Source organism: Mytilus trossulus, chromosome 2 (genome assembly GCF_036588685.1).
Source record: "Mytilus trossulus isolate FHL-02 chromosome 2, PNRI_Mtr1.1.1.hap1, whole genome shotgun sequence".
NCBI lineage: Eukaryota > Metazoa > Mollusca > Bivalvia > Mytilida > Mytilidae > Mytilus > Mytilus trossulus.
In genome coordinates, this window is record NC_086374.1 from 102,484,947 (window position 1) to 102,629,125 (window position 144,179).

A 144,179-nucleotide genomic window follows, 5' to 3' on the forward strand; every position below is an offset into this window, starting at 1 on the left:
AATTGATTTACATAATTGGTAACAACAACAATAATAGTCAAATGTAAATAAATATTTAGTATATTGGCATTTGTCAGACAAATAAGTAATATAAATTGAACTAGATGTGTCAAAGCGACACGAATGGCCCCGTCCCAAAAAAGTTGAAAAAATCTGCAATTTCAATAACACATGCATGACATCTGGACACAAACATGATGGTAGTCTCACATTGATAGGTTCATAATAACAAATCTCTGCTCAAATGATGTGGAGGCCTATAGAAAAAAGTCTGTATAACTGTGATTTTCAACAATTTTTAAAGTTGTAAACCCTTAATTTTGGCAAAAATTAATCAATGAGAGGAACAAAACTAAAACTTGACCTGTATCTCATCATGGTTAACTCACATACAAAAAAAGCAGCCCAATATCTGAAGGCGGTTAGAAAAAAAACCTCCGTATATAAAACGTTGATTTTCAACAATTTATCAAATTTCCAAAAACTTCGTTGCGGGGCCATAAAAAAAATCTACTTAAAGATTGATAATATTGAAGGGAAAGCGACTTTGGCGGGGTGGGGGCTCAGAACAAGAATGTCCCAAAGCAATTATGAGTTTAATGTACGACCCTTTGTGACAAATACATACCCAAAGAAAATGGCATGATCTTATCCTGATTGCAGTACTTTCCCTCGTTGTTAATGAATCTTGAAGGGTCAAACTTTTCTGGATTAGGAAAGTTTTTCTCGTCATTCTGTACAGAATCAAGAACGGGAATAACAATTGCTCCCTTCGGTATTCGTCGATTCTCCAGAACGAGGTCCTCTGTGGCCATGTGGAACAAAGACAAAGGAACTATATTTCCTAATCTCTGGGTTTCAGTAATCACAGCATTACAGTATGGTAAATCAGGTTTGTCGGTCAGAGTTGCCTGTCGATTTGATCCGACGACGTTTTCGATTTCTTCGTGCATTTTTTCTTGTATGGCCATATTTTGCATCAGGAATAATCACAGGTATTTGGGGCATGGACCCCCCTTTTTTGTACCTCACTAAAAAAAATATTGTTTATTGTTTTTTTTTATTTATTTACAATATTCTACAATGTATAAACATATATCAAGTCTCAACAATCCATTGCTAGTCGATTACAATATTTTTTTTACTATCCATACGAGCCCAAGTGAAAAAAGAAGAAGGTAATTACCTTCGATGAACGACCTACTTTCACTTTGGAGGATCAGGTCAGGAAATCGATACAAAAATCATATAAAAACTCACTTACTTTTCATAAAAAGTACATCCTTAGATTCCTGAGATATTTTTCTCGACGTTTAAATAGGTCACATGGTGATCTGCGGCGGTTTTGTGTCTTGTTTTACTGATTTTGTTCTACAATTGTCGTCCGTTTGAACCTCGATTCCCGGAAGAGAAAATACAGCGCCATCTGCGTGGTCTTTCGCTATGTTCTATAACTCCGTTTGACTAAACTGTTTCCCTGTTTTTGTTTACCAGTTTTACAGATGGGTTCCGAATGCAATGTAGCTATAAGAAAAGGTAAGAGATATTCGAATAAAGTATTTTTGGCGAAAAGTACGGGAAATTTCTAAAATGTTTGACGAAGATCAAATTCAAGCCTTTAATTTAATCAAGGATGGCCACAATCTAATTGTAAGTGGACAAGCCGGAGCTGGCAAAACATTCCTTATTAAAAAAGCTGTTAAATATTTAAGAAAACATCAAAGAAAGGCAGAAATCGTGTGTTCTACTGGCATTGCTGCTACACATTTTTCCGACTTGGGAGCACAAACCTTACATCGATGGGCAGGAATTGAAGATGGTAGGCATATGAATCAAAACTTACTGCATCTCATTGAAACAGATGAAAGATTTATTTCTGTTAAGACGAATTTTCTCAATGTTGATGTTCTTTTTATAGACGAAATTTCTATGATTAGTTCCAAAGTTCTTTCTCAAGTGGAATTTTTAATTAGAAATGTGAGGAAATCAAATCAATACTTTGGTGGTGCTCAAATTGTATTAGTAGGGGATTTTTACCAGCTTCCCCCTGTACCAAATGAACTTTTAGGTGATCCTGGAAACCATTGTTTTAGAATTAGTTGGTTTAATGACTGTTTTCCTCATCAAATTATTTTACATTTGATCCATCGTCAAAGCGACCATACTCTTATTAAATGCATTAATGAATTGGAAATTGGCAATCCGTCAGATGAGACTTTAGCATTTTTAAACTCACTGAATAGACCCACTGAAAATGAACATAATGCTGTGCAACTTTTTGCCAGGAATTTAGATGTTGACTTATTTAATTATAACAAATTGCAGTCAATCCCAGGAGATTTAAAAGTATACAATGCAATAGATCAAGGGTCTGAACATTATTTAAACAAGATGTTAGCTCCAAAAAATCTAGGAATTAAAAATGATTGTAGTATTATGTTGGTAAAGAACCTTAGTGAATCCTTAGTAAATGGTTTACGTGGAAAAGTTACTAAATTATATGCCAAATCTGTTGATGTTGAATTTATGATAGATGATAAGTCTGTAACTACTAATGTAACAGCAACAGACTTTACTGTGTTTGACCCGGTTGATAAAACTGTTTTAGCAAAGCGAACTCAGCTACCATTAAAATTAGCATATGCCATGACTATACACAAGGCACAGGGAATGACTTTGAAAAATTTAGTAGTAAATTGTGAAAATTCCAGTCAACCTGGTCAAGTAGGGGTTGCTGTCGGAAGAGCAGAAAGTGTTGAAGGACTTCGAGTATTAAACTTTAAAAAAGTATTATGTAAGAAACATCCTGTCCATGTGACAAACTTTTATAGCAGTTTCACATTAGGTATCATTTACAAGGACTTGACATGCTGCCGAGGTAAAAAAGATACTAAATCTGTTGAGGATCATGATGATTCACCTCCTGCTCCACCAGATACTAGCGTTTGTGTTAATGAGTATGCAGACTCAGATTTTTCGGACAGTGAAATAGAACATTTGGATTTTCTAGATTCCTTCATTGCAGATAACGTATTAACTGAAGGACAAGCATGCTCTCCGTCAAAATTGGCTTTAGACAAAATAATTACTGAGTTCATTGACACTCCCCTTGAAAATGACATTTTATTATTCCAAAAATTAATTTTATGTAATTATGAACACTTTGATGAATGGTTTGAACTACAAAATTCACTTATTGAAGATATTGGACTAAACTGTTTTCCTGAAGGGAGTTTAAAATATTCTGCTAAATTTCAGAATGACTTCTTTGTAAAATTTAACATGTATATCACATCAGATGATTATAAAGAAATTACATTAAAACTACTTACAAAGTATGGATTGAGTGCAAATGGGCCCTACTATCAGTGTTTGACATCTATTCTATTTTATCTTGAAAATAAACTGTTTAAGACTTTGTCCACTCATCTCCAGCTTCAACCTCCTGAACATTTACCAAAACTGACTGTTGATGATGGCTTATGTGGAGCTGCAAGAGGCAAAATTAGATATGTTAGTGGTTATGTTATAGCAAAACTGAAGCATAAAATGTCTGTAAAAATTAGAAATGCAATTTTTTCTGAAGGAATGGAATCTAAAATAACTAAATTACAAATGCAGTTAAATTTGTTTAATTCCCTATCAACATCTTACAATGAACTTCAGCTTAACTCAAGTGATGTTGAGAGTTTAGATGAAACTAAAAGAAAACAAAATTTGAGAGAAGGTTTAACCAATATAACTGACAATGCCTTCACTTTTTTCACTAAATTAGAACTTTTGTGTAGAAACAGCCTTACACATGGCAGTCTTGTTCAGCATGGAAAATACCTGTTTAGTAATGTGAAAGAACAAATTATTAAAGATAAAGACCTGTTTGAACTTTGGAGTATAACACTAACAAAAGCTAGATCTTCGTCAGAAGGTGAAAATGAATGTGACATTATTGAAACTTTGTCTTCATTAGTACAACAATGTGTGGAGTATATTGAAATTTTTAATGCGGTTGTGGATTTATTCATAAAAGTTGCATTTAGTCAATTTCGTCGAGATTATCTTCAGTTTCTGAAGAAAGAGAAAGGAAAAGCCCTAAGGAAAAAGGTCATGGAGAAATCTAAAAAATCTGTCAAAGCTTTTAATATGCAGTTCTTTCAAGATGATAAATCAGATGGAAAAACAGTTTCCCACCTTCGTCTAAAATCTGAACTTGTAGCAAACTCAAATTTTTTAACAGAAAAGAGTTTTACTAAAAAGGATTTGCTTTTGTTATGCAAAATTTATAATGTCACAGTGTCTTCGTCCAAAAAGAAGAATGAAATAAGTTCTTTGCTTAGCAATGTCATTTTAAATAGTGATAGCATACCTTGTGAGGTTAATGAAAGTGACATCAGACCATCTCTAATACTGGATATGTTGATACCAGGACCATCCATTGTAGATGATCAAACACCAGGACCTAGCACTGACAACATGACTGAAACACCACACTCTCCTTCTAACACTTCAGCCACACATACATGTACATTTAATTCTGATTCTTGTTCTGAGGCTTCAGTACTCCAACCTATAACAAAACAATCGAGAAAAAGAAAATCAGTTGGAAAAAGCAAGGGAAAAGGAAAGGGTAAGGGAAAAGGAAAGGGAAAAGTGAAAAAAGTTACATTTGAACATGACGAATCAGATGATAAATGTGCTATTTGTAATCTTGCATACAGGGAAGGAGAAGATTGGATTTGCTGTGATGTTTGTGGGTTGTGGTTTCACAGAAATTGTGTAAATCTACAAGATGAGACTGAGTGGACTGATTACACAGAAGATGGTGAAAAGTTTACTTGTCCCCTTTGTCAGTAATTAGGTAAGTTGATTTAAATTGGAGGAGTAATGTAATGAAATCCAACTTCTTTAATTGATAGAAAATGATTGATTGTTGAGTGCTTAACATCCAGTTGCAAATATGTCATGTATAGAAATTAATTTATTGCTAAGGTTCATGTAGCTGGGGTGTCTAAGTGCTTTCTTTCACTTCTATAATAGTCATCTGGTCAATATATAAAAAAGAAGATGTGGTATGATTGCCAATGAGACAACTGTCCACAAGAGACCAACATGACACTGCTGACATTAACAACTATAGGTGACCGTACGGCCTTCAACAATGAGCAAAGCCCATACCGCATAGTCAGCTATAAAATGCATACATATATATAATTTCAAATTTCAAGATTAAAACTTAGGAACAATTGTTGTTTTTTTAAACTTAAAATACATCCAAATTAATTAATTCTTGGTTAAAGAAGGGTTTAAATAAAGGAAACATAATATTTCCTCACTTGGGAAACATTTAATGATAGAATACACTAAGTTTTATTGCTTTTCAAAATTACTTCTGAAATATGAAATAAAAATAGGGGAGGGGCATGATCAGTTGTCCTTATTTTCTTGAGAAAATAAAAATAATTGTTTTATGTACCTTAATCAAAGCACTGACAATCATGACAATGGTAATTAGACGGGTATTTTTAACAATGGGTCTCCCTCTTTAGTATGCAAGGTAGTAAGATGGTTCCCACTGTTGAATAACAACAATATTGTTCAATTATGATCACAAGTACAATGTATCTATCATAAAGTATTTTTTTCATTAAATATATTTAAAATAGGTGCAGTGGACCTAAAAATGGAGGGGGAAAACCCCAAAATGCATATATGTGAGGTCGTCAGACCATTGTTGAAGACCTATGTTCAATATATGTTGTTTTTGAATTGTTTGTGTTGTCTGGTTGCTGTCTCCTTAAAATTTAACACCACATCTGGTTGTATTTATAAGAATATAATTTGTTTTTTGTCTCTTTGAATGTTACCCAATATCTGATTTAATTGTCTAGATTTCTTGATTTTAATATATATATACCTTTTTCTTTAACTGTAGAGACATGTTACATGATTCTTCTACACCTCCTGCATTAGATTTTTTTGAAATCGCATGTTGTCCCAAAATAACAGAATTTACTGTATTACAGTACCCCAAATATGTGGGGTTGGTATTTGCCCCATTGTGTAACGTCCTCTGTTGACAAAACATATTTTCCACAACATCACTATTTACTCTACTCGCAATTATAGACGCATGTGAATTCTTAAGTTTATACTTGCACAATTCATCAAATCCCATGATACAGGATACAATGTCCTGTCTAGTTTGATAAGAAATTAGATGTTTTTGCTTGTTTGTTATTGTATGGTCATTTATAACACTCTTTTCCCAATGAATAAACCAATCTGATACCTCTTGATTTTCGGCTAACCTATGATCATCGGCATCAATTATTGGCCTTGGATCACGGAAATTGCTGATTATGATGCTGGTATGTTTGATAAGTTCGATAGTTGCATTCAGTGTATCATTTTTCTTTAGGCTTTCTTTGTATACTTGCATTAAATGTAACATATCTTTATTTAAGATGTCCTCCGCCAAATGATTTCTCATTTTACTTTCAGATGTCAAAAAAATGTGTTCCTGTGTGAGCTTCCTGTAGATTGGAAATGGATTTTGAAGATCCCACAGGTAGGCGTCCTTAAAATGGTTCCATTCAATGAACTTGTCATTAGCTTTCAAATGTTTTTTGCAAAATGCAGCAGTTCCACTTTTAGAGACATTATTTCTGATTTTTTTTATAACATGGGAAAAGTCCATGATAAAAAACAGCTTCTGACAAGTTACATTGTATACATTTTGAAAAGAACATGTGATAGGGTTAGCAGAATCAAATCCAGGTAGCAGAAGTTTCATCATGTCTCTATTACTTTGAGCTCCATCTGTGCTTACATACTCAATACAGAAACCAAACATTGACAACATGTGAACAGATTTCCAAAGTAATAAATAGAGCTCATAACCAGTTGCTGTGGTGGTAGGGAAATGAGCAAACGGAAATCGAAAACCAGTAAAACCTAAAAACACTAGCTGTAACACATGAGTCGCAAGAGTCCTGTCTCTTTTACCAGTTTTCATGTTTTCGAACACAATTGAATCTGGTGTACACTCGGTAAAACCTATGAGTTCAATATCACCATTTCGTTTTCTAAACTGTAAATCTGGTTGAATGGACATCTCATCTATCATAAGACCTCCTTTGTAGCCCTCTGGTGGAATGTTTTTTATTTTAGCCTCATTTGCCATCCAATGCAGGATTTCTTTGTTTATTCCACTTTTTTGTTCAACAGAATTTTTGTATCGTTGCAAAAGATTGTGGGATGGTAAAATTAAAAAATTGCTATTCCTTAGCTCAATATAACCTTTCGGGCTTCGGCACCACAGTGTCAAACACAGTCTTATAATTTCTTTATTCCACCTTCTCCCAAAAGGATGGCGCTCTAAAGCCATCTTTTGAGAAAATAAAAATGTTTGCATTTTAACAGAACAATCTGGAAAAATTTTATTAAATATTACGGTCATGTCAGCATTATCACCCTCATTTAAAGTTACTTCTTCACTAACCTCGTTATCTTTATTTTCATTAATTTTAGATTTTTTTTCAAGAGGTAATTCAGCACAGCTAGCATTTTCCTTTTCCTTTTCTTGAGAACATTTATATTTTTTACAGAAATAGCACAAATGTGAAGCAACATTTGATGTTTTGAATGGTAAAACAATATTACATGATTTTGACCTTAAACGAATTGTTTCTGAGTTTTCATCTCCAACAATAGCCACATGCTCTTTGTATACAGAAACATCTGGTTGAATATGACTGCCATCAACAGCCGGAAAACCACTACAAAAATTTAATTGTCTAACAGTTTCAAACACAGAATGATTTGACATGTTTAAATAACTGTTATTTTCAATACTTAATTCATCAAACTTAATTGTCTTTCCTTTTGCAATTATGAACCATTGACCGTTGGAATCAAATTTAATTTCAATCATGAATCTGTTGCCATTTATGATTTCCTTTGTGAAATAACCAAGCAATATTTTATCTGGGAGTTTTGATATTACAAAAAAGTCATTTGGCACAATAGAAACTATGTTTTTAAATTCTAAAGAACTTGTTTCGGACAGTGTACGCCATGACAGTCCATAATAAACCTGAGTAGTCTTGCTCCAGTCATCTTGACACCTTTTTTTCTTTTTTGTGACATCCCTGAATAATTGTACAATACAATTTCCAATAGCTGCACTGGACACTGGTAAGCAGTATTTTTTCTTAATTTCATTAAGGTCAACATAATTACTAGTATCACTGCATTTTTCTATGTTATCAATTAACCAAGAATGTAGCTTTGTTTGATCAGAAGACATCTTAAAGAACACCTTTTCACAAAAACAAAGTTTTATGTTTATAACCTTTTTTTTTGGATTTGTAAAAGTCCGCCAAAAATACTTTATTCGAATATCTCTTACCTTTTCTTATAGCTACATTGCATTCGGAACCCATCTGTAAAACTGGTAAACAAAAACAGGGAAACAGTTTAGTCAAACGGAGTTATAGAACATAGCGAAAGACCACGCAGATGGCGCTGTATTTTCTCTTCCGGGAATCGAGGTTCAAACGGACGACAATTGTAGAACAAAATCAGTAAAACAAGACACAAAACCGCCGCAGATCACCATGTGACCTATTTAAACGTCGAGAAAAATATCTCAGGAATCTAAGGATGTACTTTTTATGAAAAGTAAGTGAGTTTTTATATGATTTTTGTATCGATTTCCTGACCTGATCCTCCAAAGTGAAAGTAGGTCGTTCATCGAAGGTAATTACCTTCTTCTTTTTTCACTTGGGCTCGTATGGATAGTAAAAAAAATATTGTAATCGACTAGCAATGGATTGTTGAGACTTGATATATGTTTATACATTGTAGAATATTGTAAATAAATAAAAAAAAACAATAAACAATATTTTTTTTAGTGAGGTACAAAAAAGGGGGGTCCATGCCCCAAATACCTGTGGGAATAATACTGCCCATGAAATTGTGGTGGATGTTGTCTCTGTACCTGCGGCAAACAAGTCCAGTATGGTAAACTGTAGTTGATCATCTAAAAAAGATAATTTTGATATGGTCTAAAATTAAAAAAAATATATATATATATATATATATCATTGTTTGTGGATTAACATGATTAACACGGAATTACATCGTGTATATGAGTTGAACTGTAAACTGAAATATAAGATAGCGCTTTCTCTTTTTTTAAATTTACTCTAGTTGATACTCTGTCATATGAATATTTGTTTGATTTGAATATGGCTGAACATGCAGGAAGATAGGATCTATTGAATGAGCACCTGCATGTACGGTTTTGCCGGTATGTACTGGTACTCAATAATACACAGACAGAATAGAGGATGAAATATTGCTATTTGTTAAAGGGATTCGATTGCATATTATGCAAGCATAACGTTTTGAACGTCAAAACAATAAATAATCCCCACGACTATACATACCTTCAAAATCGGTTCCCTCTTCCTCTTTGTGTTTCATCTCTTCTAACAAGAAAGCGTCAATAAAATCTCTTGCGTCGTTTTCATCCAACGTCTGCCTGTGTTCTTCTATTTCTTCTTTAACAGCTTGCTCCAGTATGGCTTTGTTCTTAAACGAACGCTTAATGAGGAACATATCACCAGGAACGTACTGTAGAAATGGAAGCATATCAACGAGTGGTGCATACGGATTTGAAATTTCTTCTCCAACTAGGTTCACCGCCTGAGTAAAACCTTCATCGTCGTAACTGAAGGTCTTGCCTACAGTTATAGAACATATAACATTAGACACACTTCTGTTTATAAGTCCAGCAAGTCCCATAGGTTTTCCATTTTCCTTTTCTAAAATTTCAATAAAGTTTTTATTTTCTTCTAATATCTTGGTTTCCATACTCCTTTTGCCAAAACCAAAAACTCTTAGAGCTGCGAGGGCGAAAGTCCTTTGACCCTTCCAACGATGCCCATTGGAGGATACAATTCCTGAAAATATAATGATCAGAAAATTGATATGACAAAAAACCCATACGTGAGTTCCCTTTAGAATTGTTTTCTTTTCTTTGACATGCTATATCAGTTAGTTATATCTTTAAATTGATCAATTAATTTTGTAGAGACACAATACAAATATTGAACAGTCAGTTAAATTGAAGTCTGGAGCTGGAATGTCAGTTAACTGCTAGTAGTCTGTTGTTATTTATGTATTATTGTCATTTTGTTTATTTTCTTTGGTTACATCTCCTGACATCAGACTCGGACTTCTCTTGAACTGAATTTTAATGTGGGTATTGTTATGTATGCGTTTACTTTTCTACATTGGTTAGAGGTTAGGGGGAGGGTTGAGATCTCACAAACATGTTTAACCCCGCCGCATTTTTGCGCCTGTCCCAAGTCAGTTGCATCTAGCCTTTGTTAGTCTTGTATCATTTTAATTTTAGTTTCTTGTGTACAATTAGGAAATTAGTATGGCGTTCATTATCACTGAACTAGTAAATTTTTGTTTAGGGGCAAGCGGAAGGACGCCTCCGGCTGCGGGAATTTCTCGCTACCTTGAAGACCTGTTGGTGACCTCCTGCTGTTTTTTTTCTATGGTCGGGTTGTTGTCTCTTTTGACACATTCCCCATTTCCATTCTCAATTTTTTTATATCATATAAAGGTGGGGTATTTGCGAAAAATACCAGTCGAGAAAATGTTAAATTTCGCGAGCCGTAAAATGGACCGTAAAATGTATCAACTCAAATTTAGCATACGTAATTTAATGTTTTAAGATCGATTGTCGCTTAAATAGTGTAGATAAACAAGACATCCAAAACTAGTCATTTCCAATGTTTAAAGCGGGTTTACATGCTCTTAATCGTCCCGTATATACAACAAGTACACGTTGTAAAAGTTGTGATGATAAATTAAACAGAATTTTCAGAAAGAACTTTTAATTCTAAATCTTTAAAATACCCGTACCGGTAGATCTCGCCATTGTTTTTTTCTAATTAGATAAACGCCTTTTTTCATTGAAATTAAACTCTGTTTCCAAAATTTTTATATATCGTTTACGAACAACAAGTTTTAATGTTTAGATAGTGATTTAACTATATCTGTGATACAATATTAACTTTAGTACGGGCATAGCCGATGTTTATTTGTATAGTAAAATTACCTATACTATGGCTATAGCAGGATAACACAATTATATATCTGGATATGAACTTACCTCGCCGTTCTGACAACACCTTAATGCTGAAAGTATCTGGTCTGTCTGACAACACGTCAGCATTCTTTACAAATGCTTCCTTCAGGAGATCATAACCATTAACAAATACAATCCAGTAAGGTCCAAGAGACAAGCTGTACAAATCACCATATTGTTTTCTCAGATCTCTGGAAACTTTCAATAGATCTCCTCCGAATAAAGCAGGAATATTTCCAATCAGTGGTAGAGGCGTAGGTCCCGGGGGTAGATCTCCGGGTCTCTTTGATCGAATCCATAAGAAAGTTAATAGAACTATTAAAATCACCAATGTCAAACTAACTCCATCCATTTTTCTCTCTCAATTTTTTTGTAGTAATTTATTCAGTGCAATATTTTAGAAAATATTCAATATTCTTTTTAGGAATAAGCTAAATATTGATGGTCGCAAATTTTCCTTTGTTTGCAAGCTATTTTGTAAACAAACTTGTAGGTCAATGAACACTAATGCGACTGACCACTCGATGTTAGCATGTAGTGGTCATTTAATACGGTCAGCTGGATATAATAAAATCAAGGTCAAGTATTTATGTTATTATGTAATGCCAGTCATGGTATAAATGTACATACATCTTTACATACCTATACCGCATCGGTCAAGCGAAACATATCTTTAAAATAAGCTGATCTTTCATTGTTTGCTACTAAAGCACAAAAAGACAAATATCTAATGATAAGATTAAATGAAAAACGATTAATTATTATCTATAAAATTAAAATCAAATCCCCAAACAAAAGGATCGAATAATGATAATTATCGATCTTATCATTACAGGAGAAAATATTATCAATTTCTTATCATGCTTGTACTGTCCTGTTGTGAGGAAACTGTCAAGTTTGAAGGTTCAAGTTCAAGTTCAAATTAGATCTAAGATATTTTTGAAGTCGATATTCAATAAACTACATAAACACGCACTATAGTGAGCTTTTCAATCGACTGTTACAAATGATTATTTATACACATGTATTCCTCCCCATTTATAGCTAGTATTTTGATCTGTGAAAAAAAAAGGTTCGAGAAAAAAGTTTCTAAGGGGAGGGATATTTAATGTCTGACGGTAATTCCGGGTATAGTAAGTAGGTTAACAAAAACATATTTAAAATCTTGAATCAATGTTTCATTTTTTTCTTACAACATTTTTCATAGTCACAATCAAGTTATAAAAGTAAAACCCTTATAGGTCAAAGTACGATCTTAAACACGATGCCTTGGCTTTCATCGATCAGGAATCTACACAGGGCCCCAAATGTTACTAGTGTCAAACTTAATATATACATAATTATTTAATAAGAAACTATAAAAGGTTAGAATAAATAAAAAAAATTCATGTTTAGTAAAAATAAGGTTTTAAAAGGTTTCAAATATTTGAGTTCAAATTCTCCCTCGTATAAGTTATTGTGATATATAATATAACAATAAGAAGATGTGGTATAATTCCTAATGAAACAACGTACTCTCCACTAGAGATCAAATATCATAGAAGATAGACGTTAAAACAATTATAGGTCATCGCATGGCCCTCAGCATCACCAGATGTCTGTATCCTTTAAAAGTCACACATTCAGGATTTTACTACTGTCTTTACCCGATTAAAATTTTCGAAAAAATCTGATAAAAACCTTTTTCATTCGAGGCTAGACATCCAGGACATTTTTGATACCCAATACAGCAGAATCTGACACGATAAGCTAGCCTTAGTCCCGAGCGTAATCTGACTAGACAAAACGGCTGAGTTTCAAGAATGTTACGGGACACAACTGGCGGGAATGCTTAACCGACCTCTACAGACCATTCCCGATCTTCATAGCTCTATTAAGAACATATACGATCGCGTGAAGAAAATGTAGGTTTTTCCAGTTCATTGCGATTTTTCTAGCGGTAACCTTCCGTGTCGTTCCAAACAAGAGCCATGCATTATCGGCTATGTTAGAATGCAGCACTATATATACGCACACTTTTTGTTCTTTAAAGAAAAAACAAATACAAATCACCCTAGAGATAAACAACACTATTTGATATTAAAAATATTTAGTGATGAATACTCTGAAACTTAACATACAAAACGTGATTTTTTTTTTTAACAAATATGTGCCTATCCGTAGTGAATAAATGTATACAGAAAATTGTCACCTATATGCCTTCTTTTATTACCAGTCAACAAATCGTACAGAATAGGGTGTTGGTGAATATGTCATTCCTAATTCTCCTTCTATGTTAGGAGGTAACTGTCCTTCAGGTAAAATTTTGTACCGAGTCACTATTGCTGTCAGAAATAAAAACAACTCCATTCTCGCTAGAGATTCGCCAGGACAAACACGTCTTCCTGTAGGAATAAATAGAATCAATATAATAGAATAGAAATATATGTGTATTACAATTATTTTTCTTTTTAGAAATTTAATTGGTACTATTTGATTGTAGTGTAACACTAGTTTGACCAAACAACAGTTTTTTTTTAATTTTTGTGTACTCTCGTTTCTTTAAAGTTTCATACCTTAGACTACGATAACAATAGTAGCTTGGTACTGTCAACAAACTGTTTAAAACTGGTTAGTTCTTGTATATATTAGGTATACTTTTACACCGAGTTATAATGCTTCAAGTACAAAAACAATTCTATCATAGATAACCTCGCCTACAATTTGCTTATTAACCAATCAAAGAAGGATAACTCAATGGTCATTTTTTTTTTAAAGAAGATGTTTTCGTTTGTCTTCTTTTTTTTTATATTTAAAAGCAACTAACTTATGCACTTTCTTATTGAATATTAAAGCAATAAAAATTGTGTTTGAATGCCAATGCAATAATATACTATAAAGGAACATACCAAGTGAAAATGACATGACATTATCTCGCCTTTTATTGAGCTTGCCATTTTCATCTAAAAATCTGCTTGGATCAAAATTATTGGAATCTGGAAATGTATTCTCCTCATGCAAGGTTGCGTTGATGTTGGGAATGACGATCGACCCTTTTGGTATTCTATAATTATTAAGCACAAAATCTTCAGTGACCGTATGGGGCAGAGAAAATGGTATGATATTACCAAGACGCAATGTCTCGGTTATAACACTCTCGCAGTACGGTAGGTTGTTTCTATCGTCTAGTAAAGGCTGACGATTGGGACCAACAACTTCCGTCAATTCATTTCGTAACTTCTCTTGAACATCCGGGTTATTAACTAGGAAAATAATTGCCCATAGGATGGTACTAGCTGTAGTGTCAGTTCCAGCTCCAAACAGATCTAGCACAACGCCCTCTAGGTTGTCCTCTGTATAATATACATAAGACATATTTTAAATCATTATGATTGTATTTTCAAATGAAAACACCATTTCCACGTTTATATTGGTGTTTTATTCTAGACCCGACATCGATTTGTTATTGCGCTATGGATTTAATCATTCGAACGTTTCATAAAACATATCAAAGGAGTAGTTTAAGTAACACCCTTTTTTGGCTGCAAAATATAGCATTTTTACAAAATTATGAAAATGTAATCTTTTAGCTATTTACTGGAAAGTAGAATGCTTCTGGTACATAAATATGGGCTGTTTTTGACAATACAATGCACATATATCGGGTACTAGCATCATTTAGTCATGCTAAATTACTGAAATCTTCATAATTTTAGTATTTTAGTTAAATTTTAGACTGTTTCCGTCTTAAATGAAATTGGTCGCATTCGTGTTCATTCATAATATTGAAATGTAAGTTGTATTTGATGATAATACATAACATATATAAAGGTTAAGAATGAACACGGATACGGCCACTTTCATTTTTGACGAAAACCATCCGAAAAGTGACGTTTTTGGCATACTTGATAGATTTTTCATATTAAAGCTTGAATCGGAGCGTTTTTAATGACTAAATCATTTAAAATCTTTCACATAAACTAATTGTATCAATTGAAACAGACACGTAAGTGTTTAAAAAGTGTCCAAAATCTTTCGTTGGATGAACCTGAAATTTGAGGCCAAAATCGGCCCTTACCTTTATATATATTTTAAGTTTTTGCCAAGATATTATTTAATTATTGTGTGTAAATATGATGTACCGATTAGGTATGGTTTTACAATTTTATTCCATTTAAATTTTAACTAATAAATAATAATAATTTCCCCAAATGAACTTCATATGTGTATTCAGAGTATAACATGCATTGCATTATTGCATGTAATTTATGTTTTGATTTACTCCTCTTTTTATGATGACAGCAAAAAATATAAAGCATGATCAATAAACGGAACAAGAAGGACTTGCACATTTCTTAGAATAGAAGTAAGAAAGACTAAATGTATGAAAAACAAAACAAAAACAACAAACAAAACTGAAGTCCAGACTTGAATGTCAAAATTGTTTTGAATGTTGCTAAATGAAACATTGAATTTTCTAACGAACAATGTTTTCAGATAGTTTCTTAAATATTTGATTCATTCCAGACAAGACCGTTTTTATGTTCATCTAAATATTGCTTAATTGATTGGTGTTTAACAACACTTTCAGAATTATTGGTTATTTCGATGCGGTAACTTTTATTTTGCTTGAGTATTCTTGAGGGCATGAAGACAATCACCGAACTTCACAGCAAGAATACTGACAATCCTAGTCAGAAAATTTTAAAATCAAACTCACTATCTCCATAGTTTTACTTTTAAAAAGAAATCTGGAGTCTTTTGAAAAAAATTTGGTGTTGAACGTAACAACTGAAGAAATTGATATTTAAGAAATAAGTACCGAACAGGCTTAAGGAATCCGATACAGTTTCAGAGAGATGGAAGTACTAGTGGTAAAACGAACATTAAACAGCTTAGGTTCTGCAGATTAACGATTTATGCTTCAATTTTTTTCATTTTCTTTCATCTTATTTCATGTCTGTTTTTAGTAAATTGATACCATTGGTACCAATAATAAACACACACAATATACTTTTAAGGATGGTTGTTAGTCTTGTTTTTCTTTTCTCTATGTAAAATTTCGGAACCTCTGATTTTTTTCACACGTAGCATAGAGTTTTGAAAAGTTTTGCACGCTAACCCTACTTTCTTTTCATATTTCGATAACATATAGTTTTAAAATTCATTTTTGATTTGATTTTATTTTAAGGGCGAAAATGTACTAGTTTAAATGTACAGAAGTTACAGATAATCAGTTATTTCTATCAATATTCATTTATACCTGAGAATTGAATATCGTTTTCACGCGTGTGATTTTTCCACTCCAATAGATATGCGTCTATGAAATCTCGCAAGTCTTCTTCGTCAAAGGTACGTTTATGTTCCTCGATAATGTTGGCCAACTGAGCTTTTAGGTCTTTGACAAGATCGATACATTTTTGTGTCCCAAGCACATCGGAAATATAGCTTACATAATGTAGGTATGGAATCCAATTTACCATGGGTAGATAAGGATTAGATAACAGTTCTTCCAAGTCTTTGATAAGTTTCTGAAATATTTTGTCATCGTAGTTAAATCTTTTACCAAATACGATGGAACAAATAACATTCGATATAGCTTCTCTCACATTAATTTCAATGTTGACAGGACGCCCTTTCTTGCTTTCCAAAACTTCAATGAAAAATTCAACCTCTTCGAGAATTTTTGATTCCATATTGCGTTTACCAAATCCAAAATGCCTCAAAGCGTTTATCGTAAAAGTTCTTTGTGCTTTCCATAAAGGGTCACTTGCAGCAGCAATTCCTACATAAGATAGATTTGATTGTTTGCATTTTAGTACATATCTTATCTTTCATTCTCCATATTGTATAAGCAATACTACATTTTAGTACATATCTTATCTTTCATTCTCCATATTGTATAAGCAATACTACATTTTAGTACATATCTTATCTTTCATTCTCCATATTGTATAAGCAATACTACATTTTAGTACAACTCTTATCTTTCATTCTCCATATTGTATAAGCAATACTACATTTTAGTACATATCTTATCTTTCATTCTCCATATTGTATAAGCAATACTACATTTTAGTACATATCTTATCTTTCATTCTCCATATTGTATAAGCAATACTACATTTTAGTACATATCTTATCTTTCATTCTCCATAGTGTATAAGCAATACTAGTTAGTGACAATTAAAAATGCAAAATATAACAACCACTGCTGTACAAACTAAAAATGAATACATACAATCAAAACTGCAAAGAGAAACCATGTTATAAGCTCATATGATAAATTCACTCAAATGGTCTGGTTGTAGCTAGTCTTGTTAGCATTGAAACTGTAAGTTGATTATGGTGCATATTCTTTTGTATTTTGATTTATTGTAAGGAATGTATGCACTGAGAATTGTCTCTGAATTCCCCCTATCTACCTTGATATAAATATTTATCTTACCTCCTATATATTTCTAGGAATGTGATTGGTTAAAAACGTCTGCGTGAAAACCGTATATTTTTGATATTAGGTTAGTAGGGAGGCAGGGCTTATTTCATACTCGGCTAGTAGTGGTGTTACGTCCCTTTATAAAAACAAAACGGAACTGAGAAAGAATCTTGAAGGTTTCAATTAACAGACGAAGAAAGTGATGATTAAGATTGAAATAAATTCATTCAACACATTTAAACCGTTAAAAGTTGTTATCGTTGGCTATTGTTCTTGCAGGATCAATGGAATTAGTTTCTTAATGCCAACAGTATTGAAGACTGACTTGATCATTTTGATAGATCATAATTGAGGCTAAATTTTACACGTTAAGATAGTCGGTAAGATAAATTGGTTATGTTTAGTGTGCTAGTGACGTAATACGGTATATATGGGGTCAGTAAATTTCGCTCTCACCCCATATGGAATTTACTGACCCCATATATACCGTATTAGGTCACTAGCACACTATGTAATTTACATACAAGAAAGAGTGTTAAATTGGCAATACTTGGAGCACTATAACCTCTAGTTAAGACTGAAACTTAAAATTTTCTAAAATGATAATTGGATTAAATAATAATTGCCTGTGAACGATAGAAGTAGGGAGTTAGAATTTTTTTTATTTGCCTCTTATAAACTAAATCCATGTGATGATGCATGATTGATGTTTTAGCCAAGACAATTACGCTATGACGTTGAAGACGTGTAACTTTTGGTTTTTAGTCTTTTTGTGCTTTGAATCGATTGATCATTTGAGACAAACCAATTTCAACTGATTGTAACGGTTTGGTATTGTGTTGTGCTGTTACACCAATGCCCGACATTAGAGGACCGTTGGTCACTTGAAATCAATCTTTAAAAAATCCAATAATTCTGCATGAGATTGTCTAAATCAAGATACTGTAATTCCTAGTGGTTGTTGTTGGTTGCCAGTTATCACATTTCTTTCTTTTATTGAAAAAATAATAACATTAGATGTCTGGTTTCGTTATGATACCTTTTCTTGGCTCACATCAATCACGAGTCATTTCATTTCGAAATGAATTGTGATGTTCCTGATGACACACGTTTACACAATAAAGTGCACAGATAAATTAAATAAAAACTTGATAGTAATTGTGTTTTAAGATCATATCGAAAAAAATGCTTCTTTCAGTTATTTCGTAGAGTTGTAAAAGTGTTGACCGTGCGCACATTTTTAGAAAGAAGTGCTTCCGCGCTTCATACAAAATGTTCCTCGGTCAATATAAAAAAGAAGAGGTGGCCATGGTATGATTGCCAATGAGACAACTCAAAAGACCAAAATGACACAAACATTAACAACTATAGGTCACTGTACGGCTTCAACAATGAGAAAAGCCCATACCGCATAGTCAGCTATAAAAGGCCCCGAAAAGACAATGTAAAACAATTCAAACGAGAAAACTAACGGCCTTATTTATGTAAAAAAATGAGGGCTTTTACACCCCAATGATTTACAAAAAGAAGCATTCTATAAATAAATGCCTTACAGTTAGGTATGATTCAACATTTCAAACGAAGACCAATATCGACCAGATTTCTGACAAAGCAATTAACGTAAATACTAATGTGACAGACAGACTAGTCTACTACCACTGATTAACAGGCTCCTGAGATGAGACATGTTAGAGCATTTAGACTGTTTTGACTGTACTGTAAAACTTTCAATCGAATTGATGTCAGGTTATACGTTCAAGATAAAATAAAACTGACCTTTGCCCTCTTGAACTTTCGTGAAGAAGAACACATCCGGCCGACCAGAAAATATATCCGCATGTTTGACAAAGGCTTCATGAAGTGTGCTTGTATCATTAATAAAAACCGCCCAGTATGGTCCTAAAGACAGACTGTACATTCGTCCATACTGTTGTGATAGTTGTCTTGTTTTTGTTAATATGTCCACTCCAAATAAACTCAACAAATTCCCAATCACGGGCAGCGGTGTTGGCCCCGGTGGCAAGTCCGACGGACGACGAGAACGTTTCCATAAAAATATGTATGACAATATAAAAATAAAAACCAAAAGAATCCACACGGCAATGTCATCCATAACCTTGAGTATTTTTATCTACATTTATGTGATTATGATATACGAACAGGTGAACTAAAATTTGCAGTAAACTTTTCACCTGTGTCATCGTACATTCACCTTTAAAAATGTAGGTTATTCTAATATAAAAAAGAAGATGTGATATGATTGCCAATGAGACAAATATCCACAAAAGACTAAAATGACACAGACATTAACAACTACGGGTCACCGTACGGCCTTCAACAATGAGCAAAGCCCATACCGCATAGTCAGCTATAAAAGGCCCCGATAAGACAATGTAAAACAATTCAAACGAGAAAACTGACGGCCTTATTTATGTAAAAAAAAAAAAAGGAACGAAAAACAAATATGTAACACATAAACAAACGACAACCACTGAATTACAGGCTCTTGACTTGGGACAGCAACATACATAAATAATGTGGCGGGATTAAACATGTTAGCCGGATCCCAACCCTCTCCTTAACCTGGGACAATGGTATAACAATACAACATAAGAACGAACTATAAAAATCAGTTAAAGTAACTCATCAGATGGACAAAAATACAAGTGGACGTGGCCGGGTACTTACACATCCCGACACAAAAGGACACTCTGAACATGTGACTACTGGTAGATTGTTATTCTCTGAGAATTTCGTCAAAAGTCAATGCTTCAGTATTGACATGATTTTTTAAAATTTTTAACGTAAAGGTCTTAAAACGGAAGAACTTAGAAATAATTGAGAATTTTCAAAGTCCTCCAGAAAAATTCATGGATAGATTTTTCCGCTCCTTAAGTACTTTTTGGGGCAGACATACAGCTTCTTACATATTGAAAAAAATATCGTTTTTATACGACCGCAAAATTTGAAAAATTTTCGTCGTATATTGCTATCACGTTGGCGTCGTCGTCTGCGTCGTCGTCGTCGTCGTCGTCGTCCGGATACTTTTAGTTTTCGCACTCTTACTTTAGTAAAAGGGAATAGAAATCTATGAAATTTTAACACAAGGTTTATGACCACAAAAGGAAGGTTGGGATTGATTTTGGGAGTTTTGATCCCAACATGGGAGTTTTGATCCCAACATTTTAGGAATTAGGGGCCAAAAAGGGCCCAAATAAGCATATTCTTTTTTTCACACAGTAACTTTAGTTTAAGTAAATAGAAATCTATGAAATTTTGACACAAGGTTTATAACCACAAAAGGAAGGTTTGGATTGATTTTGGGAGTTTTGGTTCTAACAATTTAGAAATTAGGGGCCAAAAAGGGGTTCAAATAAACATTTTTCTTGGTTTTTAAGTAAATAGAAATCAATTGGAGTTATCTTTCTTTGTATAGAATAGTAGTTGAATCAACTTTTTTGCACCATAACTTTAGTGTTAGTGAATGGAAATCTATGATATTTAATCAGAAGGTGTATGACCACACAAGGAAGATTGGTATTGATTTTAGGAATAAGGGGCCCAAAGGGTCCAAAATTAAACTTTGTTTGATTTAATCAAAAATTCAATAATTGGGGTTCTTTGATATGCCGAATCTAACTGTGTATGTAGATTCTTAATTTTTGGTCTCCTTTTCAAATTGGTCTACATTAAGGTCCAAAGGGTCCAAAATTAAACTTAGTTTGATTTTAACAAAAAATGAATTCTTGGGGTTCTTTGACATGTACTTAGATTTTTGATTATGGGCCCAGTTTTCAAGTTGGTCCAAATCAGGATCTAAAATCATTATATTAATAATTGTGCAATAGCAAGAAATTTTCAATTGCACAGTACTCAGCAATAACAAGAAATTTCCAATTGCACAGTATTGCGCAATAGCAAGAAATCTTCAATTGCACAGTATTGTGCAATAGCAAGTATTTTCAATTGCACAGTATTGCGCAATAGCAAAAAATATCTAATTGCACAATATTGTGTAATAGCAAGAATTTCAATTGGAGTTATCTTTCTTTGTCAAGAATAGGTAGTTGAATCAACTAAAATCATTGTTTTATACAATATACAATGTATATTCACTTTTACTACCAACTGATAAATTAAGACAATCTTTACCATTCAGTGATAACAAGCACATTTTTACATTTTGATATTTTATGATGTATTTAAATGAGTAATTATTGTTGCAAACTCCATTAGAAATTTGAATTGTGATTAGTTTTGGAATAAATGATAGGGAGATGTGAAAAAAAATTGGGGGGGGGGGGGGGGGGGGGGCGGGGGGAATTCAATTTTTCTCATTTGAAATTTCATAAATAAAAAGAAATTTCTTCAACCATTTTTTTGAGAGGATTAATATTAAACAGCATAGTGAATTGCTCAAAGGCAAAACAAAAAAATTAAGTTTATTAGACCACATTCATTCTGTGTCCGAAACCTATGCTGTGTCAACTATTTAATCACAATCCAAATTTAGAGCTGTATCCAGCTTGATTGTTGTGTCCATACTTGCCCCAACCGTTCAGGGTTCAACCTCTGCGGTCGTATAAAGCTGCGCCCTGCGGAGCATCTGGTTGGCCTTCAAATGTTTGTGTTTGAGAATTCCTGGCGAACGCATATCCAGAAGAGTGCCTCAGACGAAACACATTGATTAATTGTTAACATTTTCTAGTACTGACTGTGTCGATATCGCTGCTGTTTGACTACCAGGGGCCAGTAACAAGAAATTTAATTAAGAGAGGATTAAGGGGGAGATAAGATAATTCTAAGATCACTCAAAGAGTGTAAATCAAAGCTCCCTCAGGTTGTTCGTAGGTCGCTCTTATTTCTCCCTTAAGTTACATTGTAATAGATTTCATGTTACGAGTTCTTAATAATTTTCTGGTGTCTCCGTTTTTGGTTCCTCGCAAAGAAATTAGAATCATCTTAAATGAATCATAGAAAAGTTTTAATGAACGGTTAAATGCGCATAACAATCAACTACCCATTTAACCTAAGGAAAACAGTTCTGGTCGTAGACCACCATTATTCTTCCAGCCCTTTTATGATACAAATAAACTTGAATAAAACAATTTGCACCGCTTCAAACATGAAATTATTTTAACTGCTTATAGAACATTAGTATTTTAATAAAAATATGTTTGTCTCAGGACAATCCTTAAGAGAGCTCTATTATTCACCCGGCCAATGATAGGATATGAATCGAGTATAAATGACGAGTCTCAAATGACGTAGGCTTATTTTACTATTCGGTCAAATCACTACTATAAATAGTTTACTTTTATAATTTGTAATTTGGATGGAGAGTTGTCTCATAGGCACTCATATCACATCTCCCGTTATATTTTTCACTTTAAATTTTTTTTTTTTTCTACATTTTAAAAGCCTTCTTATAAAAAATAAAATCACAAAAATACTTCACGCCGAGGAAAATTCAAAACGGGAATTAAGTCCTTAATCAAATGGCAAAGTCAAATGATTAAAAAAATCAAACGAATGGACGACACTTGTCATATTCCTGACTTGTTACAGGCATTTCCAAAGTGTAAAAAAAATATGGATTGAACCTGGTTTAAAGAGCTGAACCTCTCACTTCTATGACAGTCTTGTCAAATTCCATTATATTGATAACGATGCGTGAACAAAAAAGACACAATCGGCAAACATGTAGAAAAAAACAGGCATACAACAAAAACAACCAACCCACTAAAAACTGAATATGATTCTAGATGATTCGGAAGGGTAAGCAATCCTGCTCCACGTATGGCGCCCATCGTATTGTTCATTATATTACAAAGCCGGTAAATAATTGGTCAACCAACTCATGATGGCTTCCGTAAAATATTAGAAGTGATAATTTAAACTTCACCATTTGGAACTCTTGGTTTAAAATTGAAAAGTTCACAAATGCACATGTCTCCTTGCTTTATATTTAATACTTCACTTAACAAGCCAAAATTGTAATGATTTACAAAAAAGAGAAACTACCATCCTCCACAAATATGCCAAGAAAACACTGATATATAATTTCTTATTCAGATGAATAAATAATTACAATAAAAAAAGTTCTAAGTTTGACGTATTAACTTTTTTAAGCAACTTGTTCTAATATTAACAAGTGAATGTACAGCTAAGAGTAGTTGGGACCACCCTTACAAAAAACTTTTTCAAAACATTAAAGGCTGTCAATCATTCTAAGATAGGTCTGATGTTGGGTCTTGTTACATTCTTTAATCTTAAGACGCCCTTTAGACGTTTGTAAGACATACGAATGCTTCTTGTTACCGGCCCCAGTTCCCGATGCCACACTCAGATGAGATGTCGTTGCCGCGGTTGAGACATTTAATTTTAGACAACAGTAGTGTATCGATGTTTAAATCTAATAAATCGATTAGGTAGACAGAAGTCAATGTATTAAACAAACTGAAGGAATCGTATGCAATCCAAAAGGAACGAAACCGTGTGCGTCTTTGTAACTATAAACAACAGTCCTACAAGTTGGAGATTTATTTACCCACAATTTTTTTCCGTAAAAAGTCATTTTTTTTCTTTATAGTCTAGTTGTTTTATTTGATTCTAGAAGTTTTCATGGACTTTCCACATTTCAAATTTACCTCCAAAGGTGTTAAATACACATAAAATACTGAACTCCGAGGAAAATGCAAGACGGAAAGTCCCTAATCCAATGGCAAAATCAAAAGCTAAAACACATCAAACGAATGGATAACAACTGTCATATCCCTGACTTGGAATGAATTGACATATCTTGGGTTGAATTTTTCAAGAACAGGTAGCTTTATGAGTGCTAAGAAGATTTTAGTTAGAAAAGCAAATAAAGCAATGTATGAAGTATTGAAAAAGGGGAGGTTGCACAACTTGTCAGTGAAATCACAATATGATCTTTTTGATAAAATTGTGAAGCCAATTCTCCTGTATGGGTGTGAGATTTGGGGTTTCAGTAATACTGATATTATAGAAAAAGTGCACCTAAAATTTTGTAAATTATTATTAAACCTTAAGAAGTCGACACCCAATTTTATGATTTATGGTGAACTTGGTATTTATCCCATGTCTTTATATATACAGCTGCGTATGGTTAATTTTTGGTCAAAAATGGTTAATGGGGATGATAACAGGATTGCTAAAATACTCTACAAATACGTGGTCTTGAAAAATTCGGACAACCAATTTAGGTCAGATTGGTTGAAATGCATTAAAGATATATTAGATAAATGTGGATACAGCAATATATGGTTGTCACAAGGAAATTTTAATTCTAAGTGGTTGGGTATTAGTTTAAAACAAAAGTTATTTGATCAGTTTCAACAGAAATGGAGAGCTGATATTGACTGTTCGCCAAAAGGTTTGGCCTACAAATTGTATAAACAAAATTTTGAATTTGAGGAATATCTGAATATTTTAAATGATAAAGATAGAATAACATATTGTAGATTTCGTACGGGTAACCATAAGTTACCCATCGAAACTGGTAGATGGAATAAGATTGAGCGAAACCTTAGATATTGTAACTTATGTCAATGTAACGAGATTGGTGATGAATTTCATTACACTTTGCAGTGTAGTTCTTTGGCAAATTTTCGAGCACAATATTTGGATACTTTTTTCTTGCACAGATGTAACATACTAAAATTTGAAAAACTATTTCAGTTAAAAATTAAAAATAAGTTGAAAAAGCTGTGCAAATTTATCAGGGTTATAACTTTTCAAGTGAGTCTTCCTGGTTAACCACCACTCTTCTTTACTATACTGTTTATTATGTATTATTTGATATTTTCATCTCATCTTGTCATGTGTGTTTGTGTTATGTTATATGACTTTTGATGAACTTCTTTGTACCATTGTATCTTTATGGTGTTTAAGAAATAAAGAATCTTGGAAATCTTGGAATCTTGGAACATACATTTTCTTATGTTGAAAATTTGTGGATCGAACATGGTCTTATAGCAAGCTTAACATCTCATTTGTATGCATTAATTTTCATTATGTTGAAGGGATACAGCAGTCACAATTGTGTTATATTCCTAATTGGAGTTCGGTATTTTTTAAATACCTTTTCGTAAATATTATTATTTATAAATCCCCACTGAGAAATTTGGAAATTATTAAGAAAAAACTTCCTAAGGCAACATTAACCTTATATAGACATATGAAAGTATACATGACTTATTTCTATGTCTGTATATGATTTAGAATTTAAAAATATTTCATTCTCGAGTACTTCTTGAGAAACGTTATCTGTTGGAAAGGGCATCTGTTGCAGTAAAAATTAGTACTTCTTATGTAATCAGACAAAGTTAACTTAATATTAAGTTTCATTTTCATTTATTTTATAACAAAATAAAACAATTTGTAAACACATTAACGTAAACAATTAACATCAAGAAACATAATAACTTTTGATATAATTACATGTACTCAATATAAAGCTTTTAAATGACACATTGACGAATAACCGTCAGAAATTGTAACCATAGTAACCTTATTGCTGCTGTCAGCAATAAAAGCTACATCACAATAATATAAAAAAAACAATCACGAAGTCTGCAGCGTCCTTAGTACATTATCGGAGATGGGGAAAACGGTACTATTTATTCTGCCATAGGCGAAAATACTAAGTAAACATTTTCTTAATTTACAACCTTTTATTTTAAAAAACTTTGATAAAACAGTTATGTTTGGTGTTAATACTTTATTATCCTGTTTTTAAATTGAAACCAAATAGTATCACGAACAACTTCCAACGGTCTTGTTTATGTTATCCATGCGTCATTTTACAACAAAATTATGAAATTTTGGAAGTCGTTTCGAAATCTTCTCTGGAAAATATTTCAATAGGTTTCAAAATTTATATTGTAAATATACGCACTGCAGTCATTCATAAATAAGTGAAAAATATATGTTGTAGCCTTACATCCAATTACAGCGCTCCTAAATTGACTTCCTTCAAGTGTCTTGGGTATACAAACGGGCAACCAATGTGGGGAAAATAGTAAAAGTACCATTTTCCCTTTATCTCCTTATAAAGCATTATAAAATCGGAAACAAGCCGGTTATTTGAAAAAAAAGACTGCTACGGAAAATAAAAAACTTGTGGCAAAAATTTCATTCTAGTTTTAAGCTCGGCGTTCTCTAATTACATTATGAAATCTTAATGGTTTAGTTATACATTATGATATATTCAGAAACTAGTTTATAACTCGTTCAGGATATGAAATAAAAATTAAACGGAGCAGTAAAACAGATTGACAATTGATAACAAAATAACATTACCAAAATAATTTACGGCAGCATTATTTAAAAAGTCAAAAGCAAATTGCACCATTTGATGAACTAGACAAAAAACATACAGACCCGTCATAGGAACTTGTTTTAGCCTTGCTAAACATGTCACATGCGTTCATATGCATTATAAGAACTTAAAATACATTTCTTGTTAAACAAGTAAGTAACTCATACTTTTATGATATACCAATGAACCTTTGGAACACATTGCAGTTATATACCGTTAAAGTATTACCCTTTAAGGCTGCCTTTTCAAATGTCAAATCTATAATCAGAAATTGGTTGGTTTTTATTTACAATTATGTTTTTCTGGTCAAGTAGTAATAAATACACGGAGGAAAACTTCTTGAAAAAAGAGTGCTTACAGACAGATTATTTTTTTATTTGAATTATTTTTAATTGAGTGAACCATTTTTTTATGTAAACAAACACATGTCCACTTTTAATGTGGGTTATCCTTACTAATTTTAAATTATATCCGACTTCTATAATATAATTGAAATTATTGTTTGTCACTAGCCCCCATATTATTTTTGTAACAAAAAAAAAATCCTATAAAATCTGGTTAATCCTTTTAAAACTTTGACATTGAAAATATCTACACAAAATATATTTGTGCAAAATTAAGAGAACGACCTCAATTTTGTAAATGCATTCACATTTAAAAGATGCACACAGTCATAGTTTTTTTGGGTCTTTCATGACTTCTTCAGCAAAAATGTTTTGGAATAGAACAACTATTTTGGAACCTTGTCATTTTAAGACAAACTAGCGAAGAAGACATTACATGTATACAAAATGTTGAACTAGCACCTTAATAATTAAAAAATCCAGTGATGTACAAACAAAGCTACAGATACATTGGCTCCAATCTCATTGTATCAGTTACTTAGTACATAGTTTTAATAACATTCTTAAAGTCTGCACCCTACACATATTTGAGGATGACCAATGTGCTAAATTATATATAAATTATAGTCACTATAAAAAAAAGTCAATTTTGTCCATTTGAGTTTATATCCCATTTAATAAATTGGTCTTCATTAGGTTCTGTATACATTTATTGATTCATCATCTAGATCAAATAAGCTTGTTAACTCTGGTCTCATTTAGGCACAAGGAATTAGTTGTCTTTTGACAGTTCTATCGTAATCTGTATTATATCCTTTGGCTTTTGTCACACAATATCTGATTCAACGTCTGAAAAAACGACATGTCCAATGTAATTTTGGTAAGGACTTTCTGGTGGACTTATTTCCGATGGTTTCAGTATTGTTATTCCGGAATCCGAACCCGACGAATCATGTCTATCTTTAGCCTGTTAAGAATAAATATACATATGCTATAAATGATAAATAGGAAATATACTTATTACACACAAGCTCATGATTAATATCAGTGGTAAACACTTCTATTCCCATTTCTACGTCTCGAAAAACACCATTTTACTTTAGCAACGTTATAATCTTCCATGTAATTACATTGTATGCTCATAAATCAGATGTGGTAAAATTGATATATTTTCTAGATAAAATAAGGAGATGTGGTAAGATTGCTAGGGAGACAATTTCATTAGAGACCAAATGACATAGATTATAGTTCATCTATAGGTTAGGATAGCATCAATAATTTATGAATATATTTAAATAAACCAGAAGGAAAAGATAAACACGAAATATGTATTTGACAAAAGTATTGAGAACATTAATATACATTGAAAAATAAATATCATTTCATAAAAAATGTTCTTCTTTTAGAGATGAGGGCACTCAGGTGTTGGGAAAAAGAACATATTTCATTGATGCGATTCATTGAGGGTATTTCAACTAGTCACATGTCTTATAAATAATTGATAAACTATTACTCTAGTACGCACCTGGTCATCTGATAACTGTAGGTGTACTGCCTTACTTCGTACCAATGGGCTCCGTTTGGGTAAAACACATTTATCAGCGCCACCACCAACAGGGGCCAGCAATGGGGTAACTGATTGTTTTCTCACAGGACATCGATCTGACGCTATGTATCCAGTAAGGCACGATAAGGGGATTTTGTAGATGTAACATGGTGGGCGTGTCATTTTGTCTGAAAAAAAGAAGATTATATTATTGGAAAAACGGTTCGTTATCGTGATATATGGACTGCTGACTATGGCAAGGGCTTTGCGCATTGTTGAAGGCGCATTGTTGAAGGTCTTACGGTGACCTATTGTTATTAATTTCTGTGTCATTTTTGTCTCTTGTGGAAAGTTGTCTCATTGGAAATCACACCACATCTTCTTTTGTATATGCCCACAGGTCTGTGGTATTGACTACAAAAGCGAAACTTACTGAGCCATATATTTCTACAAGAAAGTCTAATTCTTTACCGATATGACATAATAACATCTTGTTAAGATGGAAAGATGCACAAATGTTATTGTTGCAGTACCTGATGCAGATTTACTTATATATTGATTCCGTATGAAATTTAAAAACTACTTACATGATGGTGATGATGGTGGTGTGTAAGAAAAATCTTTTTCCTTGCTTTTGTCTATTGGTGAATTTGGTCCTGCTGAGGTTGAAAAGAATATGTCGTCCTAAAAATAATGGCAATCCTGTAGTTATGAATGGTTAAACAAATTGTTTAAAAAAAGTTAAGAAACTGTGTATAAAAATTATTTAAAAAACTCCTCAATCAAGCAAGAATTAAATTTTGTAAGCCACACATGCGTTTCGTCTACAAAAGATACTCATTAGTAATGCTCAAAACAAAAATGATAAAAGGCAAAGTTAAGAACGAATTTAAAGTGGATTCCGGAAACAAAATTCAATAAGTGTTTGCAAAATAAAGCTTTTAAAAGCGATGTATTCCTAGAATAGAAAATCCGTGGTATTTCGTAAAAAAACAATCAAAGTTTTGTAAAATTTAATTTTTGACAGAAGTGATGGCTACTGGGCTGGTGATACCGACGGGGATTGTTCCTACAACAGCAGTTCCATCGATCAAGTGGTTGTAAATTAACACATCATAGATGTTATAATATAATCTATTAAGGGTTTTATTCCTCACTAGTCATGATGCTACATCATACAATTTACATAAACTAAGAATATTTTTTGTTTATAGAATTACAACACGAGAATAAAAAGTAAACCAAAAAATGTATACTTGCCAAAAAAGGTAAAAAGTAAGTTTGCGTCTTGAGACGGATTTGAAGATTAACCTTCTGATCACTTCAGCAATTCAAAAGATTTTTTCGGCTTTTAAAACATTTGTAAATATTCACAAACAACTTTTTAACTGCTTGTGTTTGGAGAACGACATCTATTGTTCATTCAAAATAACAACTTACCTTCGATGTAATGAGACATAGATCTGGCATGGTCATCGTATGCACCAAGTTACCATTTATAATCAGTCGTATCTCAATCGTGTCTTGGGTAAATGCAAGAATATATGGAAAGGCACAAACTGAAAATAGTCATAAAAAGCATTTTCAATACTGTATTTTGATTGTGAAATGTAAAAAAGTAGAAAAATCAGAATACAAACAATGACATATTATACGTTTAATATATAGGCTAGAAACTGTTCACAGGATACATCAAACAAATTCAGAATCAAATAACGGTAACGTTATTGTAAATTGGAAAGCATAATTGTTCTCTTTCTATAAATAAACGTAATCAGATAGTGTTCTTCTTGAAATATAAGGAAAAAGTAAAATCACAAAAATACTGAACTTAGAGGAAAATCAATCCGGAAAGTCCATAAATAAAGGCAACAGTAGTATACCGCTGTTCAAAACTCATAAATCCATGGACAAAAAAAACCCAAAATCGGGGTAACAAACCAAAACCGAGGGAAACGCATTAAATATAAGAGGAGAACAACGACAAAACACCGAAACGCAACACACACAGAAACAGACCAAGCATCAGACAAAATCCCCCGTGTAACAAATATAACATTTAAACCAAGTACATGAATTTGGGATAAACAAGTACCGTGCCACGTCTTATCTTAATATCTCAAAAATAAGAGAAAAATAAACGACACAACATTAAAATGCAACACAAACAGAAACGAACAATAATATAACAATGGCCATCTTCCTGACTTGGTACAGGACATTTTTAAAGGCAAACGGCAAAATCAAATAACAAAACGCATCAAAAACGAATGGACAAGAACTGTCATATTCCTGACTTGGTACAGGCATTTTCCAATGTTCAACACATTTTGACGGAAAACAATTCTTTAAATCTTACTGAAGATATATATATATATATTGTAAACAAGAACAGCTTTGTAAGAGTGAAATTTATATGTTAAATATTTTGGGAAACACGGTTATAATAGTAAAAAGAGTGACTAGTCGTTATACCAAATTACTAACTTACTCCAATTAGAAGAGCATTATTTAAAGAACAGAATAAGCTAAAAATTTGATAGGTCATGGAGCTCCTTTTCGAGATATATGATTTTTTAAATATAGCGGGAAAAAGCTGACTCGGGTGTTTACCTTTTATTTGCATTGGTATTATTTGGGTCTCAAATCAAAAGAAAAAATCTTCTTAGATTTTGGCAAATGACCCTTAATGAGCGATTAAGTCATATATCAAAAGATAAATAGGTGTTATGGGGCAAAATATGTTACATTGTATTGTATGGAATAAAACCAAGGAGGCTGAACATTTGACACAAATTCCAAAACCTCACCTAAGTACATCCTAAAGTTGAAATCCGAATACACAATTACACTTAAAAATGTTGTAATTAATCTGATGCACAATTACTTCAAACCGATACTTAAACTAAATAATTAATTTTAAACCATCAATAAAACCAAATTCATATTGTATGTAGTATTTTGATTAAGCTTACCAATTGATTTCGGCTCAGAATTCCAATGGAAATCAAAGTCAAAGGTAATGTCTTCCGACAGCTTTTGAAAATGACTTTCATCTGGAAAATAAGATCTAATATATATACGTCATGCCTGGAGTATGATGCGTTGCAAATATACTTGACTGCATTATACACAATCTTCAATCCCCGTATTTTGTTTAATTGGTAATCAATATTTTTATTAAGAAATAATAACGAAGACTCAATGTTAATTCTTTTAAAATGTCCATTTTATCGATCTTATATAACTTTTCTATTGTATCAATTCAATTCAATTCAATGAAAGAATAAATGAAGGTCTTATCGGGGCCTTTTATAGCTGACTATGCGGTATGGGCTTTGCTCATTGTTGAAGGTCGTACGGTGACCTATAGTTGTTAATGTTATTATGTGAATATAAGCGACGGATGTATTTTGTTTATCTGAGTTTTCCACGACATAAATTAAGCTACTTTTGTCTTCAGTTACTACAACCTATATGACAACAAATGGACTGCTAATCACATATCACTAACACTCGAGTAGTAAAAGCTTCAATACTGGAGCGTTGTATAAAAACAAAATCTCCAATACTGTTGTTTTCTTATTTTTTTTTTTTTTATAGCAGAGTGATATATAAAAGACAAAAATCGCAAGTTCTATTATTTTCTCTTTCTAAATTCAATCATAATTCACTAGGTAGTGTCATTTTATAATTGTTTTTGCTTCTACACAGGCTATATATAAGTTATATCTTCTGATTTACTTTACATCTGTAGCTTTCTTAGTGTCCCTGTTGAAGTTCCCTTTGGTTTCGTTTGCCTCTCTTTTGTGTTATTCATTTAATATTGTTTTTACGTTTAATCTCTTTTCTAAATTAAACAAATCTTACAATTATAACTTAATAGTAATTCCACTTCTTCATCTTCATAGATATCCAAAGATGACACTAGGTTGACCTAAATAAATACAAATCATTAATAAACATACATATGCGTATCTTCATAGATATCTAAAGATGACACTAGGTTGACCAGAATAAATACAAATCACTAATAAACATACATATGGTTGAGTTTTTTGTATTGTTATGAGAGGTTTTACAATACCTTTCAAGTGAAACATGACATCGCTTGGTAAATAATGTACATGTTATTTTATGTAAAATAGAATGGCTGTCATGATGTTGAATGTACATTAAGCTCTTTAAAATGTAATAGACAATTGTGAACGGAAATGTCAAAGTCCAACCATTAACAAGAATGTTTTACGAATAATCACTTGTAAAACATTTATTTTCACATTATTTTGTTTTAAAATTTAAGTTTTAGTTTTGTAATCAATTGAGCCTTTAAGAATTTGAAAACTTTGTGAATAAGATTATACATTGTATTGGTTGCAAATTTTAGTGGAGAAAAGGTTAAAGATATTACTTCGAAAATACATAAAAAGTAAAATCTCAAAAATACTGAACTAAGATGTGGTGTGAGTGCCAATGAGAACTGTCATATTCATGACTTGGTACAGGCATTTTTTTTATAATCTTCTCTTATTGGTTATAAAGAAATAAATGTAAAAATAAAAGTGTATCATACCTTGTTGGCATCAATGCTGTACATTTGTAATGTGTCCCCATTTTTCTCGTTTATTAGGTCAAACTGATTTTTGTACCCTACACATATTTGGTTATCATCTTTACTACCGTCAATCAACGTTATAAGTTGAGGCACTTCAAAAGACTGCAGTTCCTGTGACATGAAAAATAGGTAATTATATTAACGGATATTAGAAATCTACACACTTGTATATTTGTGTTTATGACGTACTGGACAGTTGAATTCTTACAGAAGTTTTATGTATTATTTCACACAGATAAATAGACAGCGCAAATTTTTATATGTAACTACCAGGAACTATAACCAAAAGGAACACTTATCATATTTCATTCTCAATTTTGCTTTTTAAATAAAGCGACGAATGTCAATTTTACACAGCAATTGACAAACCATTCATTACGGAAACTCCTAGCAAGTGACAATTTCCACAATACGATAATAAAATTGAGAAAGGAAATAGGGAATGTGTCAAAGCGACAACAATCCGATCATAGAGTAGACAACAGCCGAAGGCCACCGATAGTTTTTCAATATAGCGAGAAACTCCCGCACCAGGATGCGTCCTTCAACTAGCCCCTTAAAAAAATATGTATTCTATAGTTGCCATCACCAAACAGAATTTTACACAATACGCTTATTTAATCAGCTTTGGGGTTCGTATTGTTTATTCTTTAGTTTTCTATGTTGTGTCATGTGTACACTTGTTTTTCTGTTTGTCTTTTTCATTTTTAGCCATGGTGTTGTCAGTTTGTTTTAGATTTATGAGTTTGACTGTCCCTTTGGTATCTTTCGTCCCTCTTTTTTTAACGCATTTTATAAGCAAACTGCATCCAAGACAATGTCATTGACAAATTTCAATGGAGTTAGCACCACTATACTCTTCAAAAACATATATCTTATATATTAAATTAAATCTTTATATATTAAATTAGTATGGCGTTCATTATCACTGAACTAGTATATATTTGTTTAGGGGCCAGCTGAGGGACACCTCCGGGTGCAGGAATTTCTCGTTACATTGAAGACCTGTTGGTGACCTTCCGCTGTTGTTTTTTCTATGGTCGGGTTGTTGTCTCTTTGATACATTCCCCATTTCCATTCTCAATTTTATCTATACATATATCTATACAGGAAAGCAAGAGTGGTATAGAATTGATGCTTACCCTAACTAATGTAAATTCATTGGCAGGCTCAATATCGACAGTTGGACACCATGATGTCCATGCGGAAGAATGTTTCCATGTGAACAGCAAAAGACGTCTTTGTATAGCAACTATCATCCTAAGGTATCTGGATTCTGGTCGACTTAGAGCATACAAATGGCAGCCTGAAAAGAAATATTTTGACAATTTTAATTTGGCATATTGACCGATAATCCATCACACAAGCGTAAATCATTAGCTATGTATCCCGTGTTTAAGTCACGGCCTGATTTTAGTTATTTTTCTTAAATGTTATGTTCATGGAATATAATTTGTAAATGGGCATAATCTACAGTGGTCAATTTAGTCAACAGTGGATACCGATATTCAGATTGCATAACCGATTATCATGTGGTGCCAAACAAATTAATCAACTTAAATGTACGGAGTTGCATCCACCCAAAAAGAGCAAGACAACGTGCGTCAATTATAAAACAGTCGTCTGGTGTATGCATCACCCATCAGGTAAATCCTTAATCAGAGGAAATTGCACAATGACTAATGAAGATTATGTTCGATAATTTTTATGTGTCAACATGTGTATTTGGTACAGGATTTCAAAAACTCCCATAATAAGAAGTCTTCAGAAAATCTGAAAATGATAAATTAGGATCACAGTACTGTACCGGTGTTCAAATCTTGCAAAAAGACAACGAAGACACAACTCGTGGTACATATTTACAGAATAAGGGAACCGAGTCAATACAACAAGCATATAAACAGAACGATAATGACCAAGTCATTGCCATTTATTGTAGGTAAATTGCAAACAAAGCTAATTTGTCAAAACGGGGCCATTCCAGGGAAACGTCCGAGTATACCTTCATATATGGAGAGACACCCTGAATAATTATATCATAATTTGTAAACACTTTTTTTTCAGCTGAGTTTTTATCTCTGATAATACGGAAGATTGAATAAAAACTAAATGAGGACCTAAGCAGTATTTAACCCGAAAACTGAGAAATTAAACTGAATCATTCTTTTTCATCAATTATTGTATCATATTCGAGAATCAAAGATAAAAGCTTTTTAAAATGAATATATGAAAGAAAAATAACCTTTTGTCTTTTCAAGTGTGTGATCTTTAAACTCTGTCCGTCCTCGTATTACTTCTTCATTGCTCTCTCCTTCAAAGTCAACAAGTCTGAAAATAGCTATTTTCCCATCCTTTCCTGTTGATTGAAAATGTAAAAGAAAATCAAACACAGCAGATGTTACTTCACTGTTGGAAATATAATTTTAGACAAAAAGCATCTGCTCATATCATCTTCTATTTTCTATATAATTAGTTTATAAAGTCTATTATCTCCGGTATAATTTCCTATACATCAGCGATATTTTTTAGAATATTGACCTGTTAGGAACAAAAACCTGATCAATCAAGTTATATGCTATGCTAGGCAATATTCCTATGTATTCAATGTACTTCTAGTTTTAAGTGCTATAAATTGGATATGTAATGATTTTTGTGAAAATGAAAACAAACAGGAATTATACTGTGTAAGTAGTTGTTAATGCATGTTTGACGAGAATCCGTTAGCTTGATTGGCTAATTACAATCATGCGACTTTCAAAAGTCTACATTCTTATAAAAATGAATGTCGCGATGATATCTGCCCAGCTTTATAAAAGAAAGTCTTGATGATGTTTTTTCCTTATCTTAATAACATAAAAATATAATCATAAGAAATGAGTGCTTCTTTTTGTAATTTAATTGGGGCGTAAAAGTGTTGAAAATGAACACATTTCTAGAAAGAAGCGATTCCGCCCATCAATATAAATGTGCTTCGGTCAACACTTTTACACCCCTATAAAGTTGCACAATAAAGCATTTATTTCTTAAATAAAAAAAAATGAATGTATATATTACTCATTACTCAGCTCATTTCAATTTTCAATTAATATTAACAAGGTTTATGTAATGTCTCATTCTGGCATCAACAGAAAATTTAAAATTGGTGGAAAGCCTTTAAATATAAACAATGATGAGTCAAGACAAGATTCTTTATTAAACATTAACTAAAACAATATGACTAAATAGGACGATTAGAGTGTATACGACAGTTTAATGTGTAAATCTCTAGGGGTATTTCTTAATTAGGATTGGGAAGCTCTTGATCATTTTTAACATTCCACATTACTCATTTAATTAATTATATTTATCAAAATTTTTTGATATTTGAATAATATAAGAACAGTTTCCTACGAGTCTATTTACCTTTATCCATCCTACATATTAAAATACCATAGTCCTCTATTACATCAAGTTGCCTCACTGGAATTGTCTTATCAAACAACATTCTAGACGGCGCACCTTCTAAAATGGTAAAACGTAAAATGTGGAACTAATATTTTAGCACAGAACAAATGAAATCAATATGTATAGACTAATTGTAAACAATTCATGTTGAATTCATGATAAATATTAACCAAACTAATTAGTTATCGAAGGTAACAGGATTATAATTTAGAAAGCCAGACGCGCGTTTCGTCTACATAAGACTCGTCAGTGACGCTCATATCAAAATATTTATAAAGCCAAACAAGTACAAAGTTGAAAAGCATTTAGGATCCGAAATTCCAAAAAGTTGCGCCAAATACGGCTAAAGTCATCTATTCCTGGGATAAGAAAATCCTTAGTTTTTCGAAAAATTCAAAGTTATGTAAACGGGAAATTTATAAAAAGTACCACAATATTGATATTCATGTCAACACCTAAGTGTTGACAACTGGGCTGGTGATATCTTCAGGGACGAAACGTCCACCAGCAGTAGCATCTAATGATTGATATTGATTATATGTGATTAACGCTCATTGCATCACTTTTGGCTATTTCGTAGCGGCTATTTTGTGTTGGTGGAGGAACACCATAACACAGAAATGAACCAAAATTGTAGAGCACACAATACTAAAACTGAGATTTCTAACTTGGAACAGGCGCACGAATTCGGCGTCGTTTAGATGTCCTCTATACCTCTAGCGAACGTGAAGTAAACTACAATGAGTAATATGTATGTATGTAAATTTATTCTTGTTGTTTATATGAAATATCAGCACTTAGACGTCGGAATTAACACAACCAAGAAATCAATCTGACTTGTAAATCAGTCAGTCTAGATACAATAAGAAAACACGATTTGTTGTTTGTTTTTAAAATTTAGAATGCAAATTGCAAACACAAAAACACAGTTGTATGTTCATAATACGAAAACCAACAACTGATAGAAATATACACAATTTGTTCTAGTGTTGAATGATGAAATTATAAAAAAAACATTTCTGGTTAGCTGTTGTAAATCATATGAAGTGTTTGCTTGTTCTAAAGAATTTATTTTTCAATTTTACCTTGCTGAAAAAGGCTTATAGCTTATAGCTTGTTGTTCGGTGTGAGCCAAGGCTCCGTGTTGAAGGCCGTACTTTAACCTATAATGGTTTCCTTTTTAAATTGTTATTTGGATTGAGAGTTGTCTCATTGGCACTCACACCACATCTTCCTATATCTAATTAGAGGAATGAATTAAGCACTATTCATACATACCTTCCAAAAGAAGCATTCCTGCGTCTGTTGACAAAACAAGCTTGTCACCTGCAATATCGAGAAACATTTTTAGATATGTGTATTACATTGTAATTTGTGATATTATAATTGAATTTATTTAAGGTGGTACCCAACACTTTCAATAAAATTAATTTAACTCGTTTAATTTTAATAAAATTATGTCAAAGTATTTATAAAAATTTAAATTTTTTTGAACCAACCGTTTTGTCAGAAAAATTACACTGGTTATATGGCAGTTTGACACACACCAATTTGATCATTAGTGTTAGGTACCACCTTAAGAATGTTTGAAAGGGGTGGAATGTTAAATATCATTAGCGAACATCCATAAATGTTTAACGTCGTCACTACGACACGAGATATTGAGTAGATTGACTAAAATCCTATTTATTGAACAATGAAAAGTTATATTTTCAATTCTAAATTACATTTGTGTTTAGCTGACGTGTTAAACGAATTATCAAGTATGAAGAATTTACATTTGCACCATGATCCCATTGACTGTAATTGGAAATCCTGCATTTGTCATGCCGTACTATACAATATGATCAAATTGCAGAAAGATCCACCTCTACAAATGGAAATCATAAAAAACAAGTCGAGATACACTTACTCGAAAAACCGCCCATTCTCAAGGGTGAATCGTGCACATAACCATTATACGATGATATTATACATTGTTCATAATCATCTATCTAAATAACAGATGCATTTATTGATTTAACGATATTTGTCGTTTGAAACGATTCTAGATATTTATAATGCAGTTCAGAATTATATCAAGCACTCATTGAGTAACGAAAATGGGTAAACGGGAAAATTAATATTAATTGAAAACGGTTTTAGCTAGAGATACTTTATGATAAACATGAAACCGAGAATTTAAATTTTGCATCCAGGTGTTATTATATATAAGTACGTAACCATTTCAAAATTAGGAAATGATAGATAATTCCTATGCACGACTTCTATACTATTAAACGAGAAGACCTCATTTTGGGTGTCGATTCTCTTCTTTCCACAATTAATTGATCAACACGCCTCTGTGTCCTACAGGTACAGTGCATAGTGCCATTTGTCATCCATTCATATGATTATTCAGATTGAGTTGTTTTTGGAGAAAAACCGAGAAAAAAGTCATCCGGATATTGTCCCGTCATTGGACGAAATTTTAAGTCAGATTAGACTTCCGGTTTGCGTTTTTCTGTATACTTTGAATATACATATACAAATAATAAAGTGTATTTTCAGAATTCTATCTGCTATCATTTTCAAGTTTACTATCCACGGCAGTCACAGAGTTTATTAAATAGAGAGGGTCTGTATACTATATCAATGACCACTATGGATCGAGTAGTACTTAGAATTGAAAGTAATTACACCATATTTATATAGTAATGAATGTTCATAATATACAGATAAGCGCTTAACAAGATGTGGTATGATTGCCATGTTGAGACAACTACCCACAAGAGACCCGCAATATGACACAGATATTAATAATTATAGGTTACCGTACGACTTTCAACAACGAGCAAAGCCCATACCGCATACTCAGCTTTAAAAGGCCCCGAACTGACAATGTAAACCAATTCAAACCAGAAAACTACCGGCCTTTTTTATGTACAAAAAATGAACGAAAAACAAATATGTAACACATAAACAAACAACAACCACTGAATTAGAGGCTCCTTACTTGAATGTTCATAACATACTAAATGTATGTTCATATTAAATTGATAGAAAACCAAAAGATGTGAATATTGGAAATAAAGGAGGAGGGATAAAAAAAAAAGCATTTTCCTGCCCCCAATAACCTATGGCTTATGATACTTTACATACTTTAAACTACGCTCTGAATGCCCGCGATTTCGCGGGTGTGTTCTAGTCGGACTAAATTTAAGAAACTTAATCGAGATTTCCCATTTAAAATTCGTCATCAAAACGATGTGGATTCAATTACAGAAAAAGGTACGAAATGGGGATATATATATATTCACGCAGACGCTGTTCAAAATAGTTAAAGTCTTTAAACAAATCTTGCTTTGATTTAAGCCATTAATATCATGACTGTCGCAGCAAAATTGATATCGTTTATGTTATCACTTATAATAGTTTTTTTGTTATTGTTCTCAAAACACACTTTGCTGTAAAGATAATTAATTGGTTCTGTTTTATGACGCTTAGGTATTAATCAACACATATTAATCAAATAGAAAATCTTACCCCAAGAATCACCACAATGTATTTGATTTGGAAAATCCATAAAACACTCTTGTGGTTCCCAAGGCTGTAAAAGAGTTGAAAATTAATTTATCATTGTTTCCAAACTGTAATTACTTAAGTGAATAAGCAAATTGAATATAAAATTAGACGAATGACTAGTGCATTTGAAATTATACAAGCCTTAGGTACTAGTATTTACGCCTTTCATGATAAATCAAACAATTAATATTAGAGTGAACTTGCTAAAATTTCTAGGATATAAAAACTCAATTGGGTTAAAACCATTTTCTCAACATTCAATGTTGACCTGATTCTAGAATATGTTGCAATAAACATGCTCTGAAATACTTTAATAAAACCTTTGAGCTATAATTGTATTAACAAAACCGTTACTGTCATCATTTGCTTATTTTCATAGAAAATTATATCAGGTCATGTAGGTATAATGCTATCAAAGTTTTTTCTCTCCAAACAATTATGTAAAGACTAATAAGGCTGTGATGTAGGAGACATTTCTTGTAAAATTGGAGGCCTTGCATTTAATATACAAATTTTCTATTTCCAGAGCTTTACTACGTATGCATATATATATTTGCGACAGTTGACTTGGTCACTTTTTATAAAAGTTGTTCTATTGAAACACTTATAAAAACAGCTATTTTTGAATAATTTCCGAACTTACCTCTCTTTTAAGTATTCCTGTTGTTACTGTGCTGGTTGGAGCATCTCCTTTCAAAATAGTTTTCAACTTCAAAGTCTGAAATTAAAAAGAAAATAGTTAAGTACTAAACCATAGTTTTAAAGCAACCATTCTCCTAACAACAAACAAACTAAATGGTCAGCTTTGATTTTATCCATGACATTAACATGAATTACTCTCAACACATGACTTGGATTATTACAGGTTTGTTCATATACGACAGAGTACGGCTACAGAAATATGTTCAAGACTGATTGCTTAACGCACCAACACACTTTAGCTTGTTCGTAAAAGTCTGAAAAGGATTTTAATTAAGTCAACAAAATTTATGGTGAGTTTTGTGTAATGTTTTGTTGGTGCAATAATGTTTCTTTAGTCACCGTATTACTAGTTTCGTTCAATTTATAGTTTCTGAGTTCCCTGTAAGACTTGTCATTCAAAAACTATTGCTGGTATTTAAAAAGAAAATGGTCAATTGTTAATACTTTCTTTCCAATCACATTTTAGAAATCAACAAATCTGTTTATTATGTTCATTTACGACTGCTTCGAAATTTGTAACAAAATGAAAATAAATGAACTACTTTTCCGGGTAACATGCTTTTTCAAGATATTTCTTTGTGATGATCAAAAGTAAAATAAAACGACTTAAGTATGATATAAGCAACTGCGTTCGATATTTCATTACTTGTCACTTTTTTATATGGAATAGATCATTAATTGAAGAAATATTAATCATGTAAGGTTCTGTATTTAGGCCTTTTGTCTAAAGTCTAAAAGATATTAATTTAGTGTTAATGTATCAAAGTATCAATGCAAGATGCTGTAACTTCTATTTGCAAATGAAAATATGGCGTTACATACTAACAAACCCGTAATGGAACTTTTATTAATCGAAAACATATTTCAGTCTCATGTTCGATTGTTTATACTAAAAAGTAAAATCACAAAAATACTGAACTTAGAGGAAAATCAATTTGGAAAGTCCATAATCACATGGCAAAATCAAAAAACAAAACGCATCAAAAACGAATGGACAAGAACTGTCATATTCCGGACTTGGTACAGGCATTTTCAAATGTAGAAAATGGTGGATTAAACCTGGTTCTATAGCGCTAACCCTCTCACTTTAATAACAGTCTCATCAAATTCCGTTACATTTACATGATGCGTTAAATAAACAGTCACAATCAATAAAATAGTCAAAATATGGGAACATCAGTCATCATCGTATAACAATTTAACAGGACACAACAACATCTATCTACGAACACTAAGTTATCTTGTTTACTTATTTTAGATAAACCAAATAAACACTTCTGAACCTCAGCATGTTGCATCGAATGATTAACTAATAGCAATATTAAAAAAAGTATCTAAAAACATCAATAAGTAATTTGTATTAAAATTGTGACTAAACAATCAACTTCTCATCATTAATACAATATGTAATCAGTCATGTGTACCTGCCCGACTCGGACAAATTCTGCCCGTCTTGCTTCTTCTTTCCGCGAACTTTGGACATCTTGAATAACATCACTAAATGCTCGTCGGTACAACATATTATTCTACAAAAACATAAAATATATTAACCAATATCTAATGTGTATGCCTGTCATGGTCTCTGTTTTAATTTGACAATATACAGTTGTCACAAGGGACCTGCAACGTCTGGTGTAAATAGCTAGCTTCTTGCAATATTGGAATTTGATAAATATCTGACGTTGTTATGTCAGAAATACTCCGGGTTCAATCAAGTAAAAAAGAAACCAGTCCGGTAATACGATTACCAATGTCAGCCTAGCAAAACAAGGCGTAATCTATCATCATGCCCTTATATTACGATATGAAAAATGATACATACAATTTCAGTATCTAATTAGATTAAAATCGCTAATTTACAGAATTAATATATGTGTTCATAGTAGTCAGCACGTCGGTGTTGACATGAATATCAATTATATGGTCAATTTTATAAATTTTCTGTTTGCAAAACTTTGAATTTTTCTAAAAACTAAGGATTTTGTTACCCAGGAGTAGATAACTTAGCCGTATTTGGCACAACTTTTTTGGAATTTTGGATCCTCAATTTATCTCAACTTTGTATTTATTTGGCTTTTTAACTATTTTGATGTGAGCGTCACTGATGAGTCTTATGTAGACGAAACGCGCGTCTGGCGTATAAAATTATAATCCTGGTACTTTTGATAACTATTCATAGGATTTCTATTATTAAATTTCAGGATATACATAACATGTGATTTAATGAGATGTTCTTTCAAATTAATGTATTTATACATTTTATATGAGCTATTGCTGTATGAAATTGTATATATTTGGCCTAATCAAACTGCGAAAGAATAAAATGTGTTTACGCTGATTTTGACAAATATATATATGAATATGTATTCTGTACTAATTGGTGAAATATATAATTAAGTGTTATTAGGTCAGAATTATTAGGAAACAGTTTGTGGGGTCCAGTATAAATGCCAATGACCTATTTATATTCCCAATTCCTACATCGATCTAGTAACATATATTTATGTAGTTCACATTAAATTATATCATCTGAGTACTCTAGGTACCTGATTCGTCGAATTGAGTGAAAACGTATTTATTGAATTGGAATCTTACCTTTATCTATTCCTTGTTAATGGACAGTAGTCTCAAATCTTATTATAGTTAACTGCATCGCTAATTTTATCAGATATTTCATTCAAGTTTAAGGGATTGAATAATAGGATTAGATCTTTTTATTTGATGCTTTAAATAACTTTTTATTGTCTCCTTGTTAAATTCAGCTACGGTCAAACGTACATAAAGAGTTAATTACTAAATATTAAAATCTCAAAAATACTAAGCTTCAAAGAAAATTCAATCGGAAAGTCCCTAATCACATGGCAAAATGAAATGACAAAACACATCAAACGAATGGACAACAACTGTCATATTTCTGACTTAAGAAAATGGTGGATTGAACCTGGTTTTATAGCGCTAAATCTCCCACTTGTGCGACAGTCATTTGTTTAAATAAATGAAATACTGTTATCAATCATTTATATTTAACAAGCATCTGCATCAAAATAATTCTTCATTATGTGTTAATAAAATTAAAACCAGCACAAGGGTTTTGTTAACTTGCTGAAGAAACGCAATTTACTGGTTGACTATATATAGATTTTTTTTCATATTGTATGCAGGCAAAGTGAGATCTATTTCTTTTCAACTCACACATTTTCTTTCTGCGCATTGGGTAGTAAAAAGTTATCAAAGGTACCAGGATTATAATTTAGTACGTCAGACGCGTAGTCAAAAGTATACAGATGTAACAAAAATTCCGAATTCATAGGTCGAATTGAAAATTGGAAACTGACATTTCAAACGTTATCAACCTACGGAACGAGCAATAAAACAACAATCAAATTCATGAATAGGTGCGGGCATTTTCAAACGAATATGGTTGGTTAAATCTAATTTTATAGCGAGCTAAACTGCCCAATTGTAAATGTTGTATAACAGTTACTTTGATACGAAAAAGTGAATAATGTTTGTAAATAAATATGCAAAATATAAAATAATTTGGATGAAATGAATGTTACCAATGTTATAAATTTACGGGGAAAAAGGAATTTGCACAATACAAGAAAATCAAATCATAAATATGAGTAATCTATATAAGACAAGCTACAACAATACAGATTATAACTAAAAACTATACTCAATTAAGTGTTACCTTGTTGATTTCTGACATGTACACTTGGTATAGATTTTTAATTAACATTTCCAATGTTCGTTCTCTCTTTTGTGCAAATAAAGGGTTATTTATTGCAGCCTTTTCACCATTTATTACTGAAATAAAGACAAAACAGAAGATGTAAATGCAATTATACGAAAATAGTCTTGACTAATGGGCTTTGATAGCCATTAGGTTCAGCTTTCTTGTCTGATAGCTAATAACCGATTTACATAATAATGGAATTTTCATTTTCCAGAATAACTTCGACGAAAAGCTGACTATTTATTTTTGCAATATTATGAATAAAAAAGCACAATATGCAGATAGAACATTTCATTATTATAGAAAAATGTTAAACATGACACCTAAAAACCTTAAACGTCATGGTAAGGTGTACGCCATATGGAACGCATCCGTGTTTCAGTTTTAGGAGGGAAAAAAATCATACATACAAAAATATTGTTTGAACATGAAAATATTGAAGAACTGATTACACTAAAGTTGCAAATGGTAAAATAAAGGCAACATTAGTATACCGCTGTTCAAAACTCATACAGCCATGGACAAAATACAAAATCGGGGTAACAAACTAAAACCGAGGGAAACTCATTAAATATAAGAGGAGAACAACGACTCAACACTGAAATGTAACAAACAGAGAAACGGACCAAGCATCATACAAAATCCCACGAGAATAAAAAATATAACATCAAAACCAAATACATGAATTTCGGATAGACAAGTACTGTGACACGTCTTATCGCACTGTGAATTTACCCTTAAAAATAAGAGAAAACAAACGACGCAACGTTAAAATGTAACACAAACAGAAACGAACAATAATATAACAATGGCCATATTCCTGACTTGGTACAGGACACTTTTAAAGGAACAAATGGTGTGTTGAACCTGGTTTTGTGGCATGCCAAACCTTGCACTTTAATTGCAATGTTAAATATAACTAAACAGTTATTGTCTTTATCCTGCAATTAATCATGTATATTATTACGGATGTCAAGTTAATTCAATATTCAACATTCAACATTTAACATTCATTTTTTTTTTTTTAGGAACACTAAAATGTAACACACACAGAAACGGACCGAGCATCAGACAAAGTCCCACGAGAATAACAAATATAACATCAAAAACAAGTACATGAATTTAGGATAGACAAGTAAAAAAAAACCACATTATCCCACGCGTTCGGTTTGATGTTTTTTTTTATTGACGCGAAACGATTTTGTATAATTTTGACACTAAGAAGTTATATTTTTCCATCATAAAAACTTACATTTCACCAGTAAAAAATCCCTAAACTCTCGATGGTCGTAAAATGTTGGTGGTGACGGCAGAGGTGGCCCAAATAACGGAACAGATTCTTCTGAAAATACCACGAGCCTACAAAAAATTAAATGTTATTTAATCTGAACAGCAATACACGCATTTTGATATCAATTCTTCATCATTGTAGTAGTGGTCAGCATGCTTGCTCATACAGTTTAACATCATGATTTAACATCGGGCTTATTAAGGTATGCATTAATATCAGTGGTGTCAGTTTTGGATTATAAAATGTTTATTTATTGGGCAGTAGAAACCATGAAAAAAGTTGCCAGTATGGTTATTGCCAATGTCTTTTGATTCTGTAATGTTATTTATAAATAACGTGTATTGTCCACTTTATTATCCCTATGTGTTTTCTGTCTGTATTTGATCTTAGATTAATCCTAATAGAACATTGATATCTTCGTTTTTTTACGTAAAGACACAAAACAACATCCATGTTCAAATCGACAACAAAGTCGCGATTGATTTTACACATACAGTTTTAGGAATGAAGCACAAATTTGATTTTAAAATCTGTATAAACTTAAATTTATTGGTTCGTTGCAATATCCCCCCTGCTTCATACTTCCATATATCATGTTTAGACAATTCACGTTTGTTAACTAATTGGAAAACCGTGTCGGTTTCATTGCGATATAGTCATGGACGATTCACATGTATAAGTGTTTTTTGCAATGTAAAATGAAACAAAATTTTTTAATGGTTAGGGTTGAAAATTATTAGACATCTTTTAAACAATTTGTCGTGCAATGGCACAGTTTACACATCAACAACTTCTACAATAGATGTGTTTAATCATAAAATGTCTTCATAATAAGTGACATGTAATGTAGTGATAACGAAAGACAATTACAGATTTGCAACATTCCCAGTATCCATCGAATATAAATAAAGATTTTAACAGTGAAATTTGATTGTATAAAATCAAAATTATGATGGTTATCTGATCATACCAATACAATAAATGTCTGGTTTTGGCTATAAAATGGTTTATGTGAATTTAATGTCATTATGAAATGGGGTCTGAATGTTTTTCTACATCGATTAGGGAATAACAGAAAACAAAAGAATAAACCCTTGGATATAGTTATAATGCTTACAGTGCAAAACAAGTAAAGATCAATAGGTGTTAAATTATCTTAGAGTACATATTGAAGATAGTATTTTATTAAGATGAATAGGCTATAACACTTAAACGCAAGATGATACAAGTTAAGTCATCAAAACCAGAAAGGGTAATGCTGAATCCAATTCTTTCTGTTAAATCCCTTAGTATTATAAAATTAAATCTATGATAATTCTTTTATTTTATTAGATTTTTAATTCCCGAAAACATGAAAAATCAAATGGCTAAAAACATTACACAAATCATTCCACAAAAAAGTTACAAAAAATATGGTTATTATTAGCTGTACACGTTATATTATTCTAATACTGTTGGAAAATAGGTTTAAACTGTTTGACCAGGATTAATAAAAATTATTTGTATGAAAATTGTATCTGAAACAGTTATTGGGAAATCGAATTTACGCAACCATTCTTTCTTTAACTAGAAAGATCGGATCACCTTGGACAATTGTCAGATCGTTTATGGTCATGTAATGAGGTATTGAACCTAATAGGCTATTGTGAATTTCCTATCCAGGTTGAATAAAGATATCATCGTGTCCTTATTTACACAGGTTTGTCTTCTTCTTTAATCGTTTAGAAGCAGGTGATGTTATGCAATTGCCTATCATTTCTCGTGGTCATTTTATATGTAACTTAAAGGCTGAAGTCTATAGACGGATTATTGCCACAAGTCCATAATTTTCGCAGCCAGTTATAGGTAGCATTTTTTTTATTTCAAATTCCATTTCACCACCCCCATCTGTAGTTTTTCTATCAGACAAATTCTTATTTATGTCGCACTGAAAATCAGATTAACGGGAATAGACACAAAACAACCAGCTGCACTAAATTGCAAAACAGTTGAAGACATGTTATTATTTGCATAATCAATCAATAGTTTTATTTTTCTTGTCGGATTCTGTACTATTAGCTTGAAGCCAAAATTTGTTTTCTTTCGATTAACCGATAAAACGAGCTCTATTACAACAGAAAATTGTTGTTAGAATTTCTGACGATTGTTGGTGAATCCCTTTGAATATTTTTATATGGAAAGATACTATTACAACTGTAAGAATAGCGCGAAGCGATATAATAAAAGCACACCTCCATTTTTATCTTAAAATTTCAATTGCATGATTGATTTATTAAAAAAGTTCACAAATTTGAGAACCCCACCGCTTTACTTGATTTACTGGACACAAATGCATTAGTATTGCTGGTCGGTGAATCAGCTTTTAAAACTTTTATTATATTTTGACTGTATAGAAGCACATATACATTTTCTTCTGCAATATCATATTAATAATTGTAGAGTGCTGTTAAAATATAAGGAATATTAGGAAAAGTGGATGGGCAATTCTCTAGAGTAACATTTATCTAGTATTAAATGATTCGGTAATGGCATGAAGAAATAACAATATATATATAATAAATTTGCATGCTAACAAACGTTTTATCTTTATACTAGGAACAAGTGCTGTAATTTTAAATTGCGGATGTATATATATCATTCTTATTTTACTTAGTTTTCTTGAGAAGTGGCCGTACCTATCAATATCAAGACACGAAATAAAGAAGTGCTGAACCTTAACTGATGCAACATTAACGAGATGTTTTGAATCCATTTATTTCAATTGGAAATTCGGTCTTGTTATATTGAATACCATTTGCAACATAGAAGAACGAATGTTGACACATACTTGTGGCGCATGGAACGATAATAATAACTATACATAAATGTTTACCTGTAACTGTTATCCTGTTTACAATATACAACAACTGCAAATATATCTGAAACGCTAAGGAAATTTAAATTTTCTATTTTTTCCTTTCTATTAAAGTCATAAGAAACCTCAAATAAAAAAAATAATGCATATGTTTTTTATAACTAAATGGATAGCTTTGATTATAAAACTTATGTACATATACTTTTTCTGAAGAAAATTCTTTGATTTATTCATATTTAGAAGAAATTTACTTTATTTTAATTGCTTCCTTCCAGCAAGCTATTCCCCCGACATATTTTCCGTATGCAAACTGACCTCAGTGTGACCCATATCGTAAAAATCCGGTGATCACAATACGCATGGATGTCCTTAAAATAAACTATTATCTGAATTTACATGTTAAACACGTGCTCTCTTTCCATGCTTTTTTTGTTTATTTTTTGTCGATTGTTGACAAACAGATGACCATCGTTAAACTTCGGCTTCAAAACAAGAACTTTAATTACCTGCCATATTTTCACAACAACACTAACCGATTGAAAAAATTAATAACGATTATACGAAATTTACACGAAAAAAATGATAAATTCGTGCACAGAAGACAAAGTTTATTTTGTTTGTATGCATTAGTTCAAGAATTGGAAGAACATCATTTTTTCACCGGTCACTAGTTTCTTATGACTTTAAGGCAAAATTAACTTATTAGCAAAATGGTGCAACATTATAATTCTCTCAATACTATTGCAAATCTATTTCAAATTATAAGGATTCTTTATGTTACCGCATATAACAAAAGAAGATGTGGTATGATTGCCAAAAAGACAAATCTCCACAAGAGACTAAAATGACACAAAATTTACAACTACAGGGTACCATACGGCCTTCAACAATGAGCAAAACCCATTCCGCATAGTCACCCAACAAGAGCCCTGACATGACAATGAAAAACAATGTAAACGAGAAAACAAACGGCATAATTAGACTGGTAAATTCAATACTGTCATCTTGCAGTCAAGTTAGTACTGTTAAGTAGTTTTCAGTTGAATCGGGATGGATCAAAACATAATAAGATCAACATTGGTTAACCAATGAGTGAGTTCAATTTTTATCATCCGTTAATTTGAATTTGCAATGTTGCTAACCGGTTTGAAAAGAAGAAATGGTAAAAAAAACCTTCTGATTTTGCAAATGATATTAAAGTTTTTTTTTAGAAATTCAGGAGCATCAGTTGTCGGAATTTATTTTAAATGATATAGAGCAATTTTGTCTGACAGTATCCGATATGTAATTCAGAATTGTGACTGCCGAATAAATCCTTGACAATTACAAAGTATTGACAGTTTCGTCAGTTTGTGTTATGACTCATTAGGAATCGAAAAGTATTCAATAAACAATGAACTCTCGATGAACCTTCAGAATGTCGAGTAATAAAACCGAAAACATTTATATTTCTTAAAATTGCAATTCAAAACAAATGTCGTGATTATAACTGCTGTTACTCATGCTATGCTTCTTTCGAATAAGGTCTTAAATAATAGTCTTCCAGCAAAGATCAACAAATGAATCATTCACAGAAGAAAAATCTTCTATGATTATTTTGTGTACTGTAAAACGGTCAGGACGTTTTTCCAAAACGTATAGAGACAATAGGCATACATAACAATTCAAAATAATAGACCAATAAATCAACATATTCTTATATCGCTAAAAGCACATTAGTTTAAAAGTATGAGTTTTGGCTAAATTGTATGGACGGGGTTATGAGAAGTTGCAATTTAATGAATAAAATGGATACTTTCTCCCCCTTTTACATACAATTCACATTTTCATATTCTTTTTTAACAAAATTTGGGCAAATTGTAAAGCGAAATAAATCACGTTTTATATTTTAAGATACAGTTTAAGGAGTTGTTAATGTATACAAAATATCATTAAAATCCGAAATATCTCCGAAGTATGCTTTTCCTTAAATTGACAATGACATAATTACACTTAAAAGAACATAGCAATTTGATCGTCAACTAATAGCATTAGACATTTCCGATTTCGAACTTTCCATTTACATGCTTTAAATCTATAATCTTTTCCGGTTTTTGTTTTAAATCATAGATACTCCAACTTAATTTGACCTCCTGTTTCAAGGACAGTTACTAGGATGAATATCGCTAACAATTCGAAGAAAATAAGAAAATGATTGTATGAAACACCATGGATGATATATGACCTTTTTGTAATCACATATAATAAGAAAGTTATTATCTCAAAACTGAGTCTGTCAAAGATGACAAAATTTATGAATTTGTTTTCGTTTGTAAAAGTCATTTTTATATTTGTTTTCGTTTTAGTTAGACTTAAAAACAACATAACAAGCAGAGTGTATGGTTCATAAAGACACATACGTAAGGAAAGATATATGACGAGGAATGAAAATTATACCACATCTCCTTATTATCATATAAAATTACAATACTTAACTATAATCATTTGATAATATAAGCAAATAAAAAAATGCTTGGTGTTAAACAAGATAATTACCAACACAGATACCAATGCTATAAAATAAATACAACTATCACTGCTTTCATTTACCATGAAGTTTCTTGTACTTTTAACATGTACCTTTAATATTGAAGACATTAAAAACAAATTATGTAAATCCAAACTCACAAGTTATACCTTTTAGTGATAGAATTTTCGCAAAGAATTAAGATTGAAGCTTAAACATTAATAAACCTGTTTTGCATTTAATATGATTTATAAGTAATAAAGGATGTATTTTATCTGAATAGTATCTGAACGAATTGATTTGTAAAAAGTAAAATCACAAAAATATTTGTAAATGCGGCCTTTCACGTAAAACCTAAAATAAAGTAATGTTGGTATTCGTTTGGTTTATTATATCAAAAACAAACTGAATTGATTACTCTACTTCTACTACAGTGTTTAGGGGAATAATACATTGAATCGTCTTAATGTAATGATATACAAATAAATGTAAAGGCGTTTTATGCGTGAATTTGGCGAAAATGTAAATTAAAGTTTTCTAGCATTTTTTTTATAGTGTTACCTAGACGCAAAGTAATTTTGGTTTCATTACTATTGAGTTACCATTGGTACATTCTTTCAAAAAGGATACGAGTAAACCTTGTTTTCATCATAGATGGCTTAAAGGTTGTACTGTCCACTTTATCACATTCATAAAACACAATATTTACAATGTCGTTGCCTATATGTCTTTTCCGCTCAACCTAAAAATAAAACACATATTTAGTTTGACCGTTAGGTAGAAAAACATAGAATCTAAACACATTTTCCGCTTCAAAAAGAGATTTACCATAACTAGCATATCAATTACTACAATATTTTGTTTGTCTATTACAATGGTCGTATAACGAAGCCAAAAGAACCATGCTAATTGACTAGTCAAGAGCCTTGCAAATTGAGCTATATTTATGTCAATGGAAATATTACATAGGAAGAAAGTATTAACTAGACAAAATTAAAGAAGGAAAAAACATGAAATCAAGGCCATATTAAGGTGACTTTAAGGTTTAATGAAAATAACATAATCTGTTCGTAATCGGTTCATTCTATCGAATGTATTTAATGACCTATCTTATAATATGAATCAATGTCGGATGCGCCAGGAAAACTGTGATGATGCAGCAAATAACAAAATTACCAAATTCCGAGGAAAATTCAAAACAGAAAATGCCAAAATCAATTGCTAAAAAACATGAGACGAATGGATAACAACTAACATGTTCCTGACTTGGTACAGGGATTTCCATTATATTGACAACAATGTGTGAACAAATAAAACTGACATAAAAGGTGATGATGTCAAAATAGGGGTATAACGGAACGTAGTTCAGATGAACGTGGAGATATTACGGACGATGCAAATGTGTTATACGTTACTTACTAAGGAATATATGTCCTTCAAGCATTAACCATTTTTACCGTTACTTAAACCAATTTTAGAGTTATGTTTTAGATGCCTATTGATTTCTTAGGAACTTGTCTTATGAATTTGAGTCACCAATTACAAATGTAGTTCTAAAGTCTTCCTTGTTAATTCCGTTAACCAGTACTATTAAATGAATGTTAAATGCAGAAACTTCCATTTGTTTTTATCATTCTTATTGTCAAATGTGCGTATTAGGCACCACATTTAACAAAATGATTTTTTATTAAAAGATGCATATTCATAACATACAATTACTGTTACATAGGAACAGTTTGGAAGAAAATCCTAATTGGCGATGTCCTTGGAATAGTTGAAAAGTTAACGTAATTAACTTTGACAAACAAGGAAGTTTAAACATTAGTATGTTACATGAAGACACTTAAGAATATCTATAGAACTTGACTGCTTTAATTTGATCAAACCTTTTTAGAAACAATTCGGTTAAAGAGCTGTTTTTCTAGTATAAATTGAGTTTTCCTGTGGTACATTAAAGCATCATTCATATACCATGTTTATCCAATAGCGTTCTTAGCAATATTTACGGAAGACGATATCGTTAAAGAAGATCCTACTTGTATGGTATAGATTGAACATGACATGCAATCAATGATAAGAAAACGTCCTCTATGAAATGGAACAATTAACATGATGATGTTTATTCTATAGGTTATAATATCATGTTACATCTATTATATACTTGGTGATATCTTTGATACAATTTAATAGTCAATGCAAATATGCATTCTACTTCACAATAGATTACGTTCAATTCTGTTATCAGTAATTGTAATTAAACATTAATCAAGAAAATCTCGCTGATTGTTATCATATTTAAATGCTTAGATTTTGATGCCATTTACATTTACCAGCGCAATATTATTGGTTTTTTGCTTTCCAGCATAGTTCTAAGAAGTTTTAAGATAAAGCCGTTAGTGGTTGAAGAATAATACTCTCCGGTGCATGATATATAATTGAGAAATCCTTAATACCATGTATGAACAACTACTAAAGACAAAGCAACACGAACCCCACCAAAAACTGGGGGTGATATCAGTTGCTCCAGAAGGGTAAGCAGATCCTGCTTCACAAAGTTGTGCGGAACAGACTTTAAACATACATTTTATTTTATTCACGACGTACGGACGCACATGTGTTAATAAAATAGATATGATGTTTCATAATTAACTCTGAAATAGTATGAATATATTTCACGATTGTTTGTAAGAAACACGTTCATTGAATTCATTATCACGGATAGGAAAATTTAGTATCGTATTTGAATTTTGCAGCAAACATTTCTTAGAGTGCATGATTCATTCGATGAAAAAACCCTAACTAAATTCTTGTTCCAATGTAATCAAAATTAACAATATTTTGTATGCCTTTATTGACAAAGTTCACTGTATAAATCATTAGTAATTGAATTTGCGTTGATACACATCGCAGATTACAAACTTTGCAGTTTGAAGAATAAACTCATCCTTCTTACAGGCACAGAAATGTGCTAGAAAATTAAATTTCAGGCAAAAGCAAATTATCTTAATCAATCATATTGCTTTCCAAAAATCAATATTGACTCTCTTTGACAACTATAGTGTTTGTTGGATTAATTTTGTATTCGTAATTAAATAATTAATTATAGAAAAAAAGTGATTTTCTTGGTCTTCTGGGTATCATTTGTATTATAGCTTTTATTTCTACGGAAAGAGATTATATGGCTTATGCCATTTATTCCAATAGAATTACAGAGGATAATTCTATAGATTAACCTAGTATGCACCATATGCTTTTAAAAGCTAAGAATAAACAACCAAACATGAATGTTATTTCATTTCATTCATAAATGTAGAGTTCATTATTCAACAACATCAAACAAAATACTGCTAATGCATTAGTTAATGTACATCCATAGGAAAATAATTGAAACATTGGATACGTCTTAATATGCATAAACAACTATATGACAGTAAATAGTGCAAAATTATAAAACGGATAACGTAGGAGTTGAAATGTGTTCAATGTGTCCATTACCTTGAATCGTCAACAGAAAAGTTTGAACCTATGAACAACAAGCACATGGGAACGTATGTTACCATTGAAAAAAATCCGAAGAAAACTAAACAAATCCAATGGATCCGACTTAAACGGACATTAATGCAGATGCCCCGTAGACTAAGCCATTAGTGCACCTCATGTAGGACTGACCCATCCCATTACACATTATACACCGCTGTTTAACAATTGGATACATACCTGCTGCATGTTTTCTTTAGAGATAGGCAGTAGTGTTGACACATGGAACATTATCTCATGCCCCTCATACACTGTATAAACTGACTCAGTTCCAGTAGCATTTGCTGAAACATAACCACAGATAATAAAAGTAAAGTGTTGAGTTGATCGTTTCCTTGGACTGTTTTTTTTCATTCCTTTTTTATCTCAAATTAAAATGTCTATTCAAACTGATCAAATTGCATTATATTTATTCTGGATTTTTACCAAATCCTGATATCTTAATGTGGTTCTGTTCGTTAACTTTAAACAACGCGACTCGACTACATGCTCGTGTAAAACATGACATTTTCTATCGTCACAGACTGATGGATCGTTGTGAGATCATAACAACACGTACAAATATTGAATAAGTGTCTGGAAATCATCGAGATTCGTTTTTTAAGTCGAAAACAGCAGTTCTCCACATGACAAATTATCACTTTAGAATATATCATTGTTACGTTTTTTTTTCTAATCAAATTAAATTGTCAATATTATTAATTAACAACGTATTATGGTATGGAGTGTTTGTTGTAATTTCAAATTTTGGTCTATTTTATCTTAAAAATTGCATGGGAAGAATGTGTTTATGTTTTATCTTTGACGAGTGTTTGATACTTTCTTAACAACAACAAACAACTCTGTATCTGGTTTACAGGATATTTTCATAAGAGGTCATTCAAGTGTCATGGTTAGCTCACATGTTTTTATAGAATGACATTTTATTGAAATTGCATATTTAATAATATAATTCAACATTTAATGTGAATGTGATAGATCTAATTAATCAACAGTGGCAAACACATATGCTTATTTATCTAATGATGATGAAGATTATACCCAGCATTCATATATTAGCAAAGAATAGAGAGACAATGTAACATTTCCATTGCTTGTCACAGCAAATGAGACGACTGTTATAAGTGTTCATACTTACATTTTACGTCCAAGCCACCTTTGAATTTGTCCCATCCCTTTAAGGAAACAGAAGAACCCAGTAAGTGAAGAAAGCTGTTGAAACTCTCTGTTGTCTCTTCTGAAAAGAAAAGAAAATTAGTGCTTCCTCGTTAATACATATACTTATGATAAACGTTTTAGGAAAACATATTTGGATTATAAATGGCACCTATATATTTCCTAAAAACAAAAACAATACTGAGCTCATAAGATTTTAAAACAAAACAAAACTAGAGCAGTACGAGACATTGCTATAGCAATGCTTATGATATAACATTAAACTTGTATACATTCGACGATTTCTAACATATCATTCACAGATTTAGTAGGTATTTTTCTTTTTGCAAAACCCATATCCTTAACTATGTCATACTTTTTAATACTTTAATAAGGGAATACAATTTAAACAGAACAAACAAACAGCTACGAAGGTCTGAGCAATACCAACCCCATAAAAAAAATAGAATGCACGCAGGTACCTCAGATTGGTCAGTATTGGTATTTTATTATCACAACCTGATATATGTCCTGTGTGTGTAACAGTAGCAGTTCTCTTATAATTGCTACGTTTTCTTCAGTTTTAGTTTGTTACTCGGATTTGTTTTTTTCTCTATCGATAAATGACTTTGAACAGCGGTATACTACTGTTGCCTTTATTTAACAATTTAGATAATGCAAAACTATTGAAATACACTTTCTAATATGGAATTGACGATGAACTGGCAAAGATGTGATATATTGTCTTCTGATTATTTTCACTAGCACTGTCATCATTATTAGTAAATAAACTCATCATAGAAATATACTCCTTTTCGTGAATGGATTCATAACAGTAAGAATAACAATACATATTAAAGACAATATATTTCTTACATAAGGGTAAATAAAAAAAGATAAACATTTCTTTCTATTATATTTTTTTCCCATATTTGGACATTTGAATTTTCATGGCGGGTGATGCATTAACAGCAGGCAATTCGTATTCTATTGACGCACCAGGTCTTGCTCCTTTTTAAGACCATGCGATCCACTTTTTTGTATGCTATGAAAATAACAAGATGTAGTATGATTACCAATGAGAAAAGTCATCACAAAAGACAAAATGACACAGAAATCAACTATAAGTCATCGTACGGCCTTGATTTGTGTCTTTGTAATTGACTGACGATATTTGAACATCTGTAAACTATTGTCGCCTGAATTTAAAGACATACAAATATCTTGTTATACTTTAGGGGAAGTGTCTATTAAGAATTGATTAGCTTACCATTGCTATAGAATTCATCATCACACACCTGAGCCTCTTCCGCATAAATAACTCCAAATTTAAAATTAACTGATCCCTGTTTAATAAAAACAAAACATGTATTTGACGTATCTGCATTATGTAGGTTTTTATATTTTTCATTATCAAAAGGTTTTTTTGTAACATTAAAAACAAAATGAAACTATTTAAGTAGTTCAATAACTAGGGACTTATTTTCAACATCAAACATGTCAATATACTTTTGAAATCAAACAAGCTTTCTGTTTGAAAGGATTTTTCTTTATCATGTTTATTACTGTATTACAATATCTATCATGAAAGACCAAATGACAAAGTCACGGCATTTTTAACGAACACCAAGGTAGTTTTATTTTCATATGTAAACCTTCATAAGTGTGTTATTCTGTTAAAATAATGAAAAAATAGTAAATTACGTCATTTGGATACATCTTTTTAACTTGAATTTAGCAATAATAAAAATAGCGTAAAGAAGATATGTTGTTGTGTGTGCGTGTTTAACTAACATTTAGACCAAATATGTATCTAAAAAAGATGTATTTTATGAATATTTCATCATACCTCTTGTTCTTCCAAAACAAGTAATTCTTTCTGTATTTCCGAGTCAAATATCTCTTTTGGTCCTTTTTCTGTTTTATTAATATTGAAATGACTGCAATGAAAACAAAATAACAGCATACCGTCGTTACAAAAAAATATAAAAAGAAGAAATATAGGAGTGCTATGCTTAAAAATTGCTCGTCAATAACGTACAGATTTCATTATAAACAAACATGATCAGTAGTATCACAAGAGACGGTAATTTTTCAATTGAACATTTTATTTGAAAAAAAAACGGTTTTATCTAAACTTACAAATATAACCTACTGCTTTCTGTGTTAATCAGTATAAAGAAAATGTTACATACACATTTCAAAACTATATAGTCGAGATGTTAAATTTGTCATCTTTGTTTGTTTCGTGTCAGTCTAGTCTTAATGTTCGTATAAAATGTAAGAGATTTTTAAGAAACTCTAATTTCAACTCCCTCGTGCAAAGACGATCTTACATGGACTAGATATATTGATATCATAACTGGTTACACAGCTCTTTAACAGTTTGGTTTGTTATGTTTTCTTTGACTTTCCAATATTTGATTTGAATGGTTCTGATGAAGATATATCCATAAAACCTCTTTGGATGATTGAAATCTATAAAGTGTTTATTAAATATGTTAACGATTAAACGAATTTAGGAGAAAAAAAATTTGCTTTTCAAGACTTAAAAATATTCTTCATTCCACGTGTAGGCCCCTGTGCCACGGTGTTTTTACATATCTCTTATTTGTACGTTATCTTACTCGCCATGATATTTATATAAATGTGATTCACATGTAAACACGCTCAGTGTTCTTTGATAATTGACGGGTTACAATGATGCATGACGCTCTTACAATGGTATTGATAAATCGACCCACATACAGTTTTTATGACACGTTTTTTATTGTCTCACCTTAAGATGCCTTTAACGGTCTGTGGTTTACTTTGATTATAAGGCAATGCTATCTTCTTGGCTCCCTTAAAAAATCAATCATATGTTAAGGGTAAAAAATAAAACAATAACACGGTTAATGTTATAATACTGTGGATTCCTTTATTATCGCGGGCACAAATTTTCGTGGATAAAGAAAAACTTGCATGTTCGTGAACATTTAATTTCGTGGTTTTCTTTAAGTCTTTATACAAGCCTTAGAAAATTTGTCATTCGTTTACATTTAATTTTGAATTCACCTATACCAACGAAATCCACGAAAATTGGTGTCCAACGAATAGTAATGAAACTACAATCAAAAAATACATACAAAGTTTCAATGAATCAAAATAAACACTTTTTCAATATAACTCATCATAGATAACAGGATTAAAATAGTTTTTAAGAAGCTCAAATTCATTTCTCTATTTTTTCCAATTCCTTCATGTTGAAACAAAAATTTTGTAAAATATATTCACGACGTCATACAATCAATAGATAAATAAGCTATATATTTTGATTGACAGGATCATTGAAGACTTACAGTCTTGCACCACAAGATAGTCCTGTACTGTTGAACATTATGGTTATTTGCATCTGTGACGACCACGGACAGCAGGAATGGCTCTCGATCAATATCTGTGCCTACATAGTTCTGGTGAACTGAAAGATAAAGTTAGATTTATCTGAAATTGTGCCAAGATATACGAGGTTAAAAGGGTAATTTGGAAGACCAGTGGGAGGTTTAACTATAAGTTTGAATACATTGCGTGTAAATACTGATCATGATTTATATATGATGTTTTATGTTTACGAGGAATTCATTGCACTATCTCTAACTTTTTCTCAATGAATAAAACGTGGACATGAACTCAAACACTAGTTTCTTTTCCTTAGAAAAAATATCAAGTCTCCTTCATCTTGAAATAAAACAATTGATATGCAAAACAATGCTGCAAGTAAATTTCATCAAATCCAGTGTTTCTTTTTGTTTAACATGTGTTCAAAGTATATATCATGTTTTTTTGTATTTAAATTAGTTTGGAAAACAATTAATCTTATAATTTATTTATAAACAAAAATGAAATATATAACAGGAGACATAATGAAAAATTCAAAATAACAAAAACACCAAACTTTCAGGAATATTCAAAACGGAAAATTCCTTTAACAAATTGCAAAATCAAAAGTTCATCAAACGAACGAAAATCAACTGTCATACTCATGACTTGCTACAGGCATTTCCTTTTGTTGACGATGTCAGATTTAACCTGGTTTTATAGCAAACACTAAACCTTTCACTTGTATGACAGTCGCGAAACTATCAACTGTATCAATTTTACTTTATGACAATCATATTCATAATCGATGAGGTCTAAGAGACAGTTTTAATCATACAAATATCCAAGATATCATCGTGCTTCGGGTCAGATATAGGAGACCATAGACATGTCTGCATTAACGATCACAATTTGCATAATCTCTTAAGCTTTGAATAAGATATGATCATCAATTTGATTTGTAAGAGATTGTCCAATACATTCTCGTATTTAGGTCATTTCCTGAGAGATACATTGTATGCTATGTTATGTTTTCAGTATCTTAATTTTCTTGATCTGAATTAAGAAACTAATTGGAACTCAATAGTTCCTTCCTTCTTACAGGTAATTCATATTCCAATTGTAGAATGCCTTTGTGATATATCAATATTGAATTAATTTTAGAAAAAATTGAGAGAGAAAGAATCAAATAAGATTATTCCTCAATATAATGACACCCTATCCCGCTCGTTCTATCTCGTTCGTCCTATCCCGCTCGTCCTATCTCGCTCGTCCTATCCCGCTCGTCCTATCACAATTGAAAGAAAAGTATACCGAATAATAACGGCCAAATTCCTAAATTAACACTTTCTTAAATAACTGCACATGCTATCCTATACGTTTTAATTGACGTGGTTACACTAATGACATTTGAGCGAGATATCTAGTTAGTACACAAGTCATGTACTTACGTTTTCCTAGAAAGTATTTGAAGTACCATCGTGTTTGGAATTCTGGATTCTCTAAATGAACTGGGCTGTTGACTGTACTTGAAAGCTATAAAATATACATCTTACTTATTAAATAGTTTTCTAAAGTTATATTCTTGTGTGTGGGTATAAAAATTTCACATTTATTTCATCTTCTTTCTCTGTCGGCTGTTTACTAGCACAGATGTTTTGTACGTAAGAATTTACTGAAAATACCAACTCGCTAGGGTAAAAGAAATGAAAATGGATTTTTTTGTATATTTCTGTTCTGTTCTGTTAAGTTAATTCTGTCATACTCTTTATATTAATTTCGATTTAAATCTTAATTCACAGTTTCTTTTAAAACAAAATTAATGGTATACATAGACAACTAATTTTCACCCATATTTATAACCAAATTTCACTAATAACTTTTTTTATTTTATTATTTATCCTATCTATACTTCAATAACTCGTATATTTAATGTAAAACTGGAATAAAAAAAATAGACCCGGAAATAGAAACAAATATAACAAATATTTACATAGTCTCAGCTTGCAAATCGAGCAGAGCGTATGGAGCCAATTGCAGTGTATCATTCTATCAATTGAGTTTTCAATATTAGATACCAGAACATCGCCATAAAATATAAACTAAACTTTAGACTAAAGCGTGTGCTTGGTATTCAATCTGTATTCGATTTTACATTTAAAAAAATATGAAGAAAACTTTGTCGTAAACAAATTTTGAAAACACGATTAAAATGAACATCATGTACTTAATAATATTCTTTACAACCATATAGACGGGTTACACGAAAATCACAAGGACATCCGTTCTTGTTTACTCCAAAAATGTCAAAGTGCAATTTTTAAAATTGAATTTAACATTCCCGCTGAGTTTTTTGTATGCATTGCAGATTGAATCGACAACACATTGTAAACCACATTGAATTACAGTAAATTCAGAGATCAACCATAATTGGACTAGAATTCAAACTCATTCATGATCACGTGATCATAAATAATATTGTTTACTGTAGTTCCTGCGACGAAGATAACCATGAACTGTTGACCTTGAGATTGGACTAAACGAAGTCGGTATTTCATCGCTAATGGCGCAAATATTCCGTTTTCTGTTGTCTCCAACTTTATGATGAGGTGGAGATGTTTGACGAAGGCTAGTTAAATTTGAATAAAAGTGTTTACCAATTTAGGTAAATGTACTCCCTCTGTTTAAATAAACATCATAGGATTAGAAATATATATATATATTATTTTAAGTAAACGTTATTCAAATCTGTTTTGGAAATGATCAAATATTTGATCAACTTGTAATTTTTCGATTTGTAAAGTACATACGCAGGTTTTGTTTCGTAACATTAATATGCCAATAAGTATAGCATTTATAATTTATTATCGCTATTATTACTGATAAATATGCATATTATTAGAAAAAGTTTATTTGTTGGACCTTGATGGTTTTTATATACAATGCGATAATGAAATAAAATTATATCTGTTATAAAACAAGCATAATTTGTCACATGAGAAATGTCCAAATGTGTGCAACAATGGCTAATTCGTCGTTTCATAAGCCTTTGACACGCACTACACTGGCTGCTCAAGGGGGTTCATGGTCATCACTACCAATATTGTTTTTTTACCAAATGACGAAAATGACCTTTGACTTTTTATTTAAAGATTGAACTTTATTTGATAGGTTAAAAAATCATTGATTATTTATACAATTGAATTTTATTTCATAATTAAAAGAGTTAATTGATTTAATAACTGGTTAATGGTCACTGAAGAGGATATCAAACTAAACAAACACGTGCATTTTAATTTAGAATTATGGTCAATTGAAACTTCTCGCTGATTTCAAATTGGCTCAAATCAATTATTAATTACACGAGTGTAAATAATATAATAATAATTTTATTTGCAAAAATACACCCATATGGGTCAAGCAAACACAAATACAACATTTAATACAGACAGTGAAGAATTACAAATATAAACATAAAAAAAACATAGTTATAAATGGTAATTAATGTAGCCTTTGATGGACATGGACCTCATTTTCGCAATTCTAATGATTGCTTTATAAAGTCACCAATTTCTGTCAAAAGCTCAGATTTAGGAATTAAAAGTTGTTTTAGCTTTAAAAGTGGTTGATAATTTGTAAAATCAGGATTTAAACTATTAATCTTTAAAAATAAGCAATCTCTTAAAGTTGAGTTTAGTTTGCAGTATATTAAAAAATGGTATTCATCATCAATAATATATATAAACTCATGGAAGATACCAGGATTAAAATTAAGTATTTGCGCCAGGTGTGTGTTTCGTCTAAAAATGACTCACCAGTGACGTTCAAATGTAAAAATATTAAAAATGTCAAATAAAAAGTTGAAGAGCATCGAGGACCTAAAATTCCTAAATGTTTGGCCAAATACAGCTAAGGAAATCTATTCCTGAGGTAGAAAACCCTTAGAATTGCCTTTTGTCACGGAACTTTCCGACAGGACGTCTCATTCAAAACCTTTAGTTCTCTAAAACGTATTAGGGTCCAAGTGGGTAAACAGAATAGATAACAATGACTAAAAAGCGCAGTATAAAGTACAACATATAAATACTAGGTCCTTCTACGTTATATAATTGACCTTTTATTGTCATTTATTTGTTTAATTTTGTCAGTGCTTAAGTACACGTTTATATTTTGAAATGATAACGAACAAACTTAAACACTGTCAATCGTTACTGCTCTTTTCAGTCTTTGAAAGGTCAAACCGTTTGGCTATCATTTTTCCGTTGACACGACGAATCCTAGAATGTGTCGATATATCCAAAGATCATTTAGTGCGTTAAAATGAATTAATAAATTTTTGACATCTGGATTCTTCACATATCTGATCTATCAAAGTCACAAATTCGATTAGTTTTGTTTGCTTCCAATAAAGCACTGTAAGTTCAAACGAATACAACGATTTATTACTGAATAAACATAACCTATTAATTAACAGTAATTGTATACGAAAATATTCTGCTTTTTTTTCAGGATAACAGACTATAATTTGTTATTGCTGTATAATTTTAAGGGTGTTGCAAAACCTTACGTCATCGCCATCTAGATCTCCTGTTTCTACTCGAAATCTTCCAGCAGTTTGTGTACCATCACCTTCTACAGCGTTCAACTGAAACATAATAGAAACTATTAGTCATACGAGGTATGCAAAATAGAGGCAATAGTAATATACCGCTGTGTACCATCACCGTCTACAGCGTTTAACTGAAACAGATAGCAACTATTAGTCATACGAGGTATGGAAACTAGAGGCAATAGTAATATACCGCTGTGTAACATCACTGTTTACAGCGTTTAACTGAAACATAATAGAAACTATTAGTCATACGAGGTATGCAAATAAGAGGCAACAGTAATATACCGCTGTGTAACATCACCGTCTACAGCGTTTAACTGAAACATAATAGCAACTATAAGTTATACGATGTAGGCAACAGTAATATACAGCTGTTCAACTGAAACATAATAGAAACTATTAGTCATACGAGGAATGCAAAATAGAGGCAACAGTAATATACCGCTGTGCAACTGAAACATAATAGAAACTATTAGTCATACGAGGTATGCAAAATAGAGGAAACAGTATTATTCCGCTGTGCAAGAGTCATAAATTGATTAGGCAAAAACAAAGTTTAGCCACAAATCAAAACCGAAGGAAACACACCAACTAAATCGGGAAAACAACGGAACAACAACAAGACTGAACTGCTATAAAAACAAACGCCAACTACTTATAAACGGACGGTTTGATTTCAACTGTCATATTCCTGACTTTTAAAAAAAGAATGGAGAGCTTAATCTGGTTGTATTGCTAGGCAAACCTCCCGCTTAAAATAGGAGCTATGTTAAGCTAGAAAATGATCATTCGAAACTAATTAATAATATACAATCGATGTTTATTAGTTGAACATGTGATCAATTTGTAGTTCATGAAAAAGGACATGAATCAACAAAAGTTCAAGACGAAACCAGGAAGAAAATAAAATATAACTTAAATATAAGAATGAGGAAATTTTACGTATGAAAGGCTGGTGTACTAGTAAAAAGTTATATAGTAGGGTAATATTCCTAACACAAACACAAAATTTATTGTATAAAATGAAAACCAATATAAATACTTATTAATAAGCATTGCATGTATATTGCATTCGAATGAAAAAAATATATTCGAGTAAAAGTAGTAGATGAAATCAAAGTATAATATGTTTTTCTTCTGAGTCTTTTAATAATAAATACGTGTGGGAAATAGATAACATGCCACAGATCAAAGAAAATATGTTATACAAAAATAAGATGGTGCATTAATAATGCATCTATGAAAGCGATAAAATTTGCTGTTTATACAAAGACCTTCAACTTTGACTTCCTCTGAGCCAGTGACGGTTATTGAAAAATAATAACTGTATTATATATGAACATCTTGCACATTATACATTTAATAGATACCTGCTAATTACCCCCTGTAATAAAATCCAATAATATATATATCGTAATATCAAACCAGACGCATGTCTTATAGCAATATGTATTGCCTTAATAAAAAAAAAGTTATGTAAGTTTTAATTAATACATAAAACTCTTCAATACTATACATTTGATAACGACCTGTTAATTACATATTGAAAAGAACGAAAACAGCAATAGAAATTGTCTAAATTTATAACATGTATAAGTTATTTACACTCCATAGATGTTCTTGAAGGTCGTGTAGAATAAATACTATAACATACAGCCACCAGATAATCATACACGAGGTCACCAATAGTACTAACATTGAATTATTGATGTGACAGGTGCAAAAACCCACTTAACGTTTCCTTGCGAAAAACAAAAACCAAAATTAAATATACTCGTAAACAATATTGAGATATCTGAGTTGTGAACAAAGTACCGTTTTTGCTGTGTGACGCTTACAGTCTGACGTCAAACACGAGATTCTGCTTTGATGTTAATCTAGCCATTTGCTCACAGGACTAAAAATATTTCAATTCTGTATGGTTTGTTTAACATACATAAATAAAATATAAAAATAAGTAAGCAATGAACGTGGTCGTTAAATTTGATATATGATTTTTTTATGCTTCTTTGTTTAATATTTGTTTGTTTTTGTTCTGATTGGGATTGTGACACGGTGATGACTGCTGTATCCCATTTTTATAAAATTTACCTTTTATGTCTGGTTTGTTCACGCATCGTTGTCAATTTAATAAAATGTGATGCGACTGTCATATATATAAGTGAGAGGTTTAGCGCTGTAAACCATTTTCTCCATTTGAAAATGCCTGTAAGAAGTCTCGTATATGACAGTTGTTGTTCATTCGTTTAATGTGTTTTATCATTAGATTTTCCCATTTGATTAGGGACTTTCCGCTTTGAATTTTACTCGGATTTCAGTATTTTTGTTATTTTACTTATTTCCACGTACATCTTTAATGCCTTTGTTAGTGGTAATATTACAAGTACATTTTTAAAGGAAAACCGACAGAATTCTAAATCGTCTTCAAACTATGGGGTAATATTTAAGAAACGTAATAACTGTGTTGCCACGGTCAATTGGTGATTGGGTGGTGGTATTTGCAGTTATACTTGTGAAATTCAAAAGTGACGTCTTCAATTCTTTAAATACGTCATTGTTATTTCTATCTTATTGCTGTACCAGTAAAATAAACAATCTGGGAAAAACATGTACCAGTAAAATAAACAATCTGGGAAACACATGACCTTGTGCAATTGCAAAATATAAGTATCGCACGTAGAACTATAAAAAAAAGTAAAATCACAAAAATACTGAACTCAGAGGAAAATCAATTTGGAAAGTCCATAATCACATGGCAAAATCAAAAAACAAAACGCATCAAAAACGAATGGACAAGAACTGCCATATTCCTGACTTGGTACAGGCATTTTCAAATGTAGAAAATGGTGGATTAAACCTGGTTCTATAGCGCTAACCCTCTCACTTTAATAACAGTCTCATCAAATTCCGTTACATTTACATGATGCGTTAAATAAACAGTCACAATCAATAAAATAGTCAAAATATGGGAACATCAGTCATCATCGTATAACATCGTATAAATGTTTATAACAATATAGTTGAAGATATTAAGATTATTTTTTCTTCATTTATTAGAATAAAAAAATCAATGTCAGCTCTGATGATTTTTGAATTTTTGTCTGTGTTTCATTTGTCTGTTGCCTAACTATCACAAACCGCATATTATAAGAAGGCTTTTACTTTTAAGTATAATTTAAGATTAATGAATCGATATTTAGAACTCATTTGGTTTTAGTTTTTGCTTTGATTTACTCAATCTATAGTTATTTAAGACTTAAAACTAAAATAAAAATCGTATAGCTTCCTGTCAATAATCTTTCCTGTGACATATAAGTAAAATGATACATTATTAACTTCCTGTTTCTCGCAAGAAGCATTTCCGATTCGTTGTAGCTGTTTTGAAATTGAAACAAGAAAAGTTCATTACAAAACAAATGGAGTTACTGAAGTATGCGAAATTTAGTATATTTATGACAAACCATAGGATATATGGAGAAACTCATTTTGATAACAATTATATTATGTATATAGAAAGCAAAGAATTATCGATATTTTATGTAATGGGCTTGTCATTATCAGAATACTCTACGTACAGTATTGTGCTAAATTATTTTCAGCAAATACAAAAATGGTTTTATGATAATTTAATAATGGTTCCAATGACATCATGTGACACATATATACAAGATGATGGTTCTTATTCGGTGATACAGACAAGTTAACCTTAATTTAGTGTGACCTGCAAAAACAATTAAAATATGCATACTTATAACGATAATGCAAGTAAACTAACAATGGTAATCTATTTTTAAACATGGTTCAGGTCAGATATCGACCAATGCCATTTTCAACGTACTATATACTTCATGATAAGGGATGGGAGTTACTAAAAAGACATCGTCTCAAGAAAAACTAACGAAGCCATGACAAAGTACACAAGACTTCGAAAATACGAACAGGTCAACAAAGTACTATCTAAAGACAAAGACTATAGTAAATTTCCCAAACTGCATTATTGTAGTTTATGTATCGGTTGTAGCTGAAAGATTACCGGAAGAAAATTCAACTTTCGATGTCCATTTCACTGTGCCTTTGTCAATTTCACTTCGTCGACTGTATGTGAGCCGCACTATAGATAATGTTTCCTTTCGACATGAATACAAATTTAACTGACGAATAAACTCATCATAGATACTAGGACTAAATTTTGTATATACGCCAGACAAAAGACTCATCAGTGACGCTCGAATCCAAAACAAGTTAAAAAGGCCAAATAAAGTACAAGTTGAAGAGCATTGAGGACCAAAATTCCAATAAGTTTTGCCAAATTTAGCTAAGGTAATATATGCCTGATGTAGAAAAACCTACGTATTTCAAAAATTCAATATTTGGTAAACAGTCAATTCATAAATGTAACCATATCAATGTTATTTTAAAGCTTGCGTAGGTATTTCCGTTACCTAAACCTCCTTAGCATTGGAGTATCTATTCATCAGCTTAATGTTTACACAAATGCGCGTTTCGAATACAAACTTCTGCCTTTCATCTTCTTATTCGAGCAAAATGAAAGGCAGAATAAAGTATGAAGTTGAAGAGCATTTGGTACCAACAAATGAGTAGAAGATCTTTAAGTTTTGTCAAATTATTCTAAACTTTGTGAATATGTATCAAAGGTACCAATATTTTGATTTAATACGCCAGACGCGCGTTTTGTCTACATAAGAATCATCAGTGACGCTCATATCAAAATATTTATAAAGCCAAACAAGTACAAAGTTGAAGATCATTGAGGATCCAAAATTTCAAAACGTTATGCCAAATAAGGCTTAATTCAGGTAATCCCTTCCTGGCATAGAAAAATCCTTAGTTTTTCGAAATAAATAGTGTTTTGTAACAGGAAATTTATAAAAATGACCATATAATTGATATTCATGTCAATAGTTGATTTATTAATGTTAATATATCAATGATAATGTATGACAAAACTAAACTGTTGAATAATTTGCTGGTGATATCGAAATCTTCACTAACAGTGGCATCGATCCAGTGGTTGTAAAAAAACTCATCAAAGATACCAGGCTTATAATTTTGTAGATTGGGTTGTTTGTTCCAACTGAAATTGATTTGCAAATATACCACAATGTCATTTCTCAATGTGGTATTACTGACCATTTCCAGATAGCACGTAGCTATTATCCAGTCTAATGAATTACTTACAGTAATATAAATATACAGAATGTCGAGACCTTAATTGCTAGGGACCACTTTAACTTCATTTACATCAATAAAACAGATCATATCAACTTGACTAATTTGTTTATATTAGAAACATGGTCAATAATTGTTTTACTTCTACGCAATGTGTCCGAGAGAAAAGTACAATATAAATGTATGTAAACTGTAGATTTTAAGGAATATGAAAGTAAGTGTTGTAATTGCACATATGAATCAACAGAGGAACGTCATTACTAATGATTAAATACGTGCAAAATAACTTGTTTATTATAAAACTTACAGAAATTCCATAAACCAATTCATAAATATTCGAATAAGTGTTTGTACTTGAATGTACTAAGCTGTACTCTAGCTATCAGCTTGGGAACGTCCGCGTTGTATTTGATTGAATTGACGGATACTAAACTGTATTGAGAAAATGGTAGATAAAACTACAAATGTTCAGAAATATTCTAACTAAAGTCCACTCTAGCAGAGTAACAGCTGAATAAGTCTCAACAGCACGTAACCGAGTATAATTTTTTTCTTAACTGCTTGAAGTAATCTTTGTTAAGTTTAAACCGTCCTTGACCTCAGCTTTACAGCACTTGCAAAAAGGTTTTTCCCGTATTTTTCAAGAAATGTTCATTGTTTGTTTAAAATTTATCAGATGCTGTTAAATCTTATCTGTACAATGTTTTGCTCAGTCTAGTTATATAAAAATAAAAAGATGTGACCTATGATTACAAATAAGACATCGAGTTTTCTTTCCATCCGATTACATTAAGACACGGGGTTAATGCTCATTCCATCAATACTACGCAACAATACATACTAGTTGAATAGTATTTCTAGTTGAATAGTATTTCTAGTTGAATAGTATTTCTAGTTGAATAGTATTTCTAGCTGAATAGTATTTCTAGTTTAATATATATAGTATTTCTAGTTGAATACTATTTCTAGTTGAATACTATTTCTAGTTGAATAGTATTTCGGACCTTGCATGTAACTAATATGAGGTAAAAACCAATGGTTAAATGCTTGTTTCGTGAAAACTGGTAGCAAAATATGATAGGATAGACATGAAAATAAAGGATAAGTAAGGAGGAAATAAAACATAATTGTAGTTTTGACCTGATATCTGTATCGAAGATTGGTATTGCTCACACAATTAATCAGACTGATTTAACGAGTGAAAACATTCACAAATCTGATTCTAGATTTTGCTTCACGGATACAGAATATGTATTTGACGGTTGTCGTTAGCTATTTTAAGCTTGGTCCGTTTCTGTGTGTGTTACGTTTCGGTGTTATGTCGTTGTTCTCCTCTTATATTTAATGCGTTTCCCTCGGTTTTAGTTTGATACCCCGATTTTGTTTTTTGTCCATGGATTTATGAGTTTTGAACAGCGGTATACTACTGTTGCCTTTATTTATGTTATTTTTAATTCCATTTAAAAAATTAAACTCTATACTTAAAACACGATGAGTGCCACATGTCTGAATTTGTACCATTATGAAATTTTATTTTTCACTATGGATATTTTGAAAACAGGAATATGAATAAAAGAAAGTGTGGAGAAATCATCAAGCAGAGTAAGCAGTCCAACTCAAACAAATAACCAAATAGGGATACTTACTTGTTCTACGGAACCGTATTGTCGTCTGCTAAAAACATCACGTCTTCCGGTAAGGTCAGAGGCTGGGGAGCTGTAAAAGAAAAACACGAGAAATGAAATATGAAATATCAATCAGCCTAAATGTTCTAAATGTTTATCTAATGCAAATTAAATTACACAATTGATTAATATTTCTAGGAAAGTATAGTCAAGGTTAAATTATATATGTTCTAGCAACAGTTTGATTTATCTTTCTGTATAACATCACATACGAGATAAAATACATTTCATTTACTCGATATATCGGATTTCAAATTAATTGAAATATTTAGATATTTATGGAGTATGAATATAATGATGATAGTGAACATTTGATATTATGTTTTAGACCTTATATCGTAATTCATTTAACATTGTAAAGCAAGCATCAAATGAAATAGGACTATTTGGTAAACAAATGTTTTAATGCCAACTCGTAAAATTTGAGTATTTGTTGCAAAGTAAGATTATAACATTAGTAACAAATTGTTACAGTACATGATAAAGATTTGTTTTAATACAATAAAGCCATGTCTTTCCAAACTCTCGTATTTATATTTTCATTGCTGAACACAGATATCAACGCATGACAGAATAAATACTCTTGGTTCTTTATCTAGAAACCTGCTAAATGTATTAACTTAAGCCAGAGACATATATATATATGTCTCTGCTTAAGCCAATGCACTGTAACGCTTTTTTTTTTGTCATTTCAGAAAGAGACTTCGACGAGTCCTAGTAATATATATATATATATAATGCCTTATTTGTTCACACATTCCTAATGAATACTTAATAGTGTTTGGGATATGTTTTGTACTATGGTTCTAGATCTGTAATCGATTCTGGCACAACACGGGTCTGACTCATAACCACAACTTACAATGTAGAAGACCGATAAATGTAGCGTACTTTACAGGTCATTTTTATTTCACATACGGTGTCCTGTGGCAGCACATACACTTATATTCTAAATGTTGAGTATGTCGAAAAATGTACCTACAGTACGTTATATAAAAATTATAACAGGAATTACAAAAAAATATATGACAGTGCAACAGACCACCAACGCCAGAACACAATAGACAAACAACAACGACCAACATGTTGACATTTCGATATCTACAGATGTCTTGTTTGTGAATTCTTTTCTGATTCTGTGATTGTGCAATTCCAATGAAAACAATTTTACATCTTCTGATGCTACGGTATGATAATTTTGCAATGGAAAGTTTATTTTAGTGTTTACATCTCGCCATTCTAAAGACCGTTCCATTTATATTCTTGTCAAGTTCTTGTGTAAGAAACCCAATTAAGATGACCTGTCGATAAAACTCGTGGATTTAGCTATAATATATAGATATTTCGATATTGAACTCAACACTTATTACAATGCTTTTATCGACAACACATCACGTGCAGAGTGCAGAATAAATTTCTAAATATTAGAATTTTTATCAAGTGTTATACCAAATGTATATTAAGAGTGCATGTCTTTCTAACACAAATGATGCAAACGACTAAGCGCGCACATGTTTTGATCATTTGTTTTCTAACATACGTTTGCAAAGTTTACGTAAACTTTGACAAACTAAGCACTCGCTAAAAATGCGTCTACATTTTCTCGATTATCGTTTGTTAGTACAAACGCTACATTTGTTTCTAACTTCAACCTGATTAAACGATGTATTTGTTTCTACGTTTGTAAAAAAAGTCTGTTTACCAACAAACAACATGTGCATGCATTATTGAAAGTTCAAACAGGGTCAGTAAACACTGATACTATCTTTCTGTAGTTCTTTGTTTCACAGTCAACGTAGATCATATGTTACTGTAACACCAAGGTAAAATATCTAAATGACGAAGACACACAATTCTCACTTCAGCAAGGTTGGGTTCGCAAACACCCGCCCACCAGTAGTCACCCCATCCCCTTCTTTGCCATCGCCCCCCCCCCCATCTCAATGTAAAGGTAATTATAGATCAGTATCAGTTAAATTATTAATATGTACTAATTTGCATACAATTTTCATACGAAATGTTGATTTCTTTTTTTTTAAATGCTCAATTTTCCAGAATTGTCTTGTGATCGAATCAGTTATCATAAGAAATACTATTTTTTTACCGGAAGTTGTGAGTGTGGTTTTGCCGGTAGTACATCACAATTTAGGTGAACGTTTGTATGTAACGATTTTTTTCTAGTCTTTCCAAATAATTTTAAGCACCTTCTTTTTTGTTAAAAGATAATGACCAATCCCTTAAACACACATAAATACACATTTTATGTGTGTCTGAAACTACAGCATGTAACATGATTAAAAATATCTTACCTCAACATCATGAACATTTTGAAACAATACTTCAAATATTGTCGTGAGATTGACATTAAATTTCCTTCCTTATTTTGCACTTAAAATCGCAGAGCTTACTATTTCGACGTCTTCATCAAGGATTTTTTGATTTATTTAAATTTATTTTCAATTCTTGTCCTGACGCCTTATGCCGTTACGTATGTAATGTTAGCGAACAACATTGGCAGAAAACAATCATTTGTATGAGAGGTGCAAATTATTATGTTAAAAAGCCGGCATGAATTTTCACACATTTACAAGTTAGCTAACCAAAAACGTGTATATTTGAAATGGAAAAGGACATTATTGAGTATTAATTTTGCTATGTAATGGAATCTTCAAAATAATGCCTATCACATTGGTTTACACTTATACACTTACTTTAATAGTGCGCAACGCCTCTCTATTTACAGTAATTTACATAAGACAGTGTCTCTTTTAGAAGAAAAAAAAACTAATGGAAAGATATATACTATGTAATTTAGTGCAAGGGGCTGGTCTCGCGAGTGTTTGCAAAACTGAGTTTGTATACTAGTACTAATTTTATTTTACTCACTTATATCATTACTATCATTATTTGTTCAAATTGTGACAGGGAGTTACCTTTTCTTATTTCTACAATGCAGCAATCACAAATTTCGAACTTCACAGTGTATACATGTTATATGTCTACCGAACATACAAATTGGTGATTTTAAAAGGTCATTGATTCTGTATGAAAAGACGGTCGCATCTTGTGTAAGTATGTCATTGATATAAACAGGGTCTTATTTTTTACATGGTCAGATGACAAAATGAATTGACAAAAGGCAAAAAATAATGGATAATTTAGTGGTAGCGTGTTCTACATGTTTTGAAAAAAAATATATTCAGATATCGTTGATTTACATTGGTTGGTAATATGGCTAGTGTATTTACCAAGATTAGTCTTTTAACGCTGCAATATTCATTAAGTGCATGTCCCATATTAGGAGCTCGTAATTATGTGGTTGACCTTCGTTTTTGTTTATTATGATAACTTCGTTTGTTGTATTTTGTTGTTGGACCACTATCCGAGGTAAGGGAAGGGTTGTGGAACACACTTGTATGATCTCGCCACACTTTGAATGTGCCTGTCCCAAGTCAAGAGTCTGTAATTTGAGTTTATTATTTTTTTTTACATTTGTTTACATTTGTATTAAGATCGTTGGTTTTGTGATAGTTTTTGTTATGTCCGGCGGCCTTTAATAGCTTGCTTTGCAGTATGACTTTTGTTCATTGTTGAAGGTCGTACCGTGACCTAAAGATGCTAACATCTACGTCATTTTGTATCTGGTGGAAAGTTGTCTCATTGGTTATCCTACGACATCTTCCTTTTTTAAATTGAGAATATGTTTTTTTTAATTAGCGGCTCAGAAAAGTTGACCTTTTCTGAACTAGTACTTGTCCAAAATACTCTTCCTGAACTTTATTCACCATACTTGTTAAGTTTTCTCAGTTAGTACGTTTTCATGACAACATATTGGCTGTAGTTGAGGTAAACTACATTGTAAAGTTAGAAACAGAAATCAGTTTCGAGACGTACGGACGTACCGTACATACAGACGGATAATAGTAAACTTAATGCACAAGCCGTCACGGAGGGGACATATGAAGATGAAATGAATGATAAATTCAAATTTTCAGATCTAAGATCTTATACATCCTTTGGCTTTCAAACATTCGGCGAAATGTGATCCTGATGAAGAAAAATATAAACTGTTATCACAGAGATGTGTCTCGCCTTTTTGTAATTTTAATCACAAACTAATACATGTAATGTAAGCAAACCAATCAAAGTCAATAGACCATGACTGAGGGGGCGGAGCCAAATAATCTCCATGGCAATGAGATGTGACAATGCTAATACATCTGCATACCAATTATCATTGATGTACCACAAGTGGATCTCCATAAACTGACCTAATCACAAAGTAATACATGTAAAGTAAGCAAACCATTCAAAGTCAATAGACCATGACTGAGGCGGCGAAATTATATTAAAATTTTTCACAAAACTATTTTTTTTGCTTTTTGTGGTGGAGAATAATACTTATTTCCATTCTGTTTAGATTGAAATTATTTTTTTCAGTTCTTATCATAACAACATTCCTTAATCATCCCTCCCCATTTTCCCCTGTCCTTGAGAAATAAAGATATTAGAAAAAAACCTCTCACAAAGAAATAGTTTTACCAACCAAGTTCTGTGGTATTTCACACTGAATGTGATATTTCAAATCCCAAGAGCGTATTTCCTGCATAGTTGTTATTTTATGATTATTCTCGTTCGATCTGTTTTTTCTAGGTAACGACCAAACACAATTACTATCATTAGATAACACAAACACTATATTGTAAGAAATAGACCTGACGGGGCAATTTATCGTAATTGTTGTGTTGTTCAAATAAAACTGTTGCTTCATTTGGGTATTGAGTGTGTTTAGGTATGAAAATGTCTGTTTTGCCTTCATTAAAAGTAGTTTGCTATCGAAAGGGATTAAATCATATAAAAGTATTAAATGGTAAAGATTCTATTAGATAAACATCGCATGCAAAAAGTTCGCTTTTTTCAACTCTTTTTTGTTGTTAGAAAACCTTTTGGTTTGTTAGCAACACAAATATGAAGGATTATCTGGAATACTTGCCAAAATTTTAATATTAATTTCACGTTACAAAGTTTCTATATTGCGTAAGCATGATGAAGTTATTGTTTTGTCTGTGTCAGTTTAGTCTTGATGAAGAGCTTTCTTTTCTCAAGAAGACAGTGACAAATGAATATAAACAAGAAACATCACAGAATCAGGCATAAGGCCAAACAAAAATTACTGTGTTTCTATATTTCCTATTTAGTCAAATAGGGTAGATAAAAATTTAGTTTGCTGATTTATTTTACCTTGAGTCTTTGGTGAGTAACTTTGTCACAACTAACTACCAGGAATGTCAACAAAAACCATTGGGTAATTAATTTGAGGCTTACACACAAGGAAGAGGAGGGGGGCTACCCCTAAATACAAGTTATTTGAACTTTGATCTCATTGGAAATGTTCCTTTGTACATTTGTATATTCTATCGTGGTTCACATCTATATTGTGCAAACGATGAATAGTCTTACAATAAAGTAATTAGTAAGTATTTGAAAATAAAAAATAAAATAATCCCGAGATGATTAAAAATAATATAAAATCAAAACTTTTCCTCAAAATTTGGAACTGAAAAAAAAAATCTTTTTTACTTAAAAACCCAATACAAACAAAAGATTTACCTTGCACACCTCCGACGAAAAAAGTCCTCTTTTGTCCACGTTGTTCTCCTTAATGCATCAACTTTAGATAAAACTGGAGATTTTTTCTTAAAATTTGTAAAAGATTTAGAACGAAGTCTAAAAATGTCCTCCATAGTATTTTTTTCTATCCAGACGGAACAGCATAGGAATAAAAAGTGTGACTTTACCAAACACCTACAACACTGTTGTAAAGTAGACGCCTACTTAAGGATTTGCAACCATGCTATCTTGTCATATAGTGTCCAGAAATCTCCTCCCAATTAAGTAGATATTTACAATTTTCAATATATAGCACATCGATATTAAATCGATATCAAAAACAATTTCCAATAGTATCCGCCTGCATTTATCATGAAAACAATTTAAGGCGATCATTAACAGCGAGGAATCAATGTAGTATTATTTCGTCATGATTTATGATACAGCAATTCAGGTGCTTGTTATTTATTAACACTTCACGATAATAAATAAAAAAAATGTTGCACTAAACACCGTTTATATGCGTAATCTTCTCGTATATACCGACAAACAGTGACTGGAACCAAGGACAATACTGACGTGTTTAAAGTATACAATGGTTAAAACATTATTCCATTCTTTTCTATCATCAACTTGACGTTTTCTTTCATGTCTCCCCCACCCCCTTTTCATTAAAAACTAACATCATAATAAATAATATTGTGTACATCAGGAGGACAATTATTTTTGCATCTGTCACAAAAAAGTGTTTGCTTAAGATTTTCCTATGTATTCCTGATGTGATACCGGTACGTTAGACGCAGATCCACGATTTTAAAGGGGGCTATGCAACGTTAGGAGTGCACTTTTTAATGAATTATCCATAAATTAAGCTTCATTTATGTCTTCAGTACATGTAACTTTTAAAACTGAGTCATAGCAGGTGTTATTTAGACATCGTCCTTCATTGACATATATTTTGAATGCTACGTGTTGTGCAGATGGACCTTCTCAGCAGTAAATCATTTCTACTATTCATTCTTAATGCAGAAATATGTACACAATTTGACCTCTAGACTGATTTCAGTTCTTTTAAAACGAGGATGACATAGAGCAAATGTTTCCGAAATATCTAGCAAGTTTGCTTATGTTAGAAGAAAATGACATAATTCTAAATATCTTTTTAGTATTCAAAAAGAGGTTTGTGATGAAGTAATATACTTTCTTTTTATCAAACTTATCGCCTGAATTTTATAGTGTCTCTGACATCAAACTTATTATGTAAGCTGGGTTTACTGAAATAAGTTAATCATATACATATTAATGTGTTTGTTTAACGTTCAGGGGCAAATACATCATAAAACTGAGAATGGAAATAGGGAATATGTCAAAAAGACAACAACCCGACGAAAGAGCAGACAAAGTCGAAGGCCACCAAAGGGTCATGCATATTCAGCGATTGCATAGTTTAAGTTCACGTAATTTATTATAAATGCGGATCGAGTTGAATAAACACAAACTTCACTTTTTATGAAGACTGAACAACTTCTTATTTCAAATGAACACTTTGTAATGTAACCGAGTGAAGAATTATTCCTTCATATAATTGTTCTGATTTTTTTTTATTTACTTCTTTTTTTCTATACCATAAGCGTATGGTTCAGGTTCAGTCTCTGGTCATACTACAGCCTTGGATCATACAATTTAATTGATTTTTAAAATGTATATTCATATTATGTATTATACATCTATATATAAAAAAAGTAAATGTTATAAGATCCTTTAATTTGAATAAAAATATATTCATCTTTATCATTATATTTATTAACCATGTTAACAAGCCGAATGTAATGAAAATATTGTATTTTGAAAGATAATTAATTTGACTTGGTGAGTGCGTTTGTACATAACATGACAATTTATAAGAATTTTTACCAATATTACTTTTAACATTTTTGGGGTGATGTGGTGAGTATGGGGAGGTGCATTAGTGGAATATCGTGTAGTAGTATAAATTATTTGTAATTGGAGTCCGGACTTAAAAACGATTTGAGTTGTCACCCTTTGACCAGAAGTTTATGGACACGTGACGTATTTTTTAATTATCTGACCAAAATTTCCCATTAATTAGATTTCGCATCGTCAGCACTTATAAGATAAAATATTAAACGTCAATATATATATGATACCCTCATGATTTCACACCTTCACTAGTTTGCTCATGACTATGCATGTCCAATACACATCTGACCGACATGTTATTTATATTAGAAATGTTTATTAACTATAACTAAATAAACTTCAAGCATAGCTGTAAAATAACCAATTTTAAATTATGCCATTGTGGTACAATTCTATTTGATATCTCTACAAAATTAATTTAACGATTGTATATGGTATAATAAATCGATTTTATAGAAATATTTATTTTCAGTTGTAGTAATAGTAATTGATTTAAATAAACCTATATATATATTTACAGATCTAACATTGTTGGATTTCTGTTTAGACGAGTTGTATATACATAAGGTACACATCCATGTATCACCATCACTGCTTGTGATGCCATGGATAAATCTGTTGTAGAGTTGTCAATGGTTCAGACGTATATATATACTTAGAACCATATCAGTGGTAGTTTGGTGGCAGGTCTCAGTGATATTCTCCGTTTAAATCATTTAAAACTTTTCTTGGAAAAAATCATTCAAACTTTTCTTGGAAAAAAATCATATAAACTGTGAAAACAAAGACATGATATAATCATACTTATTCTTCGTTTAAGATCGAATTTTGACCTCTAGAATTTTTTCATTGTTGTTAAAACCGGGTTATTGTTTCATTGCCATGCTTGAAATAATACCTCAAATCTATTTTTTGTTTATTATTTGTACAAAATGAATTAACAACACCAAAAAGACGATAATGTATCCTTTATACACATAAATGTACTTTGCGTGTGTTGAGTGGTGCTATGCCATCAATACGGACCCAACACGAACAATAACAACACTCTTCACGAAATGTTATCTCAAAAGTGACGAAACTTCAGTTGCTTTTCTTATTTTCTGAACCACATGGTGCATGTCATTCTTTCTAGTCATGCTTGTTTACTCAAAAGCCAAGCCTAAAGAACGTCCAAGTTTTTCCGGCCAAGCCCGAAAAAACTTCAGCATCCTTTGACCTTGTCTGCTTTTAATTTTGTTATTGTCCATTCTATATTAACGTTTTTCGCACAATTAAAGGTTAATACACGTGATTTTTGTATTCTTGCAGTTTAATACCCCTGTTGTTTACAGAAGAACGTATAAGATAAATTGAGAAAGGAAATAGGGAATGTTGCAAAGAGATAACAACCCGACCAAAGAGCAGATAACAGTCAAAGGCCACCAATGGGTCTTCAATATACAGGGAAAATCCCGCACTTGGAGGCGTGCTTCATTTGGCCCCCAAACAAAAATATGCACAAGTTCAGTGATAATGGACGTCATACTAAACTCCGAACAATATGAATAAGAGTATTTGCATCATCGTTTAGGTCAATATCAATAGAGACTGTCACAGTTTCGATTTCTCTGAGAATGACTGGGAATTCAAATATTTAATTTTCAGGGTTAACACGTACAGGTCCGAGACCTGCCGGATTATACTGGTTTCGAAACAATAACAAAAAGACTGAAACAGCAAACCTTTGCTTTCCGTTTTGAAAAAATTTAAGCTCGTATATAAACAAAATATTTCCGACATTTTATATTTATCTTTATGAAAAGAGGACTGCAGAAGTGTCTATTATAAATAGTCCGTACATATACAATAATACTCGCGAAAGAAAGAGAATCTACGTTTATCATTATCAAGCGTTCATATAAAGCATGAAACGTAAAGAAGCAAACGAAAAACAAAAGATAGGAATAATAAATAACTGTACCTTGCACATCGAGGTCTAAAACCATTTTGGTAAATCCAAAAAGATCGTCTGGTTACAACTTTTGCTGTTGAAATTGTACTTTTCCTTTTTCTTGTAATACAAGACTTTGATCTTACAAGAAACATTTTACTTTAGTCCAAAAAATACTTTCGGTCACATTTTCAGTTTAAAAACGAATATAGTGAACTCAGCAATAACGTTTATTTCGTAATATTCTTATCAATTAAATACAGAAATCAACATCCTTTACACTTGCCAATGTCTATTTCCTGAAGCTATAATTTCCAATCATAATGTGCATTTGCTGATTAAATAACACCGGTCCATTGTCTTAAAAGTGGAGATCAATTTCTAGACAGCATGTCCGTTTTAAATACAACTTTACATAATATTAAAGTCATTATACCTCCGCTCCTTCATGCACTTACTGATCTTATATGATCTTTATCAAATAAGTGTTTTTTTACTAATCATGTATTTACATATACGTATATAGATCTTGAACTATAATCTTATACAGCATTGGTTATTTAGCAGCTAAAAAGTCATTATGATAAAGGTTTTATTATGACTTGGTGCTGGAAATCTTTTATTGAATATAATGGCATTGCTAGATTAAAATTCGTAGAAACAATTTGATTTTTAATTTAAGTTATTGGTTATATCCATTTACAATCAACTAACGGCTTATCATGCTGGAAGCTGTTCAATTTAGCATTATTACTTCTTCCATTTAAAAATAATTCAATATGAATGAATATGAATAATATGTCTAATATATCCGGATTAATATACTTGGTTTAATGATATGACTCCCCATTGTGGCATACCTAGCACACACATAGTTTCGTCTGTTTGGTTGTGCAGGATGTATAAATAAAAACGTGTAAATGCAAATGCAGGCAAGTACGGCTTGAAAGGGGCTTGATTAGTATTAGATGCACAGTGGTGGTGCAAGCAATTAGCGAACGAGTTTCTTTAATGAAATACAAAACAAGATTTCACAAGTTTATTTGGCTCGTTTTTAATCTAATACAAGTATGCATATATTTTTGCTTTATTCTTGGTACTCTATAGTTTATATTATTGCATTTTCATTGGTTAAATTTAATTTTATTATCAGATACTTTTCGTCTATGATAGTAACACCAACAAGCCTATGTTTTATATCTTAACAATGTCATATTGCTCAATATGAGATATGTAAATGGATTAAACTTTTTATTTTGGAAGATTGTTGCACATTTAGAGTGTCTTCAGATTGAATAATAAAACAAAGCTATATATTTCCTTTGAGAATACATAAAACTTTATCATTTGTTTATGTATAAATAAATTTTAAAGAGTATTTGAAATGTTTAGTATCATATGAAAACTAAAAAATGTTATTCAAATATTCATTTTTGATATTTCATAATAGCATACATTTTTATTTTGAAAAGAATGAAAGTGTCTCATATGTTATAAAGTCAGGGATTTAACGTTGGTTTAAAGATGTTTATATTGTATATGATAATGTATATTAGATTGTGACACTATGATAAACTTCTTAACTTGCTGACTCGTTATTTCCTTTCATATATAATTAAATTCAATTCAGGTCACGATATTTTCGATGCACAAGTTAAAGTTACATTTAGAATTAACATAATGATCTTATATACCAGATGATCGAATAGAATAGTAACAATATGATTTTGTGGTTATATGAAAATCACTGCGAAATACCTTTTTAAGTATATAATTCAGTCTTTTAATTATTCAAAATCCTTAAAGTTTCATGAACCTCCGGATTTTGACCTCGCAAAAAAAACAAATTTGTGAAAAATTGTTCATACTTCTTTTATACATAAATCAAATTTAAGAATAATTGGGTATGTCTCTTTCAAACTTTAAATCAATCGAACAACAAACATGTTTATCAAAGTGTAATATCAAATCTTTCTATGTGTCTATATAAACAATTGCTAGAAAATAAAAATAAAAATATGTATGCAGGAAAAGATTACCTTTAGATAAACCAAAAAACCTTCAAAATTGTAAGATAAGCAATTTTTATGCAATTTTAAGACGTTTCCGCAGTACGAAATGTTTTTTGAACTTCTTTCACAATATCACATTGATAAGGGTCCGAAGTTTGGAAAGTCATAGATTATGAGTATAGTAATCAAAGGTACCAGGAATATAATTTAATACGCCAGGCGTGCGTTTCGTCTACATCAGACTCATAAGTGACGCTAAGATCAAAATAGTTATTCAGCAAAACAAGTAAAACGTTGAAAGGAATTGAGGACCAAAAATAATAAAAAAGTTGTGCCAATACAGCTCAGGTAAGCTATGCCTGGGATAAAAAAAATCCTTAGTATTTCGAAAAATCCATCCGTTTGTAAACAGGATAAATTTACCACATAACTGATATTTATATCAACACCGAAGTGCTGAATATTGGGCTGGTGATACCCTTGGGTACGAAACGTCCACCAGCAGTGGCATCAACCCAGTGTTGTTTATAGTTATCAAAGGTACCAGGGTTATAATTTAATACGCCAGATACGCGTTTCTTCTATACAAGACTCATCAGTGACGCTCAGATCAAAATAGTTATTTAACCAAACAAGTACAAAGTTGAAGAGCATTAAGGACGTAAATTCCTAAACGTTGAGGACAAAAGAAGGAGACAAATATCGACATCGACAACTCAATTTGTTTGGAAGCTAAACATATGCTTGAAAATTTACGCTACATTTCCTCACTACCTTGACAAGAGAAATCGATTACTCAAAAGGTCAACCGCAACATTATTTATACAACCGACACCTGCAAGTTCTGTTGAATCTTTTCCCAGCAAATAGCTGTTTCTTGTTTTATTCATAAAAATGCAGGTGCATAGAGACATTGTACATCTATTCGATATTCACCCTGTTAACAAATTGAAAAATAAAATATATTTTACTATTTCAAACATCGGGAAAAAAAAGATCTCTAAGTCGTCTCGATTTTCTTCCTGTTTGTTAACCTCGTAAAAATAACTTTCTTATTTGCCGATAATGTATGTATATTTTATATGATATATATTTGAAGTACACATCAGATTGAAAGTTTCTACGGTTTGAACTCAATACTAATATAAATGCATGTGCAAAAAAGAGATAGTCATAATGTTTAAATGTTTTAAACTCAATGCAAAGTATTAAATTTGATTCAAGGTACTGTTTCTGGCAAGAAACGGTCGTAGGTTATAAAACATTTTGTAATTTAGGGTCCTCAATGCTCTTTAACGTTATACTTGTTTGACTTTCTAACTAATTTTGATATGAGCGTCACCGATGAGTCTTACGTAGACGAAATGTGCGTCCGGCGTATCAAATTAAACGCCTGGTTGATAACAAAATGCACAAGTAAAGTCTAGAATATATACCCAAAAATTATAACGACAGGAGCAATCTAGGTAAATCCTGATACTTGTATCCCAATTATAGAAGATAAACTTTTCCCCAGTATTATTGGAAAATAAGAGCAAAGTAGTCCAAATAATTATGACGTCATGAAAGGCTATTATATTTTTTTTCTTTGACGCCTTACATCGAAGTAAGGCGTCAAAGAAAAAAATTATAATAGCCTTTCAAGACGTCATAATTATTTGGACTAAGAGCAAAGGTGAACTAAATGTTCACATTGTCTGAGTGTTTCATCACAGTTGTGGTATGTCATAATTTAAAATGCCTTTAATGTACATAGTTGCCTGAACTTGCAGTACATTCAATACCTCGATTGATTCATGTTCGTACTAAAAAATTTCCCATAACGAAAGCTGAACATTAAAAAGCATTTCCGATCCTTCATTTGCATATTTTCTTCGGTTATGACTAGGAATAAACTCATCATAGATACCAGGACTAAATTTTGTATATGAGCCAGACGCGCGTTTCGTCTACAAAAGACTCATCAGTGACGCTCGAATCCAAAAAAGTTAAAAAAAAAAAAAGCCAAATAAAGTACGAAGTTGAAGAGCATTGAGGACCAAAATTCCTAAAAATTTGGCCAATACAGCTCAGGTAATCTATGCCTGAGGTAGAAAAGCCTTAGTATTTCAAAAGAATATCAAGGGCGTTATATATTTTTTTCGGGGATGGTTTATCATATCTAAATTGTCGGTTTTTAGGTTTTTTTTACACATGTATTTCAACCATAAAAACATCAATTATCCTGAAATTCTCCAATTTCTTAACTATCAATTTGTTTAATTCAAAATTAAATTATTTGCGCAAAAGGAGTGACTAGTCAACATGCAGATTTTGCGCAAACGTGCAACTTTTTTTTACCAAGCAAACGTATATGACTTATTCGTACAAACGTAACGCACCGGTTAACAAGTTGCATAATGACGACAATTAGCAACACAAACAAAAAATAAGAGAAAATCAAACATGCAACGAAAACATCGTAAAATAGTTTAAAAAATAAGAGAAAAGTAAACATGCAACGGAAATATCGTAAAATAGTTTAAAAAATAAGAGAAAAGTAAACATGCAACGAAAACATCGTAAAATAGTTTAAAAAATAAGAGAAAAGTAAACATGCAACGAAAACATCGTAAAATAGTTTAAAAAATAAGAGAAAAGTAAACATGCAACGAAAACATCGTAAAATAGTTTAAAAAATAAGAGAAAAGTAAACATGCAACGGAAATATCGTAAAATAGTGTAAAAAGTAAGAGAAAAGTAAACATGCAACGGAAATATCGTAAAATAGTTTAAAAAGTAAGAGAAAAGTAAACATGCAACGGAAATATCGTAAAATAGTTTAAAAAGTAAGAGAAAAGTAAACATGCAACGAAAACATCGTAAAATAGTTTAAAAAGTAAGAGAAAAGTAAACATGCAACGAAAATATCGTAAAATAGTTAGAAAAATATAACTGTACCTTGCACATCGAGGTCTAAAATCTTTTAGGTTATGACAATATGATAGTCTGAGTACAAGTGAGTTTGCAGAATTGGTGCTGCTTTTTCTTTTTCTTTCAACAAAAGATTTTGATCTCAACCGAAACATTTTAGTTGAGTCCAGGTAAACATTAACCCGACACCCTTTTTCTAGTTGATGCAAAGAAATCGAACACAACAACGTCCTTCAGATCATTATATCCTTATCAACTCTACGCAGGAACCAACATCTTTTACACTTGTCAATTTCTATTTCCTGGAGCCATCATTTCCAATCATAAATTTTCATTTGCTGAATTCATGACAAAGTTCACTTGTCTTAAAAGTAGAGATCGATTTCTAGAAATTATATCCGTTTTAAAAAGAATTTTTATATGAAAAAACAGTATGCCTTCGCTCCAGCATGTAATCACTGATATAAACTGATTTTTATCGAATACATCTTATTTTTCTACTTGTAGTGTTTTTACAGTATCTGTTTAAGATCATCAGTATTATTACAAAAATGTTGTTTTGCAGCTATTTAAGATGCTATTTTTTATAGTTGTTTAAGTGTATTTGAATTTATTGAAGTCTACTATTTAATTGAATTTATGCACATGCATGTACATGTAGCATGATTTGCTTATCTTTGAAATGAGAAATACTCAGATTTGTAATTTTCATATTCTATGTTGATTATTTAACTAATTGACTCAAATATTAAAGCGGTTGGTCGGTCGAGTGAAGAGTTTTCAATTAACTTAAATAAGTCAGTACATATGTAAATAAACGTATATTACTTCAAGCCGGAATATATATGCGCACTTAACAAGCAAATATGAGCTCTAGCAAAATGTTTAACCGACTTTACCGACCACCACAAGAGTAGGTGTGCAAGTCCGATCTGGTCTTCTGCAAAAACATCTTTTACCGGATTTTAAACTCTCCCTTACTATAATACTTATTTTAATTTAAAACTAAAAAAAAATAAAACTAAGAGGTCTTTTGTCTGTTCGTCTGATTGTTAACTTTTGCGCTTCCGTGCTCAAGACACATCTAAAACTGTAAATTTAAGTCAAGATTTAGAGACTGCTTTGAATATAGCCCTGGTGTATAATAAAATCAGACAAATTGGCCCTTCAGGAAGTATTTGCCACTCTCATTCTGCGCGCATTACGAAACAAAAATTCCTTTTATACAAACATTTCATAATCAACCAAAATAAGTCAACTATCGTTTACATTTATCAAAATTACTTCCTATTAAATAATTGTGCGCATACGAAACTATTTTTAACAATAACAATGCTTTACATTAATACTGTCAACAACTAGACAATAAACACAATAAGTAGATTTTGCCAAGTAGGTCGTCCTGAATGAAGAGTGCGTTTCCAACTCCCCTGCGCAATGATAATATGTTTGCTACAGTCCCCATTAAAGATTTACATTAAGATGCCGTAAACTCGCAAAGGCGAAGATCTCTTCTTATACGAGGCTTCTGAATAAATGACCTTATTCCTATCGAACATTGCTATGTATTTAAATATCCGAGTAAACTAAACGGAGACCCTTTTGCAATTGATTAGCTGCCAGATTTAAGAAGTCTATGGATAACAATGTTTTCATACAGCTTTAGATATATTTTAGATATACAAAAAGTAAAATAACAAAAATATAAAAAATTAAAATAGGACATTTACTCAGCAAATGGCAAAAATAAACGGACACTGTTTGACAGTCGCCTGCCTACAGGCTCACCCGCCCGCTCGCCGTACATCCAAAAATCAATAACCGATTTTTACGGCGAATATACGGTTAAAAAAGCTCAAACGAATGTTAATCAACTGATGTAAGTTATTTTTATATAACAATGACAATTTAAAACAAGGAAGTGATATAACATGCAGCGTCTGTCTGCTTGAATGTCTTTATTGTTTTAGTTAAGTGTAAGTGTTTCTATTACATATCGCACGACAACAGGAACACAGATACATCGTTTGTATAAAAATCTTTTTCCTGTGCACTGATCTTATATAGCAAGTCTTATTTTTAGTAGGTACTTAAATTACAATGACCGACTTAACATACTTTTACATGTATCAATCTATTTTATTTCCTTCTTGGAAGAATTAAATTTGCCTTGACGTACATATGCACGCTGAATGCAAAAAAATAATATAAACCAGATACAGGTCTATGTCAAATGGCAGACCAAAGGATAAAAAATAAATAAAATCAATGAAACAGGCGTAAAGGGAAAATAATAAAAACGAAGTAAAGTGAAAACTTTAAACTCGAACTTTGAGCAAATGCAGTAAAAACATGAGATGGATACACAATATAAAAAATTGGCGAAACGTGCGTCTGGCGTATATACTAAATTTAGTACTGGTATCTATGATGATTTTATTTGTAGATGAAGTAAAATCATTAAAATCACAAAAATACTGAGCTCCGAGGAAAATTCAAAACGGAAAGTCTCTAATCAAAATGACAAAATTAAAAGCTCAAACACATCAAACGAATTGATAACTACTGTCATAAACCTGACATGATTTTCCTCTCTAACGGCGATTGTATTCTTTTTTTCTCTTTTTTTATATATATTTTGTCCTCGAGGTTACATTCTGTAAATTCTAACTCAAATATGACGCTTTTCCCTTGGAAAACATATTTTTATATGGATTCCATATTATATTTTTTCAATATTTTACAAAATGCTAACGATAAGTATAAAAATAATGACAAATAATACTTCCCCATGTTTAAAGAGCGTTCAACACGACATAAACGAATTAATTCTTACATCTAACAGTTCATTGTCTGTTTTATCTGTACTTTGTCCCTATACGCAATATAACAAGTTTATAGTGTTACATGTAGTTAATAATTGACTGATATTCCATCAAACCAACGATGTTATAAAATAACTTCTATGATATAAAATAAGATTCTCTTAAAAATGCAAGCCACCTGTTTAAACTTAGTCTTTAGTTTTCTATTTTGTGTTTTTTGTACTATTATATTTCTATTTTTGTTTTTCATGTTTTAGCCAAGGCATTGTAAGTTTATTTTTGATCAATGATGTTGAATGTCCCTCTGGTATCTTTCGTCCCTTTTTAAAACAAATCCAAATCAATTATAATTAGGATCACACTTTTACCGTTTGACTGTAGGATTATTTGCATTGCAGGGGTTATAACCCTTTCCACGTACTCTGTCTCGCCTATTTGGGTTTTCATGCGATTCGATCCCAGTTTAATGTTTTGTTATTTTGATTTGTATCTGACAGTTGCTTATATATCTGTTATATATACCAAATTTGATGAATACCCCAAACAGTCTACTGTCGTACAATTGTAAGTTATAGATATAGGAAGATGTGGTGCGAGTGCCAATGAGACAACAATCCATCCAAATAACAATTTATAAAAGTAAACAATTATAGGCCAGTGTACGGCCTTCCACACGGAGCCTTGGCTCACACCAAACAGCAAGCTATAAAGGGCACCAAAATTACTAGTGTAAGACCATTCAAACGGGAAAACCAAAGTATTCTATATAAAAAAAAACGAGATACGAGAAACATGTATAAATTACATAAACTAACGACAACTACTGTACATTAGATTCCTGACTTAGGACAGATGCAAACATTTGCAACGGGATTAAACGTTTTAATGGTACCAAACCTTTTCCCTTTTTCTAAAACAATAGCATAACATCACAACATAGAAAAACACACGATAAATTATTAATTGGCAGGCTTAACTTAATAAAAAAACGTAAATTAACACACTATGAACGAATAAATTTTATAAGCTACATTCAGCTATAAAACCAGGTTTATCCACTATTGTCTTCAGAAATTGCCCGAACTAAAGCAGGAATATGACAGTAGTTTACCATTCGTTCTGTTTATTGAAAAAAATCCAACATTTGATTTTGTCATTTTTTATGAACTCCCCTCCTTTTTTAAACTGCCTTGGTTTGGTATTTTTGTTAATACTTCTTGATGAGTTCGTGACATTTGAACATCGATAAACAACTGTTTAACTCTAATTAATCTTGAAGGAAAGAATGACCAACAGAAAAAATCTATAGATGTAAATCTTTCACCTGTCTTTGAACTTTAGAATCGATGTGAATCTTGACCATTTGATTAAAGCTAAATACAACTTGTACCTAGCTTACAATAACTATTATGGAGGAAAAAACTAAGAGGCATACAAAACATTTGTCAAAGAACGACCGACAACACAGGGCTTTTGATACCATTTTTGTGGAATACGTGGATACAGATAAAACACCAATTTCAATCATTAACAAATGACATTTTCATTAGCTTGTATGAGGGCTTTGGCATAACCACGCAATCAAATATACACGAAAACCCAATTTTCCCTCAAACTGCAAAAATTAAGACCAACGAAAATAAATTAATCCGCAGTAGAAAACTTCATTGCATATCCATTCTACATGTCCTATTGCAGTTGCTGAAAGTTATTTACATGACTGATATTTCGTTATTTTCTGTTCATCCTCTACATTGATTTTTGTTGGGCCAATAACATGGCTTTCTCCTATCTTTAGGAATTTCGATTCAATGTTGGGTTTAGGTTTTCGATTATAAATTATTTGGGGCCAAGCATCACTGAAGAGACATACATTATTGTCTAATTGAGCATCTGGTATAGTTACATGGGATCGTTTATATAATTTAAAAAGTCCTATAAAAAAAGTTATAAAGATTAGAAAACATCAACAGAAACCCCTTATAACGAGGACATTCCAAATCAAAAGTTCTGTGATGAAAGGTACAGAAACGTTTTTCATTTGAAGCTTTGTTTCAACCTGTTATGGTATTCGGAGCACACATTTCCTAATATGACAGAAAAACACAGAAAAATATAATTTCAACACAAAACTAGACAAATCCAAAACCATATAACATTTGGAAGTTTAATATCTTTAGCAATGTATAGTGATTGCATAACATTTTAATTTTATTGAACATCTTAATTGATATTCCATTAAAATTATTAGAAATGCAAACTTACAAAATTGATTAAGAAATCGAAATACATCTGCGGGGAATTATCTGCAAAAGTTTCCTGCATTTAATGCAATTTAAATGAAGAAAAATAACGTTGCAAATGTCATCACGACATATTTAATTCACAACATTAGTATTAGACATATTTGAGAATAAAATAAAAAGTCATGCTTTTAGGTATATGTTATTGATTTAAAGCAGCCTCAAACAAATCTCCTTTCGAAAAGGCAACCAATATAAAGGGTACAATTAAAAATATCTGCAATATATTAAAATAGTTTTTTTCTATAAATAAAATTATAGTTATATTATAGTTTGTTTCTGTGTGATTCATTTTAATGTTGTGTTTCTGTTGTGTCGTAGTTCTCTTCTTATTTTGATGTGTTTTATTTCTAGTTTGTAAACCGGATTTTTTTTCTCAATCAATTTATGAATTTCGAACAGCGGTATACTTCTGTTGCCTTTATTTACCATACCTTAGTACACGGATGAAATGACAACAATATATAATACCATCGAAACAAGTAATTAATCCTTGTGTTATTCTTCCTTTTTGGACTTGTGGTTTTTCGATAATCTTAGATTTGTTTTCTCTCTTTTTTAAGAATATTTAAATGGCCAGGATTAGTGTTTTGTTCTTTTTTTTTTACTATTTAGAATTCGTGTTGAAAAACCTCATCAAAAATACAAGGCGTATGATTTTTTGTACGCGCGTTTCGTCTACAAAACACTCTTGGTGACGATGCACTGTTTTAATTGTCTCGTTTGAGTGCATCTACAAACAATATAGTCATATAGACAGTACATAAGTGACTCGGTGCGAACATTTATCCATCAGTGATCATTTAAGACATTGACCCCTTGGTAAAAGTCATATGTCAATTTGAAGGAAACTTAACAATACAAAAAATAAACATATTATACTTTTCAAAAATTGTGTATTCAATAATTAATTGATCGCCCCTAGTTTTGGTGGGGTGCGTGTTGTTTAATCTTTAGTTTTCTATGTTGTATCATGTGTACTTTTGTTTGTCTATTTGTCTTTTTAAATATAAGCCTTGGCGTTGTCAGTTTATTTTAGATTTATGAGTTTGACTGTCCCTTTGATATCTTTCGTCCCTCTTTTAAATATGCACGCAACTACATTTTGGGATAACTGCAAACTGTTGTTTACGTTGCTTACTGTTGACATAAATAAAGTAATATGTCTCTTGTAAATTGCTTATACATAAATATCTAATAAGTTGAATCTAGTAAATTATAGCAGGACACCCATTAAATCAACTTCTACAATGCTTTTAAAATTGATTTGGTGTGTTGATGGGTTTCATGTATATTATATTAAAAAATCACAGATGTGTGATGACATTGAAAAGCCGAAGCCATATATTTATATATATTCTCCGATACAAACACAGTGATTTATGTCATGGAAGTTCAGTTCTGAATTCTACCAACAACGATGATAAATAACTATAACATTATAAAATAATTGGAACGCTTTCAAGCAAATAATATTTTGCAACAGAAAACATCAGCTGTTTCAAACGGATCTTACACGATCATAAAAAACGTTCTCCTACTATTAGGGATTTCAAATATTCTGCTTCCAGCAAACGAATATTGGAACAATACTGACATTGCATGTGTCTTCTCGATAGAATTACCTTCGAAATCCGATATCAGATCTTTCAAAATCAGCTCGCAATACTTGACCACTGTTATTAGTAATTATTTTTCGATTTTCCGAAGTCTTTCATCATTTTCAAACTCTTGACCTTAGATCAGTACAATTATTTCAGATCGATGTTATTTATTGTCATTAGCATGTGTACTTCGCTATAACACGAATATAGAATATAATAAGGTGAGAATTGCCTGTAAGTAGCTATCGATGGTAAATTAATCATAATGGTACCATTTTAAGCCTCATAATGTACCTACACTAATTTACTCGTTTTGGACTGTTACGACATTCTGATCTGAATCGATCGGGAAATTCTTAACAATAAACTAGTGTTATGTTGACATGAATTTCCATTGATATGGTCATACTTATAAGTTATCTGTTTATAAATTTTTGAAATTTTGAAATACTTAGGTTTTTTACCTCAGGAATAGATAACATTAGTTGTATTTGGCAAAACTTGTAGGAAGTTTTAGTCTTCAATGCTGTTCAACTTCGAACATTATTTGGCTTTCTTAACATTTATTATACGAGCATCACCAATGAGTCTTTTGAAGACGTAGCGCGCGTCTTACGCAAATATTTTTTTTATCCTGTTATACATGATGAGTTTATTAAGTGATATGCTTATATTGCTAGATTGGGGTGTATGAATCAGCAATAACTAATAGTCTATCAATATATCAAATTCAACAAGACTTCCAAAGACCTACCGGAACACAAAGTTTCATAAAGGTAAAACAATATAAAAACAAAAAGTTGTGCAGATGATTTGTGTGGACTTGGGTTGATTGTTTTCTAAAGTTTTACCACATGTTTGTATATCTATGTGGACATGCAAAAGCAGGTAAACATTAAATTACGTATAGAAATTGGGAATATGCCAAAGAGAAAACAACCAGATGATCAAAGAGAAGAACACAGTTAGAGGCCACCAATGGGTCTACCACACAGCGACAAAATCCTGCATTGGAAGCGGGCATGGATTCTGTACATGTTACTTGCTAAAGGTATTTTAAGCACTCAATCTTCCAGTTTTCAATCTCGATCCGTACATTTGTACGTATTCGTCGTCGTTACAAATATATCTTCATACAAAATGCATAACAAGAAGTAATTAAAACAGGATGCTGTTAATACGAAGTCTCCTAAACAAAGCTCACATAATTCGTCATTCCCATGGTTCCATATTTTATTAGATTTATTTTATTGTCCCATACAAGATAAAATTGAGAATGGAAATGGGGAATGTGTCAAAGAGACAACAACCCGACCAAATAAAAAAAACAACAGCAGAAGGTCACCAACAGGTCTTCAATGTAGCGAGAAATTCCCGCACCCGGAGGCGTCCTTCAGCTGGCCCCTAAACAAATATATACTAGTTCAGTGATAATGAACGCCATACTAATTTCCAAATTGTACACAAGAAACTAAAATTAAAATAACACTAATAAGATAATAAAAAAAGACTAACAAAGGCCAGAGGCTCCTGACTTGGGACAGGCGCAAAATGCGGCGGGGTTAAACATGTTTGTGAGATCTCAATCCTACCCCTATACCTCTAATCAATGTAGAAAAGTAAACGCATAACAATACGCACATTAAAATTCAGTTCAAGAGAAGTCCGAGTCTGATGTCAGAAGATGTAACCAAAGAAAATAAACAAAATGACAATAATACATAAATAACACAGACTACTAGCAGTTAACTGACATGCCAGCTCCAGACTTCAATTAAACTGACTGAAAGATTATGATTTCATCATATGACCATCAGGCACAATCCTTCCCGTTAGGGGTTTAGTATCATACCATCATACCATATATGAGAAGAACATAACCTGTGTCATGCCAACAACTGTTTTAGAATAAATGTGTTTAGTTCCGACGCAAAGACCTTATCAGTGACTCAATATTAACGCCAACATATGCAATCTTTAATGACTTGACAACAGTATCGTAATTATATCCCTTCTTAATAAGTCTATTCAAAGGTTTTGTAAGTTTCTGAGGTAAATACTGACATATGTATGGTTAAGGAGTAGTCAAGCGGACAAGTTCAAGAAGAAGATAACTTTGTTTGGGAATCATACCCCACCTCTTATATTTTTGAATAATATGACCAAAGAAACAGACGAGAAGACAAACATTAGTCCAAGAACCATTCTATAAAATAAGAGATATAGCAATGAAACCAATTGCAACTATATTTTAGTCGCAAGGTTTACAGCAAGGTAGGTAGTTTGTTTGTTTGCTTTATTATAGAAAATACCATACTCTAAAATGATATACAAAATGAAGACAAATACTTAATTCCAATCTTGTAAACATAATTAGGAGAAACAAACACTAAATAAAGCGTAACAAACCCTTGAGTTGATTATACGAGTGGCAAGTCAATATGCTTAAGTATAAGAATACCCGTTTAGGTTTTACCACTCTTGGTCACGCAAATAGTTGTGGTGAGTCTACTGACGTTGATTATTTGTCTCAAAAAGTGTTTAATTATAATTTTGATTAGGTAACGCAATAAAATATTATTATCTACAGATAATGATTTCATGATAATTAATAGAAACATCTAAAGTACACTGACAATTACTGTATCACCATACACATATTTAAAAGAACACAGCAGCAAAACCAAATTACATGTTATATGGATAATTATGGTACATGTATATATACGCATGGTGTGTACTTTTAAATTATGTATATATTTGAAATTTCTATAAACAGAATTTCATTTTCATATTTCTATAAAAGAAAACGTGAAATTATTTTTCAGAATTTAAAGAACAAGAAAACTTTGAATCGTCAACTGTTAGTATGCAATAGTAACGAAGTGTCCGTCTAAACGATTGTCTCGGTAATGTACAATTTGTCGTACGTTAAAAAACTCTATGTTTATGTATTTTTTTTCATTCCTGAAATATTTACACGCAGAGTTAAATGGCCACAGCAAGATTTCGCACCAGATTTTAGAAATTCTTGCTATCAATGCCTTTTCATGCTTTCAAAGTTTATAATTGATATGGACTTCCAACCAATTGCCATTACGCTCAAATGAGAGATTATGTGTAGAAAATATGCGCTTCTTGTGTACTAAAATAAATGCCTGTTTTTTGTGTGACTTTTTTTTACCATAGATTTTTAAAGATTACATGTTACTTCATTATATAGGAGAAATTATTGCCCGCTGACCATTCCAAAAATATATATAAAGGTCGTCGAACTTCAAGTACCTTTATAGGTCTATTTAAAACTCAGCTGTTTTTTCTTTTATAAATAGATGGTTAAACGATTTCTCAGGATTTCCGAGTATATCTGACTAATCTATTTGCTTCCAAATTCCTTTGAATCAGGATATGGGATAAGATTCATAATTAATTTATATAACTGTGTTACGTCATTGCAAGACCTTCAACTGAATATACAAATATTGTACCCAATGCTAAGTTTTTACCATCATTTCTAAAGGATGAAGTAAAATTGAGAAAGGAAATGGTGAATGTGTCAAAGCGACAACAACCCGACCATAGAGTAGACAACAGCCGAAGGCCCCTTAAAAATATGTATTCTAGAACAGTGATAATGGACGTCAAACTAAACTCCGAATTACAGTGACTACAACAGACAACAACACAGTGTATTAAATATAATTTGTTTTTTCCAAAACGGGTTTATATCATTTTTATGACTTTATAAGACTAGCATAGTTTATTAAAACAATTTTTTTTTAGGGAAATCATATCAATGTACTCGTAGAAAAAATATAAATTGCCTAAGACAAAATTTGTATATAGGAAGTGTATAAATGTCTATGTTCTACACTATGACACCTATTATAGATAAAGAACAAAGAAGAGAGATGTATCAATTACAGGTCAATGTACGGCCTTCAACGATGAGCAAACAAATACCGTATAATAAACTATAAAAATACATTTCAAATGAGAAAAAAACAGCGGTTATATTATGTACATATAATATGTAAGCAATTTAAATTATTCGGGAATTCGGGACGCAAACTGTTCCATCTCAAACTTTTAATAGCTGAAGCACGTTATTTTAAATTTCAGAGTTATTGTTTTAAGTTTTAAGAAAACTGAAAAGAAAAGTAAAAAGTTAAGTGAATAGAAAGTACTTGAAGGAGTTATAACTGCTGTTCTATTTCCTTCCGTACTTCCTTTTAAAGAATACTTGTAGGCGACCTATCATAGTTCACCACAAACGACGCAAGCGGAAAGTTACGTCCCTAAAGTGCATCCTATACAACAACAAAATAAACTAGGCTAAGCAATTTGTGTTTGCTTTCTTTATCATGTTCATGTTTGTTGGTGTTAATTTGTCATTGATAAAAGTTTTAAAAGTTTTATCAATGAAATTTGTAAATGTTTTCAAAATAGTTTCGTTTAATTGATTAGAGCAACAGGCCTAGGACACCCCTTTAAGTGTTATTTTCTAATATGTTAAATAATTCAAAGGTTTAGGGTGTTTGGGTACAAATGTCAAGTCTATATATATTTTAGATTTAAAAAAATATTGTAAAGAAGTATATATTAATATATAAGTAATATGTCATGAATGGTGCAGTTTCATCAGATGAAAAACATGAAAAGTCAGTTTAATTAGATGAAAATTGATGGCAGACAGATTTTCCACGACAGTTCACATTCTTTTATCAACTTTATACAGAAATATTTTTCTGTCTGAAGTGAAGCAGGAACTGCTGGCACTTCTTTAGACCTCCTCGATAATTTAAATGGGGTGTGTGATGCTCAATATTTAGTGGTATTATTGTTGTTTCTTTTATTGTTATGGTACTGCCAGGTCTGTTTTCTTGTGATAATCTCACTGCTTTACACGCTTATAGAAAAGATCAAATTCAAGCTTTATTTCTTCACCTTATGTGATCTATAGGATTGCTGACACACAATTTGCAAAGTAAATTGCACTACGAAAAGGAAGATTAAATGTTAGCTTCGCATAAAAGCATTGATACACTGAATTGAACAAAGCGGCATAACTCAAAAATAATTTCGGCAATTATTTTTGCAGACCGCTAACAGAAATTTCATTTGTAACATGTAATCAATGAAACTCCCCATTATTTTGCTTTAAGAATTTAATAAATTGAATTGAATTATTCAGTTAAAGAGAATGTATTATACTAAATCAACACCGATTCAATAAATATCCAAACTATTAACATTCTATGACTTTAATATAATTTTATTTTTTTCAAAAACTGTTTTTTAATAACATATATAGGAGACATTTAATAGTTTTCGTCTAATTAGCATTTTGTTGATATACAATTAAGACTATATAGATGAACAGAATGACAGACGGACGAACGAATAGATTAAAAATAGGCGGAGGTATGAAAGAACGGAACTTGTCGGATGGACACTTTATAAAGCGGGAAAATAATGATTAATTATAGCAAATACACGGTGCAGAATGAGACAGACTTTTCGCTATTTTGTCTGCGTTATTGGAATTTTTGTTATCATATCTGGACTTTTTGGCGGATACCAATAAAATCGAATGTAGTATTCCCAAATAAAATGTAGATTGATTGATTTCATGTATTTTCCTTTAAACAAAAATTGAACTATAATACAAAAATCCCAAATAAGATCGATTAAAAGCAAGATGAACACAAGAAACAATGTTTATTTTTACAACATCCTTGATTCCCAAACGATTTTAAAACAATAGTGGACATCATAGTATCCTTATATAAGTTATAATGATGATAGATATACCTAACATTAATCTCATGTATAAAGTGGCGTAACTCAATAACTATAAAATGTCTTTAAAATGACAACAAACGTCACTAAAGATTGATCTACATGTATAAATGAGTTTTCATTGCAAAGTTTACAATATATACATTTGTACCAGCTACATGTTATACGGATTTAATCAAAAGACTAAAATCAGGTATGTTGTATGTTCGAGATAAAAAGCCAACTATTTATGCTGAGGTAAAACAAAATAAGGAGATTCGGTATGATTGGTAACGAAAAGCTATTAACCAGGGACAAAAAGAACGAGAACGTTTTCAGGTAAACGGCACCGTATGACCCTCAACAATCAATATACTTCAAACTGGTAAAATTAGTTTTTTTTTAAGATATCATATTACAAAATATAAAACCACTCAAACGAAAAACAAAAATCAACCATTAACAGAAACGAAATAAAAAACAATGGCCTGATTTTTATTAAAATTCCCAAAATGATACAGAGTTACTGTGTACAAAGATAAATACTGAATTACATATCCTGATTTTACTAGACACAATAGAAAGTAGCAGGGTCAAAATTATTCCAATGGTCAGTTCAATCCTCTCCTTAATAAACTAGCATTAACAGCATAGTTTAAAACAAAGTGTTAAAAAGGTCCAGCTTTCATTCAGCAATGTAATAATAGTTGTTTACGGTTGTTATTTCACGAGTCAATATTTTACTAATATTTTGGTAAGTATTAGTCCTGATGATCGACATTTCAAATGTTAAAAAATAAATTGAGAATGAAAATGGGGAATGTGTCAAAGAAACAACAACCCGACCATAGAACAGACAACAGCAGAAGGTCACCAACAGGTCATAACATATTTCACGACTTTGTTACTGTATATCAGATGATACGAAGGAAAACAACTATTTATTGTTGAAAGATTACTAGCATTTGTTTATCTAATAAGCTATGAAGCATTTTATTTCTATTTTGAATTTACAGGTTTCAACTATTGTCAAGATAGTAAATTCAATTATGATTGACGATTTTATGCAGAGGTTTCTTAAGGGTTGACTTTATTGATTTATTTTTGTCGGTAAAAAAACACTGGTAAATTTAATTCGGTTTCTTTACCGTCGCAGTATAAAAAAAAAAAAAATTGAATTGATTGTAAATTAAGTTGTCTCTCTTAGACTCATTTATTGCAGACGTCGATCTTTGTTTTGCAAATAAACTGAGACAAAAATCAAATGAAGAGCGGCTTATTTAATCTAATCGATGATTGGTAAGGTTGGTATTTTATTTTATTCTATTTGCTTATAATTTAAATGTTCTGTTGCAACTTGTAAAGCCTAGGATTGAGAATGAAAAAAAATGAAAGCAACTACAGAAGCCAATGTTTTTATTTGTTTCTGCGATCGACAAGAATGTGAGCAGGTCCTAACATGTTTCAACACTGTCTCTCGTAAAATTAACATATATAAAAATATAAAGATTGAAAACTGCACTTTTCCCCACATAGGCGACAATAGTTTTTGTACTGTAGAAATGTATGCGACACACATAACAGAACAAAAAGCTTACGAACAAGTTAAAAAATAGAAAAAATATTTAGCCTTTTTTTTGGCTCCCCTACTTATAACTATAGGTTTCCGTTGTTTATCCTTTTTTGTACATTTTATGTCACAGTCAGCGAAATATTTTTTGTAAACAGGCTGATTTTGTGTGTTATACACACAAATATAGTCATCCAAAATGTTTTTTAGCTTCGTGTAGTCATTTAAAAAGGTCAAGGAGTGAAAAAATATTCTGTATTGTTTGGTTTCTGTCAAAATAACATATTTACGTCTCTCTTTTTATCAATAAATGTAAAATACAAATACTTTACACAATGGAATACTATATAACACCATTTTATGAAATTTATTCTTTTCTTACGTCAATGATCTCAAATGGTTTGTTATCACACAATATTTCAATTTAAAAGCGGAATAAATTTCCGATAAAATTTCAAAATGAATTATTACTATCACCATAAAGTGTCACTACAGATTAAAAAGATGTAAAGTATTGACAACTTAAATTACAAGGAAATTATCACAATTCTATTTATAGTATTGCATTATTGAAATTAGTATACTTGTACACCATGTACACTAACTGTACTTAATGAGATAGATCACTGTCATTTTTTGAGAAATAAAAGTAAGACAGCCAAATCTTTTTTCAAAGAATTGTATGTGTTGTAGTGGCAATCTTAACCACAGACCATTTTAGTTTACAAGATCGAATATATTGGCAAAAACGGATACTATTTAAATGTGTGATTATATTTTCTAATATATGCTTGTTTAAAGCAAATCATGATATAATTGTTGAAATTTGGATGGCTTCATCTAGATGTAATTTAGTTTACTATATATGTAAAGTCTTATAGACAAGTGCTTTGACGTTGAGAAGTTTTGTCAGGAAAGTGCATTCTTTTAAATGCACATTGCACTGTTGTAAAACCCAATGTGGATTCGTGGAATATGGGACAAATGGTTATTAGGACATGTAATTGGCATAATACTAGTACATTGATTGAACATATGTCGTTCTGACAGGTTCTGGCATCATGATTATAAAAGTGTTCAATGCAGTCAGAGCTCCTGTGTCGACATGGCTGACATTTCTTCAATACAATCATTTCTTGTAAATTTACTGTTAATTAAATGTTAAAATTACTTAAAGCACTTAAGAAGTGTTTTACACCAGACAGAGTTAACCTAGCCAAATTAAGCAATACTTTCAGGATTTTTATTTCTCGATTTCCTAATTGATTTTTGCCTCGTGTTTTAATTCGAGCGTCGCTGATGAGTTTTATGTAGACTAAACAATCGTCAAGCGTATTAATTTATATGTATAGTTTTAACGCCTTGGCAAACACTTTTAAACCTTAATGGGTTTACAAAAATGTGTTCTTGAAAAAGGATTATTTGAGAAACGTGTATTTTGTTTATATTCCTAGAATATTTTTCTACATCGGGAAATCATTCAACGTCTCAGTGTGAGTACTTATAATGACATGTTCCTATAGTAAAACAAAGTTGTACTGCGTGCAATAATCACTAATTCTTCTAAATGGTTGTTTACATCTTTGGTCGTCGGTCTTTGGTTGAAGGTTATTTCATTGGCAGTCATTGAACATATCTATTATATTTTATACAATGTAAAATATGCTCATCTGTTTATGTAGTTCATACGTGTTTCTCTTTTCTCGTTCAAATATAGATTAGACCGTTTGTTTCATTGGCACTCATACCACATTTTAGAAAATGGATGAACCCCAAAAAGAAGGGAAAATTACGTTTTTTGGTCATTGTTTCTTAAAATTTAACAGGATGCGCCTACGTGACCGAGAGAAAATAACGGTGATTTAGACAGCAAACAAAGTGCTAATGACATTGGAATAAAAAAAAATCCTGGATTACGTTGGCGCATGCACTTAAAAACTAAAAATTCGTTGTATACGAATCACCTGAAAAGTGAATAATAATTACAAGTTTTGAATAATAATAGAAAGTTTACACCCTCACCTCACCAAGTTGCTAAAATTAGTGGTTTTGAAGTTCATCCAAACAAACTTCAAGCATCAGGGAATATTTTAACATAATAAGCAGCTTTTAAAAACAATTATATTTGAAAAATGAGATAATAGGGGGCCAAACACGGGCCATATCGTAACTTGTCGTTTGTGTTTTCGTAGACTTTAATTATTTTTATATTTGGATAATTTATCACGGTTGGTCAAATTTCAGACCGCTAAAGATACATCAAGATTTTGTTTAAATAAAATTGAGAATGGAAATGGGGAATGTGTCAAAGAGACAACAACCGGACCAAATAAAAAACAACAGCAGAAGGTCACCAACTGGTCTTCAATGTTGCGAAAAATTCCCGCACCCGGAGGCGTCCTTCAGCTGGCCCCTAAACAAATATATACTACTTCAGTGATAATGAACGCCATACTAATTTCCAAATTATACACAAGAAACTAATATAAAAATAATACAAGACTAACAAAGGCCAGAGGCTCCTGACTTGGGACAGGCGCAAAAATGCGGCGGGGTTAATTATGTTTGTGAGATCTCAACCCTCCCCCTATACCTCTAACCAATGTAGAAAAATAAACGCATAACAATACGCACATTAAAATTCAGTTCAAGAGAAGTCCGAGTCTGATGTCAAAAGATGTAACCAAAGAAAATAAACAAAATGACAATAATACATAAATAACAACAGACTACTAGCAGTTAACTGACATGCCAGCTCCAGACTTCAATTAAACTGACTGAAAGATTATGATTTCATCATATGAACATCAGGCACAATCCTTCCCGTTAGGGGTTTAGTATCATACCATCATAGCATATATGAGAAGAACATAACCCGTGTCATGCCAACAACTGTTTTTAGAATAAATGTCTTTAGTTCCGACGCAAAGACCTTATCAGTGACTCAATATTAACGCCAAAATATGAAATCTTTAATGACTTGACAACAGTATCGTAATTATATCCCTTCTTAATCAGTCTATTTAAAGGTTTTGTAAGTTTCTGAGGTGAATACTGACACCTTTGTGCTTTATAAAGAATATTTCCATAAAAAATTGAATGTGAAATACCTGAACGTATAAAAAGTCTGCATGTTGAGCTATATTTACGAATGATGTCTTTATACCGATGATAAAATTTAGTAAAAGTTTTGACTAGTTTGTGATATCGAAAACCCTGGTGTAATAATTTTTCAGTAATACATACATTTCTCTCGTTAAAATCTAAAACATTGTTACAAACACGAGCGAATCGTACAAGTTGAGATATATAAACACCGTAAGATGGTGACAAGGGAACGTCACCATCTAAAAACGGATAATTAACGATAGGAAATGAAAAATCATCCCTTTTATCATAAATTTTAGTATTCAGCTTTCCGTTAGTGATATAGATATCAAGATCGAGGAAAGGGCAGTGGTCATTATTAGTATTAGCTTTATTTAAAGTAAGTTCAGCAGGATAAATTTCATTAATATACATACTGAAGTCGTAAAGTATACTTTCATTCAGAACTTTTATAGCTATACTTTTATTTTAGTAGTATAAACTCCTAAATCTACTTCCATTCATATCAGATAAGCAAATGCCCTTGTATAATACAATAATGCATGTGTATTTAAATGCATTACAGCGGATTATAAATCATAAAAACAGTGAATATAACATCATTCCAGTGTGAATCAAACAGATGTGTTAACATTATAAATTAATGTTCAAGTTTATATAATCTAGAACTTGTTTCTTTATGATCTCATTTTTTGTTTAATGTAAACATGGACAAATGTGACACGAATATCGATCTTATCTTGAAGATTTGATACAGAAACCGGATTGAGAAAGAAAATAGATAGATAATATCTCTAATACATCGTCTCAATATATAAAATATATCGGTACATTTAGTACAGTTGTTATCCATTCGTTTGATTTGTTTGCTGAGCTTTTGATTTTACTATTTAATTAGGCACTTTTACTCGGAATTCAGTATGTGCGATTTACTTATTAGTTCCAAGTTTGGAAGCTTGTTTTAAAAATGGGAGGTCTCTCCGAGCATATTTGTCCTGTTTAGAGCATATTAGTACAAATATTATTTGAGGTGTCAGGGGCGGATCCAGCCATTTAAAAAAAGGGGGGGGGTCCTTATACAGGACAAGGGGGAGGGTTCCAATTACATGTCCCCATTCAATTGCATTGATCGTCCAAAAAAGGGGGGTTCCAACCCCCGGAACCCCCCCCCCCTCTGGATCCGCGCCTGGGTGTCTAATATGATGCGATTGATCTGCAAATGAAAAATCAAGATGGTTATCAAAACACACAAACACACACACACACATACATGTTATTTCTCATCTCTTTTTTACATTCTCTTTTTCATGTTTCAGTTATTACCCTTAATAAGATAGAATATTTTCATTCTTTGAAATATTTAATTATTTACAAAGAGGTGTTATAATTTATCAGATTCATATTTTGGCAATTAAACCATCAACAGACAAGATAATACAGCCCACAAAAGCAGTGAGACGCTATCAATTCGAAGACAAAGAAATGGAAGCAATAGACATGATAATGATTTCATTCCGAAACCTTGCCTATGTAACATACACATGATACTGATTTCACTCCGAAACCTTGCCTATGTAACATAAACATGATAATGATTTCATTTTGAAACCTTGCCTATGTAACATAAACATGATAATGATTTCATTCCGAAACCTTGCCTATGTAACATAAACATGATAATGATTTCATTCTGAAACCTTGCCTATGTAACATAAACATGATAATGATTTCATTCCGAAACCTTGCATATGTTACATAAACATGATAATGATTTCATTCCAAAACCTTGCCTATGTAACATAAACATAGTTATGATTTCATTCCGAAACCTTGCCTATGTAACATAAACATGATACTGATTCATTCCGAAACTTTGCCTATGAAACATAAACATGATTATGATTTCATTCCAAAACCTTGCCTATGTAACATAAACATGATAATGATTTCAATCCGAAACCTTGCCTATGAAACATAAACATGATAATGAGTTTAACCTTGCCTATGAAACATAAACAAGATTATGATTTCATTCCGAAGTTTGCCTATGAAACATCTTCTGATCATTTACTGCATCGGGACATTTAGAGGACGCTGGTCCTGTTTGATCAAACCAAATTGCTCTTTTAAGAACAACAGAAAATATATAATAAGTATGTCTTACTTCTATTTTAATCAGATGTTTCTACATGTCACATCTTTCGAGTCTAAAGCCCCTAAGATTTGAAAATCCTACATATTTTACTTGTATAGACATGATAGAATTGCTATCATTTACAATTAAAATGTTCAGGCGTCGTTTTCACAAAAATACATATGACTTAGATTGATCAAAAGTCATGAATAATTCAGTATACTTACTGTCAATCTGATAGTCGTAAGTATTTTTGTGAATTTGATTCCAGGTTTTTGGCATTTAAACCATAAGAAAGATAAGAGAGAATAGGGATTCATATAGCCATACATAAGCAGTCATATGGCTTCAATGTCAATGACAGAAAAATGGTAGCAATTAAGCTTTCATCCGGAAATCTATCACTATAAAACATCTTCTGAAAATGATAACTGCTTCTGATTAATTCTAGTACTGTTTTATCAAAACAAATAGCTCTTTTTACAATAATGGAACAGAAACAATTATAAGTTATTACTTCTATGTAAATAACATGTAAACTACATCCTATACATACAATATATAAGAAAATAGCTACGATACCGCAGCTAATAAGAAAAATTCTATGGTCGATTAACTTGTGTCCTATACTTTTCTTAATAGTCGCAAATAAAATATGTTCATACTAAAGCTAGTTTCTATTGTTTTGATTGACGCCATATGAACTATCGATCTGATCTATCGAGACCCTAGAAATTGTGCTAATCATTCGGGTCACTAAATATCGAGCTGATCTATCGAGACATTAGAAACATACCTGATCTATCGTGTCTGTAAAAATCGTGCCCAACCATCAAGAAACAAGAAATCGAATTACCAGAATCGAGCTGATCTATCGCGTCACAAGAAATCAATCTGATTTATTTCAAGGGCTGCGTTCAATATCGTAGCTGCTACGTAGATTTGTGTCTATGAAACTTGTAGCCAGCCTTTAGTTTCTTCATAGATATTTATAGCAGGGTTGCGTTCAATATCGTAGCTGCTACGTAGTGCTATGTAGATTTTGACTTCTGAACGTGTAGCTATAGACTAGCTGCTTCATAGATATTGATAGCCGCTACGTAGCTGATACGATTTTGAACTTAACCCAGCTACGTAGCTGCTACGATATTGAACACGACCCTAATTATTTTTGTCACGAGATATTGAGGTGATCTATCGAGTGACTAGAAATCGAGCTGATATATCGAGTGACTAGAAATCGAGCTGATATATCGAGTGACTAGAAGTCGAGCTGATATATCGAGTGACTAAAAATCGAGCTGATATATCGAGTGACTAGAAATCGAGCTGATATATCGAGTGACTAGAAGTCGAGCTGATATATCGAGTGACTAGAAATCGAGCTGATGTATCGAGTGACTAGAAATCGAGCTACACGGATTGATTGTTGATTGTCTAATATCTAGGATAAATATTATAAGATGAGAACACATTTTGATCAATACTTTTAATGATTAGGTTCTTAGGAGCAACATGTTCTGGTGTATAAGTGAACATAGCTACAATTGTTAAAAAATACCGAACCTCTAGTGAGTTTCATATTCATGTTAAAAGATGAAAAACTCAGTAAGAAAGTCATGTCCAGTTTAAAATATTCATATGCGATATCGTAGGATGTATAATATGCTGACGAACTCGTCTATAGCCAGGATTGTTTTATGAAAAAGGTTTAAAAAAAACATCGGCATATCAATTGGATATCTAAAACGCCATTATCTGATCAATTGGGGATAAAAAGCAATGAATGAATGAATCTCATTTGGTTATTTATTTACAAGTAACATACATCTGAGTGTATACTTTTGATATTGATACATTTGGTGTTTTCTGATACCCCCTTAATTGCAGGTTACTTCTGAGTTAAGAGTGCTATTCGAAACAACAATCGGTCTAAAAATACCATTGAACGTGTATTGTCTGATTATCATACATGGCCTTTAGGGAGTGATGCACTTTAAGCAGTAATTCCCACGTTTAAATACACATGTACATACCCACAACCTATGTCGCTGTATCAATGAATTAGTTAATAATATATTTCTATATAGCATAATTATGATAACATTTATGTGTAAATATTCGAACTACATATATAAAGTCAAAATACTTATAAATGTGTTTAATTTCGAGATTACATGAGGAAACCATAGTTTATCTGAGTGAATTGAAGATTAAATATTAAAAGTTGTTCAGGAGTGCCATACACGTGCAAGTATAGGCAATTAATAAGTTCAAGGTCAAATGAAATGTAAGACAGACACTTTAGGCGTGCCATACACGTGCCAGCATAGGAAATTAATAAGTTTAAGGTCAAATGAAATATAAGACAGACACAGATTCTCAGACATCTACGCAGCTTTTAAAAGGCCACATACATTAGTACCATTGTCTACATAAACACAGCGTTGTATCAAATTAGTACTCGAGCTAATGGAGACCGGATATGATATTTACACCAGTAATAGCACGATAGAGTAATTATTTCATCTGCTTGGAGTCATAGATCTTACTGTGTGTTCGCTAACTAATAGCTATCTGAAGGCACTGAAAATCTAATGTCAGTAGAATATTGAGAGCAATTTGTATAATAGGCTTGATCCTTTTGAATGTATAAAGTTATAATAAAAACTGTCTTTAGAAAATCACAGAAGAATGTATTCTATTCAAAGTCATAATTATCCTTGCTTGGAACTTCATCATGGTAAGAAAAGTCTTTGCATTTCATTATACTATTTATACTTAATAATATATTAAAATATTTTTGAAACTCCTCCAGGTTATACAAACTAAAAACAATCTTTCTTCTAGTCCTCATTTAATCAGAAGAAGAAAAACAAGATAACTTGCATTAATCATAGAGGTTTGCGTAACGTTACAGTATTCTTGGAAATAAGGAGTATTGTATTTTGCATAACGTCCAGTGACAAATATTTCACGTAAATCCAGAGTCATCTTAGAAATATTCCAAGTTGACATTACTTATCCTTAGTTTTTCGTCTAAAATCAATAGTTTTAAATCTGTAAATATTTTGAAAAAAGTCAAGTCTATAACGAATGCAAGATAGCTATTTCTGCAGTTTTATTATTAAACTGAGATGTTCAAATGTATCGAAAATGAACCATGCACGAGCTAGATTGATTGTTTGGTGTTTTGTGTTTGTGGCGCGAATTAAAAACCTCAGTTTTTGACAGGATAGTAGATAGTTAGATGTTTTGCATTAGACATTGCCGAAAATGTGAGCTGAGCATTTATGAGATTTTGAAACTAAACTTAATCCTTCGGTTCTTCATTTCGCCCTCATTTTTAACCTAAATTAGTTATTTACAATACTAGAGATATAACACGCAGATGCTCAACACAATACTAGTATTAATTATAATAATGATATAAATTAAATAATTAAATAAAATTTGAATCTGTGAATAAATGTCTAACTTCATGACGACGTGAGAAATCAACATGGCGCCATGCTTCATGTACAATCTTGGAATACCATTTTGTTGTCGGATATAACATGTAATTTGAATATTTACACAGCTCAATAAACAATTCAAAGATCGAGGAGCAGATGCAATATGAACATCATAACCACTTTAATGAATATTGGATTATAGTTTTACGTCACTGACTCGACTACACTAAAATTTACATGTAAGGGATAGTCGGGAACAGGAAAAATAGATTTCATAAAATTAAAAAAAAATGAGAACCTAGGAACAAGTGGTAGCAACCGTTATGGTTAAGATCGCAGACTCGGTCCGTTTTTGAAAATCGAAAAAAAAGAACGTCTGTTACGATCAATATTTTTTTCCCTTTTATATTTTTTCCTAATTCTGTTAGTTTTCTATAACTTAACGTTATTAATTGTTAAGTTTTTTTCTAGTGGGGAAAAGGAGGGAAGTAAATAAAACAAATAATTGATAGGAATGCTCGTTTTTACATGATTTAGAGTATGCATGTGAGCCCTCCCCGTTATACCCTTGGAACATTCGGTTGTTTGACTGATTTCCTGTTATATTTCACAAGAAGTAGGTATATCACGGTGCGGGACTGAATTATTCGAGTTACCCAGACTACGACTGCTACGGTTCAGTCTGTGTTAAACTGTCTCGTACATTCTGTAATAGTCAGAGTTCAATGATATAGCACTTCCTAATGTAAAACTAAAGATAATTCGTTTAAAAAATTCATTTCATTACATAATATTGAGACATATTAATATTTTGATTTCATATCTTTTAATACAGCTTGCGAATCTCGACTTTTTGTTAGAACGTGTTTTTTATTCATGTCTACTACCGATATAAAAGCAAAAGTTATGGTATAATATTTATAGCTTGTTATTTTAGTTATAGGAATATTTCTTGATTTTGTAGGAAATTGTTTTGTTGTTGATAGTTAGTAATGGTCTGAGGGTCTTAAAGGAGTTTAGAAAAACAAGAATAGTGGACCAAAAATAAAAAAAAACAAGAATAAAGGGCAGATAAAATAGAGAATTAGAGGGGTGTTTAAAATAAGCACAACAAAATTATAGAATATAGAATAACGGACAAAAATAACAGAATAAAGGGCAAAAAAATAGACCAAAATAAGCATAGCAACAAATATAGAATAATGGACAAAAGGTACAGAATAAAGAACAAACAAAAATTGAGAACAAAAAAAAAAAAAGCAAAACAAAACTTTATGAATAGACAAAATTTGCAAAATAAAACAAAAACAGAGAAAAAATATTCAGAAAACATGTGAGAATTAATTATTGCAGATCAATCCTTACTCTCATTAATTGCGTTTAGTGTATTTCTATCATCACCTTCCATTATTCATCTTTCGATTCTATATATTTTACTTGTTATTTTCATTCGATATCATTCTTGCACTTGTCACAATTTTTATTGTTATGCGTATCTTTGTATGAATAAGATGTAGTTTTATCATATTTTAGTCGAGTCAGTCTTGATCGTCAAAAAAAGTGGGGGGTTACAATGCAGCTAGAAACGCCCGCACCCGGAGGAGTCCTTCAGCTGGTCCCTAAACAAATATATTACTAGTTCAGTGATAATGGGCGTCATACTTAACTCCGAATTTTACACAAGAAACTAAAATTAAAAATTATACAAAACTAACAAAGGCCAGAGGCTCCTGACTTGGGACAGGCTCAAGAATGCGGCGGTGTTAAACATGTTTTTCAGACTTCAACCCTCCACCTGTAGTTACAATTTATTACCTTATGTGTTGTGCATTCTTTGTCTGATGTACAACCATTGAGAAGCAGTGATTTCGAATTCTTATTTCAAATATTATGATACAGTCATTCTTGTGAAAAAAGATAGTACTCGTAACTTGAATATTTTGGAAGCATACTATTATATCTAGTAAAGACAAGATATTTGTAATAGTACATGTAGTAACTATTTGATTTTATAAACACAAAATATTTCGTATGAAATATAGAAACAAATTTTGTATCAACAAAATATTTCGTATACATGACATATATACATATTTCTTCCGGACATCATTACAGATATTTCAGTCTTGGGGAACATATTTATTCACTAATTGTAGGCTTTGAAACTATCAGAGATAGTGTTAGGTGACCACGAGTACTCGAAGATCGGTGCTTTTTGTCTTTTTTCTTTGAAGTTAATTCTTTTTTTGTACTTTGTGACAATCTGATAAGTCAAGCGATTTTCAACTGATTGTAACCTATTGTTCGAACATCGTGGCGTTACATCTGTAAGCGACCAATCTCCCCTAACATGAGACAGTGGTTTCAAATAATATATGTTCGTGTCTGTTACTTATAAGAATCTTGTAATTCAGTTGTTTTTGTTGGTGGCGGTAGTCAAGATATTTGTTTTTCATTTTTTCTTCGAGTATAAATCAGACTGCAATGAGATAGGTGATCAAAAAGTCTGACCAGCAACTCCTGTTCTGCTAGTTTTTATCGTTATTTTAGCACTAATACAGATAACAGCCAGGAGTTTAATTCAAATTTAAAATAAATGCTTTAAATTCACTTACTTAAAGCTTCCGATTCAACGAGACAATGTATTTCCGGGTGAAACGCGAACTTTCTTATTAGAGTTTGTCAGTCATATTTAAAAAAGGTATACATTAAAAAAAAATCTTACCTTGAAATGGATGTGCACGGAACAGACTGAACTGCTCTGAGGGGTTTATGCGCACGAGACGGAATTGGTTTATGTTCAATTTGTTTCCGAGTTCTTGTACGACGTTTTATTGACGAAAATGTCCTTTTCAATTTATCCTTAAATGTTATTTCTTCGTCTTCTTCGAAAACATCTAAATTCTGCATGGACGTTGACAATTTAGTCTTAGAATAGATTTTAAAATTTGAATTCATTTCCAACTTTAAAAGAAACTCTCTTTAACTCACAAAAGTCATAAATCACAACAGATTTTTATCTGACTTGAAAACATAAACATATTCCATTACACTTTATGTTTGATCTTGTGATGTGAAATAAACAACATTTCCGACTTTATTCCTTAAAAGTAAGAACCAAAGATAATAACGACTTTCCAAATTGGTGTATCCACGAAGCGTATAATTGAAAATCGGTCACTAATTCATTCGTAATTATATAATCCATGAAAAATGATCAAGAAATTGAAAGAAACAAAAGATAAAACTTTGTCTGTCAATGAAAATTCAATAAAGCACGCACATCAGTCAAAATCGGAAACAGCACTAATAATAGGAAAACATTTTGATTGCCTTTTCAGTAGATTATGCCGAATACACTTGACACCTATTGCGAATAAAGTTGATTTGTTGTAAACATGAAATAAACTGACTTACTTTAATCAATACGCGACATTTAAATCATTTTGACCTGCTAGGGGTCTTTCAACAAGTGTCATAATTTACAGTAAATTCGTGGGATTTCTAATAGCAAATTTGTTCTTTACGACTAGAGAATTTGTACAAATCTTATCGCTTGCTGATTGAGAGAATTAATCTGTTGTTATTGACGTGAATATTAGTGTAGTGTGTTTTTTTATGCTGCACCTATAAGTCTTACGTTGACGAGATTGCTTCATAACGTATCGATCAAAACATGATATTTTATAATATCTTGGAAATAAAACAATTTTATAGTATAGAATGAGATTCATTTATTAATCACCCTTTCGTACCTTTAAATGTTTAATAGTTACTTAAGTATATCTTTTGTGATATTTATGATTCTGTATACTTTATCTGCAAACTAATTCTTTCCGTAAACAAAAAATGACCATTTTAATATATCTACCAAATAAAAATAAAAATATTATTATTTAAAAAAATAAAAATGATAATAAGTAGTGGCTCTAAAGATTTATACTCTAAAAATTAAGTAGATGTGGTAGGATTGCAATTGAACAGCTATTCAAGAGAGTTCAAATAAATCGGATGTAAGCAATTATGACGACCGTACGACTTTTGACAACGAGAAACATCATTGAACGTCTTGTTTCGATGACCCGGGTCACTGGGCATCTCAAGAAAGGACACTCTAGAAAGCTGAGGAAAAGAAAGATTATAATACAATTACGGAACTATTACATCTTGTCGATCATGTATTTTAAAGCTTCTCTTTCAGAATTACAGGTAATGACACAAACCATTTATACAAATGGACAATAACTCATACATATATAAGAAGTCAACTGACAATCTGGCAATCTAATTTGTAGATCTTGTCTTGATACATTGTTTTGTATATTATATGTTTTAAACATATTACTTAGCAAAATATGCAAATTGCTAAAACTCGTCAATGAAGGGTGATTACTCCAAGCAGGATCCGACCGACGGTTTCGAACATGTCAACCTTTTTTTTTATCAATCTTGCTGATATTTTTTGTCTTTTAAAGTTTGAAATTCTATCTACCTATTTTATTTTTCACATAACTATCATAGTCAAAAATTGGAAAACATATTTAAGGGCAAATAAAAACGGACAGTACGTAGATTTCAAAATTCTGAGAATGGTTTTAGATGTTACATATGTCTATCTATTATAGCTGAAATTTCATGACTAGAAAAAAATGACATTCTATCCGTATGCCCTTTTTTTTTTTTGCAGCGTCCGCCCTATAAGTTGCAAGGCGGGTCAGATGACCTATCGTTTAAACTTAATTGATACATGTAATCTATACTAGGGCGATTAGTAAAAATTTGCTTTAATGTGATAAAGTTTTTCTCGAGGAGGACATTTTTGTAAACGTTAACGGACAACGGGCCAGGTTAGATCATTGCTTTTATAAATACTAAAAACAAAAGACAAAGGACCCAGAAAAATGTAACAAAACAAAACAAATTAAATGGACAGCAAAATGAACGCATTCGTAGGCGATCTCTTATATCTTTCTAAGATAATGATTCTATACCATATGTAAGAAAACTAATAAGACGATTTGAATATTTATGGCCATTGCAGAACTTTATATTGAGTCTTTAAGCAGAATTGACTTTATGTGATTTATTGACTTGCATATGGTTTACGAATCGACTGACATTGACTACACTGATACACATGATTTTTTTATGGTTCTGGAAGAATCAATTGGTTTACATTTTGTCATGCCGGTTTATTTGACTAATTATATGCACAGGCACTTGTCTTAAAAATTTCCTATATACCTTAATATAACATTAAGGTATATAGGATTTTTTTTTGAGACAAGTGCCTGTGATTATAAGGTCCTCAGTGGCCGAATGGTTTAAGTAGTCGAACTACAGTATAACTAGCCTGTAAACACTGAGGTTGTGAGTTGATATCTCGCACTTGGGAATCTACTATAGGATTGTCAGTTTTCCTACCGACATCCGGGCATTACGACTTTATTCACCCACAAAAATGTACCCCTACAAATACACCGTAGCACACTACTGCTCAAAGTAGTGTTAGGGGCCAGCTGAAGGACGCCTCCGGGTGCGGGAATTTCTCGTTACATTGAAGACCTGTTGATGACCTTATGCTGTTGTTTTTTCTATGGTAGGGTTCTCTTTGATACATTCCCCATTTTCATTCTCAATTTTATTCAATACAAGCTAATCAATCAATCATCAATCAATCAAAAACAGTCACTGGTGAATAGTTATTTTATTGGCTTATATGCAACATCTCCTTATATCTTCAATACAAGAAAAAGAACTCTAAGAAAGCTGACAAGATCATCTTGACGTAAACGAACAAGAAAACAATTATCAGGACAATTCGTGTTGACACATTCACTTGACTAATTCTGTCACATCAAATAAAACATTTTACAGTGAATTACCCATTTGTCTTTGGGGACGCTGATATTCTAGGAAGATATTGATGATTTATTGTAGTTTAAAAGACAAGCTTCACTATTGATGGCGTATATTTTTAAAATATTTTTTTCATATCTAACAAGGCATTAAACAAAGCCTGGTTTTCCCTGATAAAGGATTTTTTTTCAAATTTTCTTCGGAATTCAGTATTTTTGTGATTTTACCTTTTTTCATATAATTATTTGAATTCATAATGATGGGATGGGTGTGACTTCTGTTGCATGAGTTTCGCGCAGTAATAAATACCATATGTGTCATATAGTTGTCTTTTTGGCAGTCATCATGCCACCTTTTTTTTTATATTTATACCCCAAGCAATGCAGTTATTGACCATTCCGTAGTCAGTTCGTCATCACCTGGTTGCCGCAAGGATTTATTTTTACCTTTTTTTTGGTATACTCTTCTAGTTTTATGCAGATTTAACTCATCAAGAATCAGTAATACTTAAATTTAGGACAGTTTTTTAGGCGAGGGTGGGCATCTCTTTACGTCGGCATACACGACTTGAATAAAAAAGATGTACGTATGTTTTTGTTTGAAGACCAAATATATCTCTGAAATCAAAACAGAAAAGAATCCCACATAGAAATAAACCCCCTTTATGTGGCTAGGATTTGGCCAGAGTTTTTGTATACTTGCCACCGTCTATCATCGATTTCAATGTCGCAAATATCAAAATAGATTTAGGAGATAGACTTGTAAAAACTTGTTTTGTTTCTGAATCCTTCATATTTCTTTCAAATGCGTTGTACCTTTATGTTATAGTTTATCTGAATAAATATATTGTTCCAACTAAAATAAATACCTATTGTTTTCAACGCCAACTAAACATTTTCAAATCTCAATGGAATTACTTTTACCACAAGAAAAATTGTGGGTGAATTATATATCATACATATCTAGAATTTCATCAGGTATAATCGCCTACTGATGACGTTGACTTATACGTGTAGTTTTGATAGATATTTCTGACACTTTCTGTTTATACTATATTGGTGGGCTGGTTTATATAACTTCAATATCGTGTCGTCATGTATATTTCTTGATATACTTCTATATACAAACTATATACTTATCCTTTGTAGAGTGTGTTTAGGTCGATCACGACACGAAAAGATAAACATTCATGGATATAACTTGAGACTAAATTTTAAGTGTTACATTTTTTAAGTTATAACATCGTTGAAAATGTGTGAAATACAGTTTTCGAGAAAATAAAAAAAAAAGATTTTGAATATTGATTGATTGATGGATTGATAAGCAAGTCCTGATTATAAAATAACCATGTTTTTACTTTTGTTCCAATCGAGTGTGAGAGATCGCGGGTTTGATCCATATCTGCCTCTTGTCAATATCTTGAGATGGTATTTGTTGATTTTTCACGTAGCACGCACTGAATAAAGAAATTGATAATACCTGATGCAATGACTACATTTTGCATATGGTGTATAGCCCGATATGACTCTGACGTCCAACGGTTGTTTTTTTTAGACAAGCCGGGGCCCTCAACGGTCAAACAGTCGTTGGAAGTAAGAGTAAGCTCGGATTAAATGGCGCCGAACCCTGCTTCGAATTAGTACTAGACTAAAATGCTCGAATGCTATGTGTCTGGGAAGGATGACATGACCAGATTTAAAGTGTTACTTATGGATTAGTATATACAAAAATATAGCTGTAAATTTCAGTCGAGTACAAAACAGATCTCTCCGCCACATCCCGTCCTGAAATGCATGTAATATTTATCGCAAGACGTTAAATATTAATTAATTCATTTGAACATTGTTTGAAACGACAAACACATGAATTTGTATAAGCCAGGGGCCGGTTTCACGAAGCTATCCTAAGATATGTCATAAGATATATCTTAGGACATGTCTTATGATCCTCTTATGACTATCCTATGACATATCTTAGACCTCGTCTCGAAGCTGTCTTAGGATGATTTTAGCTAAGACATCTTAAACCTGTCGCAAGTTTTTTAAATTTTCAAATATAAATATGATTTACGGAAAAAAATCATGTAAATGTAGTATGTCTTTCCATAAATTATTCTAAACGTATTGATTAATATAATGACATAATTTGCAAAATAAATATAAAAAATAAAAGTAATTTATATATAAGTTATCTTTAAACAATACATCAATATAAATATGAAATTTTTAATGCAAAATCAAGAAAAAAGAATATAAAATGATGACATTTTTTTTGGTATAAGTGAGTTGCAATCTTGATATAAATACATCGATTTTTCATTGTTGACAAATCATGCCAATCCGTCAATCTAGAAAGACAACGTTATAAACAGGAACAGGAGAATAAATAATTAGATGATAATAAGATAATTTTATAAAAATTAATATAAAAATGAGTGTAATTTATATAAATAAACGTATAGCTATCCTAAGACCATCATAAGACACCTCTTTCGTTGTCTTAACTTTATGACCAACTTTAAGAGATGTCCTAATTTAGGACCACTTTGTGAAACCCACTTAGGACTAAGATATATCGTAAGACCATCCTAAGACATATCTTAGTCCTAAGACAGCTTCGTGAAACTGGGCCCTGGTACCTTAGATGATTTCTTAAATGAAATATTAAATACTTTTCGTCAAGAAAGTTTTAATTACAAAGAACGCCATGACAATTTAATCAAGCAGTTAAATAAGGATTTGAAGAAATCGCAGATAAACTGATTAAATACAATGCAATTTTCTTGTTTTTCCTAAATGTTATCACAAATCAATATATTTTTTTCAGAAAAATATCAGATTAAAGAAAAATGATTCGTACGATGTGATATAGATCAAATAAGTCTGCGCCCTCTAGCGGCTAAAATACTTTTACAAGTGAAGTGGTCGATAGTGCACTGAATCTAACAGCTGGATTATATATACGGGTAATATAGATAATATTAATCGGTTTCAACGCAATGTAAATATGTTTAGGTTATTTCAAACTAGAAGTAAAAACAGCTTCTTATTTAATTGTTATATGCATTAAGTATAAGTTTCATATAGCATGGTTGGGACTGAAGTAAGGGAACGAATTTTTGAGAATTTATTAAGGGGCATAACTCTAAAATGGTAAAAGTGACATCAACCCATTTCAAACTTGATATATGTTTTTGTGGTAATAAGCATTATGTTTAAGTTTCATTACATTTGATTGAGACAAATTAAACTGAAGTTAGAGAACGGAAACTAATTTTGGAACGTACGTTCACACAAGTGTAACAATTAATGTCCCCTCAGTCGCATTGGGGGAGATACACGCTACAAATAAAAATACTAATGGATAAAAATCGTCATGGAATGAAAAGAATTTCTAACTGGGGTTAGTTTGATAATTTCGGGTATCAAAATATGATTAATATTGCTATATCTAAGCTTTCTGATAATCATCGGCATAAAGTCACTTAACTTAATTATAATAGTTTACTAAATTATAGCCAAAACCGAGAAAATTGATTTAAATTATCGTTTCAAGACAATAACTCCTATAGGCTAGCAAGTGGAGTATTCGGGTAGATGTATCGAAGTGATATACCAATAAAAAAAAAGCTGCACGTGTTTATTACACAAAACAATTATATAAAAGACCTTTGTTACTACAAATGTATTTTACTTTCACAGTTTGTCTACACATTTAATTGTGTTTCACAGTTTTGTTTTTGCAATTACATATGTATTATTTAATATATGCGTTATCAACTCATGCCTAACAGTTTTTTCTTTATGTCCAGCAGCTGGCGATATAGTTTCCTAAATTTGTCACTCTCTCCTCCCCAAAAAATAGAAAATAAAAAAAAATAAAAAGTAAAAAATAAAAAAAAAATAAAAAAAGTTATAAAAATATATAATAGTAAAAATAGATAAAAATAGTCATGGAATGGAAATAATTTCTAAAAGAATAGTTGATTTGATGATAATGAGTCGGACATTAACCTTTGATTATTATTTATATATCAAACTTTCTGGTTATTTATTCGGTATTACTGTATCAATCTATTCGATTTTTCCAGACTTTAGCCAAAACGAGAAAATATATGAAAAATCAATCATCGCAATGCAATTATTATAACCCCTACATGTATAACGACTGGATTATTTGGGTAAATGCTTTTCAAATATTTATCGGTCATATATCCATGTGTTATACTAATGCGTTTTTTTTTAAAACAATACAAATTCCTGCGAGTGTTAATTTGAAATAACAATATAAACTTAGACATCTGTAACCATAGTACTTTCACAGTTGGTATCTGAATTTCAGTTTTCTAAATATTTTTTTGGCAATTACACACATTAGTTAATATACAATGTATTCTTACCAATAATGCATAATTACTATAAAAGGGTGTCTTCCTTGAATGCCAACATTTTATATGTTACTTATTCCTTGAATGCCAACAAAAATATTTCAATGGATGTTTATATAATAACAATAGGTGTTTTTATAAGTATTTAACAGTAATAATAATTAATGAACTTGATGAAATTTCTACATTTAAAGTGTCTCGCCTACTTTTGCTGTAAATCACAGGCTAAACAAAAATGAGGAAAAAAATCAATAAAAATATTCCTCTTGATACTATCTTATGATTGTAAGAAGCTTCTGTCCAAGTTTGGTAAAAATCTAGAATAATTAATGAATCTAATAAATGTTTTGAAAACTTTAACTGCAGACTGTATGTAATGTTCACTTGAAGAAAATCTAAGTCCATTTAAAAGTAAAATACAGAAAAAATGGATTTATTTGTTTACAAAATTTACTTCTGGATACTATCTTATGATCATAAACAAGTTTCTGTCCAAGTTTGGAACAAACCAAGGATAGTTTAAGAAAGTTATTAAAATTCTAAAAACTTTAACCTCAGAGTGAATGTAATGTTTCCCCGCAGAAAAAACTAAGTCCATTTATAAGTAAAATACAGAAAAAATAGAATTTTATTTTTACAAAATTTACTTCTGGATACTATCTTATGATCATAAACAAGCTTCTGACCAAGTTTGGTAGAAATCCAGTATAGTTAAGAAAGTTATTAAAATTTCAAAAACTTTAACCACAGAGTGAATATTTGTGGACGCCGCCGACGACGCCGCCGCCGCCGACGCCGACGCCGACGGAAAGTAGGATCGCTTAGTCTCGCTTTTTCGACTAAAGTCGAAGGCTCGACAAAAATAGCAATTTTAAGAGTTTAAATTATTATGAATTTAAAGTAAGGAAGAAAATGAAAACATGTTTACTACTATTATTGAGTGAAAAAATATTGGGGGAATTAAAATGTTTATTAGCATAAGACATATTTTGATGAACTATATGAATATTTTCATTGAACAATTAACTAAACTTTAAAAATCATAAAAAATAATTGAGTAAATTTGATAACTTTCAAGCTGGCACTCTACAAAATTAACAAAAAAAAAGTTTGGAGAAAATCCATAAAATAGAGTAACAAAAATTTAGTCCGAAGAGGCATGCTTTATTAGTTGTAAGTGGCTTTGAACTAGCTATCAGTAACTGCATTTTTTCTCAGAGGCTGTACTTGAGTGTCTTTTTGTTGTTGGGATATACATGTACAAGTACCTGACCACGTCCATTTGTGTAGTATTTGCATCCATCTGATGAGATAAGACGTTTTCAACTGATTTGTATAGTTAGTTCGACTATTTCGTGTGAGCTTTGCTCATTGTTGAAGACTGTACGGTGAACTATGGTTGTTAATTTCTGTGTTAGTTTGTCTCTTGTGGCGAGTTGTCTCAATGTCAATCATACCTTATCTTCCTTTTCATATATAAGAACACCGATACTTTGTGAATGCCAGTTGATAAACCCCTTACCAATATCAATACATGAACACTTGCAAACAAGGGTGTAGTATTATTACCAAGAAAAATATCCAGTTCAAAGAGGCTGCTGTATAATTTGTGTTAACTGGAATTCCTGACAATAATGATTATGCACATTTTGACTTTTTGATGCAAAACTTTTCAAAGTTTCATTTTAAGAGAATCCATATTCGTTCAAGTACAGATAAGGGGAAAAAATCAACAACGTAGCCAACATGAACTGATGAATAAGATTTTCCCTATCTATTTAATAGTATGATTGTTTTGAGAAGCATACACTTTTGTTGTGACAACTTTTTGAACCTATTCCTCGAACGCCAACATTATTTTACAGGTAAATTGTCGGTAGATCAAAGGATGTTGGCATTCAAGGAATAAACCTATAAAAGTTATTACTTCGTGTCGAACAGCTGGCAACATAGTTTACTTAAATGTAGAATGTCACGCACCTTCAAAAAATCATTATCAAAATGATTAAAATCATTATAGAATTAAAATATTTTCTAAAAAGGAGTTGAATAAATGATTAAGGCTATCAAATTTGATTAATATTTTCAGATCATGACTTTTTGATTATTTTTACGGTTTAAATGTCTTTTAATCTATTATTATAATAGATTTACAGATTATTATATTATTATATTATAGCATAAAATTACGGGAATTAGCAAAAAGCCTATTGTGACGTTACATTTTCTTGTTTTCTTCTGAATTTTCTTAGTGTGACGTCATGAAAAAGGCGTCCATGTCTGATGACGTCACATCAAAGGTTCACAACTTTCCTCAAATCTTTGAAAAATAAGGATAAAAATCATTAGAGAAAATGATTCCAACACTGTAACGCGTGTATTTTTACGATATTTCTCCACTCTCAACAGGTAAGTTTCAATCATTTAAAAAGCTCGGCGAGCCTCGCGCTTTAAATATCAAAATGTAACTGTCTCGAGTGGAAAATATCCTAATACACTTGTTGCAGTTTAGGAATCTATATATATACAACCGGCACCTTGACAGTTTTACTTTTTTTACATCCAAATAGTAATCTATGATTTTTTTTTAAGAAATGACCTGAACGCAATAAGAAATATTCACATTACCGTTTGCTCAATGATGAAGAAAAGTAACATACGACTGATATATCTATAGATGTCCAAATAAAGCAAAAAGATCATTTTTGTACATTTATTATGCACAATGATTTGATGGTTGCAGGATAAATTCGTTTACGAGGTACTTCTTTCGCTTTGAAAACAAATCTTAAATACACCAGGGTATAAAGATATTTACGAACAAAAGCCTATCAATGTTAAAATTAGCATCATTTTGTCATACCGGGGAAACTCATTACCTAACAGTTTAATTTCCATCCAAAATTTACCTCTGTTCCAGTGAAGTTATGAACATTGAGCCAATGGTCTACAATAACAGACCGCAGCTTAGTACTATTGGAATCAGGGGACACATATGTCAAATACGGTTAAAACAATGTCTATGTTGGGGTAGATAACCCTTAGTGTTTCGAATAATTCATAATTTGTTTACTGTGAAGGTATCAATGATTGTTTAAGTTAATCTAAAAGTGGTGTCTACTGGGCAGGTAATATTCTGGGAGTGGAACGTCCACCAGCAGTGGCATCGACCCATTGATTGTTAAAAGTCATCAAAGATACCGAGCGTAAATGATGAGTCTTTTTTAGACGAAGCGCACGTCTGGCATAAATATAAAATTTCAAACCTGGTATCTATGATGAGTTTATTGGTACGGGCACTGTGTCTATATAAAACTCACCAATTGCGTTCGAAACAAAACTGTTTGATGCAAAATCAATGTAAAGTTGAAGAGTTAAGAAACTGAAAAATCCTTACAAAAGGCCAAATAGGGCCAAGGCAATGTTTGCGTGGGAAGAACAACCTTGCATGTTTCGAATCATAGTAATTCAAAATTACATAAACAGTTCACTTACAGAAAATCTACAAATTGGTAATATTAAACGTCAACACAACAGTTCTGATTGTTTGGCTGTCGATACCATCAGGAACGAGACGTTCACTAACAGAGGCATCGACCTAGTGGTTTTATCAAGAATACCAGGCCTATAATTAGGTACGCCAGATGCGCGTTTCATATATAAGACACATTTATCCTTCACTGCTGTTACAGTTAGATTATTCAGAATTAAGTACAAGTTTTACTACACTTGATTATTGATTATATATATATTAATTACGTACTGATTCAATGCATAAAGTCTGCATACGTACGGAGGCTGTCTATACAAAAACACCTTCAGACCATTAAATAACAGTCTAATTGATATATGTTTTCACGATTCTTTATCTTGTTTTCGCTTTTCTCCTCTTTTCATCGATTATTCTCTATAATGTTAAACCCATCTAGAACCTCCACTATGGCTATATTGGAAGACCAAACGACCATAAAACATTTATCAGAATATCTTTGGTTGTTTGCACCCAATTCAAGCCAATGTTTAAATTTTGTAAGTGCTGATAACGTTATTTGTCTGCTACTAGTACGACAGTGAATGAACTATATCTATGCTTAATTTACGGATTGTGCACAACTTATTAAGATTGACAAGCCCCATGTGACAAAAAACATAGCGTGTTCAATAATTCTAACTTAACTTATTGTTAACTTGGCATTCCATACATCATTCCAATCCCTTATCAATGTTTTGATAGTCTGCACTTCTATATATAGAGATGTTGAATATGGGTGTTACAATCAATTAGCCATTACTGATATTGAAGATTATATATTGCTAATTATTTCCATCTCGGCTAACATTACACTATTCGATCACATGTTGTAAATCATAGACTTGAAGTCAGCACTGCTCGGTGATACAGGAACAAATGTTGTAAATCATAGACTTGAAGTCAGCACTGCTCGGTGATACAGGAACAAATGTTGTAAATCATAGACTTGAAGTCAGCACTGCTCGGTGATACAGGATCACATGTTGTAAATCATAGACTTCAAGTCAGCACTGCTCGGTGATACAGGAACAAATGTTGTAAATCATAGACTTGAAGTCAGCACTGCTCGGTGATACAGGAACAAATGTTGTAAATCATAGACTTGAAGTCAGCACTGCTCGGTGATACAGGAACAAATGTTGTAAATCATAGACTTGAAGTCAGCACTGCTCGGTGATACAGGAACACATGTTGTAAATCATAGACTTGAAGTCAGCACTGCTCGGTGATACAGGAACAAATGTTGTAAATCATAGACTTGAAGTCAGCACTGCTCGGTGATACAGGATCACATGTTGTAAATCATAGACTTCAAGTCAGCACTGCTCGGTGATAAATATTTTTCTCACACTGCATAAAAACGTCCATCTACGTTTATTTCTGTAGACACATACTATAATCTGTAGTGAGAACTTCTCTGGGTTTGTTTTCCGAACGTTTTGCACAGGTACAATATTAACAGAACACGTCACAATGTATTCATATATATAAATATGATAAACTAACTAAGTAACACAATTTGAATGGCAATTCTAATTTTTACATTGTCTCATTTTCTTTATAAGAAAATTCCTATACCAACTCAGAAATATGACCCAGTTTGATGTCTGTGAGCTTTTGACTTTGCCACTTGATTGTGTTTTCCGTTAAGAATTTTCAGTCAGTTTTTTTGTGATTTTATTTTTATTCAAATTTTTTTTTTTTTTAAACAATTACATTAACTTGAAAGTTAATGTAGATAAAATAAAATGTTTTTTTTTATCCTCCTTCCTTTTGTCAGTTAAATGGATAATTCTCTAAGAGTTTTGTATTTAAGTATAAGATTATAAGTCTGTAACGTACTGTAAAGTGTCATTGCATTTTGTCTAAGATTCATTGCTTAATTAACACTAACACTTTAAAGGGATGTCATGAAGGTGAACTTCATGTACAAGGCTTGTACAACCCGTTACTTCATTTCAAGAGTTCTAGCACAAATAAATTAGACATGTGTTTTTTGTCTATATACAACTTATCAGCTCGAATAAAATTATGGTAAAATTGAGAATGGAAATGGGGAATGTGTCAAAGAGACAACAACCCGGCCAAATAAAAAAACATTAACAGAAGGTCACCAACAGGTTTTCAATGTAGCGAGAAATTCTCGCACCCGGATGCGTCCTTCAGCTGGCCCCTAAACAAATATATACTAGTTCAGTGATAATGAACGCCATACTAATTTCCAAATTGTACACAAGGAACCAAAATTAAAATAATACAAGACTAACAAAGGCCAGAGGCTCCTGACTTGGGACAGGCGCAAAAAATGCGGCGGGGTTAAACATGTTTGTTAAATCTCAACCCTCCCCCTATACCTCTAGCCAATGTAGAAAAGTAAACGTAGTCCATGATGGTATCGGGTCTTTTCTCCCTAATTACATTTTCGTCAATAATCAATAACTATTTCAATGGTGACCGGAAGTATATACATTCTTTGGCTTTTCAATTATCTTTAATGATTAGTACATTTGAGATTTTCTTTTTATCCTATACAAATGGTATGTATATAAAAAAAAATCATAAATGACCGTACTGTTGCTGTGATCTAACACAAGCTTCAGTTTGAAAATGAACCTGCAGAGTATTCACGCAATCCACGAAGAGTTGTCTTTCTTTGTGCTTTGACACTAGTGAACACTCTCAATTTATATTATTTGTTCAGCGAAACTGCTATACAAACATTTGTAAATGTCGCTAAATGAAACCTACAAAGTTATGTAAAAGGAGATAATAAAACGTTGATTTTTAGATTTTGCTTTAAATTTTCAAGAAAAATTTGTATCAGTTTTTCTCATTCTGTTTTAGATTTTTCGGTATCTTCACTCACTAGAGGCATTGATTGTTAGCTATCAGTATAGTCTCTTTATATGTGATTTTTTCGATTGTAATTTTTGGGTGTAAATTTGCTCGACGGGTCTTGAACAATTTGTAGTCTGCGAGATTCCCTCGATTTTATATGTTACCTTGATTTCACTATTCCTTACCGATTTTACCAGTTTTGAACATATGTCAACTACTTTCGCTAAAATATTTCTGACAAAATATGTACTAGAATTAATGATTTAGTTCTAATTATATGAGTATTTTCATTATTATTATATGACAATGTGTGGTTTGGTATATATAATAAGTTTATATTTGAAATATAAGAGAGCAAGAGTAAAAACAATATTAACTTGTTATTGTGTAGCAGTAATTCCAGAATTAACACAAGACATTGTCAGTTTATTTGTTTGATCAAACTGGAAAGCGTTGTTTACTGTTGAAATTAGAAGAAGTCGAGAAATTAATGACAATCGTTGCAACATTAATGTAAAAGGAAATAGATGTGAACTGAACAATTTTCCTTGGTAACAAGCAGTTTGCAGCTAACATTGCGTCAAATCTACAAAAGGAAGCGAGGAGAAAGTACCAAAGTTAGGAGCAATACAAGTATTGGAATTAACCAAAGTCGATTAACTCATACAAACTCATTATACAATTGCAGTTTTAAAAGGATTTGTCTTTCTTTGAAGCAAAAACTATGTTTCTATTTGTTCAATAAATATGTATCCGTGTAAGGTATTTGTTAATAGACTTTATCTTTAATCTTACCAAAATTAATGATTGAAAAAAAAAATGTTTTGCTGATACAAGAAAATTTATCAGTTACAGTATCTGTCTTGCAAAGTAATTATCAATCATCATATCTAAGTTCCGTTAAGGTTATTTTCAGTCCTAAAAAATAATATCAGTACATTTGATCGACATAATGATTTAGTTTGAAATCGATTTCATCAGGTGAGTGTTTCACAAAACCGTAGACGAATACAAGTAGCTGTCTATTATCTTATTTATTGTGTCTGTCTATTTAAGGCATCAATGACAAATTAACGGAATTTGATGCGACTGTCATTTAAGTGAGAGGGTTAGCGCTATAGAACCAGGTTTAATCCACCGTTTTCTACATTTGAAAATATCTGTGCCAAGGAAGGAATATGACAGTTCATGTCCATTCGTGTTTTATGCGGTTTGTTATTTGATTTTGCCATGTGATTATGGACTTTCCGAATTGATTTTCCCCAAAGTTAAGTATTTTTGTGATTTTACTTTTTATCCCCAACCGGGGTTTTATTATAAAAGAGGGACGAAAGACACCAAAGGGACAGTCAAACTCGTAAATCTAAAACAAACTGACAACGCCATGGCTAAAAATGAAAAAGACAAACAGAAAAACAATAGTACACATGACACAACATAGAAAACTAAAGAATAAACAACACGAACCCCACCAAAAACTAGGGGTGATCTCAGGTGCTCCAGAAGGGTAAGCAGATCCTGCTCCACATGCGGCACCCGTCGTGTTGCTTATGTGATTACAAATCCGGTAAATAGTCTAATTCGGTAGGTCAAATTCATGAAAGGGAAGGGGATTGTAGTTACGACGTAAGGAACATATCCGATATCATTTGTGAAACAGTTATTCCATAACGGTCAACCAACTCGTGATGGCGTCCGTAAAATTTACGAAGGGATGATTTCAACTTCACCATTTGGAACTCTTGGTTTAATAGCTTCCTTGTGAGCAGTAACCCTCTATCAAGAAAATCATGATAGGAAATGCAAGCACGGGAATATCGTATCAATTGGGAGATATATACCCCGTATGCAGGTGCTGCTGGAATGTTGCTACTTAGAAATGGAAAGTTCACAATTGGAAAGCTGAAATCATCTCTTTTGTCGTAAAGTTTTGTCTTCAACCGACCCTCATTGTCAATTTCTAGATGTAAGTCAAGATATGAAGCCGACTTAACTGAATCTGTAGTATCCTTTATCTCCAATTCGATTGGATAGATGCGATCCACATAGTCACCAAATTTTGAATTGTTTAGTGAAAGAACGTCATCTATATAGCGGAAAGTAGAGTTAAAGGATATTGCTAACTTCTTATCTTTCTTCCTAAGAAGTTCCTGCATGAAGTCAGCCTCATAATAATAATGAAACAAGTCAGCAAGTAGAGGGGCACAGTTTGTTCCCATTGGGATGCCGACAGTCTGTTGAAAAACACATCCTCCGAACGTAACAAATATGTTGTCAATCAAGAAATCAAGCATCTTGATAATATCGGTTTCAGAGAATTTTTTGTTTGAATCAGAATGGTTCTTTACAAAGTATGATTTATCCCTCCCTAAGACAAGATACTTGTATCTACGTTGGCCATTCTTTTTTATGAAGCAAAGTAATACCAACTCTTTTAATTTGTCTTTTAGTTTGGAATGTGGAATACTTGTGTAAAGAGTAGAAAAGTCAAATGTTTTAATACTGTTACAAGATGAAAGAGAGTTAGATTGTATGTACTCTAAAAGATCTTTGGAATTTTTAAGTATCCACATCTGATTCACGCCACCTCTAGAATAGGCAGTTTCACAATAACTTTGAAGCCCGTCTTTGATTGCTGATAAAATGGATGTTAAGATTATAAAATATGCTCTCTGTTTCCAATGTTATTTTTAACGTACCTCCATCTAAAGTTTTGGTGACGATTTGTTTTATTTCTCAATAAGTCTCGTTTAAACAAAACCCTCGTCTGGTATTACAATTATTAGTCTGGCGGGTTGACTTGCTCAATCATAAGTTTTCTATAGGGTGCTTTGTGAACTATTGTTTGTTGTTTTGTGTTTTGTGTTTTCTTTTGTCTTTTTTTACACCCCGTACTATTTAACGTAAGTATGAACAACATAACGGAAATAATTCAATAAACAACAATCGCATTTCAGGACATGACCTAAATACAAGTTCATAAGAACACTTCATCACAAAGAAAATAAATTGATGTCCTGTCACATTCAAAGCTTAACAGCTTATGCAAATTTGTTCGTAGTTACCGACCTATATTCCATCGCCTATTTTTAATTTGCAGTACAAAATATGAGATTGATTGACAGATGCTCGAGCTAGTATCATCATAACTGTCTTTTGGTCATCATCGATTATGTATATAATAACGATAAAGGAATAGTTAAGCACTTTTAAATACCTTCATGCTTTCCTTGATAACAATTTAAAAAATGCTCCTTTTTCAAATGAATAGAGAAGGAGTGACATGTAATGATGGATGTGATTTATTTTGCAAATAATTTTAATGTTGGTACACGCTTAATTATGACAATATTTCATCAAACTAATTAAGGAGAAATCAATGTATCAGAACTTATTATACCTTCAAAGAATTGAGACAGCTTAAAAAATCACATACAGTAAAACATGAAAACTAATCATAATTAAAATGTCAATTGTTCTTGAACAATTGAGAGGTCTTTCCTTTTATAATGGAAAATACATGTTCCAATAGACATAGAATGCATTGAAAAGCTTTAAAATACACTAAAAATCCTTTATATAAGGTTAAAAACACTAAATTCGCTATCTTGGACATGACCTTGACCTTTGACCTTTTGACCTTTGTCAAGGTCATTAGTCCCCAATGCCATTACTGAAGACCCCAAGGGTCTAGGACCTTTGGTTATAAAGTAAAAGCTGATTTTGTCTTTTCAGAAACCTAAAACAGGGGTTATGCCCCTTATAGAAAGGTAAAATCTCTTCGGTCAAAATGTAACAAAGTTGCGCCATAATGACCCAAACATTTTCCACTATTTAAAACTTCTGTAAGTATAATGGTTTCTGAGATTATCCCATAACAAGGTGTTAGGTCAAAGGTCAAGGTCAACATACACATTTGACCTTGAGGTATTTTTCAAAGATACATGAATTGATGATGAATGGTGAAGATCCTAGGTGTCTACGACTTACGGTTTCTGAGTTTTGGTGGTCAACCGACACCGGTTAATTTTCATAGGGGCATAACCCTACTAATGAGTCGTTGAATCTTTTCGATCCAAATGTAACGAAGAACAGGGGTCTGGTCCTGAATAAATTTCACCCTTTGTTTATTTTCTACCTATTACGGTTACGGTGTTGGAACGATAACAAGGTTTTTGGGTTTCGGAGGGATTACTCCGAACCGACAAAATATTTCGACTCACAGGGTGAGTTCAGGATAGGTATTCATGACACCGATACAAAGTGTGAATATGAAAGCGACACATCTTACGGTTAACGCGGATAAATTTGTCAAAGTTTGGCGGAAGAATAATAATAATAAACGGAAGAATTACAGTAAGGTCTTTCCCTTTTGTAAAAGGAAAGACCTTAATTAAATATTTTTCAAAGAAATATTGGATGAAGTCTTAATAAATAATCGAATAAACACATATATTCAAAAATATAAAACAAATCAAATCGTGACTTTCTATATGTTATTCATGATGTGTAATAGACTTATCTCTTATTAAGTTGGAATAGGACAGATGTAATCCAAATCGTCACTAAAATTTAAGGATAATATCTGTTCATTCTTCCAAGTAAGCTCTGGTATAAAGTATGTTTAATGAGAATAAATGAACATGTCAACAGGAAGATAAGCACATCTCCAATGGAAATACCAATTTTCTGTTGAAAAATCGTTATGTATCAAAACGTTAAAGATACCAAGGTGACTTTAGAAACTCAAAATTTCTGCCAAGAGAAACTGACCATGACATGGCCAATACATATAAGTCTATACACTATAACATCGAAAACTAATAACTTATCACTACGGACCTTAACAAAAAAGTTTTTTTTTTAAAGTCTTTCCAATGAGTTCGAAGATCATAAAGATCCCAGGATAAATAATGTTGTCAATATAAAAATCAAGCAATATGACGATTTTTTAGTCAGAGTCCTCTTTGTTTGAATAATTAAGCGATGTTTTGATAACCTTTTGTTCACTTTCTTAAACAATTAACAAGAATTTGAATTGACTTTTTTCACGACACAAAGACTGTGACCGACCCAGAGTTAATGAATATGAAACCAATTTAGATTTAAATGTTTCAAATGTAGTAAAAAATATTCCACTTTAAATTGTCCTCCTTTCGTTTTATACACGTACCTACACTATTACATAATAAGATACATTAACCAGATCCAGGACATAAAATAATCGATCTCTTCGAGGAAAAACACCAATTAAAACAGAAAGACATAATTATGTATCAAGTCTCGGGACTTATCAATGTTAGATTAATGGTTGTCCGCTGCCTTATAATCTTTCAGGATTTCCAACTACAGTCAGTTTATTTAACTAATTAAGGTGTAATGATTTATCAATTTCCAAAGATAAAAGTCGAAACAAATCTAAGAAGATGATTGATTTTGTGGTTTTTTTCTGTATATTATTTTTATCTTTTATACGTATATTTAATAATTATAAACCATAGATACTGTACTAAAGCACGTAAAGAATATGTTGTGTTATGTGTTTGAGCTTTTGAATTCGCCTTCAATAAAGGACTTTCCGCTTTGAATTTTTCTTTGAATTATTTCGATATTTTTAATTTTTTTTAAATTCCACAATCGATTGTTTTCAACTTAGTGCTAACTATAAGATGATAATCTTTGGTGAACATATATTGATAACATAACCGTTGATAAAGGAAATTATAATTTGAAACAATTTTAAAACAATTAAGGTGCCCAATAGAAATATGGTTAAGAACGTGAGAAAATGTCAACAAATTGTAATACGGGGTTTATGAGGAGTTGCAAATACACAATAAATGCTCCACAAAAACGTATAAGTTCGTTCTTTGGTGTAGAAACACAAGTTGATTGTAATTTTAAAAAAAGGAACTCTCAATAGCATTTTAACATACTTTGTTTAAATTTGACAGTTGTAAAGAAAATACGGATTTTTTGTGTTATTAAAATTTGCTGTTACAAAATGATAGAAATTGTTTTAAATTAAGGAATGTTTCTCCCTCATGCAAAGCTCTGATTCCTTTCACGAATTTGGCTATGCTTTTTGGATCTTTTGGAATATAGCTCTTCATCTTTTTTTTAAGCTTAGGATTTAAATATTTTGGCCACGAGCATCACTGAAGAGACATGTGTTGTCGTAATGCGCATCTGCTGCAAGAAAATTGGTACCGTTAATTTTATTACTACCACTGGGTCGATGCCTCTGCTGGTGGACTATTAGTCCCCGAGGGTATCACCACCCAAGTAGCCAGTACTTCGGTACTGGGATGAAAATACAGATTGTTTGTGTTATTAAAATTTGCTGTTACAAAATAATAGAAGTTATTTTAAATTAAGGAATGTATCCCCCTCGTGCAAAGCTCTGATTTCTGTCACGGATTTGGCTATACTTTTTGGACCTTTTGGATTATAGCTCTTCATCTTTTATATACTGAACGGCTTTAGAAACGCAACACTCGTTTTGTTGATTTTTTTTACCAAATCTTGTTTGATTCTCTTATAACTTCTGTCCATGCTTATCATACTTCTTTCTCCTTACAAAAAATCAAAATCTGACTTTCCTGTGGTTATTGAACATACCGAATTTTTAAGTCGCACGAATTTCTTAAAGCGAAATTTTGGACTCATGAAAGATTGTTTCAGTTTTTTTGGCTTTGTCAAACAGTTCTTTAAATCCTTTGCCTCAATTAATTCAGTTTAAAAATGTTGCATCCCCATTTTGCCAAGACTGAGAAATAAAAAAACTGAATTATCCCTTAAGAATACTGCAAACATGAAAACATAAACGTGCTGCAACCATACTTTTTGACTTCAGAAACTCGTCTTACTGTCCTTCCGACAACGAAACAAGTAGACCAGATTTGTTTCTAGCCATCAATGAACAGATCAGCGTATAGTGACAATGAAACGTCAACATAATTTGAATACGAAACGTCATTTGCAAGTTATGTTTACGGCCGCAACGTCAACTGCTTATCAAATTGCCGAGTGTCATTGAGTACAGATTCATGCCTTAAATGTTTCCCATAAACTGAATTACCAAAGAATCGACTGAGGGAAAACCTTTAAAGCCCTCAAATTCCAACCGCATAATTGCCAAAAGCAATTAATGGGTTGAACAAATGCAAAATCAGAAGTTGTAAAACACAACCTAAAACATGTCAGACAGTATTTGTTGACCTTTCTTACAATCATTTTGGCGTTTGTAACAGGCAGTCATCGCTATTGACGGTGACACATTCATTCAAAAACAACACAAAAATAATCTAGTGTTGCGTTTCTAAAGCCGGTCAGTATATAATCTTTGGATTTCAAATATTTGGCCACGAGCATCACTGAAGAGACATGTGATTTAACCTGACTAAAAGTTGTATTGTAAAACAAGCAAAAAAACTAAATAAGTTGACGTTTACTGGTGCAGTTAAAGTGTTATCTCTAATGTTATTATTAATTTACATTTATGTAGCATAAACGTTAAAATTACTAAAAGAAACAGACAATATAAAAGCAATGCCTGAAAATCTAAAAAAAGTGTTATTATACAAAATCACCAACATCGGTTGTTTTCAAAACTCTGATTACTGAATGGTTGGGAAGAATGGTTAATTTCCAATATTACGACAAAATAGATAAAAGAAAAATTGAATATTGAAATTTTAAAAGACCTTTCCTTTACTTAATGAAATAGTATTTGATTTGAACAGCCGGACTCTGAAATAAAGTTAGTTGCAACTCAAATGTATTTAAAAAAACCAACTGTAAATAGAAAACGGATAATTCCGCACACGGAATCATTCGATCATTTAGTACTTTACAATATTCTAAGTTTGTAAGAGAATGATAATCCCTTACTTCATGATAAATACTCGCTAACGCTCGTACTTAATGATGAAGAAAGGTATTATCATTCTCTTAAATAACTGATTCAATCATTCAGGATAAGTGCTTTTGTCTGTCAGAGACACTCTGACATATCGAGTATTGTATCACTTATTTGCTACAGATTCTGGTTTTGATAAGCAACATTAACTTCCGAACAGAAATATTTGTCCAATCAATACACGTTGATAAAAGATATGATGTACATAAAATTAGAAACGGTGTCCTTGTATGACTTTTGTGACAAAGATAGCGATCCAATTATTTGTTTACTTGAAAAATACTTATGCATGTTTTAAAAAATCATGCTTAATTTAATAATGAACCATCCCTACATGATTTTATTACACCCAATATAATATTTATGTGATGATTTGTAATTATCCCTTAAAGTGCAGTATTTTCTATGAAGTTGTTATATTGTATACACTTTCCACTTAATTTGTACATAGCTTTAAAGGACAACTTTTTATATTAATCGGCTTTACGGCTACAATAGTTGTAACAGCCACTGTCGTTTATTAAAGTTTATATCGGTATTTGCCTGAAATATCGGATAAGACAGACCTATGCAATGACTACATAAGATGAAAACACACTTTGGTAGATTAAAAATTAACAATTGCACGCAAAATGTTGCTCACTACAATATACTACTTCGCTGAACAATAAATGCTAAATTGAGAATTGACGACAAGGAAAGGTCGGCTATTACCATATCTTAAATTATGTAGTCTTATGTCATGTCCATTGAATTAAATAAGCCAATAAATGGACAAAAATGATAGATAAAAGGTCAAGTTGTCAGCGATGTGTATTTCGATATTTGCATGATCGGGTGAAGTTAATTGCTGGGAATTACCATTCATTGTACGTCGTAATTTAGCCGCAACCTACGGGTTATGTCAATCAGGCTAGTATGTAAATGTTCAGTGTCATATCTGGTCACTATTATAAATATTGATGGGGATCCTGGATTATACATAAGGTGACAAGGGACTCCAGACTCCAAGCTAGACAAAATAATGAGTGGAACCGGGTTCACCATAAATGAAGCTCCATGGGCATTACGCCTTTCACCTAAATCAGGCTCTGCTATTTCTTCACTTGCCAATGATTTAAAATGAAAATAATCCAACAAATGCGGCCGCAAAAGTTCAAACCAAATACTTTCAAAATTATATCATATTCCTACCCAATCGTGCATGGTAAAATTGGGGAATAAAACATAATCCCCGAATCCATGATCTTTATCAAATAACATTTTACGAAATAATTAAAGAAAAAAAAAATTGTATTGTAATTTTCTGTATCATGAAAAGGGGTGCTATATTTATAATAGATGAGTTTTTATTAAAAAACAACAAGTGAAAAAATAGCTGAAATTCCAAATTCGTTTGGAGTTAAAAAGTCTATACTCACACGACGACAGGTAAATCATTACCATTTTTATAAATGTGTCTGTAGATGTTTCAATATTGACCACCATTACCTTTTGCAGAAAACAAGCAAGTCTTAAATTGGAGATGAGCTGTAAATGTAGTTTAGATTGACATTTGCGGTAACAACTCCAATTTAGAGATGATTTTTATGAAAATAAAATCACTGTTCATTAAATAAAAAAAAAAATGATTTAAATAGCCAAAAGAATATCTGGCGTATTATCTATGTTGATTTTCTTTACAAATGCACACATGCACCAGTGATTGCTAATTTTGATTTTAAGGAAAACAGTGCTTTCAATTATATCAAGACTTTATAGTGTGTGAAGACGTTTATAACGGCACAAAAATCTAAGGTAGTTATAATAAGAATGTGTAAAAATATATTTCGTACCTCGTTGTAAGATTTGTATTAAGGTGGTACCCAACACCTTCACTAAAATTATTTTGGCTCGTTTAATTTTCATAAAATTTTGACAACGTATTTACTTTGACTCTTTGACAAAAGTATATAAAATTGAAAAAAAAAGAACCGATCGTTTTATCAGAAAATTTTACAGTTTATATAGCAGTTTGACAAACACCAAATTTGATCATTAAGAAGCTGAATATTCTTTTTTCAACACAACATAATTAAAACGTCTATTTTTGTAATGAGAAATCTTGTATTATTAATTTAAATTATGAAAGTCATTGAAACCTTACATTCCAACTGATTAGTTATTAGATTACCTGCAGCGCAATGGAATTTGGTTGTGCTTTAGGAATTTCCAAAGTAGTTTGATTTCACTGTCATATTATTTTGACAGAATCTATATCTCGAAAATGCTTGCAATATGAATTTGATATAACATAAAAGACATGTCATGTGCAGATCTTAATAAATTGATATTAGGGTCAATGTAATGTCATCGCGTTTGCCTTGTGTAAATTTAAACTTTTGTTTTGTTTCCAAGCTATTCAGCTGTAAATATAATATTTTAAATAGATAGTTATTTGACATAATTTGAAAGAGAAACTGCATGAGAATATAATATGAAAAACATTGGAAAATTAAAGATGTTACACTACATTAAGTCTCGTTTAAATATATGTTCCTCGAACATCAGACATTCAACATTTGTTTTAAATCATTTAAAAAAAAATGGTTCAAAATGCTTATTGCTATTGCGCGCTTTTGACTTTCGATCTTGAAATATAAAGGGTGTGAATTTGCGGAAACCCCGAGTTGAAAAAATAAGAATTGTTAATTTTGTTCTATTATTTCTGTTCACGAAATTTAAAATGACACATTTTTTATGTTTCATATTTTTGCAAACAGCCTATAAGATATTAATTCATTTCTGTATTCAATGTTTAAACATAAAACATTAATCATCTAATTGCAAAGAACATATTCTTTCTGGAATGACCACTCAAGTACGCTCAAGACAAAACGTTTCTGACAATAGAATATGAAAAATTACACAGCATATACAAAAGAGTGGCCAGACTTTTACCCCAAACCTAGGAGTTCTGTTTTGAAAAGTTGATTTTATTATAAAATATGATCCCTGTTCCCAATGTTATTTTGTTCGTGACTTCAACTATCGTTTTAAATTATCTATTTTTGATGCTGAAATCTACACTGTGTCTAAACCACACCGGCACAATTTGCACGGACTCGATGGTATTTAACATCCGGCACAATGACGGAACACCAATAGACAAAAGAAAGGTAGGTTTCCCCTTATTTTTTTATTTTTTTTTATAATATCGAAGAATATATATACATATACAACTATTTTCTATTGTGAGATTCAATATTTTCTGCAAACGTTCTATATTAACGGAGAAATAAGTCAAAATGCATGTCAAAATGACGAATTGAGTGAACCTTGCCTCGAAATTGTTTAATTTCTCGTTAAATTGTTCACATTGTACGGAAAGAAAGGTACGGGAAGATAGATATTGACACGGAGATTACAAATTTAGTTATTATGAGCATCTCAATAATTTTATCTCTGTGTATGGAACGAAAGAAAAGGGTCATGTCAAATTAAAATAAACCGGTTTCGTCAATGTTGTTACTACACAATCACCCGGTTTCGTCTATATATATCACCCGGTTTTTTAAAGTTTTTTTAACAAACAATTTTTGAAAAGCAACTTTGGCACGGATCTGAACATTGTCTTTCGAGAATTTAAATATATATTTATTGTAAAGTAAACTCGGCGTGTTAAAATATATTTTAAACGGGCACTTTTGGACATATTTAATTATGATAATACACATTTTCCTAATGAAAGGCGTATCCCTGATTTCACTTAACTTCAAACTAATTTTAAATGGAATATAAATACTCAATAGCAAACAATGGTATACAATTCAAACAAGAAAACTACCTGCCTATTTTATGTTCAAAACGCATTTGTTATAAAGCAATTAAAGACAACCATGGAATTACAAGCGTGTGACTCGGGAATGGACTGAGTCAAAGTGTTGTCGCTGACACAAACAGTATAACAAAAGTACAAATAATAAAAAATGATGAATAAACCTTAACTCGTCTTATGACAGAGCCTGTATAGTAAATTCGCGATTTATGCCAAAACTTGTATCATAGTTAAAATTATCCCTTAAATATAATAAATATACATGTATTCGCAGTTTACTATGAAGTCCACTATCACTGAACTAGTATACATATTTATTAAGGGGCCAGCTAAAGGACACCACCGGATGTGGGAGTTTCTCGCTTCATTGGAGACCCATTCTGGCCTTCGGCTGTTTTCTGCTCTATTGTCGGGTTTTTGTCGCTTGGAATTTGTATGAACTGTTTATGTTGTTAGACATTTTTAAATAATCTGTTGCTTTTTTGTTATTTCAGATGACAGAAAACGTTAAAATTGAGGCATTAGATGAGTCATTTCATGAACTTATCAATGAAAGCTCATCAGCTGTTTCAACTGCAGTCAACAGGACCGATGATCAAGATGTGTTTGTTTGCTGTTTTTTTGTGGGAAAAAATTAAAAACAAAAAGTCTTTCAACTAAATCAAGCTCTGCTATTTCTACACTTGCCAATGATTTAAAATGAAAATACTCCAGCAAATGTGGCCGCAAAAGTTCAAACCAAATACTTTCAAAATTATATCATATTCCTACCCAATCGTGCATTGTAAAATTGGGGAATAAAACGTTATTCCCGATTCCATGATCTTTATCAGATAACATTTTAAGAAAAAATTAAAGAAAAAAAAATTGTATTGTAATTTTCTGTATCATGAAAAAGGATGCTAAATTTATTATAGGTGAGTTTTTAAAAAAAAAAAAACCTGACAAAAGAGTTGAAATTCCAAAATCGTTTGGAGTTACAAAGTCTATACTCACACCACGACAGGTAAATCATTGTCATTTTTATAAATGTGTCTAAAGATGTTAAATCAACATTTTTTTCATGTTTGCATGAAAACCGACAGATGGAAATAGATAAAAAAAAGTTTCATTATTGAACAGAACCTTTTGCAGAAAAGAAGCAAGTCTTCATCTGGAGATGAGCTGTAAATATAGTTTAGATTGACATTTGCGATAACAGCTCCAGTTTAAAGATGCTATTATCAAAATAAAATCACTGTTCACTAAATTAAAAACAAAGTTGATTTAGATAGCCAAAAGACTATCATGCGTTTTATTTATGTTGATTTTCTTTACAAATGCACACATGCATCAGTGATTGTTAATTTTGATTTTAAGGAAAACAGTGCTTTCAATTATATCAAACTTTATAGTGTGTGAAGACGTTGATTACGGCACAAAAACCTAAGGTAGTTATAATAAGAATGTGTAAAAATATATTTCGTACCTCGTTGTAAGATTTGTATTAAGGTGGTACTCAACACCTTCACTGAAATTAATTTGGCTCGTTTAATTTTCATAAAATTTTGACAACGTATTTACTTTGAATCTTTGACAAAAATATATAAAATCAAAAAAAATTTGAACCAACCGTTTTGTCTGAAAAATTACATTGTTTATAAAGCAGTTTGACAAACACTTATTTTGATCATTGAGAAGCCTAATATTCTCTTTTCAACACACCATAATTAAAACGTCTATTTTCGTAATGAGAAATCTTGTAAGTTGTATTATTAATTTAGATTATGAAAGTCATGTAAACCTTACATTCCAACTGATTAGTTATTAGATAACCTGCAGTGCAATGAAATTTGTTGTGCTTTAGAAATTTTTGATTTTACTGTCATATTATAATGATAGAATCTATCTCCTGAAAAATGCTTGCAATATGAATTTGATATAACATAAAAGACATGTCATGTGCAGATCTAAATAAATTGATATTTAGGTCAATGAAATGTTTTCGCGTTATAAAGAAATAATACAAACAAATGACCTTATAAGTTGTATTCAAATTTGACAGGTTTTTTTTGTGCTTATATTTTTTGCCTTGTTTAAATTAGAATTTGCATTGTTTTCTTTGCGCAAGAGTAAATTAAATAAGATGACTATTTATGGCCTATCACGTGAATCTAGAAATTACATCCATTTCACTATCTATCCATATTTCAAATTTGCATCCATGAAATTGTAAATTAGAACAAATATATTTTATTTTCTGATTGATACAGGGGTATTATATTTATTGAAGTGTTCAAATGGTCACTTGTTTGTCAATTTATTGTTCTCTGAATATGTACATTTAAGCTTTTGTTATGTTTCTATTGCCATAAAGCTGTCAATATAAAATTTCAAATAAAAAGTTATTTAACATAATTTGAAAGAAAAACTACATGGGTAAATAATATGAAAAACATTGGAAAATGACTTCTATAGATATTGCACTACATTAAGTTTCGTTTAAATATATGTTTCTCGAACAGCAATCATTCATTATTTTTTTTTAAATTATTTTGAAAAATTAGTTCAAAAGGCTGATTGCTGTTGCGCAATGAAAAATTCAATAAATGGTCAACTAATTAATTACAAAATCTAGATTATAGCTTGATAAAAGATATGAAAACACCTTTAGAGTTGTTTGTTATACTCTAAAGACCGCTAAAAACAAGAATCAATACATTCTAAAGAATAGAAGTGGTAAGGTTGTAATTTTGTATTAATTTTTATTGATATTTCTGCCTTTTTTGCAAGAGTTATCTCCCTTTTCAATGCAAATCTCAATAGGAATTTTAGATGGTGATTTTTTTAGTCTTCCTCTAGTTAGAATTTATGGGACTTTTTTCTGTGTATATTTGGGGTATAATGCTAAAGATTAAAACTTAAAAATCTTCTGTTTCAATTACTTTCGGGTTAGGGTTAAATTTATGCTAGATTGACTTGACTATTCTGTGAACGAAACGTGAAATGACACATTTTTAATGTTATATATTTTGGCAAACAGCCTATAATTAGACCGTTGGTTTTCCCGTTTGAATGGTTTACACTAGTAATTTTTGGGCCTTTTATAGCTTGTTGTTTGGTGTGAGCCAAAGCTCCGTGTTGAAGGCCGTACATTGACCTATAATGGTTTACCTTTTTTTAAATTGTTATTTAGATTGAGAGTTGTCTCATTTGCACTTACACTACATTTTCTTATATCTATATAAGATATTAATTCATTTGTGTATTCAATGTTTTAACATAAAACAAACATCTAATTGCAAAGAACATATTTTTTTCTGAAATGACCGCTAAAGTACGCTCAAAACAAAACGTTTCTGACAATAAAATATGAAAAATTACACAGCATATACGAAAGAGTGGCCAGACTTTTTCTCCAAACCTTGCAGTTCTGTTTTGAAAAGTTGATTTTATCATAAAATATGATGTCTGTTCCCAATGTTATTTTGTTTGTGACTTCAATTATCGTTTTGAATTATGTATTTTTTATCCTGGTATCTTTACTGAGTTTATTGGATGATGATTTGTTGTAATTCTCCAATGAGTGTTATTCAAAATATAACCTACGTTTGGTATAACATTTACGAATCTGACGGGTAGACTTGCTCAATCTTGAGTTTTGATGTGGTACATGTGTTATGTGAACTGTTGTTTGTGTTTTTGTGGGTTCTTTTTGCCCACTGTGTTGTATTTTGTTATTTGATTTTTACACTCCGTATGATTACGTAACTGAAATAATATAACAGTCAATACTACCTTTACAGAACATGACCTAAAACCAAGTTCATGAGGGCACTTCTTCACATTGAAAATTGATCGTAATGCATTAAAATCGTCATGCTTTCCTTGATAATAAAATATTCCAATTTACAAATGTGTTGAGAAACAGTCTCATGTTATGACAGATTTGCTTTTGTTAGTCAATGTTGGTACACGCTTTCATTGTAGGGCAACATGTTATAAATCTATTTAAGGAGAAAGCAATATATCTGAACTTATTATACCTTTGGCTTTAAAAAAATGACACAGCTAAAAAATCGCATAAAGTAAAAAATGAAACTAAATCATAATTACATATTTTTTATAAAAATAATGAAAAGAAAATTTTAATGAATAACCGAATAACCACTTATACAAAAATATAACTATCTAAGTCAAGAAATGTAGCTGACTTATTGTCAATTATACCACATCTTCTTTTTTAATATTATCTCGTATTTCAACTTGTATAGGACAGATGTAATCAAAACATCACCAAAAATAATGGATAAAATCGTTTCGTTATTCATAAGAAGCTCTTTAATGAAGTATGTCTCATGTTAGTACCGATTATCAGGTTATCTGCATGTTATATCGTAAAATATCAGCTGCGAGACATAATATGAAGCTTTTTGTCGAGTGAGTGTATCGAACGATATCAAAAAGCCTTCATATAAAGTCAAGCAACTTATATTTTACAATATTAATATGCAAATAATCTGATAATCTATTTATCGGGCTATATTTGCGTGTTTCAGAAGTGTTTTCTTTGTTCCAACAGCACACAAAATATGACTTGATAAGTTCGGGTCAAAGTTATTAACGTCGGTTAAAACATAATGACGTCGCTGATATGTCCGGGTCAAAGTTATTAATGCCGGTTCCTCATATTTTACGTCACTAAGACATGACACGGAATAATGTTCAGAGCTGAAGATAGTGGGACGACCGATAAGTAGATGAACAAGTCACCAGGAAGATTAACCAGTTGTTTCAATGGAAAAACACATTTTTCTGTTGAAACGTTACTAATCAAAATGTTACCAAGGTGACATAAATAAACTCAAAATTTCAGCTCATAAAAAACATGACCAGTACATATCAGTTTAAAAACATAACTACAAAAACTAATGATCACTACGGACCCTTACATAAACAGGGATATGCCTAGAGTCATTCCGAAAAGTTCGCAGATCCTGCAGATCACAACATAAAAAAATTGTCAATATAAAAATCTAGCAATGTTACGATTTTTGGGTCAAAGTTCTCTTTTGTTGAATCAGTGAGCAAAGCTTTTGATTAAAAATGATTTTTCACTTTCTGAAACAATATATTAGAATCTGCATTGTCTCTTTTTTATTCCAAGACTACTACCGATCTAGAGTCAATGATTTGAAAATCAATTAAGATTAATGTTTCTAACTCCAGTAAAAAGCATGCGATTTCTGCCTTCCGTTTAATACATTTACCTACAATATAACATAATAAGATACATTTACCAGATCCGTGACACAAAATAATCGATCTCTCCGAGGAAAAACACCAATTAAAACAGAAAGACATAATTATGTATCAGGTCTCGGGACTTATCAATGCTAGATTAATGGTTTCCGCTGCCTTATAATCTTTCAGGATTTCCAACTAAAGTCAGTTTATTTAACTAATTAAGGTATAATGTTTTATCAATTTCCAAAGATAAAAGTCGAAACAAATCTAAGATGATGATTGATTTTGTGGTTTTCGTCTGTAGAGTACTTTTATCTTTTATATTTAATCATTATAAACCATAAATATTGTACTAAAGGGTATTTTCATGTGTTTGAGCTTTTGAACTTGCTTTCCGTTTGAAAATTTTCGGAGGAAAAATGTTTTTTTAAATTTTTTTAGAATTCCACAATCGATAGTTGTCAACTTGATGCCTACTGTCTTTGGCGAACAGATATTGATATAACTATTCATAAATAAAAATATAATTTGGACAAAAGATCTTACAAAACAATTTAGATGCACAATAAAATTGTGGCTAGGAATGTGAGAAAATATCTATAAATTGTATTAAGTGGTTTATGAGGAGTGGCAAATAAACAACGAATGCTCCCTCAAAACATATAGGCAATATATAGTTCGTTCTCAGGTATAGAAACACAAGTTGATTCTAATATATAAAAAAGGAAGTCAGAATAGCATTTAAACTATAATAAGATTGGACAGTTGTAAGAAACAAATTCTACATTTCATTGCAGAAAGCACTTTTTGAGTGATGAACGTATAGTTTGGGCATTTCAAAGCGCCACTTTTTTTTTTTATTTGGCTTCATTATAAAATAATTTTGAAACTTGAGATAACTAGATTACTTAAGCTTGTAAACAGGCATAAGAAAGACTTTATGTGAAGGAAAGATAAGTTCCTCACAATAGTTTGAAAAGAGCAAACTAAATAAAGACTTATGAGGGGAAACAATATTAATGCTGGTAAAACATACATAACAAATATAAAGAGACATGTTCAATTACATTATGATTAGGAGACGTTGATACACATGTGCACTATATGTGGATATATGATAAAGGATACATGTGTTGATACACATATGCTGATACACATGATACACTATATGTGCATGTATTACAAAGGATACATGTGTTGATACACATGTGTACTATATGTCCATATATTACAAAGGATACATGTGTTGATACACATGTGTACTATATGTGCATATATTACAAAGGATACATGTGCTGATACACAGATGTACTATATGTGCATATATGACAAAGGATACATGTGTTGATACACATGTGTACTATATGTCCATATATTACAAAGGATACATGTGTTGATACACATGTGTACTATATGTGCATATATGACAAAGGATACATGTGCTGATACACATGTGTAATATATGTGCATATATGACAAAGGATACATGTGTTCTTGTGTTTGACTTATTTCTTGTTTGTGATATATGAAGCCTATGCAACACATGAATAATTGAAGGTGATATATACACGTGTTGATACATTTTTAACATTTTTTAACATTTTTAATAAAACATTATTGATATTACAATTCAAATTTTAATAGCCATAACACTATATATTTATAGTATGTGACACGATATTACAAGATTTCAAAGGAATCTGTGTAACATATAGTCACGGCTATGTTCCAAATGAAAATAACGTTTAATTCATTTCATGCGTCTGAATCGCCTATCTGGATTTACTTTTATCGCGCATGTTCAAACTCAAACATTTTAAAAGTTGAGGAATAACACCAAAAAAATTTCCATGGTCTTATCCTTTTATCGAAATATATCACACCGTCTTCCCTAAAAAACATTAAATGAAAACTGACAAGAAATGTCGGCTCAATTAAATAATACAAAACCTGTTCTATTGAACACTTGTGTTATATTTTACATTTATTTTAACTGATTCAATCAACCAGTATAAGTGCTTTTGTCTGTCAGAGACAACCTGACATCTCGAGTATTGTATCACTTATTCGCTACAGCTTCTGATTTTAATGAGCAACATTAACCTCCGTACAGATTCATTTATCCAATCAATACGCGTTGATAAAAGATCTGATGTACTTTATAATTATAAATGGTGTCCATGTATGACTTTTGTGACAAAGATACCTTACATTTGATGTTATTTTTTCGACCTCAACGAAAAATACTTATGCATGTTTCGAAAAATACTTTGAAGTACACCTTGTTTTAGTAAAGAACCATCCCTACTTGGTTTTATTACATTTAATTTAATATTTATGT

At 31.5% G+C, this 144,179-nt stretch overlaps 4 protein-coding genes across 8 annotated transcripts in view; 1 reads left to right on the forward strand and 3 right to left on the reverse strand.

Moving 5' to 3' along the window:
- Positions 1 to 11,829, reverse strand: part of LOC134708572 (cytochrome P450 2J6-like) — a 12,875-nt gene extending 1,046 nt beyond the window's left edge. The window contains exons 1-4 of the mRNA XM_063569218.1: positions 11,192 to 11,829; positions 9,450 to 9,965; positions 8,954 to 9,040; positions 629 to 982 (exon numbers count right to left, since the gene is read on the reverse strand). Coding sequence (XP_063425288.1) covers positions 629 to 982; positions 8,954 to 9,040; positions 9,450 to 9,965; positions 11,192 to 11,519 — 1,285 coding nt within the window. The 5' untranslated portion in view covers positions 11,520 to 11,829. The remainder of the gene's footprint in view (positions 1 to 628; positions 983 to 8,953; positions 9,041 to 9,449; positions 9,966 to 11,191) is intronic.
- Positions 1,513 to 4,851, forward strand: LOC134708570 (uncharacterized). Its single transcript, XM_063569216.1, has one exon. The coding sequence runs from the start codon at positions 1,591 to 1,593 to the stop codon at positions 4,849 to 4,851; it is 3,261 nt and encodes a 1,086-aa protein (XP_063425286.1). The 5' UTR covers positions 1,513 to 1,590.
- Positions 11,830 to 13,023: 1,194 nt separating the features above from the next.
- Positions 13,024 to 19,731, reverse strand: LOC134708571 (cytochrome P450 2C25-like). The gene is made up of 4 exons (XM_063569217.1): positions 19,359 to 19,731; positions 16,410 to 16,931; positions 14,056 to 14,499; positions 13,024 to 13,551 (listed from the first exon to the last, which is right to left on the reverse strand). The coding sequence occupies exons 1-4, from the start codon at positions 19,693 to 19,695 to the stop codon at positions 13,376 to 13,378; spliced, it is 1,479 nt and encodes a 492-aa protein (XP_063425287.1). The 5' UTR covers positions 19,696 to 19,731; the 3' UTR covers positions 13,024 to 13,375.
- Positions 19,732 to 27,976: 8,245 nt separating this feature from the next.
- Positions 27,977 to 111,254, reverse strand: LOC134708574 (GTPase-activating Rap/Ran-GAP domain-like protein 3). Of its 5 annotated transcripts, none has more exons than XM_063569219.1 (28): positions 110,984 to 111,254; positions 71,031 to 71,100; positions 64,150 to 64,227; positions 61,034 to 61,118; positions 59,567 to 59,685; positions 59,005 to 59,069; positions 58,075 to 58,165; positions 57,496 to 57,571; positions 56,209 to 56,307; positions 55,251 to 55,354; positions 52,164 to 52,275; positions 49,046 to 49,091; positions 46,135 to 46,241; positions 44,838 to 44,953; positions 42,568 to 42,669; positions 41,085 to 41,159; positions 40,403 to 40,466; positions 38,156 to 38,203; positions 36,836 to 36,934; positions 35,676 to 35,789; positions 34,576 to 34,739; positions 33,392 to 33,544; positions 32,689 to 32,755; positions 31,794 to 31,874; positions 30,259 to 30,377; positions 29,406 to 29,502; positions 28,798 to 29,006; positions 27,977 to 28,239 (listed from the first exon to the last, which is right to left on the reverse strand). In XM_063569219.1, exons 1-28 carry the CDS (start codon positions 111,214 to 111,216, stop codon positions 28,099 to 28,101), a joined length of 2,934 nt encoding a protein of 977 aa, XP_063425289.1. In that variant the 5' UTR covers positions 111,217 to 111,254; the 3' UTR covers positions 27,977 to 28,098. The 5 variants fall into 5 exon arrangements, with proteins under 5 accessions (XP_063425289.1, XP_063425291.1, XP_063425292.1 ...); XM_063569221.1 differs by lacking the exon at positions 110,984 to 111,254 and adding an exon at positions 85,506 to 86,035; XM_063569222.1 differs by lacking the exon at positions 110,984 to 111,254 and adding an exon at positions 80,584 to 81,015.
- Between the last annotated feature and the right edge of the window lie 32,925 nt (positions 111,255 to 144,179).

Bases quoted from the DNA above. Each gene is read 5' to 3' on its own strand.
- LOC134708570 (XM_063569216.1), top strand. From the start codon at position 1,591: ATGTTTGACGAAGATCAAATTCAAGCCTTTAATTTAATCAAGGATGGC.
- LOC134708571 (XM_063569217.1), bottom strand. From the start codon at position 19,695: ATGGATGACATTGCCGTGTGGATTCTTTTGGTTTTTATTTTTATATTG. The intron at 16,932-19,358 runs GTCAGTTTTATT...TATCTTATGTAG, and splicing joins GAAAGTTCAAGAGGGCAAAG to GAATTGCTGCTGCAAGTGAC. The intron at 13,552-14,055 runs GTATGTTCCTTT...TTATTCCTACAG, and splicing joins TGTCATGTCATTTTCACTTG to GAAGACGTGTTTGTCCTGGC.
- LOC134708574 (XM_063569219.1), bottom strand. From the start codon at position 111,216: ATGAATTCAAATTTTAAAATCTATTCTAAGACTAAATTGTCAACGTCC. The intron at 59,686-61,033 runs GTAAGTACATGA...TTTATCTTTCAG, and splicing joins CAAATACTTTCTAGGAAAAC to TTCACCAGAACTATGTAGGC. The intron at 55,355-56,208 runs GTAAGTATGAAC...GTTATGTTTCAG, and splicing joins AGGTGGCTTGGACGTAAAAT to CAAATGCTACTGGAACTGAG.